A 144,179-nucleotide genomic window follows, 5' to 3' on the forward strand; every position below is an offset into this window, starting at 1 on the left:
TGGTTTGTACCATGCTTTATGCAGCCTTTTATGCTATGTTGGAATCAGTACTTTAATCTAAATGTTCTGCATTTTGGTTTATGTACTGTCACTCTTGTGCCCTTGTAGGATTGTTCCTAGATGCATATGCCTTGTGTGCTATGCATTGGTTGAGTGTTGAGCATACAAGTGTCTTGCCTTGTGCTTGTTAACTTGTATGTCCTTGTGTTCATTCCAAGTATGAATGAGCACTGTGATCACTACCTTGTGGTGTTCACTTGGTTGATCAAGCCATGGTTTGTTTATTAACTCCATCTTTGCTTGATCTCATATTGCCTGTTTCATATGCATTTATAATTTTCTGCTTACAATGATCATGGTGTATTGTTGTGTTTCAGGAGTATTATGTTCATATGATTCAAGTGCTTCACAGCTTCTAGAGTTAGGTGTGAGTGAGTTTTGTTCAACTGTTCCCAACTCACATGTTAAGTCTAGAGTCTGTTTTAGGGTTTTGTCACGGAATAGCCAAAGGGGGAGATTGTAAGGTTGAATTTATTCAACCATCTAATTGGCTTTATTCCGTGCCAAATTTGCTTGTAATTCAGTATTTAGTAACCCTGTATTTAGGTGGGATTGTTGTAAGGGTAGTGAGTGAGATAGAGTGAAGATTGCTCAAGAGTGTGCAAGAAAACAGAGTGTCGCGGCTAGGACTCGCGGGTGGACTCGCGGCTGCAAGCCGCCAGAAGCTGCACACGTGCCAAGCATGCTGGAAGATGAACAGTCATGCTAGCTGGAGCACTACAGGACAAAACAGGACAACTGGCCATACGGTTAACTCGCGACTGGATCTCGCGACTTGGTCAAGCCGCGAGGTCAAGCCGCGAGCCACCCCTGTTTTGGAAAAACCTGACGTTTCACATTCCTCTCCACTCCAGTATAAATACCCTTTTAACCCACGATTGAAAGAGAGCTTCCAGAGAGAATTTTGAGAGAGAAACCCTAAAGAAAAACCAGATTGTTTCATCCACAATCTCTACCTTAGAGTCTCATCAAATTCCCTCACTCTCTTCCTCTCCATTGTCAAATCCTTGAGAGGCATTATACCAAACCTGGTTCTCACCATTATCATCTCTGTGAGACAGTCGTTTGGAGTTCTGGGAAGCAGTTAGGAAGGAGCCAATCTTCATTGGTTGATGCTACGGTGTAGTAGCGGAATCCGGGAAGCTAGAAAAGAAAAAGGTTCGGCGCAACCTCGTTGGAGCAAGAAGCTTGGAGCGCTTAGGTGCATTGGGTAGATTAGGCTTGGAGGGTCTATTGCTGTCCTTGTATCCCAACTGTATTTTCTAGTGGATTGATTACCGCTTGGAGGGCGGCGGAGAGGTTTTTCGCCGAGGTCTTCAGTTTCCTCTTCGATAACACATCTGGTGTTATCTCTGTGTTTGCATCTTCCTTCCTCTCTATCTCTGCCTTTACATTATCTGCTGTGGTTTATTTTGTTGTGGCTTAGATAGTTGTTTAACCTATTCCATATTATAGCATATGTTAAGTTTCCGCACACTAGTTGTTTAACATATTGCTTGTGTTGATTAAGTTGGTTTTTGGGGGTCTAAACGTTCAAAAGTGTTTTTGTACACGTTTTTGAACTTTCACTTGTTCCGCACTTAGTTAAGTTAAAGTAAAAGCAACTGAATTGTAATTTAAAATTGGAGGTCTAAACAAGTATTAGTGTTTCTACACTAATTCAGCTTTCAATGTAAAAACTATCTATGGATTCAACATTACTTAAAAAAAGGAATATTGCATTTTTATCGAAAGAAATTTTTTTTTTTTGTTGGATGGTTTGGTAGCCAGCAATCTTTAAGCACACGAATTGAAGCCCCATTTCCTACTCTCCAATAACACCCTTTCTTCAATATTGGTTGAGCCGCTAACAAACTTTTCCAAACATAAGAGCTATTTTGGCAATCCGTAGCATCAAGAAAATCACACCGCGGAAAATATTTGGCTTTAAAACACCTGTACAACAAAGAGCCTTTATCCTGTAACAACCTCCAACCCTGTTTTGCTAGCATAGCTAAATTAAATGATTTTAAATCTTTGAATCCCATTCCGCCCTCTTTTTTTGGCTGTGTTAAAAAACTCCAACTTTTCCAGTGAATTTTCCTTTCCTCCCCAACCTGGCCCCACCAAAACCTAGCACACATAGAGTCCAACTCATCACATAATTTCCCCGGCAACTGAAACACCCCCATGGTATACGTGGGAATGGATTGAGCCACTGCTTTTATAAGAACTTCCTTGCCAGCCTTAGAAAGCATTTTCCCCTTCCAGCCCTGCAATTTCCTCCAAACCCTCTCCTTCAGGAAAGCAAAAGTCTCATATTTTCTTCGTCCTATCAAAGTAGGCAGCCCCAAATAATTATCAAACCTCGCCACTTCCTTAACCTTTAATTTGTCAACGATCCATGTTTTCTGCTCCACAGACACATTACTACTGAAATAAGCAGAGGACTTCTCAAGATTTATACATTGGCCCAAGGCTTCAACATACAACTGTAGGGTATTAGACACCACCTGCACTTCATCGTTATTAGCTTGACAAAAAATCAAAGAATCATCAGCGAAGAGCAAATTAGAGATAGACGGCGCATTTCGACATAAAGCCACCCCATGTAGTCGTCCTTCAAGCTCTTTCCTAGCAAGAAGTGAAGTAAAACCTTCAGCACATAACAGAAATAGATAAGGGGATAGCGGATCTCCTTGTCGAATACCCCTAGAAGGAGTGATATTCCCATAAGCCTTTCCATTTATTCGGACAGAAAAGGAGGGTGTAGTGACACAACTCATGACCCTATCAACCCAAAACTCCGGAAACCCCAATTTAAGCATCATGCCTTTAAGGAAACCCCACTCCACCCTATCATAGGCCTTACTTACATCCAGTTTAAGAGCTAATGCCCCCTTCTTCCCCTTCTTTCGACTATGCATGGCATGCAATGTCTCATAGGCAACCAGCACATTATCAGTGATAAGGTGTCCAGGAACAAAAGCACTCTGAGTAGGGGAAATTAACTGTGGCAAAATCAGTTTCAACCTGTTCGCCAAAACCTTAGAAATAATTTTATAAATCACGTTGCAAAGGCTAATAGGTCTGAAATCTGCCATGTTCTCCGGTTTCTTAACTTTAGGAATTAAAAGTATATGAGTATAGTTAATATCAGGTACCATATGACCAGTATGCAAAAAATCTAACACAGCCTCAGTCACCTCAGGACCAACAATATGCCAAATTTTTTGATAGAAAAGGGCATTCATACCATCGGGTCCAAGAGCCTTTGTTGGTCCCATCTGAAACAACGCTGTTCTAACTTCCTCACTGCTGTACGGCCTGGATAGCACCTCCAACATATCAGCAGACATCTTCCAGTCAACCGCATCAAGGCATTCCTCCAATTTGTCACAAGTACCTGCTTTAAAAATATTCATGAAATAGTTAGAAGCTACCTCTGCTACCTCATCCACCTCTTCCACCCAAACCCCATCAGCATTCTTTATTCCCTCAATAAAATTCTTACGCCTTCGTTGAGAAGCCTTGGAGTGAAAAAATTTAGTGTTCCTGTCTCCATACTTTAACCATGACACCCTGGATCTTTGACACCAAAAAACCTCTTGCTTTAATAATAAATCATCCAAATGTTTACTCAGTAAAATAAATTCATTCCTGCTTTCTTCAGTCATTTCGCTAGCATTCAACAGCTCCAGCTTCTTCTGTAATCTTTTAATCGCTTCTGTTTCAGGTTTAGTTTTAGAAGAACCCCATGCATGCAACTCAGCCCCACAACTTTGGATTTGGTCCCTCAAACCACTCAACCCCATGCTACCATGCTCTCCTTTTGTCCATGCCTCCAAAACGGCCTCCTCACAATCATCCCACATTAACCAGCATTCCTCAAACTTGAAACCACTAGCCCCCCTACCCCTTACCCGCCTATCATTCATGGTTGCTAATAGAATAGGAATGTGGTCAGAAGCATGGCTAAATAAATGGGAAACCAAACTTGCAGGGAACTTTTCAAACCAGCTTTCATTAGCCGTGGCTCTATCCAACCTTTGCTTTGTATGAGCTGAACCTGGCCGTCTGTTTGTCCATGTGAACTTATGCCCAGTGAAACCCAAATCTTTCAACTCACAATTGTCCAACGCAACTCGAAAATCCTCCATCTGATTAAAGTAAGGCGCATTAGCACTCTGTTTCTCCGAAGCATGAAGAATTGCATTGAAATCCCCAATGCAACACCAAGGACCCTCAACAAAAGTCTTTAAATGAGATAAAAGTGCCCATGACTTCCACTTTTCATTCGCTTCAGGCCACCCATAAAATCCAGTCAAATGCCACACAAAACCATCAGATTCCACCACTTTAGCCAAAATATGATTGCCAGTAAAATTAACCACATCCAAATTCACTTCCTCCTTCCACATCAAGGCCAAACCTCCACCCGAATTTGGCTTTTTCACTATCAACTTATTTTTAAAAGGCACGTCACCACAATGTTGCTCAAAACCACTTCAATCTAACCTTGTTTCCATTAAGAAACAAATATCAAGAGCTTGTTCCCTCACTAAATTGTGAAGGCTTTGAACTGTCCAAAGGTTCCCAAGCCCTTGGCAGTTCCAGCTTAAAATCCTCATTGCTCTCGGCAAGGGTGTTGCAACACCCCCGCCGCTCCAACAATTTCAGAATCATCCCCACCCTTTACTTTCTTCTCTGCACGCTCATCACTTTTGTCATGCAAATCCAGCTGCATTCCCTGACTGCCTCTCTTCCCCAAGGTAGTCTTTGCCCCTTCTTTGAATAAATCCACAGGGCCCAACTCCATACGTGTAAGCCTTGTCCACTTGCTTTGTTTCTCCATTCTTTGAGGCCCACTATCTTTAATCTGCTGCCTATTTCCTTGAGCATCAACGTGGTCCATAAGCCCCTTAATATCAAGCTTATTCGTAGGCCCAAAGGAATCCCCAAGCCCCTTCGTACTTGGGCTTTGATCATCACCCCCATACGTAGGCCCAACCATCCCTTCCAGCTCCATGATCTCCGTAAGCTTTTCTCCATGAATCACGGAATTTGGCAGCGAACTTTCTGGAAGAATCCCGTGTTTCCCGGCCAAACCAGCATCTAGTTGTGTCATGCGAACCCTACCACCAGCGCCCCCGCTGCCGCCATCATCCGCATCCCGTGCCTTACCACTCCCCTGCTATGAACTGACCGGTTCACTCTCCGTCGCACGCTCAGTTTCATCCCGATACCGTCCTCGGCTATTTGGTGAACGTGCTCTGCTCCCAGTAGCCTTCATCCAGTCCCCATATTGACAATCTGCCTCCACGCCGTTCTTAGTTGCACTAAAATGTTGGGCATAATGTCGAAGGTCATGCCCAAGCAATCCGCAGTAATGGCAAAACAGAGCAAGACGCTCATATTTGAAAGTAACCCAATACTTCTGCCCATTCGAATCTACTAAAAAGGACCCTCTCTGAAGAGGTTTCGATAACGGAAGAGCAACCTTGACGCGCATGAAAAAGTTTGGGACGTCCAGCTGCCATCGCTTTTCCACATCCTCCACAACACCTAGCCGTCCACCCACTGCCTCAGCCACTGACGGAGAAGCCATGTCAAACGGCGCTCCCCATATTTGCACCCAAAGGGAGGCCGTCTCAAACCTCACGTTGGCAGCAGTCATCCCTGGTTTCCATCGAACCAGTAATAACACTTGGTTATCAAAGGTCCATGGCCCTCCTTTTAGGACCCTATTCATGTCGAACTCTGAAATAAACTTGAACTGGAAGAGATTTGCCCCAACCTTTACCACCTGAACCCGATTCTCCAGACCCCATGCCCGTTTAATAGTTCCTTGAGCAGCCCTTTTATTAAAAGACCTACACGTGAGGAACTTTCCCAGCAAACTCTGAGAGCAACTTTCAATCTCCGCTATCCGTCCTTCATCCGATATAGGGATAACCTCCTCCTCGTCAGTAGTCAGCTTCATGTTTTCCAGAATACTACTCACATCGTCCTCCATGATTCAAAAGTAGATGGCACCGAAAAAAGAAAAAAGAAAAGAAAAAAGCAAACCCTTAGAGGAACTAAGGGAGGAAGAAACCTCGTACGGGAACGAGAGGAAGCGCTCCTACCCTAGAGGAGAGAACTCTAGGTCAAACTTTTTAAGACCTTATCGAAAGAAATTTGAAACATAATAAAGATTGAAAAACCAGTTGTATATTACTTTTGATATTTTTAATTTATATAGAAGGCCCACAACATTAAGGTTTCTTTCTTCTTATTTATTTATTTATTTTAACAAATGGGTTCCCTTGAAGGTAAGAAGAACTTTTGACAAGTCAATAAAATTCATTTCTTATTAGGAGGGAGGACAAATCTATAAATATAAAAAAAATGCTACGTCCATAGTATTTTCACAACAAATTCTACGTGGCAAGTTTGTTAATGGTGGATAAAATAGTGATGTTAGTGGTGTGTCTAGATTAAAATTAGTAATAGTTTGTCACCTAAGATTTATTGTAAAAATATTGTGTAGCTAAGATATATATATATATATATATATATGATAACATAAAAGCATTTGAATTTATTAATCTATCAAATTTAATAATGCTCTGTCTTATCATAATTTTTTTTTTTTGGTGAACCCCAAAAGAAAATAATGTGCTTTGATTCTTATATATATATATGATAACATAAAAGCATTTGAATTTGTTAATCTATCAAATTTAATAATACTCTGTCTTATCATAATTTTTTTTTTTTGGTGAACCCCAAAAGAAAATAATGTGCTTTGATTCTTCTCTAATCTCCAATTAAAATAGGCATTGATCCTTCTTTTATCTTGCATACGAATCCCTTCTTTATTCTTTCCTTCTAACAAATCACTCGTACGGTTTTGTATGTGAAGTTTCTTGATGTGTGAAGTGCTATGATACTATTGAGTCCCATCAACCCATCAACTTCAACGAGGCTTTGTCTTTGTTAGAGATATGTTAAGCCCAATAGTCTAGGCCAAGCCCAATCCTGTTTGATTTTTTTTTTTTTTTTTTTTTTTTTATGAAGCCCAATCCTGCTTGATATGCAAGCTAAAAATGCTAAATGTTATACAAGTCAATTAACCATAACTAATGTGTGTTTAATCTAGGATTTAACCTCCTTTAAATACCCTAGGACTGGGCGTGCAAGTGAAGAATACTACTTTACAATCAACTCTATGCAAGGTTTATAGAGATGAAGATGCTAAAGGTCTAAATTTAGCTCTAGACGAGCTTTACTCTAAATTTGGTCACTTGAGCCAATACACAATAACCACAATAATATTATTTTTAATAATCTTATCATAGTGAAGGAAAATACCTTCCTTCGATTCTTCTCTTCTCTCCAAACAAAATAGGCATCAATCATTCTTGTCTCTTGCATCCCCATTCCTTAATTATTCTTTCCTTTCAACAAATCGCACGTACGGGTTCCAAGATGCTTGAAGTCCTATTGTACGGTCGTGGAACAACATGACCATTGATTTCTCTCTATAAATAATGTAAATTATCATTTATTTCTATCCAAGAAGAAGGCATTTCAAGAAACTAATTCCTAAGACAGGTCTGACAATAGCAACATGGACGGTATGTTTTCTCATCCTGTTGTTTTCTTTCTTATTTTGTTTCATTTTCAATATATATATTTTTTGACTGTCAATATTTTTAAAACTACATCGTTATTGTCATTTTTTATTGCCCACTTTGGAAATCTTTGATGGCATATGCTTAAAATGTATGAAGAGGATTCTCCAAAAAAAAAAAAAAAAAAAAAGTGTATGAAGGGAACTTCAAATTTCCGAAATTGAGTTCTTGACCCACAAAGATAAGAAAAAAAAAAGGAGTGAGCGATATTAAAAAATGTTATTTTTATACATGAATATTTTAATATCCGGAGTTGTTTTAATTTCTCAACTACGCTTTCAAAAGATTAAAGTATTAAAATAACGGTGATTTCTTGAATATAAAGTATCATCATATTATTAAGATGGAAATTATAGGGTATTTTTTTTTCTTTCTGTATTTGTTTTTGTCTCAGTCTCTTCCCATCTATGTTACAGATTATTGTTTACTACCATTTGGGAAATTAATGGAAGGCTTGCCACAGCCGTACAAGAACATAAACATTTGACAAAATTACAAATTATATCTTTTGAGTTTGTTGAGTTGTCAAATTTGGCTCATAAGTTTTGTTTTTGTAACTTTAGTCCCTAGTTCACAATTGTTACTAACGTTGATCCTTCTGTCCAGCTCTATTTTGCATTAAAATAGGTAGTTTTGACTTCTTTTTTTCCCAATTTTTTATACAAGAAATTTTATTTACATTTTTTTAATTTAAAAAATACAAGAAATTTTATAAATATCTCTCTCTCTCTCTCTCTCTCTCTCTCTCTCTGTAAGTTTCTTTTTGTAATTTTATTTCAACAGAAAAATCCACCTCCCCAAGCTTCCAAAAACCTCCACCACATGTACCCAACCTGACTCATCGATAAGAGGTAGACTACTAATTTTACACCCATGTTTACAACTATCCTATATAGCATTCTATATGGCAGTCTGTAACTGGTTGTTTGTCAATTTTACATGAACCCACCAATTTTTATTTTTTTCAACTACTAACACTCATCCACATTAGATAGTTGTAAAAATAAGTGCGAAATGGTTGTGATCTTAAAGTTTTTCCTTTAATTAATACAACTATGAGTTTTGCCTATTTTCATTCGTTGGCCCGGGTGACCAAGAATTACAAAGACATAAAGTCATATACTTGCACTCATATGTGGATGAAAGCTTGATATCCTGGAGGCAGAATCCCAATTCCCATCTTATCTAAAGTACTTCGAATTCTTTTCTGATCATTTAGAAAATGGTTGGAACCGTCTTTCCTCCCTTTTATAGAGAATAAAGATATTACAATTGAATTTAGGACTCTCACTCCAACGGCAACAGCCTTAGATGATTCAGCTCATTGTATTTGGGGAAGTAGCCTTTAAACACGAGAGTTAATTTTATATACCAAGTCTCAAGAACTCCGGGGTGGAGATTTATGTTCTTGCCGTGGTTACCAGCGTAATAAATAAAAACTTTTTTTTTTTTTTTTTTTTGAGAAACCAGACCGGAGGGTCAAGGAAATATATTAAAGTGGAAAAGAAACAAATTACAACGCATCACGCGCAACAAGAGGAGCTATATCCTCAGGAATGGATTCAAACCAAACCTGTAGCTCATCACCAGACTTACACTGTCTAGCAAGAAAGTGGGCAACTGAGTTACCTGGTCGTTTTACATGAGTAAAAGTACAGACACAAAAGTCAGTAGCTAAGAATAAAACATCACTAAGTACTTGGCCATATTCTGGGTGCGTTGAATCTTCTCTCTGGATGGCCTTTACTATGACTTCGGCATCTCCCTCAAATACACAATCAAAGAGGCCAAGCTCCTTGGCAAAAATCATAGCTCTTCTACATGCTAAAGCCTCCACCGTAGCTACTGCATTTGGGAGTGGAATCTTTTCAGCTAGAGCACCAATCACACGGCCAGATGAATCATGTACCACAACACCCATACCAGCACAACTCAGCTCCTTAAAAACTGCCCCGTCGAAATTAATCTTGTATGTTGGAGGTTCAGGTGGAATCCACCTCACAGCTCGAGTTGCAGCAACAGACGGCTTCCTGAGATTAACTTGGGCTGTCCTGAAATCAGAGATCAAGCTTTCTACCTTAGACCTTATCAAGTGATTTTCTATAATGGTCCCATCACATCTTTTAGCATTTCTATTATTCCATATTAGCCAAAACATCATAGCCAACACCTCCACATCAACACAACTTTGCCTACTGAACACCACTTCCAACAAATCAAATAACACACCAAATTTGAGCCTTACCATCTTCTTCAGCTCTTCATGAGAATACCAAATTGCTGAGAGAGAGCTACAGCCCCACAGGGCATGGATTGTGTCTTCAGATTCTGCCTTACACATTGGACAGCAAACAACATTAACCACCCTCCTCTTCCACAAGTTGAGCACAGTGGGTAAAGCTTCATTCGCTGCCCTCCATAGTAAATGTTTCACCTTTTGAGGGGCCTGGAGGTTCCAAATACCCTTCCACAAGGCTTTTCCACGGCTGCTAGATGAGGATGATGGTTTGGCAGCCCGGCCTGAGGTGGCTAGGAGTCGATAGGCTGATCGGGTTGAGAAATCACCATTAGCTGAAGGCAACCAGACTTGCCTATCCGGGGTAGCTTGAAGGCTTAAAGGTAGGCCAACGATCAAACTTGCTTCATGTGATAGAAACTCCTGGGCAATCAGCCCCTTCTTCCATGTATGTGTCACATGGTCTATAAGGTCACAGACCCGTGAATCTGGGGGCAAGACAGAGGCCGGAGAAACCACCTTTGGGGCAAAGGTTCTTGGCAGCCACTTATCACCTTTGATTACTATAGACTCGCCGTTACCCACTCTCCAAATCATACCCAAGCCTAAAACATGTCTAGCCTGCATCAAGCTCTTCCAAGCAAAGGATCCCTTATTTGAATTAACACATTCCATGATGGAGCAATTAGGGAAAAACTTAGCTTTAAACACTTTATAAAAGAGAGATTCAGTATGGGTGTTTAACCTCCAGACCTGTTTTGCCAAAAGGGAGTCATTGAACTTGCTTAACTCCCTAAACCCCATTCCACCCTCACCCTTAGGGAGACAAAGTTTTTCCCAGCTCAACCAATGGATTTTCTTTTGCTCCCCCCTATAGCCCCACCAGAACTTCCGAATCAGCACCTCAATTTACTTTATCAAGCCTTTTGGGAGCTTGAAGCAAGACATAGTGTACATCGGAATAGCCTGCACTACAACTTTTATAAGAATTTCCCGCCCCGCTTGAGATAATAATTTTTCTTTCCACCCCTTTAGCTTCTTCCAAATTCTTTCTTTAATTACACTAAAAGACTTCTTCTTCGCCCGACCAATCAATGATGGGAGGCCTAAATATTGTTCAAAGCTTTGGGTAGACTGTATCCCTAAGAAACTCGTGATAGCTACCCGAGTTTGGTGCGAGGTATTAGAGCTGAAAAAAATATTTGTTTTACCCCTATTAATACTTTGACCCGATGCCTCTTCATAGTTGTAAAGGATAGATTGGAGCTTAACACACTCAGGGACAGTGGCTTTGCAAAAGACTAAGCTGTCATCAGCGAACAATAAATGAGAAATCCTAGGACCCGTTGGGCAGAGGGAGATGCCACTAATATCGCCCTTCGCTTCAGCCCTTCTGAAAAGGGCATGGAGACCTTTAGTAACTAGCAAGAATAAGTAAGGGGACAAGGGGTCTCCCTGGCAAAGGCCTCTGGTAGGATAGATAAGACCATGAGGTTGCCCATTCAGCATAATAGAGAAAGATACTGAATGGATACAGGCAGAAATTAGGTTGATCCATTTCGAGTCGAAGCCCATTTTTTCCATGATCTGATCAAGGAACTTCCATTCAACTCGGTCGTATGCTTTTCGCATATCTAATTTCAGTGCCATGTAGCCCATTTTACCAGACCTTTTTGACTTCAAATAGTGGAGAGTTTCATGAGCGACCAAAATATTGTCCGTAATAAGTCTCTCTGACATGAAAGCGCTTTGGGTTTCAGAGATAAGATGAGGCAGCAGGGGTTTCAGGCGATTTGCCAGCACCTTCGCAATAAGCTTGTACAGCACATTGCTCAGACTAATGGGCCGAAAATCGGTAACCTTCCTAGGACTTTGAATTTTTGGAATACGAGTTAGATAGGTATGATTTATGGACTTAGGAAATGTACCAGAATTTAAGGCGGATAGGACTGCCTCTGTGACTTCCCCTCCCACTTTATCCCAGAATTGCTTATAAAAAAGATGAGGGAGACCGTCGGGACCTGGGGCCGTATCTGCATCCATCTGATTCAAAGCCACCCTGACTTCCTCTGCTACAAAAGGTTTGAGCAACTCCTCATTCATAGTGCTCGAAACCCTTGGTTCCACCCCCTCTAATACTGGTTCAAAGACATTGGGATTTGCCGTTGTAAACAGGGAAGAAAAATAAGAATTCAGAATGTCCCCAATACAATTCCCGTCTTCAACCCATTCTCCAAACTCATTTTCTAGACCTGCTATAGGGTTTCTTTTGTTTCTTTCTGTTGCACGGTAGTGAAAATACTTCGTATTCAAATCCCCATATTTCAACCAATCAACCTTGGATCGTTGATTCCACATACACTCCTCCAGGTCCATGAGCTTCTTAATTTCATCAGAAGCACTTGTAATCTAGTATTTCCTCTACCAGCCATGGAGTCAGCTTCTGCCTCTACTAACTCAATTTTTTTCCGAGCTAAAGTTCGACGAACATTGCCAAACACATTTTTTTCCCACAACTGTAACTGAGCTTGACAATTTTTGACCTTCTTGATGACTTTCCCCATAGAATCCCCCCAAACAACCTCCTCCCAAGCCGAATGAACAACTCCTTTGCATCTCACATCCTTGAGCCACATGGCCTCGAACCGAAAAGGCTTCCCGGGTCTAAAAAAAAGATTTCGAATATCATCTAAACAAAGCCAGATTGGTTTATGGTTAAAGGATGACGCTAATAAATGATGGAGGCGGGCCGTTGGGAATTTTAACAACCAATCCGGGGTCGCAAAGGCTCTATCCAGTCTGACCCAAACCACTTGACCCCCAAACCTTCTGTTACACCATGTAAATGGCAAACCCGAGTAACCCAGGTCCTTCAAACCACACACATCCAAACAATCCCTAAAATTTTGCATTTGAAACTCAGACCGTATAGCCCCACCCAATTTTTCACTAAGTTTTGTGATTTCATTAAAATCCCCAATGCAAACCCAAGGTAAATTAAATTGAGAGCTAAGGTGACGAAGAACTGACCAAGAATCTTCCCGGTTGGCCACTTCTGGAGCTCCGTAAAACCCCGTGAAGCGCCAAGCGTCATCAATTCCTGGATTCACTACTGCGTCGATATGCCGAGGAGAAAAAGTACGAATATGCAGATTAACATCGTTCATCCAGAGTAGAGCTAGACCGCCGCTCAAGTTTCTTCGCGGCACAATAAACAGATTATCAAACTTCAGGCGGCAACGAAGCCTTTCAAGGTACGACTTCTTCGTCTTCGTTTCCATGAGAAAAACCACTTTAGGACCTTTAGCTTTCACCAATTCTGAAAGCTCGCGAACTCGCCAATGGTTCCCAAGGTCCCGACAGTTCCAACTTAAACAATTCATGGCTCACGGCGGGGCTGAGAGGCAGCTGCCGCCGATGAAACATCAGAGAAGGAAGACGCATTGGAGCTTACACCTCTCTTTTTCAATGCTGGAGCATCTGAAGTATCTTCTGGGGAGTGTTCTCTTTTTTTAACGTTAGCTAGAGAAGCCAAATGGGAAAGAACGATGGGCTTTTGTACTTTGGGAATTCTTTTGGGCTTTGCTTTGTTAGGCAGCCCATTAGAATTTGATAAATCCTGAAGAGGAAGTCTCATGTTGGGCCAGTTAACCTCTTGCTTAGGGAGGTAAGGCCCCGGCAGTTCCAGCTTAAACAATTCATGGCTCACGGCGGGGCTGAGAGGCAGCTGCCGCCGATGAAACATCAGAGAAGGAAGACGCATTGGAGCTTACACCTCTCTTTTTCAATGCTGGAGCATCTGAAGTATCTTCTGGGGAGTGTTCTCTTTTTTTAACGTTAGCTGGAGAAGCCAAATGGGAAAGAACGATGGGATTTTGTACTTTGGGAATTCTTTTGGGCTTTGCTTTGTTAGGCAGCCCATTAGAATTTGATAAATCTTGAAGAGGAAGTCTCATGTTGGGCCGGTTAACCTCTTGCTTAGGGACGCAAGGCCCATTTTCTTGTGGCCCAGCTGTCAAAGGTTTCACTGCTGCTTTCTCACTTCTAGCCTGTACCACCACCAACCCATCTAAGCCAGAGCCTGGCTCACCCAAATCACTAGGATTAAGTCTCAGGTCATGGTCATACTTCTTTATGTCATTATCAATTTCTTGGAGCTTGGCAAGAAATGGGTCTCCATCAGCAAAGGTGCTAGTGTTTTTTGGCAACATTTCTGATTTGGGCGGCTTTGAAATGGCTTCCAAATCTACCAGCAAGGGACCATCGCCTTTTGGGATAGCACGCTCTTCAGTGGCCTGACAAATGACAGTAGAGGGTGAGGAAAATTCGGGATCGGCCTGGGGCTCATACGTCAAGTCTCTATCGGCCCGTGAACCTGACACATCCGGTGTCGCATCAGCATTACTGAATTCTTCATGCATGTCCATTTCCATTACTGGGTTCATCTCAATCGACGGAGAAGGACCAGAAAATTCTGGCATCGCCTGATCGTCCGTAGGCACACCGGAACTCGTCCTAGTATTCTCAGCTCTCTCATAGAAACCCAGAACAAAAATCACGGACTTTTGGGGCCTATATGGAGAAGCTCTCAACGTTTGGTTGTATTGCCTGTTCTCCTCTGTAAGAGAGCCTTTGCTCTGAATCCATAGAGTACAATCCTTATCGTTATGGTCCAACCTACCACACCAATAACATATATTGGGGAGACGTTCATATTTGAAGCTAACCCAATGCTTTTTTCCATTTTCTAATGTAATCAACCGTCCACGGCAAAGGGGAAGGGAGATATCCAGGCTCACTTTAACCCGGATGAATCTGCCACCATCCGCCTCCACCCCTGCATTTGAGCGACAAACAACACCAACCGACTCACAAATTGATTCAGCAACTTCTCTAGACATATATCAGATTGGAATGTCGTGAAATTGGACCCAGAACATAGCCCGATCGAACTTTAGATCCTTAACTGGAACATCTTGGTCATAACGTTGCAAGACCACCAGATTTTTATCAAAACACCAAGGTTCACTCTGAAGAACCCGGTCCAGGTCTCCTTTTTTCTTGAACACAAACAAGACCAAATGATCATCAAGTTTCCTCAACTTAAAACCCTCAATGGATCTCCAGAGTTGCCTAAAGGTTTTTGCCACGGCTTCCATATTCAGCACACATTTAGTCAGAAATTTTGCTGCAATAATAAACTCCACAGATCTATGTCGGGTCTGGAGAGTAAATTTTGAGCCTTCTCTCTCGTTTAGGGAGAGATTATTCCAGGTACTTGTTAGCTCCTCCATTAGGAGATAAAAAGGAGAAAAGAGAGAGGACAGGGAGGACTACGAAAACAGGACCCCACGAGAGGAACAGAGAAGAAAAAAAGAAAAAAGAGGTGTATCCTAGGACCCCACGAAAGGACCAAACCACAAGCTCTGAGGTAAACTTGTTACCTCCAGAGAACACAGACTCCTCCAGTACAGGAGGGACCAACAATTCTACAGGCAAAGGGCAAAGAGGGTAGAGAGACCCTTTCTTTCTTTTGCGAGAGAAACCCGAGCGTGTCAGTAGAGAGAAACTTAGTGAATAAATAAAAACTTAAGTTGTTTGGTGATAAATTTTAACATTTAACTATATTTATGATAGTTTGACTTAGTTCTTATTGGATTACTTCATACCAGTATTCGTTTGGGAATTGTTGAAAAAAAATTAGTTTTTTACTTTTTGACTCTCTTTTTTCTCCCAAATATTCTAGCTTTTAGTTTTTTTTTTTTTTAATAAACTGCTTCAACTTTAAGTTTTTTGTAACACATTTAACATAAATGTTACCAAAATAATAAACTATGCACAAATAAACTACCGTAAATAAGCAATTCCCAAACTAAAGCTCTTTTTTGTAATTCGATTCTTGGTGGAAGAGTTATTTACTTATATGGCATTTACTAATGAAGTTACAGCCATGTCCGAGGTAGTTTAGGCTTTATGCCTTCTTCTCTGAGGTAGTTAGGGGATGTTTGGTGAATTATCTTTCATTGATCTTTCTGTTGTCCCCTGTATATTGAATTTCATGCTTTGATCTTCTTACACTTTTGCAGACAATGTTAAGGATTTTTATAAGCTCTTAGAGAACATCTCTAAATCTCTTGAAGAAATGGAAGAAGTATTCAAGTCTGCCTCTTCCTCTTCTAATGCCATAAGAAAGTCCCTTGCAGAGATTAAACGTTTCTTCAATATGTCGGTTGATGTTGCTCTTTTGAATGAGGATTTCTTACCCAAGTTCAGAAATGCTGCTGCACTCTTGGTTGACAAAACCGGTATCCTTGGACAGGACAAGTGTGACCGTTTAAAGAAATTCAATAGTGAGATCGATACGGAAGTTAATCGTTTAAGCACTGCAGTTGAAAGAGAGAAAAAGAGAGCTGAACTTGAAGAAAAACGAAGTTTACATGTTGGAACTCTAGACACTTACAGGCGTGCGTTTCAACCCCATCGAGATGAGATGCGAAAGATGGTTTACAAACATGAAGAACTGAAGAAAGAACTTCTAGATTATGAGATGCAGATGATAAAGGAGATGCCCTCTTTCCAAAATGTGTATTCTCAAAACAAAAGTAGCATTGACACAGAGATCAGTGGTTTTCAAGAGAATGAACAGCTTTTACAAAAAGAAAGCCAAGAAATTGACAAACTTCGTCAAGAACCTTCACTTGATTGGAGTGGTCTGATTAAAGCATTTTATAATTAACTTTTCACGCTTTGTTTTCAGCTTATCACTCTTACAACTAATTTCTTAATTACTATTGAAAGACCTCTACTACTATTATTCTTAAAATATTAGTTGGCTTGTATAATAAGTTTTACTACCAAGGATCTCTTATGTTGTGGATCCATTTTAGTCATACTTGGCTTGTAATGTTTCAAATATACTCCATATTTATCAATTTAAGATGTTAATTCCTATTGATATACATCAACTTGTATGCATTACCATTAGATACTTTACAAATCAAGTTTGGTCCTTCCAAATTAGGAGATCATTTTTCAAAATAAGGGTTTTTAGTACCACATGGAAGGATTACTTTCCATACCAAGTCCCCAGTTTTTTTAAAGAAGAAATATATCAATTTCATTAAATCAAAGAGGCCAAATCGGTCTAAACAATATAAAGAATATCCAGTGGCACATCTTCCACCCAAACAAGTAAATTGGGCGATGTGATTGTTCTTCTTACAAGAGAATGTGCTCTTGTGTTCTCTTGACAGTGAACATGGGAAAAATTAATATAAGAAAAATGAGAAGCTTGAAGTTTTACATCGTGAATTAAATGCCCATGCAAAGTAAATGATGGTTTAGAGCTTCTCTTTAAAAATAATATTTGAGTCACCCTTAACAATTGCTTCTCTGACACCCATTTCTAAAGTGAACTTAACAGCTCTTCTTGCTGCCATTGCTTCAACTTGTGTTACTATAGCAGGAGGAGGGATTTGATAAGTTAGGGAAGCAATTACCAAGCCCTTAGAGTTTCAAATCACTACCCCTATCCCTATAGAATTTAAGATTTAGGGTTATGACTTCGGCCTCATCTAAATTAATTATCCAATTCAACCATCATAGCACTTTTAAAATCCATATGACCTAAGTGTTAGGAAATTATCTCAAAATCCAATGGTGACTTAAGTCGAATTTGGTTGGAGTGATTATTGGAGGGATGGAAAATGGGGGAGAGAAAATGGTATATTTGGTCGTTTGGTTGAGAGGGAAAAGAGGTGAGATTTTGGTGGGGTCAAGAGCAAGGTTATCGATTCCGTACCGTACCGGCCGATACAGCCAGAATATACCGTACCGGCCAGCAATCCGATACGCTCGACCCCCCTGTTTCGTACTGGAAAAAATACCGGCCGTACCGGCGAAATCCGGCTGTACCGGCCAGTAATTGGATACCGAACCGAAACATGAAATATACCTTTTTTTTTCTTTCTTTTAGTTGATGCTAAAGTTTAAAATTATGAATTATTTGTTCTTAATTGAAGTAATGTTTTATGGTGAACATAAATTTTTGAGGTATTGTTTTATGGTAAATAAAGATTTTGTGTGTGTATGTGTGTGTGTGTGTGTATATATACATATATTAAATATATAAAATAGCGGTAAACTCGAAACGGTACACTGATATTGACCGGTATCTGAAATATATCGTACCGGTGGCCAAACCGGTACAGCCTCCGGTACGATATTGACATCCTTGGTCAAGAGCACCAAAAATAAATTTTCCCATTTGAAGAGAAAACTTGAGAAATTTTGGTCTCTTTTGCTTCAGTCTTTACAATTATATTTTTATCCTCACTTACAATGTTCAACACTTCAACTGCTACATCTGTCCTTTGATTTGTTTCGTTTTCTTCTGTCCTTCTTATCGTCTTTTGCTGGATTTTTTTTTTTTTTTAATTTTTTAACGTTACATTTCTATCATCGATCATACAATAACATTCACTGCTTGTATATTCATGTTTTATGCTATTCCTTTTCAATTAGCAAAGGTCCATAATTTTTTCCCCCAACATGGAAGCACTTATTGGACGATTCCATTTAATTTTTATTAAACAAAATATAATAAATTTAATTACAAAGAAAAAAAGTAAAATAATGTGTAATGTGTTAATTTTTTTAAGATGTCATTTTATTAATTTTAATTGATAATAAGTAATATTTAATAAGTATAAATAAATTATTTCATATATATTATGTAGTAAGGATAAAAAAGTAAATTTATGTAAACTACATCTTCCATTCTCTCACTTTTCTCCTCAAGCAAATAAACTAGTTTTCATCACTCCACTTTTCCACCTCCTAACCAAACTCAAATAAGAGAAACTAAAATTTTTTATATCCTCCCACTTTTCCATCCATCAACCAGCTGGACTCTTATGACCTGTTTGGATAGAGAGGGGAAGGAGGGGGAATGAAGGAGAGTAGAGTAGAGTTGACTAAAAATAAACTAATTTTGTACTAAATCTACTCTACTCTACTCTACTTCCCCTCCCTCCCCCTAAATCCAAATGGACCATTAGTGTGGAAATCAAGGAAAATTTGTAGGGTTTTGATTAATGTTGCGAAGTGAAAAAAAAAATAAAAAAATAAAAAAATAAAAGAAGAAGAAGAAGAAGAAGAAAGGTGTTGCTATAGTGTGAGCACAGTGAGAATAACAATTGTGTGTTGAACGCAAAAAAAGCAAGAGGTTTTACTAAAAGTTTTAGTTGATTTTCTTAATTCACACAATACTAGGTTGGGACCAACAAATGGTTATTGAACTTTTATTCCTCTAACTATTTGAGCAAACCTCTCATTCGTGGCTATTTTATAGTAACCATCCTTCCATTCTCTCCCGGTAACTCCCTTGTTTAACGAGTGAACTCTAAAATGATGAGAGATGTGCTTATAAGACTTGAGGTGTTATTGTCTTAGAGAATGATAGCTTGAATGAATATGTGCCCCATTTATTTTTAATTTTTAGATCCGAGATCTTAGTTAACTCTTCTCGTTTACGTTTTGACTCATGGGCTATTTCTCACCTTGTGTACCACCAATGCCTCAAGCTCAATTTCTTTCAAAAGAGGGTTTTGAATAAAATGTGTACTTGAAACATAGGTGAATCACTACATGATTTACATATTTAAAATTCATGCCCCATTTGTAAAATAGGCCCACCATATCTTAGCATTTTTTTTCTTTAAAAAAAAAATTATTTGTGCTGATGTTAAAATTGAACCATGGCATTTAGAGCCCTATAGACACATCATGAATATATGTTAGGGTCATACTTTCTATGTATTGACTTATCCTTTAACAAAGTGCACTTTACTTATAATTGGGTAGATCTAAGTTGGGTTTAATGTATCAATAGGTATGTGAAGTTTACCTTACAAGTGGTATCATTGAAGACATGAAGATTGAACCAAAAAACAAGTGAAGAAAAGATGATTTAGTGAAGCTCGACACTAGTCTCGACGCTAGCTCGACACTAGTATCTATCGAGACTTAATGAAGGATTCTCGACACAAGATCGAAACCTTTCAATCTATCCAGCTCGGCAATTTCATAATTCTTAGATCTAAATTTCGGCCCACGATAACTTGAATTGCTAGTGTTTCTTTCACTAAACCTCTAGACCATATAAAAGTTTTATTTTAAAGTCATCAAAGACACAGAGACTCAATCAGAGAACTTATACACTCTGTAAGAAGCTATTGCGTTTTTGTGTGCTTTAGGGTTTTGTAACCAAATTCTTTTAGATCTTCAATGTGCTTTGGAGTGAAGAACTTTGCATCCAACAACAATTAATCAGTTGTATAGAGTTAGTAACGTATTGGGAACCGTGCAATGGAAGTAAAAGTCCCTACAAGATCAAGTCCAATTAGAGATTGGAGTAAAAGTTCAACTGTAAGTTGTTATTTTGGGATAGTCCAGGATAGTGGTAAGATTTCTTATACTTGTAACTGCATGTTCTTGATTAGTGGATTTTTGGGTAAGGAGTGGTGACATGAAATTTACCTGGTGGGGTTTTTGCATTGCATGATATTTTCCCCATTCGTCAACAAATTACAGTGTCAATTTAATTTCTGTTGCACTTAGTTTATTTGGTGATTTGTTAGTGCCTCCATGATTTACATGTAATTTAACTTAATTAATCAACTTGAGCAATTGAATTAATTAATCGAGGTCAATCAATAACCCAACAATATGAGTCACTAAAGAGGCTTGATTGGATATGAGAACAGCTTAGTAAAAACAAAATTTTTTATCTAAGCTAACAACTTGCTTGACTAAGTTTCCATCTGTTAAAAGATCAAATTGTGATGCTTTGAAGAAAATGAAAGGAAATAAAGAAGAAACAGCAATGTCGTTTAATGATGTTGGGCAAATGACAGAGTTAAGCTTAATACCAAAAATAGTTACAGAGTTTGACCACGTGTCCTAATGTAATTAGTTCTAGTTTGTTAGTGATGGTAGTTAGTTAGAATTTTTGGCACCATTTCTTTTTCCTCTTTTGCCTTGCTCTGCGTTGGTGTATAATACCAAACTTGAAAATTTGTCTAATACCAAACTTGCTGGTAATAATAGATCTATTTATGTTCCTCTTAAGCCTAAAGATGAGAAAGTTTATATTCCTCCTTTTTAGAGGAATCAGAAACGAAAGGCTTATTTTGCTAGGTTAGACAAAGGTAAAAGTTTTGATATAGATGCTGAAGTTTTTAAACCTGTGTCTAAACCTACTACTAAATTGTAGAAGAAATATGTTTTTGTGCCTACTTGCCACCTTTGTGGTGTTGTTGGTCACATTAGACCAAATTATTGTTTGTTGAGGCAAGAACCAAAGCCTATGACCAGAAACCTCTCTAAGAATACTGATGTTCCTAAATTTGTTCTTGTTTGTCACTTTTGTGGTGTCTGTGGTCACATTCATCCTAACTATCATAAATTGAAATTTAAACAATCTGTGTTTTTAGGGGTCTAAACAAACAAACAATTTGTGATGATATATCTTCTACTACAAGTCCAGATAAATCGTTTTATATACTTTTGAAAAATTTAAGCTTGTTGGCTTGTGAAAGGAAATTGTAAGATTTAGGTCTCTCTTAGAAGAAGTGTGCAATCCCTTAAATACACTTTGTTTCTCAAGGTTTTTCATCTACAAAGCCAAAGACGCGTGTTGTATGGTGGAGAAAAGATTTTCTAAGATGAGTGTTGTTTACTTGTCCCTGATTTAGTCCTTTCAATTATTTGTGGACATGTTTTCTTTCAGTTTTTGGTTGTTTTATTTCTTAGGTTATTTTTTTATTCAAAAACAAAATCCAAAAACATTGAAAATTTTCAAAAAGACAAAAATATTTTATTCTGTGTTTTGTTTTATTTTTCTTGAGGATTACATGAATTATAATGTCTCCCTCTTGACTTAGAACGTGCTTGACATTGTGGGAAAATGTAGAAAGTGTGTGTTCCTTAACTAAGTGCATGAGATATCTCTAATTTTGTATGATTATGTACTAGTTTGTACATGTAATCATGGGTTAAGTAAGAAATTAATATTTCTTATTTGTGTATCCTTTATGGCTTAGTTGAGCACTGTTTTTGAATTACATGTTGTCAAGAATTGCTTTTGCATTTTGTTTATTTAGTATCAGGTGTACTTTTTGGTTGTGATCAAAATAAAAATTTGAAAATCCAAAAATTATTTTTTTGTATGCACATCACTTAGTGTGTGATTAAGTTTGGCCAATGAAATTTGCATTCATGACTGTGTACCTTGCTTAGATTTGATGAGCTACTTTTTGCACTTTGCTAGTTTGTGCTATTTAGTACTTAATTGTGTGAGTTATTTAGAGTCTTTAAACAAATGATCTTGATTTTGATGTCACACTCTTTTGATTGTAAGGACTAGAAAATCCTAGAAGAAAGGCATAAGTAATCATCTCACCACTATTACTCGCCAATCATGAACATCTGTGCACAAATCATAAAAGCTATGCTCGGTAAGGTGTAACACTTGTATAACAAGATAAAACGAGGTGTTATTTTTTATAAATAAATAAAATTGAATTCAGGGTATTTTCTTTTCTACCTCCTATATGCCCATGCATGATATTTTTTATTGTGCTAAAAAAAAAAAAAAAAATCAGAGTGCTTTTACATGATTGCAAGCTTGTTTTCTAGGAGATATGAGAGTTATATGATGTAATTCTTTAGGTTATAATCACTTTCAAACCAATGTGATTGATGATGTAGAAAATTTGTTTGATTACTATCTACAATTCACCTTTTCTGTACTTTGTACACTTACTAGTTGCACACACTACATGCAAATTGATGCTAAATACTATATATAAGATTGTGTATGTTGTCTAATCTAGCTATCTTTGATTGCATATGAATTGATATGTAAATGCAAATTTTTGTTTTGGTTGGGAATTTTGAATAAAAATGAGATTTTCACGTTTTAGAAGTTTAAATTTTGTGATTTTAACGTCTTGATTGGTTTTGATATTTTCATCTAAGTGGTATCATGTTTTTAAAACTTTGCTGGATCATGTTCATATACATTGTGTCTTAAAAACTACTTTTTAAGTTGTTTTTCTGCATAAAATTTCCAAATTTTTAAGTTTTAAAATTTTTCACTGCTTTGACCGATCGAAGTTTTCCCTTAACTGATCGAAATTATGAGCTTTTGAGTTCAAAACTCTTTGCCTGACTCAATCGATGCTTGATCGATGTTCGACCGATCAAAATTGGAAAATTTTCAGTTTTTAGTTTCTTGACCGATTAGTGTTTTCATGCATCGTTTGTGATAGGTTCACATGCATTACACATATAGATTAGGACATGCATTACATTGTTTCCTTTATCTATCCTGCATTTTTGCAGTCATATCTCTCATAGATTGGTTTCATAAGCAACACGCATACACTTTGCTAAATTGGATACTCAGCTTGATTTAAAAATTAATTGATTAAGTTTTGAGCTCTGTAGATTTTAGTATATGCTATTTTTCTTAATGTGTGAACTGCTAAAAATTGGAAATATGTTTTTGAAATTTATGGTGGATAATAAATGTGCAAATATTTTCTCTACTTTTGAGTATGATTTGAATTCAAATTACCTTGATACATGAAAACACATTGCATGTGGAATTTTTATATCATTGAGATCTATATTGTATTTTGTATAATCTTAATTGATTGTGCCTGAAGTGTTTGCATGCATTTGTTTATGGATCACATAGTGTCAAGATTGCATATATTGAAAGAGAGAATATTTGTATTCATGTGCATCCTTACTTTTTTTTTGTTTTTTAAAGTTTGGTATGTGCTTATTTATTTTTCCTACCTCCTACATTTTTCCCAAAGCTATTTTTCCCAAAACTTGTTTTGTTTTTCCTATTTTTATAGGGGGAGAAAGCGAGTTTTAAAACCTGTGCTATTCATAAGGAGAGTTATTGCTCTTCATAGGGGGAGTTGCCTTTATTTTCTATAGAACTTAATTCTTTTGTGTTGCCTTTATTTTCATAGGAGGAGTTGCCTTTATTTTCTATAGAGTTTAATTCTCTATTTTCTCTTGACTTCTGTTGCATATTTGTTATTTATCTATCTTTATTTCCACACATGCATTGATGTGCTCTTTTGAGTGTTTCAAGAAAGACAAATACATTTCAATCAAGATCTTTTGCCTCGTCTAGCAACTTTTAGGTTTGAAGTCTTAGATTGAAATTTGTGATGTATTTGAGCATTTTATTGTAATTGAGTTGTTCTTGTATTTGAGCATTTCATTATGTATGTAAGTTTTGTCATGAATTGCCAAAGGGGGAGATTGTTAGATTCTAAAAGTTTAGAATAATTAGAAAATCATGAACACAAACTTGTCTAGATATAGATCTTAGAGTCTATAGAATATATTAGACAATGCTCAAGTTGATACAAGTTAAGTTTCAAGAACATACAAGTTGCAGGTTCAAGAAAACAAAACTTGCCAGGCTTGACCGATCGAGAAGACAGTTTGATCTATCGAACTGTGTTTCCGCAAATTTTAATTTCAGCCCATCAACCTATTAAGCCTATTAAGTGATTAGGGTTTCAAATCTATTTCACTAAGTATTTAGAGGAAACTCTAAGGCACGTTTTGAAGAGACTTTAAAGCTTCTCTTTTGAGATCTAAAAGGTGTTGTGCCTTTTCCACTAAAAGGCACTACCGAAAATCATTCTCATACCATTAGAACCGGTAGATCTAAAGTTGCTGCTACAAGATCAACTATTGATGATGATCAAAAGTTTTGAGTGAGATCTCAAAGTCACAAACGTGGGTGTTTGTGCTCAACAAATTTAGATAGAAGAGTCCGTAAATTCGGAGCTGCGTGTGGTCATATAAGTAAGTATTACAAGAGGTAGCTTTAAATTTAGGGAAAAATCTACAGTAAAACTTCCTTTCTATATAGTGAATTTGTTGCCTTGAGGATTATTTAGATTAAATTCTCCTCATGTTTTTTATCTTAAAACTGAACAGTTTTATTGGTTTTCTTAGGTTATCATATCACATGTCTTCTTTATTATTCCTCTATATGTGATATAATTGTTTGTGTTTAACCTAAATCTGCATAATAAATCTAAGTAACAACTTGATTAATTAATTAGATTAAACAATCTAAGTTTTCAGGGGGTCTAAATACACTAACAAGAAGATCATTGACAAATTATAGTGTGTTTTTGGGTGATTCTTTGGTGTCATGTAGATCAAATAAGCAAGGAGTAGTGTCTAGATCATCAACTAAGGCAGAATACATGGCCATGGCTACTGTGGCATGTGAAATAACTCGCGTACTGCAATTGATCAAAGATTTGAAGATTGATCATCCTAAAACTACTATGCTCTTTTGTGATAACCAGGCTACTCTACACATTGCAGCAAACCCTGTCTTTCACAAAGAACTAAGCACGTTGAAGTGGATTGCCATCTAGTGAAAGATAAAATTTTAGAGGGTGCTATCAAGACCTTTCATGTTGCCAGCAATTCACAAGTTGCAGATATTTTCACCAAAGCTTTGGGAGTTCCAACTTTTACAAGATTAGTAGGGAAATTGGGTTTAATAGATATTTTCGTTCCAAAGCCTTTGAAGCCCTCAAGTTCTTGTTTATCATTGCAAGTCTCAGAACCTGAGGTTCAGGACTTGAGGGGGAGTGTTAAGAGATCAAATCTTGATGCTTTGAAGAAAAGGAAAGGAAATAAAGAAGAAACGGCAATGTTGTTTAATGATAATGGGCAAACGACAGAGTTAAACTTAACGAAGTCACAAGATCAACACGTGCAGAAGCTAATACTAGAAATAGTTAAAGAGTTTGACCACGTATCCTGATGTAATTGGTTCGGGTTTATTTGTGATAGTAGTTAGTTAGAATTTTTGGCGCCATTTCTGTTTCCTCTTTTGCCTTGCTCTACGTAGGTGTATGTATAGCAGAGTGGGAGATATTTATTTTTGTACTCTTTCTCATTTTTCTTTCAATTTAATAAGAAGAATCCCATTCTATTTAGAGAGCTTGCTTTTTAACACCATCAAAAGGTTCTGTGATAACAAAATTTAAAAGTCTATTAAGCTCGCCTGATAGCAAAATTCCCGCTGTTTGCAGGTTGTACTCTTCATCTAACTTGGTCGTCTTTGACTCAATGTAATTACAATCGAAAGGAATTTCGAATACATGGAAATTTACTATTAAAAATTTGACTCGAGAATTAACGAACAGTAAATCATCCTAACAAGGACTATACTAAGTTTTATCATAGTTTCTTTTATGTATCCTTAAAGAAAATCCAATCCTCAGATTCTCTCCTCTTCTCTCCCATCAAAATAAGCATAAATCCTTTCGTTCTTTTTGGTTTTTTTTTACTGCATCTTGATCCCTTCTCTATTCTTTCCTTCCAAACAATCACACGTACGGTTACGTGTGTAAAGTGCTTTGGCATATTGATGCCCCTCTATAAATAACGCAAACTACCAATGGTTTTGCATAAAGAGGATTTCGACAAACCAAAATCTGAAGTCATGGGATCCAAGTCTAGCGAGGGATTCGGTATGTTCTTTTTCCCTCTTGGCTCTTGGCTCTTGAAGGTTCTTTGACACTGTTATTTTGTATCTTATTTATTTTATTTCAATGTTCATAAAAATAGATATATGCATTCTAATATCCTTTACTTGCTAGCGGACATTCAACTAGTTTGAAAAAGAAAACCCTTCAAACACCTCTCATATATTTTTTTTTATTGAATGTGAATTTTAAAAATCTAACCTTTAGATTGCATTTTCTTTATGTTTTTAGTATGCATATCAAATTTTGTTCAAATCGGATTTTATTTCAAAAACTTGAAATTTAAGCATTTGATTGTTGACAAAATTATTGATCTTTGATTTTCTTGAAATTTTATAAGTATGAAGGACATAATAAAAACATGTAATTCAACATTTACATTTTCAAAATTCACATTCAATAAAAATATATAAGAAAAGTTTGAAGGTTTCCTTCCAACTAAAACTTTTTTCCTTTTCTAGCCTACTTCAGCTTGGAACTTTTGACAGCATAGGTCCAAAGGTAAGAAAAAAAGTCCAAATTTCCAAAACTCACCCCAAACCCATGAAACAAATGCAAAGTTCGTAGGGTTTATTTATTTTTTTTTTTTGGTGGAATTTCCTAACTCCTCTTCTAAGAGAATAATCAAATAGAATATATAACTCTTATTTCTTGAATCTTTTGCAGCGGACATCACAATGAAAGAATATATTCATATAGTACCAAACCTCAGTTATACACCTATACATTAACATAAACATTTTGCTTTTTTTAAGGGAAGCCTCATCACAGCTATAATTTAACATAATATTTTTTTAATCGAAACTTCCTTTTGAAAACAATAATTTGAAATAGAATTCTAGACAAATTACATTTTAATTATATCCTATTTTTTAGGGGTGATTTCAAATTAAACCTTACAATTTCAAAACTTTTGGACTTGAAGTTTAAGATTGTTAGAAATTAAACACTAATTTCATTAGATACAATGCAAATCCTATACTTTTAAAATCGTATCAATTTAAACCCCAAATCAACCCAAAAATCAAATTGATATAAATTTAAATCCCAGAATTTAATTTGAAACAAAAGAAACTATAACCTTTAATTTGTAACAATCTTAATTACTAGGAAGCATGAACACAAACATGGACACGGGTATGGATACAAGTATGACACAATAATCCAAACAATTTCTGAAAAATTATAACATGACACATCAGGTATATATGACTCGAGTACAACACCAATACGACATGAGTACGATACATCAAATGAAGTGTCTATGCTTTCTAAATCTTAAACCCTCAATGTTATTAATTTTTTAAAATTATTTTCTCTAAACTTGTATATGTTAAGATGGGTTTATTAGTGGAAACTTGTTAAACGGATTAAAAAAGGTCTCTGGAAAAGTTTAATGCACTAGTGTGATAGGGAAAAGTTTTAGTTTTATCACCGTATTTGGATGGATTCATTGTGCTTTCAAGGCTCTTTTTTGTTTAGTGCCTTGATTTCCCCCCCTATTGTATGCATAGTTACACCAATTATCTATTAGCAAAAAAAATAGCTACATTTTTTATTATAGAATATATAACTAAAATTAAAAGTTTAGATTTCCAAAAGTTACACTTAGCCCCCTCTCAAAAATTAAGTTAATTCAAAAAGAGAGAAAAAAAAAATTAATGGCAAATAACCCACACGTATGGCATCCCTCCATGCAATAGAAAAAAAAAAAGGTTAATAAATACCTAAAATAAAATGTTTCTATCATAATATAGATGTCAACCTCTTTAAAAAGTGTTGTCAACTTCAACCTATGGCTAATACGACAAAAGATTTTATCAGTTAAACTAACTAAAACTCACTACTTTTGTTATATTTTGTTAATAATTCTAAAGTACTAAACATTCAATCTTCTTTTTCACATGTATATATAAAAAATTTTCTTTTGATACTTTGTCCCCCAATATTTTCTAGATTGTATCTAAATATTCCTAATGTTTTGCAGCAATCACAAGAACAGCAAGACATTTTCGTCCAACTCATTTCTTACTTAAAATACAATCATACTCTTTATTGTGCGAGACTGGGGTGGAAAAATACGAGTCTGGTGTTTTTGAAGCTGGGGGGCACAAATGGTGGACTCTAATGCTTTACTCTCAATATTTTTTGTTCAATTAAAAATTTAAAATACAAATGTTTGCCTCATCATCATCTACTCAATCTTCTTTTGCAGGAGGTTGTCTCTCTATCCAAAAGGAAACAAGAAAATGAATGGGACTGATCACATCTCCCTTTATTTGTCAATAGTTGATACAGAAAAGTATTCTCTTGGTTGGGAGGTTTATGCCACCTTCAAATTGTTCGTGTTTGATCAGATACGGGACAAGTTCTTGACCATTCAAGGTTTGATCGTTCATGATTTATATATATACATAACTTGCTCATGTACAATATTACTATTTTTATAATTTTATTTTCAAGATAAACAAGGGTCATGTTAATGAGTTCTTCAGCCCTCAAGGGATTATAAGTTTTTTTTATTATAATTGATCAATTGTTTTTGGGGAGTCACACGCATTAGTTAGTTAGAGAAGTATTTGTATATTTGATTTTGTTGCTTTCCAATGCAATGGGGCTCATTAATTCTCTCCTTAACCTATGCGCAAATACACCGGTTAAAAAAAGCCTAAAAACAATTTTACTATTATAATAAATTTTATAACCATTTTCATAATTGGTTCATGTTAACGGGTATTCTTAGGATAATTGTTAATAAACCATATTAAGAAAGTTTTTTAACACCGCTTTAATGGAAAATATAAAAAACTGTTAGAAAAATTAATTACTTCATCATTTTGCCACAAAATGATTCTAAAAATAATTCCTAAACCAATGCCCTTAGGATATTTGTTAACATTTTCCTTCATAATTTTTTGAAGTGATAAATTGTGATTAGTGTAACATTACTTACACGTGTACCACCATTGACATCACATTTATTGTACATGAATCACAAAATGACACCACAACAATTGGAAAAATTGTTGGGAAATTTGTTATACTTATTAATAGACTTATGGTTTGTTATATATCTTGTAGATGCTGAAGGGACGATTAGAAGATTCCATGACATTAAGATGGAATGGGGCTTTGACAAATTTCTCCCTCTTGATTCTTTCAATGATCTTCCTAATGGATACCTTGTCAATGATTGTTGTGTATTTGGTGCTGAGGTTTTTGTTCATGAACGTAGTGCCAAACGAGACTATTTGTCCATGATAAAAGAACCTTCTAACCGAATTATGACTTGGAAGATTGAAAACTATTCAACACAACAAGATAAAGTACCCATTTATTCCCGCATATACGTTGTTGGAGATTTAAAATGGTATTGTTTATTTATTTTTATTTTTTTATACCATAGTATTCATTCCCGATGATTACTCTTTTTTTTTTTTTTTTTTTTTTTTGGAGAAAAAACCCTATGATTACTCTTAATCATTAGACCAAGTCACCAATTTGGTGTATGCGGGTTTGAACTCCTAATCTCCTATTAGACGATAAGAAACTTTTTTAATTAAACTGCCAAAAAACTTACTGCACTTTTATTGTCATAAAAACGAAAGCTACCATTGCAAAATTTATCAAATATTATTTCTAACTCTTTTGATTGAATCTAGGAAACTACTGGTTTATCCCAAGGGAATTCATGACGGAGCTAACAAAGCCATTTCCGTCTTCCTCTACTCAGTTGATTGTGTTACACCAGACCTCAAAATTTTTGCAGAATTCAAGCTGCGGATAAAGGACCAAATCAACCATAAACATGCAGAAGAAAAAGGTAAATGAATTATTTTTACATTTTTATCTTCTTCTTCTTTCTCTTGGGGAGAGAGAAGGGGGGGGGGGGGGGGGGGGGGGGTTTGTCACTGCGTGTGTACTATATATGCTTTTTGTTCTCTTTTATTTGCTTTCCTCTAGTTTAAGCTTTTTTTAACAAATTTCTTACAGCTAAATACTGGTTCTCTGCCGCATTTAGCGACTGGGGTTTTTCGCAACTTTTGCTTCGAAAAGATCTTGAAGATACATCCAAGGGGTTTCTTGTTGATGATACCTTGATTGTAGAAGCAGAAATTATGGTTATGTCTATTGCAAAGTAGTTCTCGATATTTATCTCGGAGTTGCACTTGGGAAGACTAGAGAAGTATGATTGTCGCAGTTGTAAAGATGTCAATGTTAAGATACTTCAAATTTACAATGGTTATTTTAGAAGCGCATACTGTATATATATATTATGAATGATCAATTTAATACACTCTATCTACAGTATTAAGGAAAAAAAAGCAGCATTATCATTCTAGTCCCTATTGAGTGTGAATGTATAGGTTAGAGTTCAATTGGTCTCTACTATAATTCTTTTACGATATTACATATTACACTGTTTAACAAATTTTTAAACCCAATATTCCATTGTACTCACTTTTGGAATATATCGTTGGGTTTACTTTATGCCTAGATTTATTTTTTCTATATATATATATATATATATACATTGTTTTGGCCCTTTTGGGTGGGGCTTAAATCTATTCATAAATAGAGGTTTGAAAAAATAAAAATTTCAAGGATATATATGTCCAATTGTCCGTGCCCTATATTTTTCTTTTACGGATTACTTCAAAAAAAAAAAAAAAAACAAAAACCCAAAGCAAACCATATTTATTTATTTTTATAATAAGTCGATGTATTCTATAATTATTAACATAGAATGTTCGGGTTGGGTTTGGGTTCGGATTCAAAGCTCTTGCCTTTTGGGTTGGTTTCGGATCTCATCCAACCCGCTCAACCTAGAATTTAATTTAATTTTTTCTTCTATTTTTTTTTATAAAAATTTTATTTTGCTTTTTTACGAATATGTTAAAAAAATAAAATAAAATAAGGGAGGGGGCTAAAGTCATACCAAGTACTGAACGGCAATGTAAACGAATTTTATGTTGTGAACTCCTCAATGAGGTTGCTGCAATCTACTGAAGCAATCAAAAAAGATTATCCCGATGAAGTCTGATTGCACTTGTGACTTGACTGCTCTTATTCATGGTATATATCTCATTAAAATTATTTTGTTCTATTCTAGCCAAGGGCGGAGCTACACTTAGCAATGGGGCCATGGCCCCCCAAAATTTTTTAAAAACTTCATAATAATGTATGCATAGTTTGCAATTATTTAAAATATTAGATCTTAAAATCGATATTTGACCCCTCCAAAAAATAAGAGCTGGCCTGTAAAAAAGAATTGAACAACTAATTGTTGGGTTCCAAAAAATAATTGATAAGAACAACAAACTATCCATGTTGTAACAGAAATAATTGTTAATTTCAAATTTTTAGTTTTTTCCTCTCTTAATTGGGAGTTTTGGTTGTTGAGTTCAAAAAGTAATTTTTTAATAAAATAAAATTTCTCTTAGAGTTATCTTATTTTATTTGGGACTAAGTCTTTTTCTTGTTTTTGTTAAGTTTCAAATTGTTTGTCAATACTTAATTAGTTAGTCACAAAACATTAAATTAAAATAAAAAATAAAAAATAAAAAATAAAAAACTACACTGGGGATATGTGACATTAGGGAGCGACAATACTTAAAAAGCAATTTTCTATTGTTAAGTTTCCAATTATTTTTTAGTGCTTTATTTAGACTAAAGATGTTGAATGAAAAAAAAAATAGAGGATAATTTTATGTTAATGGGTAAAAATGTAGCTGTGTAAATGTATTTATGTATGAATATGTAATTCCCCCCCCCCCCCCCTCCCAAAACTAAAATTCCTAGCTACGTCCCTGATTCTAGCTAGAAATTATAAACAAGGAACATGATATTATCCTTTTATTAAAAAATAAAAAAATAAATTCATATTATAGATTTCCCTCTTATTTCGTTTTTCAATTCTACACCTTGACCAAATCTCATAATTAATTTAAGACCCAAACATCTTTTATGCTTTCCATATATTTTTTCAATTTTTTTTTTTTTTTTTTCAAATCAAGTTTGAATTTACACCTTAAAAACAAATCTCTTGGCATTAATGATCCAAGTTTAATACACTAAAATCTGTATTAAACTTGAATTAGGAAACATGCAATTAACCCACCAATCAAAGCTAATTTGATTTCCTTACACATATGATCGAATTCAAGGAATTATCTTCCCTAATTTAACAAACTATTATGGAAATGGCAGAATATTAAGAATAAGAACCTAAATAACAGCACATAAAGTACTATACCTAAATTTTGTCCTTATGAAAAATACTTACCAAGACTAAAAGATTTCCATTTAGAAACACCATTAGTCAAGTGGTACTGTAGTACACATAGAAATGTAATAACACCCTTTAAAAATTATTTTTTCAACTAATTTACGAATTTATTTGAAAAGAAAATCGTCTAACTATATTATTAATTAATTTTCAAAAAATATTATTTTAATATTACTATTTATGATCGAACACATTTATTCCAGTATCCAAGATTAAAATTTATGATCCAACACAGTTATTAATTAAGTACCGAAACGTGCAGTAAATTTCGCCAAAAGCTTCACTTATATATAGACATGGCAAAACGGGTCATAATTTTTCTGACCCGACCCGGCCCGAAAAATACCCGACCCGAACCCGATTTTTTTGACCCGAAGCAAAAACGGGTTGACCCGTGACCCCACCCGTGTTTTGTGCGGGTCAACCCGACCCGACCCGCGACCCGACCCGAACCCGAACCATTTTTTTAAAACTTTTTTTTTTGGTAAAAAAAAATAGTGAAATTAAGACAATATTGGTTTAATTGTTTATTGTGAGCTTTAAGGAAACAATTGATACATTTACATAACTGCATGCAAATTAATTGAAAAATAAATGGTTGAGCATTCTGTAACGAGTAAAGATTTTTAGATATCAAATAGCAAAGTACATGCCAAGATAATCTGGTTACAGTAAAGCTAAAAACAGATTTAAAATTGTAGATATGTGTGAGACACATTCACGAGTGTGAAAATAGTAAAGCCAAAGTATCAAATTAGCATAACTTATGAATGCTTAGATCTATTTTTTAAAAATTTATGTTCAAAATAAACGGCTTTTCAAAATAAATTATGATATTTCCTAGAGTGTGTGCTGCTTAACAAAATAAACGACCATTCCCCGCACACCCTGATCTCGGACAATGGCCTCCAGTTTGACAGCAAAGCCTTTAGAGAATACTGCAATGAGCTGGGAATTATCAATCGATACTCCACACCGGCCTACCTACAGGGTAATGGACAGGCGGAAGCCATCAACAAAACCATAGTGAATGGACTGAAAAAGAGGTTGGACGACGCGAAGGGGAGGTGGGTTGAAGAGTTAGCCCACGTCTTGTGGACATACCGCACCACGCCTCGTAGGTCCACGGGAGAAACCCCCTTTTCATTGACCTACGGAGCCGAGGCTGTCATCCCACTGGAGATAAACTTCCCAACACAGAGGACTACTGCCTTCGATCCCATTGCTAATAACAGCCTTCCGGAAAAAAGCTTGGATCTCCTCGAAGAAAAAAGGGAAAGGGCAGTGGTCCACCTAGCATACTATCAGTAAAAGCTCAAACAGGGCTACGACGCCAAGGTAAAGTCAAGGCCATCGGCACCCGGGGATCTAGTGCTGAGGAAGGTCCTGGGCACCGCGAGGAACCCTGTATGGGGAAAGCTTGGACCAAACTGGGAAGGCCTATACCGTATCACTTCCGTAGCCGGCATAGGGGCATACTTTTTGGAAGATTTGGATGAACATGTAGTACCACGCCCGTGGAATGTAAATAACTTGAAAAGGTACTGTTATTAATGAAAGACACCATTCTTGATGCCATATTACTATGCAGCTACTTGGGATAAGTGTTAAACAAAACCCAAGTCCTGCATGGCTTCTCGGACCACAGACTTAAGGGAAATTAACCACGAAGCGATTTTCAATAAGTGTTAAACAGAACCCAAGTCCTGCATGGCTCCTCGGATCACAGACTTGGGGAAAATTAACCACGAAGCGATTTTCAATAAGCATTAAACAGAACCCAAGTCCTGCATGGCTCCTCGGACCACAGACTTGGGGGAAATTAACCACGAAGTGATTTTCAATAAGTGTTAAACAGAACCCAAGCCCTGCATGACTTCTTGGACCACAGACTTGGGGGAAATTAACCACGAAGCGATTTTCAATAAGTGTTAAACAGAACCCAAGTCCTGCATGACTCCTCGGACCACAGACTTGGGGGAAATTAACCACGAAGCGATTTTCAATAAGTGTTAAACAGAACCCAAGTCCTGCATGACTCTTCGGACCACAGACTTGGGAGAAATTAAACACGAAGCGATTTTCAATAAGCGTTAAACAGAACCCAAGTCCTGCATGGCTCATCGGACCACAGACTTGGGGGAAATTAACCACGAAGCAATTTTCAAAAACAGAACCCAAGCCCTGCATGGCTCCTCGGACCACAGACTTGGGGGAAATTAACCACGAAGCGATTTTCAATAAGTGTTAAACAGAACCCAAGTCCTGCCTGGCTCCTCGGACCACAGACTTGGGGGAAATTAACCACGAAGCGATTTTCAATAAGTTTTAAACAAAACCCAAGTCCTGCATGGCTCCTCGAACCACAGACTTGGGGGAAATTAACCACGAAGTGATTTTCAATAAGCGTTAAACAGAACCCAAGTCCTGCATGGCTCCTCGGACCACAGACTTGGGGGAAATTAACCACGAAGCGATTTTCAATAAATGTTAAACAGAACCCAAGTCTTGCATGGCTCCTCAGACCACAGACTTGGGGGAAATTAACCATGAAGCGATTTTCAATAAGCATTAAACAGAACCCAAGTCCTGCATGGCTCCTCGGACCACAGATTTGAGGGAAATTAACCACGAAGCGATTTTCACTAGGTGTTAAACAGAACCCAAGTCCTGTATGGCTCCTCGGACCACAGACTTGGGAGAAATTAACCACGAAGCAATTCTCACTAGGTGTTAAACAGAACCCAAGTCCTGCATGGCTCCTCGGACCACAGACTTGGAGGAAATTAATCCCCCAGCAACTCTCACTGAGCGCTAAACATAACCCAAGCCCTGTCTGGTTCCTCCAAACGCGGACTTGGGGGAAATTAGCCTTGCAGCAATTCTATCTAAATTATTGACTATCATTCTTTACACATACATTCATGCTTGGTTTTCAGCAGTTAATGACAGAATAGACATCCATTTATGATAAAAACAGAAGAGAAAGTAAAGCAACAAGAATAAAAGGAAACGACACATTTCATTAAAATCCCCAAAAGTGATCCTTTTACAACCATTAAATAGAACAAAATATAAAAAGTCTAACAAGAAAGATCCTACACTACTTTCCTAAATCCGATCCCTGAGCAGGCCCGGGTTGGTCGTCTGCTGGCTGTGGCCTCGGAACAGTCTCCTTAGCCTGTGCAACAACCTCCCTGATTGAAAGACTGTCCTCGGGCAACTTGTCCTTTACGGCTGGCTGCGCATCCTCAGCTTCAGGCATAGCGGAGTCCGAGGCTAAAGCCTTCATTGGGAGAGGGTCTTCAGTCGCGACCTCGTCAGGGATCTCACGAACGTCCTCAGGAAAAAAGATATTCTCAGTTTTCCTAAGATCGGAGTCCGCTGGGACTGCCGCCCGGTCCAAGGCTACACCCCAAGACTGGGTGATGTATTCTCTGCATACAGTAGCCACCTCCTCGGCCAGCCTGGCCTCAGTATCCTTGACCCCGCGATTATAAGAGGCTGCCACTGCCTTCTCGGCCGCCTCCCTGGCCAGACGGGCCTCCCCTTTAACCTTTGCAAGCTCGGCCTTGAGATCTGAAACCGTCTGCTTCTCTGTCCCAAGATTTCCCTCGGACTGGCGGAGTTGTAGGTGCAGATCCTCAGCCTGCTTAATGGCATTTTTAAGGCCGGCCTCCGCGCTCGCCCGGCCCTTCTTGGCCTCCTTTACTTCATGGCTCAGGCTATCGTTTTCCTTCTTGAGGTCGCCAGTAGTCCTTTCAGGAATGTGACGGGACTGAGCCTCATTATGAAGGTCCTTACGTGCCTTTTTGGCCCACTCCTCAGCAACGAAGATTTGCTGAGTGACCTGCACCAGAAAAATAAAAGCTTAATCAAAGAGAATGGTGAATAAATGGATGCGTAACAAGAGAACGAGATAGTAAAAGTTTTCACTTACCATTGCCATGTCCCTCTTTAGCGACATGAAGAGCTTTAGTTGCTGAGTGTCCCGGAGCCCCTTCATGTCGCGAGGCAAAAGAAGAGGCTACTGCAGGGCCTCAGCCAAGAATGACGCCTCCCGACGTTGGGACTCCCACATGGTTGCATCCCAAGAAATTGGAGCGCCATCCAGTTCAAGCCGCGGCGACCATATTCGTTGTTCCCTCCGAATAGCCGCCTCGTCTCGGTTGTCAATGGACTTGGTCCTCTTCTCTTTGGGCTCCTTGGTCTCTTTGACCTTCTTCTGGGGTTTGGCTTTTTCTTGGCCAACCTCACCCTCCTCCAAGTCCCCCACAGGCCTTTTCCGCCTTAAATTGGGCATAGGCTACAGTGCCGCATCCGACGTGGGAGGAGGAGGAGGAGGAACCTTGGAGGTCGGCTGCTCCTTCGGGGCATCCTTGAAGGACTTCCCTTTGTTCCTATTGGCAAGGAGGCCCCTAAGGCCAGACCTTTGTCTCAGGTCCATTCCTTCTTCTTCAAGCTCTTGGCTGGTACCGACTTGTGCGGTTACTAAACCAAGGTCAAGGGCTGTCGAGGCACGGTCTAGATCTGAATCAGAATCCAAGAGCTCTACTATCTTGGCCGACACCTCTCCCTCCTCGGCGAAGCGAAACTGGTCTATCTGATCCTCCAAAGATGAGTGCGAGGAACCGGCTTCTTCCGCTGGGATAACTACTGCGGGAAAGGCACGCTGAGCAGGCAGCTGGACGGGAGGTAAATCTCTCGAAGCAAGAAAGCCTGGAATGGAGACGTCGATCCGTGCCAATCGCGGACTACCTACTCTGATTGCTTGGCCGGGCTCCACTAGAGCACGAGTAAGGGGCACGTAATCCAAAATCAGAGGCGCAGATCGCAATTGCCCGTCTTCACTCACGTAAATCTCAGACCTCAGAAGGAAATTGAGTGCCTGGACATTGACCAAACTAAGCCGAGGAGTCGTATGCTTCTTGTCTGCAAGGTCCGAAGAGAGGGTTATGTTAGTCCGAGGAGGCAAACAAGTAAAGTCAGAATCGAAACAATATAAGAAAAAGGGGGAAAGATCAAAACTAAGATCCTTTCCAAGGGATCTAACTCTATAGTGTCCCACCTGGTTCTCCTGCCTTGACTGGGCAGTGAAGACTGTCGTGCCACCGTCCGGAGACGATCAAAAGGTCGTCCTTCAAGCCTTTGTTGGACTTGGGAAGGCAGGATATCAAACTCACCTCATCGGACCTGGACTTCAAGTAATATGAGTCGCCGAGGCTGTGCAGTTCATATAGATGAACCACGTCATGCCATGTAAGGCCGAGGTTCATCTGATTGTTCAAGACCTCTATGCACCCCAGGATCAGGAACATATTCGCGACGCATTGGTGAGGGGCCAACCTATGACCACGCAAATAATCCCTAGTTGACAGTTCAAAAAACGTGTACAAAACACCTTTGAACGTTTAGACCCCCAAAATACAATTTAACCAATACAAGCAATATGTCAAACAACTAGTGTGCGGAAACTTAACACATGCTATAATATGAAATTGGTTATAAACTATCTAAGCCATAACAAAATAAAATCCACAGCAAATAAATAAAAGGCAAAGATAGAGAGGAAGGAAGATGCAAACACAAAGACAACACGCGATGTGTTATCGAAGAGGAAACCGAAGTCCTCGGCGAAAAACCTCTCCGCCGCCCTCCAAGCAGTAATCAATCCACTAGAAAATACAGTTGGGATACAAGGACAGCAATAGACCCTCCAAGCCTAATCTACCCAGTGCACCTAAGCCCTTCAAGCTTCTTGCTCCAACGAGGTTGCGCCGAACCTTTTTCTTTTCTAGCTTCCCGGATTCCGCTACTAGACCGTAGCATCAACCAATGAAGATTGGCTCCTTCCTAACTGCTTCCCAGAAATCCAAACGACTGTCTCACAGTGATGATGATGATGAGAACCAGGTTTGGTATAATGCCTCTCAAGGATTTGACAATGGAGAGGAAGAGAGTTGAGGAATTTGAAGAGACTCTAAGGTAGAGATTGTGGGTGAAACAATCTGGTTTTTCTTTAGGGTTTCTCTCTCAAAATTCTCTCTGGAAGCTCTCTTTCAATCGTGGGTAAAAGAGGTATTTATACTGGAGTGGGAGAGGAATGTGAAACGTCAGGTTTTACAAAACAGGGGTGGCTCGCGGCTTGACCAAGTCGCGAGATCCAGTCGCGAGTTAACCGTATGGCCAGTTGTCCTGTTTTGTCCTGTAGTGCTCCAGCTAGCATGACTGTTCATCTTCCAGCATGCTTGGCACGTGTGCAGCTTCTGGCGGCTTGCAGCCGCGAGTCCACCCGCGAGTCCCAGCCGCGAGTCTCTGTTTTCTTGCACACTCTTGAGCAAACTTCACTCTATCTCACTCACTACCCTTACAACAAACCCACCTAAATACAGGGTTACTAAATGCTGAATTACAAGCAAATTTGGCACGGAATAAAGCCAATTAGATGGTTGAATAAATTCAACCTTACACTAGTTATCCTCCCCATAAGGATGGTCATTCCTGCTTCCACAAAGGCTATCACTAGAATGGCGACCTGCCCCGTTCTCCTCTTGATTATGACCTCCTCCAGAGAACAATACTCTAGACCTACGTCCGGCGGAATACGGTATTTGGCCCTGAAGCCCTCCATACCAGCCGGGGAATTTACCAATTTGTCAAGTTTACCCATCCCCCTAATCCTAGGTGACGCGAAGACGATTTATTTAAAGGAAAATGCCGGAAAGAGACAATGGAAAAGGAATGTACACTTACGGGTGAGGAATTTGCAGGAAATCTTCAAGGGGACGACGGCGAAGGCTTGAATGCTTTAAAAGGGAGAGTGCGAGAGTGCTCTGAGTGCTTGTCCAAAAATGAGAAGGAAATGCCTTTTGAAAATCTTATGTATCCAGGAGAAGTCGGACAGACATACTCCCGCCTAGGGAAACAGAAATGATCCCAACCGTTGATCTAGCGTCCAACCGTCGGATCAAAATATATAAAACCACTAAAAGCAATAATTAGCGCTGCATGGGTCATCAATCAACCCCGTCATTAATGAGGCACGTGAGAAGCATACGTCCGCGCAAGTGAAGCATGGACCCACAGTAGATAATCCTATGAATGTCAAAATCCCGCCCTTCCTCCCCGGACAAGAAAGAAGGAGCCGGAATTTTGAAGGGCTATTGTAGGGGTGAAATTCCCAAAATCAACAGTGGGCCTGGGGACCCACACGAAGCCTAATCATGACCCAACGGGGAATAAGGGCCCAAATGACTTCTGGCCCAACCCTATTGAGCCTGGTTCGTTCTAAAAGACGTCCAAGGAGGAATGCCTCCTCAGACACTCAAATATGGGCCCAATATGCGTCCCCCCCACAGTGAAGAACCCATCCAGGCGAACATGGGTAGGAGGGTGAGCCTCACGCAGCAAGAAAGAGGAAAATGTAAGACATCAGGGAGAAGCCACAACTGCCGCATTAAATGCAAGAAAACTACCTTTTCAGCCGCATTAATGTGGAGAAGACAGGTGAACAGTGCTACATTGGCCAGTGCAACTCACAGAAGGATAAGGGAGATGTCCGATGGGACAGGTACTCAAGTGAAGGTCCAAATAGCTAACAAGTGTAAGGTCCTTATCAATTCAAGGAGGCTATATAAGAGAAGGAGGTCCCCATGAAAAGGGGATCGGAGAATAAGGAAAAAAGAGAGAGAAAAAGGTGAAAGAACTCCGTAGTCTGTAAACAGAGCGAGAGGTGCACTTATACGTCTCCTCGGACCAATATCCCATTAAACATAAATGGAATATTCTCACGTTCAACATGCTGCATGGCGTACGTCTAACTAACGTTCACTTCGTCTAATCCTAGCTCTGTAACCCACTCTCTACAAATTCATTGTCTGGGGACTTTTGGGCCAAAACCACTTACTTGCTAGGCCTGGGCCCCAAAAACCGCCCCTACAATAGAGATTTAAGTATAAAGTAAGAAATATATACTTCTATTTAACACAAAAAATGAAGGTTATTTTTGTGTTTATATCTTTCCAAAAAATATTTATTATTCAAGTCTGTGTTATAATGTACATATATAAATTTTATGGGTGTATCTCTCTCTCTATATATATATATTATGGTATCTTTATTCATTTAAGAAAAATTTAATTAAAGTCATCAAGCTTGTTCAGAGGTTAGGGATCATAGTATATATAACAGGGGGATAAACTATGATATGTCTATATCTCCATATATTATAGTAGGATTATTTAACAATTGAGACCATACGTTTTTAATTAATCTATAAAACATAATATAGACAATTTTCAATCTTCAGTTATTTCAGTGATTTAAAAATCCATATGTGAAAAAAAGTGATAATATTTGAAATTAAAAAATAACATTATTTTTTTTGTAATAAAAAATTTTGAACTTAAAGAGTTTAGACATTTCACGTAGTTATCGTTCACATAAGAGATTCATGTTTCATTGCATTATTTTAAATTTTATTAAGGCATCTAGTTTTATTTAAAAATAGATAACCCTATCAATCTCAATAGCATGCCTCCATTTTATATTTTAACAAGTGCATAACCTCATGCATACGCTGAGTACATTTAAAAATAATTATGATTACATATATATATATATATATATATATGAGTTCAAATTAAACTTGATGTAAGAATTGCAACTCACACATTTTTTAAGCCATGTATTTCTAAAATATGTAATGATTTCTCAATATAATAATAATAATAATAATAATAATAATTTAGAATCTAATTAGATCTAGACTCTTTGGTTTTTGCACTCAATAATTTACTTGTCACAAAAATTTAAAATTAGATTGGACACATGGTGTAAAATTAAACTCTAATTAAAATTCAATTTAGAATTTAATTGAATTTAGACTTTTTGATTTTTACACCTAATAATTAACTTAACATAAATTTAAAAATTAGATGAGACACGTGGTGTAAAATTAAACTCCAATTTGAATTTTGACTATTTGATTTTTGCATCTAATAATTAACTTCACACACAAATTTAAAATTAGATAAGACGTGTGATGCAAAATTAGACTCCAATTTAGAATTTAATTGAATTTTCTCTCAGATTTAGCTATTAATATATACTAGTGTGTAACCTCGTGCATATGCACGAATACATTTAAAAACAATTACAATTACATATATATAATTTAGAATCTAATTAGATCTAGACTCTTCTGTTTTTGCATTCAATAATTTACTTGTCACAAAAATTTAAAAATTAGATGGAATACATGCGCAAAATTGAACTCCAATTAAAATTTAATTTATAATCTAATTGAATTTAGACGTTTTAATTTTTGCACTTAATAATTCACTTGAAATACAAATTTAAAAATTAGATGAAACACGTGGCGCAAAATTAGACTTCAGTTTAGAATTTAATTGGATTTTCTCTTAGTTTTGACTATATATATATATATATATATGCGTAAGTGTTTGTAAGTTACATTGTATAATTTTGATTATTAATCAAGTTGGCCGGTACAACCGCCATAGTTATCCATTATTTTGTGGTTATACATTACTTTGAAGTATGTTATCTCTAACAAACATTATTTTGTTTTACATCTATTTTCTGATAGCACTTCCACTCCCATATGTTGCATTTTTCATCTACTACTTCATATCAGTTTTTTCATACTGTTCTTTCTTTTGGTGGTAGGCTGAGCCTCCCGTTCATTCAAACTGTTCATTATTTTGTGATTATTTGTTTAAGCTAATCCTTTGCTTCCCAGTTATCTTCTTCTTCTTGTCTTTGTTTCTTTCCCCACAATTTGTTACAGATGTGTATTAAACCAGGTCCCGTGAGAGAAATGTTATCCGATAAGTCTAGGTAGAAGTCCAGTTCTGTGTGAGTTTTGCTACCCGATGAGTCTGCAGTTAGAGTGAACAGAGCCTGAGAAACAAGCCCCGTTAGCCGTTAGCCAGGAGAGCGTTAGGCGTTTGAGGGAACGTGTAAGGGAAAGTTCACATAAGCAGCAGCGATAAGTAGTAGCAAAAGCACAGAAGGCATCCGGAAACAGCCATAAGTGGTAACAGCTCATAGGAAGGTAGACATACATTCCCTGTTTCAGATCTAAGGTTAGATCCAGAAATTGGAAGATAAAGGTAGTCTAGGTTGTAATTGATTTCTTAGGCTTATAATCCAGAATGATAAATAGGATGTTTAGAAGGAGTGACTCTTCCACTTCCATTAGATCTAGCAGTACAAATCCTCCTGATATTCCACAAGAAGATGGAACAATCAACTCAGAGTCGTACCAGCTTTCAGATCTAGATCAGAAGTTAGGAGATTGGAACATACCCAAGGTTCCCACAACCCAGGTCTATAAGTCATCATCATGGTCCTTGAAAAAGTCTTTCAGAACGGACTACCATGTTAGGACTATAGAACAAGTTTACAGCATTAACAAGGAATATGAAACCTGTTATTTGTTGTCCCCTGCAGCCGTGAAAGCTCACAGGGAAAAGGATCATAAATTCCTCCATATAGGACTTGTCCAAGTTGGAGTAAAACCATTGATCAGAGAAGGTTTGAACAACTCGATCCTTATGGCGCTTAGAGACACCCGTCTTATCAGATTTAGAGACAGTCTCCTAGGAACCATAGAATCCAGTTTGAGTAATGGTCCAGTTCACTTTGACTGTTACCCAAACCTCACAGTTGCACTTGACGACCCTCACATCTTGAAGGTCCTCACTCTCAACATTAAAACCCATGGAAACCTTGTGTTACATGGCACCAGACAGATTGCTCTTATATACAGGGTGTATTATAAGTGCATGAGAACCAACATGTCCATCCAAGCATTCGATAAGAGAAAGCCAGGAGAAACTACTCTTATCCAAACCTCGGATGTTAGATCCACTGTTCAGGTACCGAAAACCCTGAAATGGTCTGAAATAACATTCCCAGCACAATGGACTTTAGAAAATGAGAATTATCCTTTACAGGTTCAGAACCCTGTTAGGAGTCCAGATCTAGATGTCATCCAGCAGCTAGCCGATGGAATGGTTAGACTAAGCTTTGATCAGTCTAGGTTTAGGTCACCTTTAGAATATGATGAACCCAGATCTCCCATAGATCTTCATCATAGGTCTAGATCCATAGATCTACGCCAACCCTTTAGGCAGCCAACTATCCTTCTGAAAGATAGACCTGCATCCCAGTATAGTAGTTCGTCTAGAACACGAGCTCCTACCTCTAGAAGAGACTTAGGTCCACAGTTTCAAGGTGTCAAAGACCACTCTCAGGTTAGTACCCCTTGTTACACAGCCAAGCAAGACTCAGTTGCTGATCAGGAAGAAGACAGCAGCAGTCAAGACAGTCTTAGACCACCCTCACCATCAGGATCTGACTTTAAAAATCCTATTCAGCAGGAAACTGAATACGATCATCAGCTCCTAGTGTTGACAAAGGAGTTCATCCCTGATATGGACATGCTTGAAAAGGAATTTAATTCTGAACAGAACAGAGTTAAAAGAGAAGCCTATCGAGCCAACCATACCAGAGAACAAAAGGTTGAAGTTTTGGAAAAATGGAAGTTATTCATGAAAGAGGTAAAAGCAGATTATCCTTTCTTTGAATACTTTGAGAAACATTTCAATTGGCATAAAAAGAACTGTGTCAAAACCAAACTTCAAAGAAAAACCATTCCACCAGCTAAGGTTAGACATTCAACACAGAAAGTAGAGAAATGGAAGTGGAAGAGTCACTCCTTCTAAACATCCTATTTATCATTCTGGATTAGAAGCCTAAGAAATCAATTACAACCTAGACTACCTTTATCTTCCAATTTCTGGATCTATCCTTAGATTTGGAACAGGGAGTGTATATCTACCTTCCTATGATATGCTACCACTTATGGCTGTTTCCGGATGCCTTCTGTGTCTTTTGCTGCCACTGACCTCCGCTGTACCTAGCTATTGGTGTATACGAACCTTCCCTTACACGTTCCCTCAAACGCCTAACGCTCTCCTGGCTCACGGCTAACGGGGCTTGTTTCGGTTCAACTCCACAGAATTTCCCAGAGCCCCTACAGGACGCACTAAGATATTTCAGTTCCAGATTCCAGGTTGATAAGCATTCTTCCCAGTTCCCAGCCATCTTGCACATGACAATACAGTACAAGATCCACTGGATATGCATGTGGAATTATGCAATCAACCAGAACTTACTCGATAGGGAGTTCTTTACAAAATGGTGGGATAAATTCAGGCCTACTGATGCTATCTCCAATTTGTATAAGGATTTTCCCCCTCCAGTACAGAAACCTATAACTCATTGCACAAGATCACAGTCAAGCCTGGATTCCGTACAGATCTCCGGAAAATCCAGTAGAGAACTAAAGGATCTTGCCCAACAACTACTCCTTCAATCTGCACAGTTAGAGTCAGTAGAAAAGAACTCTCCTGCCTCTTCAGAAGCCTCGTGCAGCCGTGTCCCAATTGACCCATTTTAGGATTCACAAGATCCTTACGATGGTTATAATTTGGACAGTGATTGATTTCCAGACGCTCCAGAACAGCTTCAGGAATCCAGACAATTCAAGAATTACCTTTGCAAAGAACCGGTTACTATTCAGAACAGTACCCGCAGGCAAACAAAACACTATTCACTACATAGTCCAGAACACTATGCAGAGTTACTATTTGGAAAAGCAAGGGGACAAGATACTGTTCATAAACAGTGACCAATTACTGTTCACTCCAACAGTACCCCAGACAGAATCATTGAGTTACTATTTGCTTTCGGTGGAAAAGAATCTACCCTCAGTAAAAGCAAATTACTCTCCGTGATTTCAGCAGTCTCCTGATCTTATCCAAGGCTCTCCTCAGCTATAAAAGAGACCTTTGGCCTCAGTCTTCAGCAGGCTTAATTCTTAGGAATACCTCAGAAGCTTAGTTTCACATTGTACTCAAAATACTTTGTAAAACCAGCATGGCTCTCTTCTCTTCTCCCCCAGTTTACACTTGTACTAGAACTACACTTGTAACCTATTTTCACTTCCGCACTGAGTCTGCCCATATATATATATATATATATATATAAAACATATAAACTTGAATTGTTTTTAGTTATACAAAAAAAGGGCTCATTAATATAAAATCATTCAAAAATTATATATTTTATAGTTTATTTATATTGGACTGCTCGTATTTTACTAAATTAACTCATTTGACACAAAAATTTAAAAACTAAAATTAGATGAAACACATGGCACAAAATTAAACTCTAATTGAAATCTAATTTTTACATTGAATTAACTCACTTGGCATAAATATTTAAAAACTTAGATTAGATGGGATACTTGGTATAAAATTAAACTCTAATTTAATTCTAATTTGAAATCTAATTGGATTTTCTATCAGTTTTATCTATTATTATATATATAGATTAATATATGACCCATGCATAAAAAATGGTCAGTTGTAGTGGTTCTATTGATGTTAACTTAGATTATTAAACATAGTTATTGTTATTGTTATTTATTTATTTATTATTATCTGGCTGTCAATATGTTGGCAGCCTAAACAACCCTCTAAAAAAAGACAAAAAATGGTTATTAGTTGCTTAAACCATTTGAGACTCATCTGGATTTCAATTTTTTTTTTTACCATGAAAAATATTATACACATTTGCCATGAAGTTAAACCAAATTCACTTACAATCAGTAAGTAAAAAAATATAAACAAAAATTTTGAAATATGAAATTAGTTGACTACATGTAGACCATCTGGTGAGTAAAAATGAGCTTTAATAATCACCTACAAAACAAATTCAATTATCATCAAATATTTTCAAGCATATTATAGTGAACCTCTGTTGTGCTAACCGTGGTATTTTTGTTTCAACCAAAGTTCAGTATACCAAAACCATAATAGATGATGCACATGCACTCTATCAAATATTATACAATCTCATTAGAGAACTTATTCAAATCTTGCACATAGGCCATGTGACAAATCCATTAACAAAAGTCATAAATTTTAATAACCTAGTCTGAATCTACCAATTTTTAAGATTACCTTTTCAATATTTAGATATCATAAAACACATAAAATAGTTCTTGACAATGTAATAAACCACATAAAATAGTTATAGACAACGTCATAAGCCAAATAAGCTAAACTAAAAATTCCAAATAATGTCTTCTTTTTTTCCTGAACGTCATGAGCTTTCTCTTTGTGTCCTATCCCAAGTGACTTTTGGGCATTTGGGATATCTTCTGGATCTACAATGCTACAATTCATGTAAATTACATTAATGATTAAAATTTGGCTAGCCCAATTGCAATTATCAATTAGGTAATGGAAGGTTAAAATGTCAAAATTAAAGTGGAATACAATTGAAAAGTTTATTATTGGGCTCCTTTGGTGCAATTAGAATTTCCCAACGTGCTGCCTAAATTGCCTATTGTGATGTTGTTCCTTAAATTCACTTCTTAAGATTTAGCCATGTGGCTACTTAATTAAAAAATACACTTCCTTCCCATGAGAAAACTTAATTAAAAAATACACTTCCTTCCCATGAGAAAAAATCAACATGATAGAAAACTTAGGTACAGTAACTTAGATGTTGTTCCTTAAATTCACTTCTTAAATTCACTTCTTGCTCTATATATATATATATATATATATATATGCTATTGGTCCTTATCTCCAAAAATGCCATAGGCCAGCAGAATTCCTTGGTAACATATCAAACAATAACTTTAGTGCAAACTGCAAACCCATGCCCAAACATATTAAAAAAAATTATTGACAGAACCTCTATATGCCCGTATACATACTGCAACTACCATTACCTATATGTAATGCAGCAAATAAAATATATACAAATGAAAAGCAAAAAATCAGACGTTGCAAAAAGAACTTCAAAAACCCAAAAAATAAATAAATAAAAAATCCCCTTTTCTCTTCTCTATTTTCTCAACAACCACCAACCGGACTTCAACCAATGGAAGAAAGCTGAAATTCAAACAAAAAAATATAAATGCTCAAATTTTCTCATTCTATTTTATAAGCAAAAGAAAACTCCTCGGCAACCAAACAAAACTTAACCAAATGAAAAAAGAGAAGAATAATACAAAGAAAAAGAGTACCTTCCATGGTCGTAAACCCAACCGTTAAATAAAGAAAATGAAGGCAAGAGAAATAGAGAGAGGGAATACCTTTAATGGCTGTCAAATCTGAGCTAAAATGGGTTTCAGATAAATTCAATCGTGCCCTTCTTTTCTTCATCACTCAACCACCTTTAAAACCAATCAACCCAAAATAACAAAAGCTAAATCATATTTAATATCATTTTTTGTTGTTTAATAATACCTCTACCGGTAGTGTTTCAGGCAGTATATAATGGTGGCGGGAGGCTGGGCTGAAGGTAGGTGATGGTCTGACATGGTGGTGGCCCTCAAATCTCTCTCTGCCTTATGGACCTTTTCTCTCCCTCATAGTGCCCTTTACGACTCTCTCCCCTTTCTCATCCAATTTTTTATTTGATAATTTGTCATGCAGGGCTGAGTCGGCACCAAGATCAGAGCTTGCTGGATGGAGAAGATCTGTGCTTGAGGAGACCAAAAAGGAGTGAGAGATCTCTATTCTCTCAGGGGAAGCCAAGAAAATACTGCTGTGCAAGGTGGATATGAGATTACTATCCTTATCCTTAAACTCCCCCTTCTCTTGCGAGGAACCCAATTGGACCACTCTTGCCAAAAATGATAAAATCCCAAGCACAACACTCACATCGATTGTTCCTTCTGTTTTGATGCCCTCTGATAGTCTGATAACTCAGGTTTGGTCTGTTTGGAGAGAGAGATGATCAGAGAAAGGAGATGAAGTGATGGAGAGAGTGGAGAAAGTAAAGAGAGAATTTGGTGGCTTCTTTCTTGGCGTAAATGTGACCCTATTTCCATTTTGGGACTAATAGAAATATCGTATACGATAAACAGAATGCCTATTGGCACACTGAGCGTCTACAAAAACATTAAAATAATAATAAAAATTTTTAATCAACATTTAAATAATGTCACGTTAGTATTTTAAATATTAAAAAAAAAAAAAACAATGTTAGAAAAACAATTAAAAAAATTCTAAACCTATGATTTTTAAAATAAAATAAAATAATTTTTTTTTTCTTTTCTTTTCTTTTCTTTTTCAGAATAACATATTCATGTATATTTTTTGTATTCTTTCCTAGAGCATGACTGTTCATATTTATGTTCTTCATGTTCTTAGAAAATTAATCATTTTTTCTTTTCTTTGGTCTGTCTTTCTTGTACTTTCTTTAAAGCCAAACACATCAAAACTCAGATCAATAACAATTAAATAAAATAACATTTAATTAAGCACTTTCTTGGCAACCAAACAAATGTCAATCTCAAGATCTAAACATTTTATTCTCCTAATTGGTAATCAGGAAAATCCCCTTTTCACAAACCCAAAAAATTCCCATTCACAAACCCAAAATATCCGTTCTTAACACATATGGCAAAGGAGTTTTTCAAAATTTTCAAAAATCCAAAAGAAATAAAATAAACCCAAGATCGACTTCAGATCGTCTAGAATTCAATCCCAAGATAGAGAGAGTGAGATGAGAAAGTGATAAGGAGAGGAAAATGTGGGCCTTTAGATCTACTTGGAAACCCACACCACACACAATACACAACCAAAAAACCGACCCACCACCTGTGAACCTTGCCGATCCCACTACCTATAACACATTCTTCCTCCTCATGAAGTGAAGCTATAGGGTTGAGTTGTGGAACCCATTGCCTTGGAGGATCTTACCAACTTGATAGTTGTGGTGGCGGCAACGAATGAAGGAAATGAACTTTGGGATCGGCCATGGGAGCTACTGAACTAGGGTGAAGAGATGTTGAAGAGTGAGAGGGAGGAAGTTTGATATTAGAGAGGAGGAGGAAGTTTGAGATTAGAGAGGGTTAGGTCATTTGAAATTAGAGAGAGAGTGAAAGAAAATCTGTTCATAATTTTTTAAAATATTTTTTCAATTTTTAAAATTGAGAAATTTAAAAAGGAGAAGGTTTTCATTTTAGAATCATTTTAAATGCTGACATTGACTTTTCACCGACATTTTAAATGCTAGTATTTGGCTATTTTTACCGACATTTTCTTACCATGATTTTTTTTTTTTTTTTTTTTTTTTGTGAATCACGAATGAAGATACCTTCTGTTGATTCTTGCCTCTCTCCAATCAAAATAAACATTAATTCTTCTTCTAACTTGCATATGGATACCTTCTTTATTATTTTCTTTCAACAAATCATGCATACTGTTTATGTACACTGTTTGCCAACAAACAACTCATTTAGAACTTAAACATTTATATTTACATATTTAGAACCTAACAGCCTTAATATAAAAGCAAAAGTCCTATGTATGCAGGACATGTAAAGTACATTAGGCCTAACCCCGTTGGGCCTATGGGGTTGTTTGGGTACAATTAAGGGGAAGGTGAGATGGTTTGTGTTAGCGGTTTGACACATTACTTTTTGAGTGATTCATCATGTGTTTTAGCCATTATTATATTTTCCGTATTTTATTATTGGACCATTACACAATTGCACATTAAATACATAGCATCTTAGCATTTTGTTAGGATACCCAATATAAAATTTAATGAAAGTTGACTGAAGGATATAAACTAAAACATTTTCAAAATTTTAGAGATGAAAAATGCTTTATAAAGTTTGGAGACAAAAAACAAACTTTTTGCAAAAAGTGTATTCTCAAAACAAAAGTAGCATTGACACAGAGATCAGTGGTTTTCAAGAGAATGAACAGCTTTTACAAAAAGAAAGCCAAGAAATTGACAAACTTCGTCAAGAACCTTCACTTGATTGGAGTGGTCTGATTAAAGCATTTTATAATTAACTTTTCACGCTTTGTTTTCAGCTTATCACTCTTATAACTATTTTCTTAATTACTATTGAAAGGCCTCTACTACTATTATTCTTAAAATATTAGTTGGCTTGTATAATAAGTTTTACTACCAAGGATCTCTTATGTTGTGGATCCATTTTATTCATACTTGGCTTGTAATATCTCAAATATACTCCATATTTATCAATTTAAGATGTTAATTCCTGTTGATATACATAAACTTGTATGCATTTCCATTAGATACTTTACAAATCAAGTTTGGTCCTTCCAAATTAGGAGATCATTTTTCAAAATAAGGGTTTTTAGTACCACATGGAAGGATTACTTTCCATACCAAGTCCCCAGGTTTTTTAAAGAAGAAATATATCAATTTCATTAAATCAAAGAGGCCAAATTGGTCTAAACAATATAAAGAATATCTAGTGGCACATCTTCCACCCAAACAAGTAAATTGGGCGATGTGATTGTTCTTCTTACAAGAGAATGTGCTCTTGTGTTCTCTTGACAGTGAACATGGGAAAAATTAATATAAGAAAAATGAGAAACTTGAAGTTTTACATCGTGAATTAAATGCCCATGCAAAGTAAATGATGGTTTAGAGCTTCTCTTTAAAAATAATATTTGAGTCACCCTTAACAATTGCTTCTCTGACACCCATTTCTAAAGTGAACTTAACAGCTCTTCTTGCTGCCATTGCTTCAACTTGTGTTACTATAGCAGGAGGAGGGACTTGCTAAGTTAGGGATGCAATTACCAAGCCCTTAGAGTTTCAAATCACTACCCCTATCTCTATAGAATTTAAGATTTAGGGTTATGACTTCGGCCTCATCTAAATTAATTATCCAATTCAACCATCATAGCACTTTTAAAATCCATATGACCTAAGTGTTAGGAAATTATCTCAAAATCCAATGGTGACTTAAGTTGAATTTGGTTGGAGTGATTATTGGAGGGATGGAAAATGGGGGAGAGAAAATGGTATATTTGGTCGTTTGGTTGAGAGGGAAAAGAGGTGAGATTTTGGTGGGGTCAAGACTCAAGAGCACCAAAAATCAATTTTCCCATTTGAAGAGAAAACTTGAGAAATTTTGGTCTCTTTTGCTTCAGTCTTTACAATTATATTTTTATCCTCACTTACAATGTTCAACACTTCAACTGCTACATTTGTCCTTTGATTTGTTTTGTTTTCTTCTGTCCTTCTTATCGTCTTTTGCTGGATTTTTTTTTTTTTTAATTTTTTAACGTTACATTTCTATCATCATACAATAACATTCACTGCTTGTATATTCATGTTTTATGCTATTCCTTTTCAATTAGCAAAGGTCCATGATTTTTTCCCCCAACATGGAAGCACTTATTGGACGATTCCATTTAATTTTTATTAAACAAAATATAATAAATTTAATTACAAAGAAAAAAAAGTAAAATAATGTGTAATGTGTTAATTTTTTTAAGATGTCATTTTATTAATTTTAATTGATAATAAGTAATATTTAATAAGTATAAATAAATTATTTCATATATATTATGTAGTAAGGATAAAAATGTAAATTTATGTAAACTACATCTTCCATTCTCTCACTTTTCTCCTCAAGCAAATAAACTAGTTTTCATCACTCCACTTTTCCACCTCCTAACCAAACTCAAATAAGAGAAACTAAAATCTTTTATATCCTCCCACTCTTCCATCCCTCAACCAACTGGACTCTTATGACCTGTTTGGATAGAGAGGGGAAGGAGGGGGAGTGAAGGGGAGTAGAGTAGAGTTGACTAAAAATAAGCTAATTTTGTACTAAATCTACTCTACTCTACTCTACTTCCCCTCCCTCCCCCTAAATCCAAATGGACCATTAGTGTGGAAATCAAGGAAAATTTGTAGGGTTTTGATTAATGTTGCGAAGTGAAAAATAAAAAAAAATAAAAAAAAAGAAGAAGAAGAAAGAAGGTGTTGCTATAGTGTGAGCACAGTGAGAATAACAATTGTGTGTTGAACACAAAGAAAAGCAAGAGGTTTTACTAACAGTTTTAGTTGATTTTCTTAATTCACACAATACTAGGTTGGGACCCAACAAATGGTTATTGAACTTATATTCCTCTAACTATTTGAGCAACCCTCTCATTCGTGGCTATTTTACAGTAACCATCCTTCCATTCGCTCCCGGTAACTCCCTTGTTTAACGAGTGAACTCTAAAATGACGAGAGATGTGCTTATAAGACTTGAGGTGTTATTGTCTTAGAGAATGATAGCTTGAATGAATATGTGCCCCATTTATTTTTAATTTTTAGATCCGAGATCTTAGTTAACTCTTCTTGTTTACGTTTTGACTCATGGACTATTCTCACCTTGTGTACCACCAATGCCTCAAGCTCAATTTCTTTCAAAAGAGGGTTTTGAATAAAATGTGTACTTGAAACGTAGGTGAATCACTACATGATTTACATATTTAAAATTCATGCCCCATTTGTAAAATAGGCCCACCATATCTTAGCATTTTTTTCTTTTAAAAAAAATTATTTGTGCTGATGTTAAAATTGAACCATGGCATTTAGAGCCCTATAGACACATCATGAATATATGTTAGGGTCATACTTTCTATGTATTGACTTATCCTTTAACAAAGTGTACTTTACTTATAATTGGGTAGATCTAAGTTGGGTTTAATGTATCAATAGGTATGTGAAGTTTACCTTACAAGTGGCATCATTGAAGACATGAAGATTGAACCAAAAAACAAGCGAAGAAAAGATGATTTAGTGAAGCTCGACACTAGCTCGACACTAGTATCTATCGAGACTTAATGAAGGATTCTCGACACAAGATCGAAACCTTTCAATCTATCGAGCTCGGCAATTTCATAACTCTTAGATCTGAATTTCGGCCCACAATAACTTGAATTGCTAGTGTTTCTTTCACTAAACCTCTAGACCATATTAAAGTTTTATTTTAAAGTCATCAAAGACACAGAGACTCAATTAGAGAACTCATACACTCTGTGAGAAGCTATTGCGTTTTTGTGTGCTTTAGGGTTTTGTAACCAAATTCTTTTAGATCTTCAATGTGCTTTGGAGTGAAGAACTTTGCATCCAACAACAATTAATCAGTTGTACAGAGTTAGTAACGTATTGGGAACCATGCAATGGAAGTAAAAGTCCCACAAGATCAAGTCCAATTAGAGATTGGAGTAAAAGTTCAACTGTAGGTTGTTATTTTGGGATAGTCCAGGATAGTGGTAAGATTCCTTATACTTGTAATTGCATGTTCTTGATTAGTGGATTTTTGGGTCGGGAGTGGTGACATGAAATTTACCTGGTGGGGTTTTTGCATTGCATGATATTTTCCCCATTCATCAACAAATCACAGTGTCAATTTAATTTCTGTTGCACTTAGTTTATTTGGTGATTTGTTGGTGCCTCCATGATTTATATGTAATTTAACTTAATTAATCAATTTGAGCAATTGAATTAATTAATCGAGGTCAATCTATAACCCAACAATATGAGTCACTAAAGAGGCTTGATTGGATATGAGAACAGCTTAGTAAAAACAAAATTTTTTATCTAAGCTAATAACTTGCTTGACTGAGTTTCCATCTGTTAAAAGATCAAATTTTGACACTTTGAAGAAAATGAAAGGAAATAAAGAAGAAACAGCAATGTCGTTTAATGATGCTGGGCAAATGACAGAGTTAAGCTTAATACCAAAAATAGTTACAAAGTTTGACCACGTGTCCTAATGTAATTAGTTCTAGTTTGTTAGTGATGGTAGTTAGTTAGAATTTTTGGCACCATTTCTTTTTCCTCTTTTGCCTTGCTCAGCATTGGTGTATAATACCAAACTTGAAAATTTGTCTAATACCAAACTTGCTGGTAATAATAGATCTATTTCTGTTCCTCTTAAGCCTAAAGATGAGAAAGTTTATATTCCTCCTTTTAAGAAGAATCAGAAACGAAAGGCTTATTTTGCTAGGTTAGACAAAGGTAAAAGTTTTGATATAGATGCGGAAGTTTTTAAACCTGTGTCTAAACCTACTACTAAATTGTAGAAGAAATATGTTTTTGTGCCTACCTACCACCTTTGTGGTGTTGTTGGTCACATTAGACCAAATTATTGTTTGTTGAGGCAAGAACCAAAGCCTATGACCAGAAACCTCTCTAGGAATACTGATGTTCCTAAATTTGTTCTTGTTTGTCACTTTTGTGGTGTCTGTGGTCACATTCATCCTAACTATCATAAATTGAAATTTAAACAATCTGTGTTTTCAAGGGTCTAAACAAACAAACAATTTGTGATGATATATCTTCTACTACAAGTCTAGATAAATTGTTTCATATACTTTTGAAAAATTTAAGCTTGTTGGCTTGTGAAAGGAAATTGTAGGATTTAGGTCTCTCTCAGAAGAAGTGTGCAATCCCTTAAATACACTTTGTTTCTCAAGGTTTTTCACCTACAAAGCCAAAGACGCGTGTTGTATGGTGGAGAAAAGATTTTCTAAGATGAGTGTTGTTTACTTGTCCCTGATTTAATCCTTTCAATTATTTGTGGACATGTTTTCTTTTAGTTTTTGGCTGTTTTATTTCTTGGGTTATTTTTTTATTCAAAAACAAAATCCAAAAACATTGAAAATTTTCAAAAAGACAAAAATATTTTATTCTGTGTTTTGTTTTATTTTTCTTGAGGATTACATGAATTATAATATCTCTCTCTTGACTTAGAACATGCTTGACATTGTGGGAAAATGTAGAAAGTGTGTGTTCCTTAACTAAGTGCATGAGATATCTCTAATTTTGTATGATTATGTACTAGTTTGTACATGTAATCATGGGTTAATTAAGAAATTAATATTTCTTATTTGTGTATCCTTTATGGCTTAGTTGAGCACTGTTTTTGAATTACATGTTGTCAAGAATTGCTTTTGCATTTTTTATTTAGCATCAGGTGTACTTTTTGGTTGTGATCAAAATAAAAATTTGAAAATCCAAAAATTATTTTTTTGCATGCACATCACTTAGTGTGTGATTAAGTTTGGCCAATGAAATTTGCATTCATGACTATGTACCTTGCTTAGATTTGATGAGCTACTTTTTGCACTTTGCTAGTTTGTGCTATTTAGTACTTAATTGTGTGAGTTGTTTATATTCTTTAAACAAACGATCTTGATTTTGATGTCACACTCTTTTGATTGTAAGGACTAGAAAATCCTAGAAGAAAGGCATAAGTAATCATCTCACCACTATTACTCGCCAATCATGAACACCTGCGCACAAATCATAAAAGCTATGCTCGGTAAGGTGTAACACTTGTACAACAAGATAAAACGAGGTGTTATTTTTTATAAATAAATAAAATTGAATTCAGGGTATTTTCTTTTCTACCTCCTATATGCCCATGCATGATATTTTTGATTGTGCTAAAAAAAAAAAAAAATCAAAGTGCTTTTACATGATTGCAAGCTTGTTTTCTAGGAGATGTGAGAGTTATATAATGTAACTCTTTAGGTTATAGTCACTTTCAAACCAATGTGATTGATGATGTAGAAAATTTGTTTGATTACTATCTACAATTCACCTTTTTTCTGTACTTTGTACACTTACTAGTTGCACACACTACGTGCAAATTGATGCTAAATACTGTATATAAGATTGTGTATGTTGTCTAATCTGGCTATCTTTAATTGCATATGAATTGATATGTAAATGCAAATTTTTGTTTTGGTTGGGAATTTTGAATAAAAATGAGATTTTGACGTTTTAGAAGTTTAAATTTTGTGATTTTAACTTCTTGATTGGTTTTGATATTTTCATCTAAGTGGTATCATGTTTTTAAAACTTTTCTGGATCATGTTCATATACATTGTGTCTTAAAAACTACTTTTTAAGTTGTTTTTCTGCATAAAATTTCCAAATTTTTAAGTTTTAAAATTTTTCACTGCTTTGACCGATCGAAGTTTTCCCTTAACTGATCGAAATTATGAGCTTTTGTGTTCAAAACTCTTTGCCTGACTCAATCGATGCTTGATCGATGTTCGACCAATCAAAATTGGAAAATTTTCAGTTTTTAGTTTCTTGACCGATCAGTGTTTTCATGCATCGTTTGTGATAGGTTCACATGCATTACACATATAGATTAGGACATGCATTACATTGTTTCCTTTATCTATCCTGCATTTTTGCAGTCATATCTCTCATAAATTGGTTTCATAAGCAACACGCATACACTTTGCTAAATTGGATACTCAGCTTGATTTAAAAATTAATTGATTAAGTTTTGAGCTCTGTAGATTTTAGTATATGCTATTTTTCTTGATGTGTGAACTGCTAAAAATTGGAAATATGTTTTTGAAAGTTATGGTGGATAATAAATGTGCAAATATTTTCTCTACTTTTGAGTATGATTTGAATTCAAATTACCTTGATACATGAAAACACATTGCATGTGGAATTTTTATATCATTGAGATCTATATTGTATTTTGTATAATCTTAATTGATTGTGCCTGAAGTGTTTGCATGCATCTGTTTATGGATCACATAATGTCAAGATTGCATATATTGAAAGAGAGAATATTTGTATTCATGTGCATCCTTACTTTTTTTTTGTTTTTTAAAGTTTGGTATGTGCTTATTTATTTTTCCTACATTTTTCCCAAAGCTATTTTTCCCAAAACTTGTTTTGTTTTTCCTATTTTTATAGGGGGAGAAAGCTAGTTTTAAAACTTGTGCTATTCATAAGGAGAGTTATTGCTCTTCATAAGGGGAGTTGCCTTTATTTTCTATAGAACTTAATTCTTTTGTGTTGCCTTTATTTTCATAGGAGGAGTTGCCTTTATTTTCTATAGAGCTTAATTCTCTATTTTCTCTTGACTTCTGTTGCATATTTGTTATTTATCTATCCTTATTTCCACACATGTGTTGATGTGCTCTTTTGAGTGTTTCAAGAAAGACAAATACATTTCGATCAAGATCTTTTGCCTCATCTAGCAACTTTTAGGTTTGAAGTCTTAGATTGAAATTTGTGATGTATTTGGGCATTTTATTGTAATTGAGTTGTTCTTGTATTTGAGCATTTCATTATGTATGTAAGTTTTGTCATGAATTGCCAAAGGGGGAGATTGTTAGATTCTAAAAGTTTAGAATAATTGGAAAATCATGAACACAAACTTGTCTAGATATAGATCTTAGAGTCTATAGAATATATTAGACAATGCTCAAGTTGATACAAGTTAAGTTTCAAGAACATACAAGTTGCAGGTTCAAGAAAACAAAACTTGCCAGGCTTGACCGATCGAGAAGACAGTTTGACCGATCGAACTGTGTTTCTGCAAATTTTAATTTCGGCCCATCAACCTATTAAGCCTATTAAGTGATTAGGGTTTCAAATCTATTTCACTAAGTATTTAGAGGAAACTCTAAGGCACGTTTTGAAGAGACTTTAAAGCTTCTCTTTTGAGATCTAAAAGGTGTTGTGCCTTTTCCAGTAAAAGGCACTACCGAAAATTATTCTCATACCATTAGAACCGGTAGATCTAAAGTTGCTGCTACAAGATCACCTATTGATAATGATCTAAAGTTTTGAGTGAGATCTCAAAGTCACAAACGTGGGTGTTTGTGCTCAACAAATTTAGATAGAAGAGTCCGTAAATTCGGAGCTGCGTGTGGTCATATAAGTAAGTATTACAAGAGGTAGCTTTAAATTTAGAGAAAAATCTACAGTAAAACTTCCTTTCTATATAGTGAATTTGTTGCCTTGAGGATTATTTAGATTAAATCCTCCTCATGTTTTTTTATCTTAAAACTGATCGATTTTATTGGTTTTCTTAGGTTATCATATCACATGTCTTCTTTATTATTCCTCTATATGACTATATGTGATATAATTGTTTGTGTTTAACCTAAATCTGCATAATAAATCTAAGTAACAACTTGGTTAATTAATTAGGTTAAACAATCTAAGTTTTCAGGGGGTCTAAATACACTAACAAGAAGATCATTGACAAATTATAGTGTGTTTTTGGGTGATTCTTTGGTGTCATGTAAATCAAATAAGCAAGGAGTAGTGTCTAGATCATCAACTGAGGCAGAATACATGGCCATGGCTACTGTGGCATGTGAAATAACTCGCGTACTGCAATTGATCAAAGATTTGAAGATTGATCATCCTAAAACTACTATGCTCTTTTGTGATAACCAGGCTACTCTACACATTGCAGCAAACCCTGTCTTTCACAAAGAACTAAGCACGTTGAAGTGGATTGCCATCTAGTGAAAGATAAAATTTTAGAGGGTGCTATCAAGACCTTTCATGTTGCCAGCAATTCACAAGTTGCAGATATTTTCACCAAAGCTTTGGGAGTTCCAACTTTTACAAGATTAGTAGGGAAATTGGGTTTAATAGATATTTTCGTTCCAAAGCCTTTGAAGCCCTCAAGTTCTTGTTTATCATTGCAAGTCTCAGAACCTGAGGTTCAGGACTTGAGGGCGAGTGTTAAGAGATCAAATCTTGATGCTTTGAAGAAAAGGAAAGGAAATAAAGAAGAAACGGCAATGTTGTTTAATGATAATGGGCAAACGACAGAGTTAAACTTAACGAAGTCACAAGATCAACACGTGCAGAAGCTAATACTAGAAATAGTTAAAAGAGTTTGACCACGTATCCTGATGTAATTGGTTCGGGTTTATTTGTGATAGTAGTTAGTTAGAATTTTTGGCGCCATTTCTGTTTCCTCTTTTGCCTTGCTCTACGTAGGTGTATGTATAGCAGAGTGGGAGATATTTATTTTTGTACTCTTTCTCATTTTTCTTTCAATTTAATAAGAAGAATCCCATTCTATTTAGAGAGCTTGCTTTTTAACACCATCAAAAGGTTCTGTGATAACAAAATTTAAAAGTCTATTAAGCTCGCCTGATAGCAAAATTCCCGCTGTTTGCAGGTTGTGCTCTTCATCTAACTTGGTCGTCTTTGACTCAATGTAATTACAATCGAAAGGAATTTCGAATACATGGAAATTTACTATTAAAAATTTGACTCGAGAATTAACGAACAGCAAATTATCCTAACAAGGACTATACTAAGTTTTATCATAGTTTCTTTTATGTATCCTTAAAGAAAATCCAATCCTCAGATTCTCTCCTGTTCTCTCCCATCAAAATAAGCATAAATCCTTTCGTTCTTTTTGGTTTTTTTTTACTGCATCTTGATCCCTTCTCTATTCTTTCCTTCCAAACAATCACACGTACGGTTACGTGTGTAAAGTGCTTTGGCATATTGATGCCCCTCTATAAATAACGCAAACTACCAATGGTTTTGCATAAAGAGGATTTCGACAAACCAAAATCTGAAGTCATGGAACCCAAGTCCAGCAACGAATTGGGTATGTTCTTTTTCCCTCTTGGCTCTTGTCTCTTGAAGGTTCTTTGACACTGATATTTTGTATCTTATTTATTTTATTTCAATGTTCATAAAAATAGATATATGTATTCTAATATCCTTTACTTTCTAGTGGACATTCAACTTGTTTGAAGAAAAAACCCTTCAAACTCCTCTTATATTTTTTTTTATTAAATGTGAATTTTAAAAATTTAACCTTTAGGTTGTATTTTCTTTATATTTTTAGTATGCATGTCAAATTTTGTTCAAATCAGATGTTATTTTTTATGTATAAATTTATACTACAAAAACTTGAAATTTAAGCATTTGATTGTTGACAAAATTATTGATCTTCGATTTTCTTGAAATTTTATAAGTATAAAGGATATAATAAAAATATGTAATTCAACCGTTAAATTTTCAAAATTCACATTCAATAAAAATATATAAGAAAAGTTTGAAGAGTTTCTCTCCAAACTAAAACTTTTTCCTTTTCTAGCCTACTTCAGCTTGGAACTTTTGACAGCATAGGTCCAAAGCTAAGAAAAAAAAATCCAAAAATTCCAAAACTCATCCCAAACCCATGAAACAAATGCATAGTTCGTAGGCTTTTTTTTTATTTTTTTATTTTTTTTATTTTTTTTATGGAATTTCCTAACTCCTCTTCTAAGAGAATAATCAAATAGAATATATAACTCTTATTTCTTGAATCTTTTGCAGCGGACATCACAATGAAAGAATATATTCATATAGTACCAAACCTCAGTTATACACCTATACATTAACATAAACATTTTGCTTTTTTTAAGGGAAGCCTCATCACAGCTATAATTTAACATAATATTTTTTTAATCGAAACTTCCTTTTGAAAACAATAATTTGAAATAGAATTCTAGACAAATTACATTTTAATTATATCCTATTTTTTAGGGGTGATTTCAAATTAAACCTTACAATTTCAAAACTTTTGGACTTGAAGTTTAAGATTGTTAGAAATTAAACACTAATTTCATTAGATACAATGCAAATCCTATACTTTTAAAATCGTATCAATTTAAACCCCAAATCAACCCAAAAATCAAATTGATATAAATTTAAATCCCAGAATTTAATTTGAAACAAAAGAAACTATAACCTTTAATTTGTAACAATCTTAATTACTAGGAAGCATGAACACAAACATAGACACGGGTACGGATACAAGTATGACACAATAATCCAAACAATTTCTGAAAAATTATAACATGACACATCAGGTATGACTCGAGTACAACACCAATACGACATGAGTACGATAAATCAAATAAAGTGTCTGTGCTTTCTAAATCTTAAATCCTCAATGTTATTAATTTTTTTAAATTATTTTCTCTAAACTTGTATATGTTAAGATGGGTTTATTAGTGGAAACTTGTTAAACGGATTAAAAAAGGTCTCTGGAAAAGTTTAATGCACTAGTGTGAAAGGGAAAAGTTTTAGTTTTATCACCGTATTTGGATGGATTCATTGTGCTTTCAAGGCTTTTTTTGTTTAGTGCCTTGATTTCCCCCCCTATTGTATGCATAGTTACACCAATTATCTATTAGCAAAAAAAATAACTACATTTTTTATTATAGAATATATAACTAAAATTAAAAGTTTAGATTTCCAAAAGTTACACTTAGCCCCCTCTCAAAAATTAAGTTAATTCAAAAAGAGAGAAAAAAAAATTAATGGCAAATAACCCACACGTATGGCATCCCTCCATGCAATAGAAAAAGAAAAGGTTAATAAATACCTAAAATAAAATGTTTCTATCATAATATAGATGTCAACCTCTTTAAAAAGTGTTGTCAACTTCAACCTATGGCTAATACGACAAAAGATTTTATCAGTTAAACTAACTAGAACTCACTACGCTTGTTATATTTTGTTAATAATTCTAAAGTACTAAACATTCAATCTTCTTTTTCACATGTATATATAAAAAAATTTCTTTTGATACTTTGTCCCCCAATATTTTCTAGATTGTATCTAAATATTCCTAATGTTTGCAGCAATCACAAGAACAGCAAGACATTTTCGTCCAACTCATTTCTTACTTAAAATACAATCATACTCTTTATTGTGCGAGACTGGGGTGGAAAAATACGAGTCTGGTGTTTTTGAAGCTGGGGGGCACAAATGGTGGACTCTAATGCTTTACTCTCAATATTTTTTGTTCAATTAAAAATTTAAAATACAAATGTTTGCCTCATCATCGTCTACTCAATCTTCTTTTGCAGGAGGTTGTCTCTCTATCCAAAAGGAAACAAGAAAATGAATGGGACTGATCACATCTCCCTTTATTTGTCAATAGTTGATACAGAAAAGTATTCTCTTGGTTGGGAGGTTTATGCCACCTTCAAATTGTTCGTGTTTGATCAGATACGGGACAAGTTCTTGACCATTCAAGGTTTGATCGTTCATATTATATATATATACATAACTTGCTCATGTACAATATTACTATTTTTATAATTTTATTTTCAAGATAAACAAGGGTCATGTTAATGAGTTCTTCAGCCCTCAAGGTATTATAAGTTTTTTTTATTATAATTGATCGATTGTTTTTGGGGAGTTACACGCATTAGTTAGTTAGAGAAGTATTTGTGTATTTGATTTTGTTGCTTTCCAATGCAATGGGGCCCATTAATTCTCTCCTTAACCTATGCGCAAATACAAATGTTAAAAAAAGCCTAAAAACAATTTTGCTATTATAATAAATTTTATAACCATCTTCATAATTGGTTCATGTTAACGGGTATTTTTAGGATAATTGTTAATAAACCATATTATGAAAGTTTTTAACACCGCTTTAATGGGAAATATAAAAAAAAACTGTCAGAAAAATTAATTACTTCATCATTTTGCCACAAAATGATTTTAAAAATAATTCCTAAACCAATGCCCTTAAGATATTCGTTAACATTTTCCTTCATAATTTGTTGAAGTGATAAATTGTGATTAGTATAACTTTACTTACACGTGTACTACCATTGACATCACATTTATTGTACATGAATCACAAAATGACACCACAACAATTGGAAAAATTGTTGGGAAATTTGTTATACTTATTAATAGACTTATGGTTTGTTATATATCTTGTAGATGCTGAAGGGACGATTAGAAGATTCCATGACATTAAGATGGAATGGGGCTTTGACAAATTTCTCCCTCTTGATTCTTTCAATGATCTTCCTAATGGATACCTTGTCAACGATTGTTGTGTATTTGGTGCTGAGGTTTTTGTTCATGAACGTAGTGCCAAACGAGACTATTTGTCCATGGTAAAAGAACCTTCTAACCGAATTATGACTTGGAAGATTGAAAACTTTTCAACACAACAAGATAAAGTACCCATTTATTCCCGCATATACGTTGTTGGAGATTTAAAATGGTATTGTCTATTTATTTTTATTTTTTTATACCATAGTATTCATTCCCGATGATTATTCTTTTTTTTTTTTTTTTTTGAGAAAAAACCCGATGATTACTCTTAATCATTAGACCAAGTCACCAATTTGGTGTACGCGGGTTTAAACTCCTAATCTCTTATTCGACGATAAGAAACTTTATCAGTTGAACTGCCTAAAGACTTACTGCACTTTTATTGTCATAAAACGAAAGCTACCATTGCTAAATTTATCAAATATTATTTCTAACTCTTTTGATTGAATCTAGGAAACTACTGGTTTATCCCAAGGGAATTCATGACGGAGCAAACAAAGCCATTTCCGTCTTCCTCTACTCAGTTGATTGTGTTACACCAGACCTCAAAATTTTTGCAGAATTCAAGCTGCGGATAAAGGACCAAATCAACCATAAACATGCAGAAGAAAAAAGTAAATGAATTATTTTTTACATTTTTATCTTCTTCTTTCTCTTGGGGAGAGAGAAGGGTGGGGGGGGGGGGGGGGGGGGGGGGGGGGGGGGGGGGGGGGGTGTTGTCACTGCGTGTGTACTATATATGCTTTTTTGTTCTCTTTTTATTTGCTTTCCTCTAGTTTAAGCTTTTTTTAACAAATTTCTTACAGCTAAATACTGGTTCTCTGCCGCATTTAGCGACTGGGGTTTTTCGCAACTTTTGCTTCGAAAAGATCTTGACGATCCATCCAAGGGGTTTCTTGTTGAAGATACCTTGATTGTAGAAGCAGAAATTATGGTTATGTCTATTGCAAACTTGCAAAGTAGTTCTCGACATTTATCTCCGAGTTGCACTTGCGAAGACTAGAGAAGTATGATTGTCGCAGTTGTAAAGATGTCAATGTTAAGATACTTTAAATTTACCATGGTTATTTTAGAAGCGCATACTGTATTTATATATTATGAATGATCAATTTAATACACTCTATCTACAGTATTAAGGAAAAAAAAAAAAAGCATTATCATTCTAGTCCCTATTGAGTGTGATGCATAGGTTAGAGTTCAATTGGTGATCTCTACTATAATTCTTTTACTATATTACATATTACACTGTTTAATAAATTTTTAAACCCAATATTCCATTGTACTCACTTTTGGAATATATCGTTGGGTTTACTTTATGCCTAGTTTTATTTTTTCTATATATATATATATATATATATATATATATTGTTTTGGCCCTTTTGGGTGGGGCTTAAATCTATTCATAAATAGAGGTTTGAAAAAATAAAAATTTCAAGGATATGTCCAATTGTCCGTGCCCTATATTTTTCTTTTACGGATTACTTCAAAAAAAAAAAAAAAAAAAAAAAAAGAAAACCCCAAAGCAAACCATATTTATTTATTTTTATAATAAGTCGATGTATTCTATAATTATTAACATAGAATGTTCGGGTTGGGTTTGGGTTCGGATTCAAACCTCTTGCCTTTTGGGTTGGTTTCGGATCTCATCCAACCCGTCCAACCTGGAATTTAATTTAATTTTTTCTTCTATTTTTTTTATAAAAATTTTATTTTGATTTTTTACGAATATGTTAAAAAAATAAAATAAAATAAGGGAGGGGGCTAAAGTCATACCAAGTATTGAACGGCAATGTAAACGAATTTTATTAGAGGTGTGCATAGGTTAGGTTGGGTCGGGTTGAGGAGATTTTTTTACCCAACCCACCATGGTGGGTCAAAAAAAAATTCAACCCAACCCAACCCAACCCATCACATAAGTCCAACCCAACCCACATGGGTCGGGTTGGGTCAGGTTGAACCCATGGATTTGACAAATTTTTTTAATTATTATTATTAAATTGAGTAAAAAAAAATATAAATATTAATATATTAAAAAAAACCTAAAGATTAGTATCAATGTAACTCCTTAAAGGCAAACAACACTAATGACTAAACAACAATAGTAATTTATTAGGATTTGTGTGAACTAGTTAGCTTTTATATAGGATAGGAAGAATTGGTTATTTAAAAAATTTATTAATTAGATAATATTATATATACATATATATTAAATTAGTATTTTTCGGAGGAACTGAGGAAATGCTGCTCTAGAGCTGATTTTTTTTTTAAAAAAATTATTAAATATATAATATATATTTATATATATATATATATTTATATTTATATATATATATATATATATAAATATAAAAGTGCCCTACAATTGATTTAAAAAAAATTATTGTAGGGGGACAATTTTTGGAGCCCAAACCCCAATCGTGTGAAGTCTCGATCCAAAAAGCCCAACACAATGAATTTAGTAGAGTATGGGTTTAAGAACTAAGGTTAGATAAGTTAGACAGAGGTTTGTATGGGATAAAGGTACACATGGACAAGAACAAAAACCATTACGTTGAAAAATCTCACAGTCCGAGGAGATTCAAAGTCTAATTTATGTATACATACCAGCAAATTAGGGTTTCTTTGCATGCCACAGTATTCTTCCCTCTTTTTTCTATCTCCCCCCTTTCTTATGGGGGTTTCTATACATTATATAGACCCTTCCGTACCATCTGGGCTTTACACTTGTTGATCATCCAAGCCTCCACTTGAGCACCCATCCCATCAGACACCTCTTTCAATCCTTTGTGAGTTGCGATGGCCAAGGCAACACTATTCAGGGGTCTTCTCCACATTAATGCGGCCAGGAAGGTAGTTGTAGTGCATTCAATGTGGTAGTGACAGCTTTTGCTGAGATATTTGTGTTTCCATCCTTTTCACGTATTTAGGGGATGGGCTTCAGTGGTTTGGAAGTATCTTTGCTCCGGATTTTCAGTGTCCAAGGAGGAATTCCTCCTCGGACCTTTTTCTTTGCCTCTTGTGATAAGGCTTAAAACCTGGATCGCTGAGCCACGTTGCCTCCTCGGACGAGCCCAAGGCCCAACTCATTATTTTGGGCCGTAGCCCCCACAATTATTAAATATAAAATATATTTTAAATATATATTAAATATAGGTGGGTCGGGTCAGGTTTGGCAGGTTTGTAATTTTATGACCCAAACCCAACCCGACCCGCTATAAAAAAATTTTTGTAACCCAACCCAACCCACCAAGCCTTAAAAACCGACCCAACCCGATGGATCGGGTTGGGTTGGGTCGGGTTTGGCAGGTCGGTGGGTTTTCTGCACACCCCTAAATTTTATGTTGTGAACTCCTCGATGAGGTTACTGCAATCTACTGAAGCAATCAAAAAAGATTATCCCGATGAAGTCTGATTGCACTTGTGACTTGATTGCTCTTATTCATGGTGTATATCTCATTACAATTATTTTGTTCTATTCTAGCCAGGGCGGAGCTGCACTTAGCAATGGGGGGCCCATGGACCCCCCAAATTTTTTTAAAAACTTCATAATAATGTATGCATAGTTTGCAATTGTTTAAAATATTAGATCTTAAAATCAATATTTGGCCCCTCCAAAAAATAAGAGTTGGCCCTGCAAAAAAGAATTGAACAACTAATTGTTGGGTTCCAAAAAATAATTGATAAGAACAACAAACTATCCACGTTGTAACAGAAATAATTGTTAATTTCAAATTTTTAATTTTTTCCTCTCTTAATTGGGAGTTTTGGTTGTTGAGTTCAAAAAGTAAGTTTTTAATAAAATAAATTTTCTCTTAGAGTTATCTTATTTTATTTGGGACTAAGTCTTTTTGTTGTTTTTGTTAAGTTTCAAATTGTTTGTCAATACTTAATTAGTTAGTCACAAAACATTAAATGAAAAAAAAAAAAAAAAAAAAAAAAAAAAAAAAAACTACACTGAGGATATGTTACATTAGGGAGCGACAATACTTAAAAAGCAATTTTCTATTGTTAAGTTTCCAATTGTTTTTTAGTGCTTTATTTAGATTAAAAATGTTGAATGAAAAAAAAATAGAGGATAATTTTATGTTAATGGGTAAAAATGTAGCTGTGCAAATGTATTTATGTATGAATATGTAATTCCCCCCCCCCCCCCCCCAAAACTAAAATTCCTAGCTATACCCCTAATTCTAGCTAGAAATTATAAACAAGGAACATGATATTATCCTTTTATTAAAAAAATAAAAAAATTTCATATTATAGATTTCCCTCTTATTTCGTTTTTCAATTCTACACCTTGACCAAATCTAATGATTAATTTAAGACCCAAACATCTTTTATGCTTTCCATATATATATATATATATATTTTTTTTTTTTTCAAATCAAGTTTTAATTTACACCTTAAAAAGAAATCTCTTGGCATTAATGATCCAAGTTTAATACACTAAAATCTGTATTAAACTTGAATTAGGAAACATGCAATTAACCCACCAATCAAAGCTAATTTGATTTCCTTACACATATGACCGAATTCAAGGAATTATCTTGCCTAATTTAACAAGCTATTAAGGAAATGGCAGAATATTAAAAGCGAGAACCTAAAGAATAGCACCTAAAGTACTATACCTAAATTTTGTCCTTATGAAAAATACTTACCGAGACTAAAAGGTTTCCATTTAGAAACACTATTAGTCAAGTGGTACTGTAGTACACATAGAAATGTAATAACACCCTTTAAAAATTAATTTTTCAACTAATTTACGAATTTATTTGAAAAGAAAATCGTCTAACTATATTATTAATTAATTTTCAAAAAATATTATTTTAATATTACTATTTATGATCGAACACATTTATTCCAGTGTCCAAAATTAAAATTTATGATCCAACACAGTTATTAATTAAGTACCGAAACGTGCAGTAAATTTCGCCAAAAGCTTCACTTATATATACGTGGAAGAGCTCAAGCAGTAAAGGTGAAAAAGAAAGCAACATAAAACAATCGCACCAACAATATACACAAAGACAAAAGACATGAAACAATCGCACCAACAATATACACAAAGACAAAAGACATGGAGAAATATTCCTTCAAGTTGGCTTTCTCAATTGCACTCTTGGTTCTTGACTTCTTGGCTCTTGTAAAAGGGACAAAATGGCCTTATGCCATTTTCACCCAAATTATATAGCCTTATGCCTCCATTTCCAAACTAATTAGGGAAATGTCCCTTTTTTGTAACTCAATTTTCTCAAAATCGAGTTAAAAAAAAAAAAAAAAAAAAAAAAAACTGAAGCCCTGTAGTGACGTTTTTAAGGACTTATAGTGACGTTTTAAGGACCTATAGTGACGTTTTGTAACTCGATTCGATTTTGAAAAAGTCAAGTTTCAAAAGAGAGACATTTCCCTAATTAGTTTGGGAAGGGGGGCATAAAGCTATATAATTTGAATGAAAAGGACATAACGCAATTTTGTCCCTTGTAAAAGTCTCTTCCTATTCGTTTTACTTATTCTTGTTTTCTTATAGCATTTCTATGTGTTTTTATATATATTTATATCCAAACTATGACTGGACATTGTCTCTTTAAGATTGATATGGCCTTATCGTTCTTACTAATATATGCAAACTGTTGGCATAATTTAATCCGTTAAGTATGTTTGCCATCTCTAATAGGAATTATATGATAGAGATTTAAGTATAAAGTAAGAAATATATACTTCTATTTAACACAAAAAATGAAGGTCATTTTTGTGTTTATATCTTTCCAAAAAATATTTATTATTCAAGTCTGTGTTATAATGTACATAAATTTTATGGGGGTTTTTTGACCCAACAATCAATTCTAACTACATCTACACACAAAGTTTCTCGTGCCGCTTAGGGTTTTTCTCTAAACTGCGTGTAGAATATCGTCCCTAACCTAGTTTAGGGTTGCTGTTCCCTTCACGTCTCCGGACTGATAGGACGGACTGTTTGACTGTGTGGTTCGCTGTGTTAGCTTCGTTGCTGGCTTATACCTTCATGGCTAGGCTGGACGACTTGTGGGCACGTTTTTCTCTTACAGAGGATGAGGAAGGGGGCGCTGATGTTCCACATCAAGAAGAAGTCGTGGTCCATCGTTTGGCAGGCAAGTTCTTCACAAAAAGAGTTATTAATGTTGATGCAGTGGCGCGCACCTTCAAGCCACTGTGGAAACTGGCTGGTGAACTGAAGATACGGGATTCTGGTGATAACGTGTTGATGTTTGAATTTGACGATATCATAGACCTTGAACAAGTGCTTGAATATGAACCATGGTCGTATGATAAAAGCTTGATAGCTTTCCAACGGGTTATAGATGTTGAACTGCTACCACAGATGGATTATAACCACGTAACGTTCTGGGTGCAGCTTCACAACTTGCCATTGAAGAACCTAACCCATGAAACCGGTGAAGCTATAGGCAATGCTATTGGGAGGGTTGTTCAGGTGGCTGATCCGGAGGACGACGGCGCGGGTGGGGAGTTCTTAAGAGTTCGGGTGACCATGGATATATCCAAGCCCCTTCCACGATGTTCGAAACTGAGATCAGATGGGAAACAAATAGGGATGGTGGCTCTCAAATACGAACGCCTTCCCAATTTCTGTTACTGGTGCGGTCGGGTTAACCATGGGGAGCGTGACTGTGAGGTTTGGTTGAGGGGGAGAGGGACGTTGCGAAGGGAAGAGCAACAATATGGTGAGTGGTTGAGGGCAGAACCGGTTCGTCAAGGCAGGAAAACAGTGGCTGTTATCTCTGGCAGAGTACGTAATCAACCGCCATGGTGGAAGAAAAATCAACCAGCTCGCAGTAAGGAAAAGCCAGTTCAAGATCGGGGTGGTGACAATGATGAAGCCCATTCTGCAATGGAGGCAGAAAACTACATGGACAATTGTGAGGTTAATAAGCGAGGTGGGTCTCGGGTTGTTTGTGATCAAGGTGAAGGGCAAAGCAGTGGTTTTTCTGGCGAACTTGGTTTGAATCTCTCCAAAGCGGACCATGAAGATGGATTGGATGAAGAGGCAGTGGGTTTACCAACCCAAGAAAAATGCTCCCCCCCATGCAGACGTAGGTCCGAAAGTCCCCCACATGAAAGCACTGTCCCTGGCAGTCCAAGAACTAGCCTAAACTCTAATAATCAAGTGTCCATCCGTACTTGGAAGAGGCTGGCTCGTGAATCAGGTAATCCAATTCCAAACTATTCTCCTATGATTGTTGACAGGAGACCTAGCATTGAAACAATAGATTTGAGGGAAGGGAAGAAAGTGTGTTTGACAGATTGTGGCTCTTTAGTCAAAGAACATTTGAAGGTGGTGGCTGGTTCCCAGCACCACCGTACTCAATGAGTTGCCTTAGCTGGAACTGTCGTGGGCTTGGGAACCCACAGACAGAAGATGAACTAGTTGCGTTGATACGTAACAAAGATCCCAAGCTGATATTCTTAATGGAAACTAAGGTTCAGAAATCAGTTTTAGATAGAATTGGTAGAAAGATTCAATACTCTAATTTGTTTGTGGTTCCTCGGCATAATTCAGGGGGTGGTTTAGCGTTGTATTGGGCTGCTGACTTTAATGTAGATGTTCAGTCTTTTTCTGAGAACCATATTGATGCTATTATTGACCATGGAGTTGATGACGCCTGGCGGTTCACAGGTTTCTATGGAGACCCTGAGACCGCCAACCGGGAAAACTCCTGGTCCATGCTCAGAACGTTGAGTAATCGTTTCACCCTTCCTTGGGTTTGTATTGGTGACTTTAATGAAATTTTATTTGCTGATGAGAAACAGGGATGGCTTATTAGACCGGAGAGACAAATGCAGGGTTTTCGAGATGCTCTTGATTTTTGCAGGTTGAAGGATCTAGGGTATAATGGCTTCCCATTCACCTGGTGCAACAGGCGACCAGGAAATCAGAATGTGTGGATTCGCCTGGATAGAGGGGTAGCCACAATTGACTGGATATTGAAATTTCCTTCCTCCAGAATTCACCATCTGGATGCTTTCCACTCTGACCACAAACCCATTCTCCTTAGTCCAGACTCAGAATTGAACCGTTTCTACAAAAAAAGGGCGCCCTTTCCGGTTTGAAGCCATGTGGTTAAGAGACAGATCCTGTGAAGAGGTGGTTCGTGATTCTTGGGGAAAGGAGATGGCCCAAGCCACTGCATGGGGGTTCAATAGCAAAATATTGGCTTGCCAGTCCAACCTCAGAGTATGGAATAAGAAGATATTTGGCCATGTTAGAAATTCTTTGAAGCAAAAAGTAGAAGATTTGAAGTTTGAAGAGGAAAATGGGGGTTACAGAAACAATCCTGGTAGAATCCAGACCTTAAGAGATGAAATTCAGAAGTTACAGGCAAAAGAGGAATGTATGTGGAAGCAAAGATCCAGAAATAGGTGGCTTAAGGAAGGGGATAGGAACACAAAGTATTTCCATTGCAGAGCCAATCAAAGAAATTGGAGAAACCTAATTACAGGATTAGAAGATGAATCTGGAGCTTGGGTTGAAGATGAGGATGGTATGGGCAAAGTGGTGGAGGGTTATTTTGAACAAATTTTCACCAGTTCAAATCCGAATGATTTCAGTAATATCCTCAGTAGTATCTAAAGGGTGGCAGGTGAGGATGATAGAAATCACGTAGAGGGGGACTTCCAAGCATGTGAGGTAAAAGAAGCTCTCAATTCAATGGCCCCCCTAACGGTTCCTGGTCCTGATGGTATGTCTCCTGTTTTCTATAAGTCCTTCTGGCATATTGTAGGTGAAGATGTGACTGCAGTGGTTCTTCGAGCCTTAAACACAGGTATTGTTCCAGAATCCTTAAATGCTACTTTCATCACTCTCATCCCTAAAATTAAAAACCCTAAGAAGGTTTCTGATTTCAGGCCCATTAGTCTATGTAATGTTATTTACAAACTTATTGCGAAAGTAGTGGCTAATCGTTTGAAAAAGTTTCTAGCTAATGCTGTGCCAGATTCTCAGAGTGCTTTCCTATCGGGTCGATTGATTTCTGATAACATTCTTGTGGCTTTTGAGACTCTCCATTATTTGAAGAGGAAGACAAAAGGAAAGATGGGATTCATGGCTCTTAAGCTGGATATGAGTAAAGCTTATGACCGAGTGGAGTGGGGTTTTTTGGAGGCCATTATGCAATATTTGGGGCTTGAAGAGAGGATGAGAAGAATTATTTTGTCATGCCTGAAGTCTGTGTCTTACTCTATTTTGCTTAATGGGCAACCGGTTGGTAGCATCAAACCTTCAAGGGGACTTCGCCAAGGTGATCCTCTATCACCATATTTGTTTCTCTTGTGTGCCATGGGGTTACAAGGTTTATTGCAAAAAGCTGAGGTCGAGGGGAGTATTAAGGGAGTGGCTATTAGTAGATATGGTCCTCGGGTTTCTCACTTATTTTTTGCAGATGATAGTGTTCTCTTTTGCCGTGCCACTGAGGCTGAATGTCAGAGAGTCCTGGTTATTCTGTCTACTTATGAGAGGGGAACGGGTCAAAAAATCAATAGAGAAAAGACTAACATTTTCTTCAGTTCTAATACCCATCATCAAACCCAATCTCGTATCCAACAACTCTTGGGAGTTCCGGCAATTATACAATATGAAAAATATTTAGGGTTGCCTGCATTAGTGGGGCGGGGGAAAAAAAGGAGTTTTATTTACCTTAAGGAGAGGGTGTGGAAAAAATTCAAGGGTGGAAGGAAAAGTTACTATCTATAGCTGGAAGGGAAGTCCTCATTAAAGCTGTCATTCAAGCCATTCCTACGTACACAATGAGTTGTTTCAAGCTCCCTAAGTGTTTGATTAAAGAGTTAGAAGTCCTCATTCGGAAATTTTGGTGGGGCTACAATGATGCCACAAAGAAGGTGCACTGGGTTAGCTGGGAGAGGTTATGTGAAACTAAAGAAGTTGGCGGTATGGGCTTCAAAGAAATTGAGAAGTTTAATGAAGCCCTCCTTGCTAAACAAGTTTGGCGCATGTTGCAAAATCCGGAGTCTCTTTGCTTCAGAGTTTTTAAGGCTCGATTTTTTCCTAATTGCTCTATTCTTGATGCCAAGGAATCCAACTCCGGCTCCTACGCATGGAAAAGCATCCTTAGTGCTAGGGATGTCATTCGAAAGGGTATGGTCTGGCGTATTAGGGATGGCCAGTCTGTCCGGATCAAAGAAGATAAGTGGTTGCCGGTGATTCCTAGTAGATTTATTCTCTCCCCCCTCCCTCCTGCCATGGCTGAAGCGAAGGTTAGCTCCCTCATCAATCCAGATTTGAGTATGTGGAAATCTGAGGAGGTAAACCAATTGTTTTTGCCCCATGAAGCTTCGTTAGTTCTGGGCATTCCACTTAGCCACAGGAAGCCTTCTAACCGTGTCTCTTGGTCTTGTACCCCATCCGGGGAGTTCAGCACAAGCAGTGCTTACAAGTTGTTGGCTGCCCCATCTTCAACGGATCGTGCCAGCTCCTCCAACCAAGATTCTCAGCGAAGTTTTTGGAAAGGGATTTGGAAGTTGCAGGTTCCCAATAAGATTAAACATTTTATTTGGAGAGTTTGTAATAATGCTTTGCCGACCAAGAGCAATCTAAAGCGAAGACATATTATAGATTCAGACTTATGTGATCTATGCAAGGATGCTACGGAAGACTCTCTTCATGCACTCTGCTTTTGCTGCCACATTGCCCCTGTTTGGCAGCCCTTCCAATGGTTCCAGACCATGATAACCCCCCCTCCCCTGAATTTTTGTGATTTAGTTAACAAATTTTTGCAGGTGCGCGATGAGCTGAGACCGGAGATGTTTGCTGCTATGACATGGTGCTTATGGAATAGACGGAATGCTCTCCATTTTGGTCGTCCAGCTCAGCCCCTCTCAAATATCAGTACCGTTGCAGGTGCTCTGCTCCAGGATTTCATGGCGAGTCAAATATCAGAGAATCCCCGCCCTCGACCGTCTGCCCAGCACCAATGGCGCCCTCCAGAACAGGGCTTTGTGAAAGTAAATTTTGATGCTGCCATGTTTAATCAAACGAACTCGGCTGGACTTGGTGTTATTGTACGTGACTGGCGTGGCGTCTCCCTTGGTGCTCTGTCAGTACACACTACAGTAGCTTCATCTGTAGCTGATATGGAGGCTCTGGCATGTCTTAGGGCAGTCCAATTTGCTGCTGATCGTGAGCTTCAACAGGTGATAATTGAAGGTGATTCGGTCATTATCATTGCTGCGATCACCCAGGGACGTTCTTTACTGTCCTCCTTTGGTAACACTGTGGATGATGTTCTGTGCTTGCTGCCTAAATTTTCTTCAATTCAGTTTAATCATGTCAACCGCTCTGGTAACTTAGTGGCGGATGCTCTTGCGAAGAAGGCTGCATCCATTGTAGGCTCTCATGTTTGGCCGGATGCTTTGCCTTTGGACATTGCTGCTTTAGTCGACTTTGATGTTCATTAAGTTCTTATTTTTTGTTTCTTCAATAAATTCCCAGACTTGAAGTCTGGTTTCTCAAAAAAAAAAAAAAATTTTATGGGTGTATCTCTCTCTCTCTCTCTCTCTATATATATATATATATTATGTTATCTTTATTCATTTAAGAAAATTTAATTAAAGTCATCAAGCTTGTTCAGGGGTTAGGGATCATAGTATATATAACAGGGGTATAAACTATGATATGTCTATATCTCCATATATTATAGTAGGATTATTTAACAATTGAAACCATACGTTTTTATTTAATCTATAAAACATAATATAGACAATTTTCAATCTTCAGTTATTTCAGTGATTTAAAAATCCATATTTAAAAAAAAGTGATAATATTTGGAATTAAAAAATAACATTATTTTTTTTGTAATAAAAAATTTTGAACTTAAAGAGTTTAGACTTTCACGTAGTTATTGTTCACATAAGAGATTCATGTTTCATTGCATTATTTTAAATTTTACTAAGGCATCTAGTTTTATATAAAAATAGATAACCCTATCAATCTTAATAGCATGCCTCCATTTTATATTTTAACAGGTGCATAACCTCATGCATACGCATGAGTACATTTAAAAATAATTATGATTATATATATATATATATATATATATGAGTTCAAATTAAACTTGATATAAGAATTGCAACTCACACATTTTTTAAGCCAAGTATTTCTAAAATATGTAATGGTTTCTTAATATAATAATAATAATTTAGAATCTAATTAGATCTAGACTCTTTGGTTTTTACACTCAATAATTTACTTGTCACAAAAATTTAAAAATTAGATTGGACACATGGTGTAAAATTAAACTTTAATTAAAATTCAATTTAGAATTTAATTGAATTTAGACTTTTGATTTTTGCACCTAATAATTAACTTAACACACAAATTTAAAAATTAGATAAGACACGTGATGCAAAATTAAACTCCAATTTGAATTTTGACTCTTTGATTTTTGCATCTAATAATTAACTTGACACACAAATTTAAAATTAGATGAGACGTGTGATGCAAAATTAAACTCCAATTTAGAATTTAATTGAATTTTCTCTCAGCTTTAGCTATTAATATATACTAGTGTGTAACCCCGTGCATATGCACGGATACATTTAAAAACAATTACAATTACATATATATAATTTAGAATCTAATTAGATCTAGACTACAATCAAACGAATAGAAGAAAATTACTTGTCACAAAAATTTCTTCTGTTTTTGCATTCAACAATTTACTTGTCACAAAAATTAAAAAATTAGATGGAATACATGCGCAAAATTGAACTCCAATTAAAATTCAATTTAAAATCTAATTGAATTTAGACTTTTAAATTTTTGCACCTAATAATTCACTTGAAACACAAATTTAAAAATTAGATGAGACATGTGGCGCAAAATTAGACTTCAATTTAGAATTTAATTGGATTTTCTCTTAGCTTTGACTATTAATATATATATTTATATATATATAACATATAAACTTGAATTGTTTTTAGTTATACATAAAAAGGGCTCATTAATATAAAATCATTCAAAAATTATATATTTTATAGTTTACTTATATTGGACTACTCGTATTTTACACTAAATTAACTCATTTGACACAAAAATTTAAAAGCTTAAATGAGATGAGACATATGGCACAAAATTAAACTCTAATTGAAATCTAATTTTTACATTGAATTAACTCACTTGGCACAAATATTTTAAAACTTAGATTAGATGAGACACATGACATAAAATTAGACTCTAATTTAATTCTAATTTAAAATCGAATAGGATTTTCTATCAGCTTTACCTATTATTATGTATATATAGATTAATATATAACCCATGCATAAAAAATGGTCAACTGTAGTGGTTCTATTGATGTTAACTTAGATTATTAAACATAGTTATTGTTATTGTTATTTATTTATTTATTAATTATTATCTGGCTGTCAATATGTTGGCAGCCTAAACAGCCCTCTAAAAAAAGACAAAAAATGGTTATTAGTTGCTTAAACCATTTGAGACTCATCTGGATTTCATTTTTTACCATGAAAAATATTATACACATTTGCCATGAAGTTAAACCAAATTCACTTACAATCAGTAAGTAAAAAAATATAAACAAAAATTTTGAAATATGAAATTAGTTGACTACATGTAGACCATCTGGTGAGTAAAAATGAGCTTTAATAATCACCTACAAAACAAATTCAATTATCATCAAATATTTTCAAGCATATTATAGTGAACCTCTGTTGTGCTAACCGTGGTATTTTTGTTTCAACCAAAGTTCAGTATACCAAAACCATAATAGATGATGCACACTCTATCAAATATTATACAATCTCATTAGAGAACTTATTGAAATCTTGCACATAGGCCATGTGACAAATCCAATAACAAAAGTCATAAATTTTAATAACCTAGTCTGAATCTACCAATTTTTAAGATTACCTTTTCAGTATTTAGATATCATAAAACACATAAAATAGTTCTTGACAATGTAATAAACCACATAAAATAGTTATAGACAATGTCATAAGAGCCAAATAAGCTAAACTAAAAATTCCAAATAATGTCTTCTTTTTTTCCTGAACATCATGAGCTTTCTCTTTGTGTCCTATCCCAAGTGACTTTTGGGCATTTGGGAAATCTTCTGGATCTACAGTGCTACAATTCATGTAAATTACATTAATGATTAAAATTTGGCTAGCCCAATTGCAATTATCAATTAGGTAATGGAAGGTTAAAATGTCAAAATTAAAGTGGAATACAATTGAAAAGTTTATTATTGGGCTCCTTTGGTGCAATTAGAATTTCCCAACGTGCTGCCTAAACTGCCTATTGTGATTTTTTTTCTTATTCTCATAATTTAATTTCCTAGGCTTATCATTAGAATTTTTTTGTTCTTAAGTTGATAGTTAAAGAACATAGAGATGTGTTATGGCTAGTGTTATCTAGTCTTTTGAATAATGCTGCGCAAAAGAATATGTTTAAAAAGAAGAATAAGCACAAATAAACATGGGTATATATTATTACTTAAAAAACAGATGCATATTAAAATTTCTACCTAATTAGTTAAATTACTAATGGTCACTTTTATATTCTTGTCAATGCTTCAAAAATTAATATTATCATTCAAATAGATGGACTCAAGCTGCATGGTAACACTAATCGCCTTCAATTATTCCTAGACTATTGGTTTTTGTAGGAATAAGATTTAGTAAGACAAAAAAGATATGCAAACCACCATAGTACCTATGATTTGGTGGGGGGGGGGGGGGGGGGGGAAGGGGATCCTTAAGAAAATATGGCCTAATCCCAATGAAACCAATTCTCTTTCTTTCAGTTCTCATGCTTAGCAAAGTTTCAATTCATTGTCCAATCTCTCTGGGTGGGCGTATGTTTTTGGGCATTAAAACATTTTTGGTTGCCAATGATGTGGCAATTTTGCAACTCTAGATGGTATTTTGATTGTTAGTTAATTTCATAACAAAAAACTCAAGCCCTTCAATTGCCTTTTTGACAATATCTAAATCACCCAAGATCCACAATCCATCGAAGCATTTCCTATCTCATGTATGGTTCAAGTAATAGTTATAAAAATTTAAACCAAAAAGGAAGAATTTAAAAATAAAGTCTTGACATACCTAATTGGCATAACTGTGTAGAAATTTAGACCAAAAAGAGTTCTTGGAGCACCTAGATTAGGGGAGAAAAAAAGTAGCAATAATTTCTGAATATAGAACACACTCGAAGAGGCAATAAGTACTTCACTGCAAAGACAATGTAGATTTTAAGAATTAAGTATAACATCCAAATGATGAGGTGAAGAACTTAATAGAAAGCTAGACTTAAAAAGTGTAGATGTAATATTCTAATAAATACAGAACCATTATCCTTTGCCAACTGAGAAGGTATGGAAGCCAAAGAAGGCAAAGGCAGAACTCATGTAATTTTTCAATTCACAATTATTGAAAACACTTATTTATTTATTAAGACTATTATAGAAAACACTATTAGAAAGGGCAAATGATGAAAATGATAATATTATATATTGCATGGCCTAATGCATCACCGGTAGCCATGTCATCAAATTGTGCCTAGGATGTTTCACACTTTAGTGCAACAACAACAATCTATGAAGGATTATTCAAAAAAAAAAAATGTCAGGAATTAAATGCATAAACAACAAAAATTAGACAATGGAATAAGAGGAAATTGTGATTTTCATAACTGTTATAAGCAAATTGAGCATTGTAAGCTTAAGATACACATGACTTTTTTGTGTGAATAAGGAATGCTATTGGAATTAATTTTGCATCTTTTATTTGGTTGAGGAAGTTGCCAATAGTGAAGAGACAATTTACATTTAAGGTTCAAGGGTTACCGAAGTTGGTTGTTATGTGTTTCATATAGTTTGGGTTTTTGCCTATGGAACAAAAATAGATACTAAAACTGTCTATTTGGTAATACTCTTCTTATACTGGCCAGGATTGCATGGTACTTTTTCATGAATTTTTGCATGTCCAAGATGTTGCTTGATTTCAATAATAATGAAGAAATGTTTATCAAGATTTGAAATAGACTGATAAGGACCGTGAGAGTCTTAATTTGTTGATCTAAATCCATGAAGCTAGGTTATCATAACTCTATCTAATTAGTTAAGTGGATGCAAAAGTCTATTGTGGCAGGGAAACAATAACCACTGATCAGCTAGAAGGGTTAAACAATTTTTTTTTTCCTTCTTTATGCTATTTATTGGGGTTAGGGGTGTTCTCAAAGTTTATTCAAAATCTTTAAAAAGTTTACTTGTCACTTGAAACCTTACAAACACATTTTGATGCACCAAAAGAAGAAAAGCCTTTATGAGTTTACTTATCAAAAAAGAAAAGCTCTTGACTTTGGAGTTTGGACATAAGTAGCATGGGAAAGGGTCAAGTGTGGATCAATAGCTAGAGAGTTGTAAGATACTTGAATATATATATATATATATATATATATATATATATAAACAAAACTTAGGTACAGTAACTTAGGTGTTATTCCTTAGATTCTCTTCTTAAGATTCAGCCATGTGACTACTTAATTAAAAAATACACTTTCTTCCCATGGGAAAAAATCAACATCTTCCTTCCCATGAGAAAAAATCAACATGTTAGAATCTTAAAAGAGAACCTAAGGAACACCTAAGTCTTGCTCTATATATATATATATATATATATATATATGCTATTAATCCTTATCTCCAAAAAAGCCATAGGTCAGCAGAATTCCTTGGTAACATATCAAACAATAACTTTAGTGCAAACTGCAAACCCATGCCCAAACATATTAAAAAAAATTATTCACAGAACCTCTATATGCCCGTATACATACTACAACTACCATTACCTATATGTAATGCAGCAAATAAAATATATACAAATGAAAAGCAAAAATCAGACGTTGCAAAAAGAACTTCAAAAACCCAAAAAATAAATAAATAAAAAATCCCCTTTTCTCTTCTCTATTTTCTCAGCAACCACCAACCGGACTTCAACCAATGGAAGAAAGCTGAAATTCAAACAAAAAAATATAAATGCTCAAATTTTCTCATTCTATTTTATAAGCAAAAGAAAACTCCTCGGCAACCAAACAAAACTTAACCAAATGAAAAAAGAGAAGAATAATACAAAGAAAAAGAGTACCTTCCATGGTCGTAAATCCAACCGTTAAATAAAGAAAATGACGGCAAGAGAAATAGAGAGAGGGAATACCTTTAATGGCTGTCAAATCTGAGCTAAAATGGGTTTCAGATAAATTCAATCGTGCCCTTCTTTTCTTCATCACTCAACCACCTTTAAAACCAATCAACCCAAAATAACAAAAGCTAAATCATATTTAATATCATTTTTTGTTGTTTAATAATACCTCTACCGGTAGTGTTTCAGGCAGTATATAATGGTGGCGGGAGGCTGGGCTGAAGGTAGGTGATGGTCTGACATGGTGGTGGCCTTCAAATCTCTCTCTGCCTTATGGACCTTTTCTCTCCCTCATAGTGCCCTTTACGACTCTCTCCCCTTTCTCATCCAATTTTTTATTTGATAATTTGTCATGCAGGGCTGAGTCGGCACCAAGATCAGAGCTTGCTGGATGGAGAAGATCTGTGCTTGAGGAGACCAAAAAGGAGTGAGAGATCTCTATTCTCTCAGGGGAAGCCAAGAAAATACTGCTGTGCAAGGTGGATATGAGATTACTATCCTTATCCTTAAACTCCCCCTTCTCTTGCGAGGAACCCAATTGGACCACTCTTGCCAAAAATGATAAAATCCCAAGCACAACACTCACATCCATTGTTCCTTCTGTTTTGATGCCCTCTGATAGTCTGATAACTCAGGTTTGGTTTGTTTGGAGAGAGAGATGATCAGAGAAAGGAGATGAAGTGATGTAGAGAGTGGAGAAAGTAAAGAGAGAATTTGGTGGCTTCTTTCTTGACGTAAATGTGACCCTATTTCCATTTTGGGACAAATAGAAATATCGTATACGATAAACAGAATGCCTATTGGCACACTGAGCGTCTACAAAAACATTAAAATAATAATAAAAATTTTTAATCAACATTTAAATAATGTCACGTTAGTATTTTAAATATTAAAAAAAAAAAACAATGTTAGAAAAACAATTAAAAAAATTCTAAACCTATGATTTTTAAAATAAAATAAAATAAAATATTCTTTTCTTTTCTTTTCTTTTCTTTTTCAGAATAACATATTCATGTATATTTTTTGTATTCTTTCCTAGAACATGACTGTTCATATTTATGTTCTTCATGTTCTTAGAAAATTAATCATTTTTTCTTTTCTTTGGTCTGTCTTTCTTGTACTTTCTTTAAAGCCAAACACATCAAAACTCAGATCAATAACAATTAAATAAAATAACATTTAATTAAGCACTTTCTTGGCAACCAAACAAATGTCAATCTCAAGATCTAAACATTTTATTCTCCTAATTGGTAATCAGGAAAATCCCCTTTTCACAAACCCAAAAAATTCCCATTCACAAACCCAGAATATCCCTTCTTAACACATATGGCAAAGGAGTTTTTCAAAATTTTCAAAAATCCAAAAGAAATAAAATAAACCCAAGATCGACTTCAGATCGTCTAGAATTCAATCCCAAGATAGAGAGAGTGAGATGAGAAAGTGATAAGGAGAGGAAAATGTGGGCCTTTAGATCTACTTGGAAACCCACACCACACACAATACACAACCAAAAAACCGACCCACCACCTGTGAACCTTGCCGATCCCACTACCTATAACACATTCTTCCTCCTCATGAAGTGAAGCTATAGGGTTGAGTTGTGGAACCCATTGCCTTGGAGGATCTTACCAACTTGATAGTTGTGGTGGCGGCAACAAATGAAGGAAATGAACATTGGGATTGGCCATGGGAGCTACTGAACTAGGGTGAAGAGATGTTGAAGAGTGAGAGGGAGGAAGTTTGATATTAGAGAGGAGGAGGAAGTTTGAGATTAGAGAGGGTTAGGTCATTTGAAATTAGAAAGAGAGTGATAGAAAATCTGTTCATAATTTTTTAAAATATTTTTTCAATTTTTAAAATTGAGAAATTTAAAAAGGCAAAGGTTTTCATTTTAGAATCATTTTAAATGCTGACATTGACTTTTCACTGACATTTTAAATGCTAGTATTTGGCTATTTTCACCGACATTTTCTTACCATGATTTTTTTTTTTTTTTTTTTTTTTTTTTGTGAATCACGAATGAAGATACCTTCTGTTGATTCTTGCCTCTCTCCAATCAAAATAGACATTAATTCTTCTTCTAACTTGCATATGGATACCTTCTTTATTATTTTCTTTCAACAAATCATGCATACTGTTTATGTACACTGTTTGTCAACAAACAACTCATTTAGAACTTAAACATTTATATCTACATATTTAGAACCTAACAGCCTTAATATAAAAGCATAAGTCCTATGTATGCAGGACATGTAAAGTACATTAGGCCTAACCCCGTTGGGCCTATGGGGTTGTTTGGGTACAATTAAGGGGAAGGTGAGATGGTTTATGTTAGCGGTTTGACACATTACTTTTTGAGTGATTCATCATGTGTTTTAGCCATTATTATATTTTCCGTATTTTATTATTGGACCATTACACAATTGCACATTAAATACATAGCATCTTAGCATTTTGTTAGGATACCCTATAAAATTTAATGAAAGCTGACTGAAGGATATAAACTAAAACATTTTCAAAATTTTAGGGATGAAAAATGCTTTATAAAGTTTGGAGACAAAAAACAAACTTTTTGCAAAGTTTTAAAGTAAATTTTACCGATAAAAATAATATTTTAGCAATTATTATATTTTCCACATTTGCAAATTATTGGGTGGCTGAAATTGCTAGTCAACTTGAAAATAATTTGAGATTGATGGTAAAATAAAGATTATTTAGGGGTAAATATTTTGTGTTTCTACTTTTAGTTTTAACGTTTTATACCCGTAAAGGTGTGTTCACATTTGATCAACATAACCACTGCACCCAATCACCCGCCATACCCACCACCTGACCCAATTGATCACCATGACCCACACATGGATTGCTTAGACCACCTAAACACCCACACCCTAAACTACACACCTCATCCTCGTCTTTGCTACCTTGTCCTTGTCACCATCTTTCTTGCTTTGTCCTATATCAATCTAAGTTTCGCAACCTCCAACACTTACAATCTTCGTTGCAATTTTGCAACCACTGATCACCTAAAACCACCAATCTCAGTCTCTCTTCATCCATTACGTGACCATCGATCACCAAAAACCACGTCTATGTTGTCCAATATCTATCGCCCACAACCACCGATCTCAATGTCTGTCTCCATTTTTTTTTTTTTTTCAGATTTTATGGGTTGAAAAGTAAGATTTTTGTTCATTAATAACCATTTGGGAGATGAGAAAATATGGGAAAGTAGTAAAAAATATATTCTTTGGAGTATTTTTCCAACCCATTGGGACCTTTCAGGATACATAGTTTCTCCCCTAACAATTACTTCTCCATTAGGCAAATGTATTAGCTATTTACCTAAACCTGTAGGTCATCGAGCGGATACCATGTTAGCCCTAAGGCGTTGGACTCTAACCATAAAAGTAAATGCTTGAGCTTAAGAAGATTTCGGTCCAGCAGGCCCGTAAAAATCATTACAATAAGTGGTATTATTGAGCCAAATATAGCAATAAGAAATAAAATAAAATAAAAAATAAAGCACCTAAACCATAAAAAAAATGCTTTATTATGGAAAGAGTTTTGGAATAGAATAAAATTTTAAAAACTATTGGTATATTACTTTTCACTTTTTTGTATTTTTATTTTATATAGAAGACCCATAACATTTAGGTTTTCTTAAAAAAAAAAAAAAAAAAAAAGATTCCCCTTTTTTTTTTTTTTTTTTTTTAAGTCAATAAAAATCATTTCTTACAGGAAGAGAGGACAAACCAAGGGAGTCAATTTTGTACCAGAAGCCATTTTGGTTTAGTCATTGAAACGATATGTTTTGGTACCAACTAATAACGGTGTAACGTTTCGAGATTATTGCTATATATATATATTCCATAACAATTTAAATCCTATGTTTTAAGTATATTTAGGTCCAATTCATCATTAGTTTTATCCTGCTACAATGGCCCAATCCATTACATATAAATCTAAATTATTTAATCATTATATCAAAAAATAAAAAAAAATAAAATAAAAATTTGGAACAATTGTAAAAGGGTCAAACCGTCAGAGACCCCACCAAACTCACATGAATTTTGAATAGAATTCAATGCCTTAGTTTAACTTTTACCACAACCACACGTTACTTTCAAAAAGAATAAAAACAGCCACATGTTTGTGTGTGTGTTTATTATTATTTTTTTTTAACATGATAGAAATTTTACTCTAGTCTAATCTAAGTGTATATATGTGTTAAACTCCCTCTTAGAGACTTGAACTCCAATTCTTCCCCCTCACACCACACAAACACTTATACTTGTAGAGTGACCATCGCACCAAAAGTGTGTGATGATGCCATATGTTTTGAAAATGCATTGAGAAGCCAAATGCATTGAGTAGCCAAACACTCAAGGATGAGAAGATTGGTGTTGATCGAAGAAGAGGAGAAGACAAAAAAAAAAAAAAAAAAAAAAAAAAAAAAAAAAAAAAGAAGAAGAAGAAGAAGTAAGAGAGAGAGAGATGCAAATTATCAGAACGAGGTCATGATGTAGTGGTAGCTTCACCGGAACTTTGCCATTGTCTCAATGTCACGGATCTACTAGTTTTCACAAGCAAAAATGATTTCAGACAGAAATTAATATTTCGGCCGGAATGACCAAAATGCCTCGAAATAATCGAAATCACCTGAAATAGTCCAGCATAAAAAGCGGTACGAAATGGGGGGTCACCTGTACTGGTTTAGTCATCGAAACGATATATTTCAGCTATACCGGCCAATACGGTACAAAATTGACTTCTTTGGGACAAACCTATACATAAAACATGACAACATGAAAAGCCATGGCGGCTCTAGGAATTTTGTTTAGGGGCATCATTAAAAAATTTTAATAAAACGAGAACTTGAATATATTGAGTTATCAACAAAATAATAATAATAATAATAATAATAATATGTGAAGTTTTACAATTTTATTCTATTAGTTTTTAAATTTTGAATGTTACATGATAGTTCATTACAAGTATCTATTGCTAATGTGGGTAGCTATGAGCTTATGACAATTTTATTTCGTTAAATTTGTCTAACATTTTTATCTTTATATAGTTGTTATTATCTATTTGACTTTGTTTTTATAAAAATATTTTAGACTAAATGAGTAATCTCAACTCATTGGCCCCGTATTAATTATTGACCCACACAAACACACTCATTCATACATAAAAGTATACACTATGTGTCTACTTAACCAATCAAATGCTTGAACAATCACTAATTTTACAATTGTTTTCTTTAATTTTGCTAACTGTATAACAAAAACTTATTATAATACAATAACAATATACACACATGTAAAATAACCCTCTTTATATCCTAATTATTAAATTATATTTATATTGTACACACAAATATCCACACACATCATAATTTACACAAATAACAATATAACAAAAAGTAATGTACATAATCAATATTAGACACTGTCGGACCGTGTGCCTTACCAATTCATCCAACGACCAATTGGTGAAGGATGAGAGGGCACAAATCTTTATAGCATTCGATCGCAAACTAAGCCCATTGGTATTGGAGTGAACTGTGAAAATCCCTCACAGTCCCTCCCTCACAATGCGGCTCCAAAGACTCGAACCTATGACCGGGCTCTGATATCACTTGTCGGACTATGTGCCTTACCAATCCATCTAACGACCAATTGGTGAAGGATGAGAAGGCACAAATCTTTTATAGCATTCGATCGCAGACCAAGCTCATTGGTATTGGAGCGAATTGTGAAAATCCCTCACAGACACACTCACGCATATAATATAAATTTATAAAATAGAATTACACTTACAAATCACAAACACTTACTCTTTACTCTTAGAATTGAAAATACTTGTAATAAGGGTGTGCAAGATTTAAGTTAGGGTATGCAAAAAAATATTTTTAAGAATAAATTAAAGTATTAAACTAACAGAAAAAAATATTTTTTGTATATAATAATAATAATTATTATTATTATTTTTGAAGTCAGGGGTTCATTTGAACCCTTGAATAGGCTGTAGCACCGCCCCTGCATGAAAGCATATGAATTTGTTGATCTATGAACTGTAATGAATTTTTTTCTTATCATAATTTATTTTTGGAGAACCCCAGAAGAAAATATATTCCTTTTATTCTACTCCTATCCCTAGTCAAAATAAGCATTGGTCCTTCTTCTATTTTGCATATGGATCCCTTCTTTATTCTTTCCTTTCAACAAATCATGCATATGGTTCCGTGTGCAAAGTTTCATGATGCATAAAGTGCTAAGGTATTGTTGAAGTTTCATAAACTTCAATGAGGCATCGTCTTATCTTAATTGTTTTGTGAATCGGGAATGAAAATACCTTCCTTTGATTCTTCTTTTCACTCCAATCCAAATAGGCAACGATCCTTCTTCTATCTTGCACATAGATCAATTCTTTATTCTTTCCTTTTTAACAAATCATACATATGGTTCCGTGTGGGAAGTTTTATGATGTGTGAAGTGCTGTAGACTATAGTATTCTTGAAATTCCATCTATCTACTTGAATGAGATTTCGTCTTATCATAATTTTTTATGTGATTCACGAAAGAAAATACCTTCATTTAATTCACCTCTCTCCAATTGGAATAGGCACCAATCCTCGTGTATTTAACACTGCACATCATAGGTGTGAAAGCGACTTCCAAAGTATAAGTATTTGTGAGATATAAGGAAACAAAGAACCGAAGTTCTAGTTTTCAAGAAAAAGTTTTACACACATTTACACCTAAATTGAGGTAGAGTAGAATTTTTATCTTGTAAAAAAAAAATCCTTCGTGTATCATGCATCCTGATCCCTTAATTATTCTTTCCTTCCAACAAATCACATGTACGGATTATATGATGCGTAACGTGCTATATATAGTAATGTTGTGGGGCACCCATGACCATTGATTTCTCTCTATAAATAATGCCAATAATCCTTCTTTTTTTTTTTTGTCAAGAAGGACGATTTTCATGAAACTAACTCCAAAGACATGTCTGACAGTAGCAACAAGTCCAGCGATGCTCCTGTTAGCAACCTAAACAAGGCACTCGGTATGTTTTCCTCCTATTGTTTTCTTTCTTATTTATTTCATTTCAATATTTATAAAAGTACAACATTATTGTGATTTCTTTTTGCCTAAACTTTAAGTTGGAACTCTTTGATGGTGTGTATATATATATATATATATATAAAAACACACAGCACACGCGCTTTGCACGTGTAATAATATAAAAAATTTTACAAACTGCTGATGTGATGAGTGGTTATTGATAAATGAAAAAGTGATGTTAATGATGAGTCTAGATGAAAACTAATAAAAAGTTGGCCACATTACCAGTTTGTAAAAATGTTGTAAAATAGTTTGTGACGGTAGCATTACTCTTAAAAATGATATAGAAATAGTGTATAAGTTTTAGGTTGAATAGAGAAGATAAGAGTAATGCTACAGATGCAAACTATTTTACAATATTTTTACAAATTGCTAATGTGGCTTTAATATTTTTCAAATAGTTATTGCAAGTAAAAATGTGATGTTAGTGATGGACCCATGTTAGAACTAGTATGAATTTGCTACATTAACAGTTTATAAAAATGTTGTAAAATAATTTATGTCTGTAGCATTACTCGAGAAGATAAAGGAAAAACCCTAAAACTTAGGAATAGTAAATTACTCTTTTAATCAGTTTTTGTTTTTTAATTTAAAATTATTTAACTAAAAGATAAGAGTATTTTAGAAAAATTTAAGAATTTGTGTGAGGGTATTTTAGTAAACTAAATGTTGAAAACAAAACAAAAAATCTTGTTATTAATAGTATGTGTATATATATATATATATATATATATATTTTAACTCTCTGTTGAGATGTCATTTTTGTCACATAATTTTTTTTTTTTTTTTTTTTTTTTTTTTTTTTTTTGAGAAAGAGAATTCGCCTCATAAGTTTTGTGTTTTAAATTTTCATCTCTAAAGTTCACATTTGTTGCTAAGGTTAATTGTTCTATCCTCAATTAAAAGTTGTGCCAGCTAATTGAGTTACAATAGTTACTATAGTTTATTTGAATTGGAATATATGTGTTTTGGCAAATCTGTGTACTGCCTTGTGCAATTAGGAAAGAAATTTCATAATAATTTTTTCCTTGATTGAGATAATTTGGTAATAATTTTCTGTCTTTCTTCTTTTTCTGGTTGGATTTATTTAGTAGTTATTGGTATTATTCAATTTGGTTGATGAGAAAACAAAAGAAAAAGGGATTGATTTTATCATATTTTACCATATTTATTTTGTGCATTTTTGTCCTGGTAGATTTGCCAAAGCTTGATTTAATTTTTTTTAATTTAGTGCGTTTGTGTTTTTTTTTTTTTTTTTTTTGATAGGAGTGCGTTTGTGTTTTAATTTTATTTATAATTAAAATAAATTTTAATAGCTTTTGGAAATAAAAATCATTTTTAATGGGCAACGGTGGTTTGTGACAAAAGGACCAAGGGTGGCAAAAAATTTGAACAGCATATACTAAAATGAAAAATAGAAATTTAAGTGGAAATAATGAAAATTCACAAACCTTAAAGAGTGTAATTTTTTTAAAATAACATTTTTCTTACACTAGTTTTTGGTAGATTTTATAGAATATTTTTGTGTTAGAACCTCATTTCACATTTCTTGTTTGTGTATTTATTTCAAGAAAATACGTTGTATATAGTATAATTTATCTCGTCCTCCTTTAAACTTTATATCCCCTTAGCTTTTACAACAAATTCCTTCTGAAACAGATGCAACCCCAAGCAAGGGGAAACAACCATCAATAACACCACGCCTCATTCCGGTTGGAGAAGGGAAACCATCAAACTTGGAGGCTTTTAATAAGCTCAGAGCTGATATCGTCAAGTCCATTATAGATCTAGAAGCAGAATCCAAGTCTACCATTTCCTCTTCTACTAGTCTCACACCAGAGACCACTCCTGATAAACTACTTTGGGCGCGTGAAGAGCTTAAATTTTGTTTAGATTCCACCATTGATAGTGCCTTTAGAACTAGTGCTGACTTAAACCTGTTCAGAGAAGATGCTGCACTCCTGATTGACAAGAGCCAAGATCTTAACGATACCGAGCGTGGCCTTTTAGCTGTCTTCAGTAATGACCTTGATAGGATAGATAAGAATGTAAAGATTGCGGGTATAGAGAAGGAATATCTAGATGAGGATGCAGTAGAACTAAAGGAACTGGTCAAAACACGAGACGATTACAAGAGTGAACTTCAAAGCTGTCTAGATGATATGAATAGGTTGAGTGATGAGCATGAACAACTGCTGAAGAAGCTTCGTGAGCATGAAGCAAAAATGAATGAAAAGAAGAGAAATTGTGACAAAGTGTATCGTAAAAAACCCAGCATCGTTGGAAAAATAGCGCAACTTAAAGAAATTGAGGTGCGTTACGAACAAGAAGCTGCTGAGATTGAAAAATTGCGTAAAGTCCCTGAAATTGGTTGGAAGGGTTTGAAAGCTATTAAAAACTTACAAACTAGTTAAGCAATTAGTTTGACGAATGTAAAATTTATGTTTGGAAATCAAACAATAAATAAATTTCACAAATTTAAATTTGTATTGATGAATAAATATGTATGATTCTTTATATTTATTGTTGAAAATAAAAGAGAAGTGTGGGAGAGAGATATTGAAATTGCATATATATATATATATATATATTATTGGGGCAAAACTTAGGTATAATTCCTTAAGTACAGTTACTTAGAGGCTATTTGGATGAGTGATTTCCATAACTCTCAATTCTTTGTTTCCATAACTTATAACTCAAAAATGGTGAGACCCATAACTCATTATCCGTTTGGCTACACGATAACTCTGTTTCTATAACTCTGTTTCCATCACTCAATTTTCTGATTTTTTAGTTATGAGTTATGGAAACTGAAAATACATTTTGACTGTTTTCAGTTTCCATAACTCATAACTCAATGACATTTCCATAAATGAACAAACATGAGGGACCCACAGCCGCAACTTTTGACCATTTTTCCCCCTTTCTTCTCCACTTTTCTTTCTTCTTTTAGTACTGGTCGCTATTGGCTATCCTCTTTTTTTTTTCTTTTTTTTTTTTTTTTTCTTCTTCTTTCACGTTGGCTGGGTTCTTTTTTTCTTTTTCTTTTTTCCTTCTTCTTACACTAGTCTCCGTTGGTTGTTTTTTTTTTTTTTTTTTTTTTTTCACTGGGTTCGGTTTCTGGGTTTTTTTTTTTTTCACTGGTTTCAGTTTCTGGGTTCAATTCTTTCTTTTCTTTTCTTTTTTTCTTTTTTTTTTACTGGATTCAGTGAGTTTGGGTACTAAAAAAAAAAAAAAAAAAACCTGCACCAAGTGACAAGTATGGGGTCCACAAATAGTGTGAAAAATATTGAGTGATGGGAAGTGAGTGATGGTACCAAACAGTCTTGGTATTTTAGAGTGATGAGTGATGAGTTATGAGTGATGAGTGATGGAAATTGAGTGACAAAAAAATGCATCCAAACAGCCTCTTAGGTTTCCTTCTTAATTTTTTGACACCTGTAACTTAGCAAATGGTTGTTAAAAGACCCATCTCTTTTCTTTTCTTTTTTCTTTTTTTTTTTTTCCATTATTTTATTTTATTTTTTTGTTGCCTGACCTATGATTGCAAGAAAGCACAAAGCAAGAGCTTTCTTTAGTTTAGATCTAAGAACTTTGAATATTGATCATACCAAGCTTCTCCATCTTCTTCAATGGAATGGAAATCCCAACCGTTAGACAAGTCAAAAAGCAAGTCTCGAAATCTATTCCATCGCCGCCGCCAAAGACCTCGGAGTAGTCGAAGCTGGAGCTCCGAACATCAAAGAAAACCTCGAAGCCTTCCTCGTCGACCGCCAGGAAATCCGGGACCAAAATGGAAGTGGCACGTGAGGCGTGGAAGCTTGCGAATATCTCGTTGTAGTCCTCGGCGCGTGGCAAAAGTGTAGCAGCCACTCCGAACCTCAACGGCCTACCATAAACGTCGTCGTACAAGCCTTCGCATCTGCCATTGGTATGATCAATGTTCAAAGTTCTTAGATCTAAACTGAAGAAAGCATATACTTTCTTGCAGTCACAAGTCATGAAACCAAAAAAAAAAAAACAAAACAAAACAAAATGAGATGGGTATTTTAACGTCCATTTGCTAAGTTACAGGTGTCAAAAAATTAAGAAAAGAACCTAAGTAACTGTAGGTAAAAAATTATACCTAAGTTTTGTCTATATTATTGTGTGTGTGATACGATACAACAGACGGCCTTAATATGGAGGCACATGTAGTATGTGTGCACAACATGTAAAGTTCATTGGGCCTAAGCCTGTTGGGATTATGGGTTTGCTTGGGTACAATTAAGGATTATGTGAGATGGTTTGTGTTAGCCATTTGCACATTATTTTTTGAGCGGCTGCTCATGTGTTTAGCCATTATTATATTTTCTACACTTTATTATTGGCATTTAGTATTGGACCATTGCACATTAAAAATATAAACATCTCAGCATTCTTTTAGGATACACAGGATAAAAGTTAAGGAAAGTTAATGGAAGGACATAAAGTTTAAAATAAAACATTTTCAAAATTTTAAGGATTAAAAATTGAACTTTTTAAAGTTTGAAGACCAAAAACAAACTTTTTGCAAAGTTTAAGGATGAAAATGATATTTTAGTCATTATTATATTTTCCGCATTTGCAGATATTTTGGGTGACTAAAATTGCTTTTCAACCTAAAAATAATTTTAGGTTGATGGTAAAATAAAGACTCTTTGGGGGTATCCTGAATCAATCTAATTTTCGCAAACTCTAACACCACAGTCTCTGCCTTTGTACCACCAATTATCCACAACCAATCTCAATCTCTCTACCTTTTATTTTTGCAACCATCAATCATCCACAACCACCGCTATTTTGTCCTATATCAATCACAAACAACCACCGATCTCAATCTCTCTCTCTCTCTCTCTCTCTCTCTCTCTCTCTCTCTCTCTCTTTGTTTTCTGTTATTTTTAATTTTATTGGTTGAAATGTAATATTTTTGTTTATTAATATTTGTTTTGGTAGATGAGAAAATGCTAGAAAGTAATAAAAAAAATATGTTTTTCATAACATTTTTCTAACCCAATGAGACCCCTTAGGACGAATAGTTTCTCCCCCAAAAATTACTTCTCTAGTAGGTGAATGCATTAGAAATTTACCTAAACCGGCAAGTCCTTTGATCCCATGTGAGCCTAAAGGCTAACATAAAAGTAAATGCTTGAGCTTAAGAAGATTTTGGTCCAATGAACCTCTAAAACTTACTAGGATAAGAAGTAATATTGAACCAAATAAAAAATTAAAAATTAAAAAATAAAAACATAAAAAAGATAAAGTGTCTAAACTATAAGACAAGTAAGCATTCCTAGATCATACATACACATGGTGTGCCCATACAAAAGGTTCTGTTAAGATTTTTGGAAATAAAAGTTAAAGGCTTATTAGAGTATAAATAAGAAAGATTTAGTACTTGTTTGATATTGTCGTGGAATGTAAAGTTTTAATCATAGAGTAGCTTTTACAATATAGAGGTTTAGCTAGGGTATGGCTTCAATCCAGTGTCCTGTGACAGTGGACCCACTGCAATCATGACATGCGTTCGTTTTCAAACATGTGTCATGATCGTAGAGGGTCCAGTGCACTAAAGACACTAGATAGAAGCCATGCCCGTTTAACTAAATGTATCTTTAGTAGTTGGGCTTCTAAAAAAAAAAAAAAAAACTTTAGCAGTTCGAAATTTACTTTGAATAATGCTTTTAAGGTTTTGAATTTATAAAACTTGAATAGTGAGTTGTAGTGCTTTTTCCTAAAATTTTAAACTTAAAGTTGCTTTCAGCTTTAAGGTCCTCTCAAAACCCTTTAGCAAAAATTCCAAAACATTGGTTATTTCAACTAAAAGAGTTTTAACCCCTTAAAACGCTTCTTGACCCCTCCAAAAGAGATTAATGTATATAGAGATTGTCTTGAAAAACTTTAGTATAGTATCAAATTTTAATGCTTTTACATTCATTTATTTTCTCAATTTATTCTTGTTAGTTCTTTTAGACCATGTACACTTAGATTGTTTAACATAATTAATTAACCAAGCTAATACTTAGGTTTATTATTCAAATCTAGGTTAAACACAAACAATCATATCACTAAGTGCAGAAAAGTAAAGAAGACAAGTGATATGATGACCTACGAAACTGTCCAGTTTCAAGGAAAAAAATTTGGGGAGAATTTAACCTAAACTATCCTTAAGGCAACAAATTCACTATATAGAATGAAAGTTTTACAATAGATTTTTCCCTAAATCTAATGCTATCCCTTGTAGTACTTACTCACGTGACCACACGCAACTCCAAATCCATGGACTATTCTATCTAAATTTGTTGCACACAAACACCCCCATTTGTGCCTCTGAGATCCCACTCAAAGCTTTAGACCATTAGCAATAGTTGATCTTGTAACAACAACTTCAGATCTATCGGTTCTAATGATGTGTAGATGGAATTCCAGTAGTGACTTTGAAAGGAGAAGGCACAGTATCTTTTAGATCTCTAAAGAGCACCACTAAAGTCTCTTCCAAACATGTCTTAGGGTTTCCTTTAAATACTTAGTGAAATAGCTTTGAAATCCTAATCACTTAATGGGCTAATGGGCTTAATTAAAAATTCTACAGATTCATGTCTTGATCGATCAAACCATAGTCTCGATCGGTCGAACCATAGTCTCGATCAGTCAAACCTAGCATGTTTTGAATTCCTGAACCTATAACTTCCTTATTCTTGTATTCTGACTTGCAACATCTTGATCATTGTCTAATAAACCCTATAAACTCTAAGTTCTATATCTAAACAAGTTTGTATTCACAGATTGCTAATTGTTCTAAACATTTAAAACCTAACCATTCTTAAGTAATCATGTTGTCTAATTAAATTTATTATATTTAAATTATTCTTTTAAATTAGCCTAAAGTTGCATTTGTTTTGATTAAAAATATTTTCCTAATTTTTGAGTGTTTAATTCGAAGAAAAATAATGGTAAACCATAAAATATTTTTAGGTTGACCAAAAAAATAAGTCTCTCAAACGCATAAAACAATTTATGCCTCACAAAAGGCCCCCCACCCCACCCCACCCACTACTGCAGCATAACTAACCCATCGAGACCCACCGTGAGCCATGCATAGTGACAACTTTGACCCACCTAAAGCATAATTGGGGCTCGAGAGATGCCGCAAGACATAGTGGCATATCGCTCTCTCTCTCTCTCTCTCTCTCTCTCTCATCAAGACAAGCAATCACAGACCCATGGCTATCGCTACACCGGTGACAAATCCATGACCCTTCAACCATATCTACTTTGGCAATCCATCGTGACACTGTGATACCTCTCTCTCTCTCATTGAGACCAATGACAAACCTATGGCCACCACAATACCACTAACTAACCAATGACCCTTCGGCCATCGTCTCAACGACCCACCACAACACCATTATCTATTCTTCTCTCTTTAAGTGTGTGTTTCCCCACTCCACCCACCCCCTCAGATTTTCGGTGAATTTTTATCATATTTTGTTAATTCATAGTGGATTTTGATATTGTGAATTTTGTATTCATGAACTTTTTGTGCTTTCATAGTATTTTCACCACATCCAAACATATCAAAATATTTTCAAAATGCATTACCAAATACTGTAAAATAAAATTGTTTCCTAAAAATAATTTTTGGCTAAAAATTTCTCACACTGAAAAATATATTTTACATCAAAACGAACGTAAATATTATTTATTTATAGTAAGCATATAAAACAAAACACCGTATATATTTTAAGTTATACTTTTTTGGAAAAAAAAAAAATTGTAACTTATACTCCTTTCTTAACATTTTTCCGAATCAAATTTATTTTATGTTTTACATTTTAATACTTTCCTCTTTAAACTAAATCTCGGTATGCCAATCTTACAGTACATAATTATCCTTCTTAAGTGGCTATAGAAAATTCTCTCTTAAAAAAAAAAAAAAGTGGCTCTAGAAAATAGTGAACATTATATATGTCGATCACTAATTTGGCCTGAAAAATGTACCATTATTTTTCTATGTATCTACAAACTTAACTGGATAGCCTTGCACCCCTTCATTTCCAAGTTCCAACCAAAGACTATTGCGTGGTTTTAAGGTGCGTTGCATTGTTGCGGAGTATAAATGTACTTTGATTTCCCATGATATGTTTTGAAGTGCTTTGCATATTGTTCCAAGGTACACATGACCTTTGATTTCCCTCTATAAATATAGCCATGGTAATTGATATATTTAAACCCATCAAAAAAAAAAAAAAAATTGATATATTTAAAGTTCTTTGCATTGTTGCCATGTACACCTGCAGTTTGATTTCCCTTTGATTTCTATCTATAAATACATGTCTTGCATTGTAATTTTTCGCTCATAGTAGCTCAATATATTGCTCTCTTGTTATAAAAGATATTTTCAGAAACCAAATTCTTCAGTAATGGGGCGGTTCTCCTATCAACCAGGATGAACTCGGTATGTTCACTACTTTCCCTATCCAAAGTTATTTCACTCTAATATTTCGTTTCATATTTATTCATTTTTATGTTTATATAAAGTATATATTATTTTCTATGATTGAAAAAAAGTGCATCATATTTTCTGGAATGAAAATAGCCAAATACATTTTGGTAAAGTTTGTGACAAACTAGCACTGTTTCAAAAATATTTAACAATCTAGCATTTTTTTAGTACTTGAGTTTTATAAAATCGAGTTCTAAATAGTACTCAAGCTTAGTCAGTGCCACATTGGTGACTCACTAAAAACTTGAGTTCACTGAACTCGAGTACTATTTAGAACTCGATTTTGTGAAACTCGAGTACTAAAAAAGTAATAGATTGCTAAATATTTTCAAAATAGTGCTATTTTGCCACAAATCTTACCAAAATGTGATATTTGACTATTTTCACCTATTTTCTAGCGCTCAAGTACTTATGTGTTGAACTCTGTGATGACATCAGACTCTGAAGGTAAGAATAGAGCTCATAAATGCCAATATCCCATTCCAAAGGACCCAAACCCATCGAACATAGAGATATTATGTCAAATCTAATTCTTTTATAATTATTATTATTTTATAAAGTAGATAATAGATGGTTGAATTTCACTTTTCTAAAAAAATTGAGCTAGTAGAATATGCAATGCCATTCAATATGACCTTTGCTAAATTGTATATACTGAACAGTGAACACATTGGAATCGTGATTGGATTTGGCTTCTCAAATGAAATGCAGAAGATTTGTGTTTATCTAACGATTGCCTCTTTATTGTACATATTGTAATGCAGAAGATCAATAAGACATTTTCCGCCAACTCATTTCTTAGTTAAGATAGAGTTGTATGGCTTATTGTCTGACGATTTTCCTGGGAAGGTACTCAAAGATGCAATGTGGAGTGATACTAGGGCAGGAACAAAGAATTTTTTTGACTTTCACATGGATGCGTTGAAGAAGCTAGATGTAAAGGCATATGAGTGGCTTGTGAAGTTAGATGTAAGAACATGGTGCAGATATGCTTTTAATCCAAGAAGCAAGAGTGACACTCTAATAAACAATATAGCAAAGTTTTTCAATGCTTGGATTTTGGAGGCTAGGGATAAACCAGTGTTAACAATGATGGAGATCATAAGAGTGATGCTGATGCAAAGGTTGCAAACCAAAAGAGATCATATGAGAAGATATGAAGGGAGGGTTTGTCCAAGAATCCATAAAAAGCTTGAGAGGATAAAAAACGAGGTTGTACATTGCATTTCTCATTGGAATGGAGAGTCCAAATATGAGATGGAGTATATTTATGGTGGAAGATATGGGGTGGACTTGAATGAGAGGACTTGTGGTTGTGGGAGATGGGGATTGAGCGGAATCCCATGTTTTCATTATGTTGCTACAATAATTGAGCATGGATAGCAACTTGAGACTTATGTAGACATTGCTTGCAATAAGGAGACATTCCTTAGTTGTTACCAATAGATGGTAAGCCCACTTCCAAGCTATGAACAGCGGCCAAAAACACCCTATAACCCAATCAAGTCCCCAAAATTTACAAAGAAAGTAGGCAAGTGTAAAAAGGAAAGAAAAAGGAAGGCTAGAGAACCTATTAATGCATAGGGTGAGTATGAAAGGAACTACCATGATTTGTGGGAATTGTTTCCAATGGGGCCATAATCAAAGAACCCGTAAAGCTCCTGATAACCCCAACAAGAAGGCTTATAAAAAGTAAAAGAGAGAGCAATTAGGACAATCATTTGAGTCTAGAGCTAAAGGGAGTCAAAAATTACTATTAAATTTCAAGTACTACTTTGTTGAACTTTTCATCCAAATGGTTTCATTGATTGAATATTTATTGTATGGTTGTATATTATATAGGGTACTCAGCAATCAAATATGGGTACTCATCAATCAAGTCAAAGTCGTACAAAGAAGGACAACACCAGTGGAAGCAAGAAGGACAAGGGAATGGCTAAGGCCTAGTGATAGCAAGAAGAAAACTAATTTTTTAATTAGTTCGATATTTTGTTTAGTGATACACATCCATTGATGGGGCCAGTATACTTTTGTTTTACAATTTCGCTGGAAAAGTGTAATTATTAATTAATTGGGTGTTATTTTTTAGCAAACAATATACTATTTGTAAACAGTCATTTGATATTTCAATTCATGACAAATTGAGATCATTTTAAGAATACTGATGGAGCCAGTATAGTTTTGTGTTACAAATTTTCTGGAAAAGTGTAATTATTGATTCATTGGGTGTAATCTTTTTGGCAAACAATATATAATTTGTAAACACTCATTTGATATTAAAATTCATGGCAGATTGAGATCCTTTTAAGAATACTAATGGAGCCAATATACTTTTGTTTTTCAATATTGTTGAAAGAGTGTAATTATTGATTCAATGAATGCTATTTTTTGGCAAGCAATATTATACTATTTGTAAGCACTCATTGATATTTCAATTCATGGCTGGTTGAGACATGTTCATTTTTTGGTGTTTATGTAATGATATTAGTACATTACAAATTTGAATTACTTTGATGACAAGATTTATTTTCTATTTTTCTATAGGGATGTAAAAAATTGATTTTTTTTTTTTTAAATTTTAATAGAGAAATTGAAGAGCCGAGTTCAATTTGGACAAGGACTTCCTCGTACCTTTATTCCAATGCAAAAACAAAAAGTGCACCTTAAAATAATCCCATTTAATTTAAAAATTAAGCCAAATTGAGAACTACAAAAACAAAAAGTTATTTCCCTCTATCATATATTGCAAATTTTTTTAAGTATATAAATTTGAATGAAGTGAGTTTTTAGTTTACTATATTGAATTGTAAAATAGTAACCGAAATTGTTTACACCCAACGCAAGTGCTCTTACTCATGGGTTGAAATGTTGCATTGGAGAATGTTTTTTTCTTTTTTCATAGGGTCATAAGTGATAAGACAGTCGGTCCTGATTCTGGAGACGCCAATGCAAAGTTGTCAAGCACTATTTTTCTTTTTTGACTTTCTTTTTCTATCATTTGAAAAATACATTTACCTCCGACCTCCCAAACGCGCCTTTATTTCCCTCTATCTTCTATGTATAAAAAGGATGCAAATTATCAATATTTTTCTCCAAAAAAGGATTTCCAGAAACCAGAAAATTTTGAAGTGATGAAGTCTGGCGACTCTGCTACTACCAACTTCGGCGATGAACTCTGTATGTTCTCTTTTCCCTCCTCTTCACAATTATCAAATTTGAGTTTATTATGCTCTTTTTCTTTGTTGTTTATTTCATTTCAGTGTTCATAAAAGTACTTCATGAATGTTATTTCTTTTTCCATATGAGTTATATGAATTAAGCAATTAGAATAAGTTCGATTTTTTATTTTATTGAATCAGTCTGTCGAGCCCGCAAATATTTTGCTGTAGTTGTATGTGATAAACATTATAATCGTCATAATTGAAGTCGGCATCTCAAATGAGAAGTATATGATAGTCTTTTGCTGGAAAACAGGTTGGTGCCTACTAAGACCTCTCCAAAACCCCGCAAAAGTAGAAGCTTTGTGCACTGAGTACGACGTTTTTAGGCCTTTTCTTATACTTCTTAATCTCTTCTAAAAGCTACGATCCACGATTATACAAAGAAAAAAAAAAGGAAAGAAAATGGAGAGTGAACACAAGACTGAGACAGACTTGAACTATTTTTTGAACCTATAGAGATATCTATGTGTTTCTACTTTGGAGTTGGGGTCTTTATTTCTGTTATAGCCTATGTGACTATTTTGATAGGGATGACATTGTAGGTTTTGGAAATAGATGGATTAGAGTGTTGAGTTCCAATTTACGATAATGAGATTTTTTTTTTTTTTAGTTAAAATTTGTTTATTTGTAGAAAATGGCTCAATTTAGGATTAATAAGCACTTTCTAAATGTGTTTTGCACTTCACGAAGTATGTCATGTCCAAACATGACATTTAGATTTTATCACTTCAATTAGATTTTCAAGGGGACTCTGAAATTGTGTTCAAGGCAGTATTGTTGGCTACACCCCATCCCTCTCTCCATGATCATTTTGTTAAAGACATTCAGTCTATCTCAAACTCTTTTAGAGCTCACTCCTTCTCTCATGTTAGAAAGCAGGGTAATCCTGTAGCCCATGCTTTAACTAGGAGAGCTAGGTTTTCTTTCCCTTTAATTGTTTGGATGGAGGCTGTTCCTCCAGAATTTTCTTCCTTTGTAATTGCTGATTATCCAGTGTGATTCTTAATAACATCGGGGTGGATTCTCAAAAAAAAAAAAAAAGAGTCAAAATGGTCTTTAAAGTATCCATATAGAGGGGAAAAAAGGTTTTCATGTAACAGGTCTGCAGTTGTCAATTTATGATCCCAAAATATTTTATGTTTATTTGTATGACATGCCCAAACTTAAAATTAGATTCTATCACTGCACTTCAATTAAATCATTGTATTTTCAAGTTGGATGATTGAAAATCATTAAAGAAAAAGAGTCAAAATGGTCTTATTATTATCATTATTATTATCTTTTGCTATGTAAAAATGGAAGGGGGGGGGGGGGGGGGGGGGTGAGATGGGGGAGGTTGGGTTTAAACCTCAAATACTGGGCATTATAGAGGGTGCTGGTACCACTGGACTAACGGCTTGAATCCCCCCAAAAGAAGTACGTATGACTCCAAAAAAAAATTTATAGGAGTCTTGATCAAGTAGAGAATATGACTAGGCAATGAATAGACAATGCATTTAGCTATCAATAACATTCCATGTGATAGATTACAAAATGACATCTGCTGCATTTGCATGAACCAGTACTGCATTATTCATTTTAAAATTTCTTTAGAGTTCAATGATTCTGCTTTAGGACTGCTTTTTTGAAAACATTTCCGAACCCCAATCCATATGTCATTACCCAATATTTAGTAGATTGCCTTTTAAATATTCCTAATGTATTTGCAGCAATCAAAAGATCAAAAAGACATTTACCTCCAACTCATTACATGCTTAAAATAGAGTCATTCTCTATACTGTCCGAGACTGTGGAAAAGTATGAGTCCGGTGTTTTTGAAGCTGGCGGGCACAAATGGTGGACCCTACTGCTCTACCCACTTAATTATTTGTTCAATTAAAATATAAATGTTTTCTTTGTCAAGAGGTCTGTCTTCTTTTACAGGAGGTTGTCTCTCTATCCCAAAGGAAACAAAAAAATGAATGGAAGTGGTCATATCTCCCTTTACTTAGCAATTGTAGAGACAGAAAATCTTCCTCGTGGTTGGGAGATTTATGTCAACTTCAAATTGTTCGTGTTTGATCAGATTCGGGACAAGTACTTGACCATTCATGGTTTGCTCTCTCATAATTGATGCAAATAAATATGCATGTATGTATAATGATTTCGTAAATTTATTTTTTATATCATCTTTTGTCCAGAAGCTGATGATAGTTCAATTAAAAGATTTCATGACATGAAGACTGAATGGGGCTTTACCAAATTTCTTCCCTTGGATACTTTCAATGATGTTTCTCATGGATACCTTGTCAATGATTGTTGCCTATTTGGTGTAGAGGTTTTTGTTCATAAACAAAGTGGCAAACTGGAGTGTGTTTCCATTACAGAAAAACCTGCTAATTGTACTTTGACTTGGAAGATTGAAAACTTCTCAGCACTAGATGAAAAATCATATTCTCAAGAATTCACTGTTGCAGATTCGCAATGGTATTTTTACTACTGGAAGTTGCACTTTTATTATCATTAAAAGGAAAGTTAATTTTTATGTTTATCAGCATTATTTTTAATTCCTTTTGCTGAATCCAGGAAGATACTGGTTTATCCCAAAGGAAATTCTAATGGAAAAGCCAAAGCGATTTCTGTCTACCTCTGCTCATGTAATTGTCTTCTATCGGATCTCAAATATTTTGCAGAATTCAAACTGCGAATAAGGGACCAAATCAACAAAAATCATGTAGAAAACACAGGTAAATCAAATATTTTCATCATATTTTCATTTCAAATGTTGGGGAAATATAGGCTCCGGTGGGGGTTTTGTTTCTCAATTTGCTTAATATTCTACCAGAGCTATGGTTAAACCTGAATTTCCTCATTATGTATGTGTTTCCTGTTCTCCTGTAAATTTTGTTTCGTTCCACTGTAAATTTTGTTTCGTTCTCTTTTTTCAGCTAAACATTGGTTTTCTAAATCATTGCAAGACTGGGGCTTTTCGCAATTTTTGCTTCTAGAGGATCTCAATGATGCATCGAACGGTTTTCTGGTGAATGACACTTTAATTGTGGAAGCAGAAATTATGGCTGTGTCCAACATTAAGCTGTTCGCATAGTGATGGTGCCTACTATTTTTCTTGGAACCGCATTTGGTAAGATAGGCAGATTTTTTTCTTTTTTCTTTTTGGAGACTGGGAGATTATCCTTATTGCAGTTGTAGAGATAATATCAAATTTGGAATAACTAATATATTTGTCATGGTTATCGTAAATTGTGCATGTTATGTTACATGAATGTTCTGACTAATCTCTTTAGCTCCTAGTGTTTTGCATGCATATATATATATATATACATATATATGTATATATAGAAGGGTACCTATCCAAAATCATTTTTTCTGCATCTTAACCAAAGCTTTGACAGAATGCCAGCCTAATGGTGGTGCAATTCAAATCTCTCTCTCTCTCTCTGCCTTATAGACCTTCTCTCTCCCTCTATCTCTTGTTCTCTCTCTATTTTTTTTTTTTTAATGAATGGTAAACTTAGTGCATTTCAACCCTATAAAAACAGTCGCATGTTGCGAATGCCATCCTAATGGCTAGATGTATTGTATCCAAGCCATGTTCTTATTGTAGTCACTTTGGTTTTCACGTTTAGCGGCAAAATTAAAAAAACATAATTGATACAATAACTTAGTATAAAAATTCAAAAACTTATATGAGACACGTGACACAAAATTGAGAATTAAATTAAGAATTTAATTAGATTTTCTCTGAGCTTTACCCCTCTCTCTCTCTCTTTCTATATATATATATATATATGGATGAAAGTTCCTTCAATTCAAATCACATGATATATTTTATAATTACGTGAACGAGTGCTTAAGGAGAAGAGATAAGTGTTTGTCCAAATAATAACACCACTTACTTCAAGTCAAGCCCCACACCTATGATCCATTTTGAAGGGAATTCAAACCCTGAATGTGAAAGAGTCTTGGGCTATATAATACGGTCCAAATACAGTGTAATGAATCATATTGGGCCAAATTCCTTATAATTATTGATTCATTGGGTGTTATTTTTTGGCAAACAATATATTATTTGTAAACACTCATTTGATATTTCAATTCGTGACAGATTGAGATCATTTTGAGAATACTAATGGAGCCAGTATAGTTTTGTTTTACAATTTTTCTAAAAAAGTGTAATTATTGATTCATTGTGTGTAATCTTTTTGGCAAACAATATACTGTTTGTAAGCACTCATTGATATTTCAATTCATGGCAGATTGAGACATATTCATTTTTTCGTGTTTATGTAATGATATTAGTACATTACAAATTTGAATTACTTTGATGACAAGATTTATTTTCTATTTTTCTATGGGGATGTAAAAAATTGATAGTTTATTTTTTATTTTTAATAAATAAATTGAAGAGCATTAGAGTTATTGCTTAAAGTTCAATTCGGACAAGAATTTCCTCATCTCTTTATTCCAATGCAAAAACAAAAAGTGCACCCTTAAAATAATCCCATTTAAGTTAAAAATTAAGCCAAATTAAGAACTACAAAAACAAAAAGTTATATTTCCCTTTGTCATAGTTACAACAATATCTTGTTAATCATTGAACACTATCAAAAAAATTAATCAAATTGGGTACAAAGGTGTGGAAGCAGAATACTAGTTCCATTCTTATTATGTCACAAACCATTTTTTTAGTACTCATACATAAATAGTCACTTCAAGTGACATCCAACATTAACACTTGGACTTAAACAAAATCCTCTTATGCTTTGCAACTTTGTTCTTTTTGCTACCACTAGGCCTTGGCCTTGGCCTTTCCCTTGTCCTTCTTGCTTCCACTAGCGCTATTCTTCTTTGTATGAATTTGACTTGATTGTTGAGTACCCATACATGATTGCCAAGTACCCTATATAACAATACAACCACAATATCAATGCATTATTTTGAGGGAGTGACAATGGACATTCATCCATGACTGTGACATAAAATTAACAAGAAGATCAATAAAAAGAGCTTAATGAAAAAAAGAAAAAAAAAAAAAAAAGAACACCTTGGTAATTGTTCCCTCAAGGCTAAACTCCCCATCCATTAGCTAAATTGTTCTCTCAAAGCTAGATATTTTTACTAGTCTACTTTTTTAAATAAAACAATATAGATAAAAAAATAAAAAATAAAAAAAAATAAAAAAAACTAGTAGGAAAAACTTCAAACAAAGTTGGACACACAACCAATAGCCCAACAACAACACTTAAAACAACCCTCTTCTATGTCACTGAAGTACAAACAGCTACATTTGCAACCACACTACACAAATACAAGTCCAATAGGCAATCAAACCCCAAGCCTGAAAATTAAACCAAACCAAAAAATTGCAAAGAATAATGATGTTAAGAAACAACAGAAAAAAACTTCAGCCTGGCTAAATCCTACTCCTGGGCAATGCCTACACAAGTGAATCCAATGAGAATAGTAATGCCACGTTCAAAGAGTTTGTGAAGGACATGAACAAGACGAACTCAAATGGCGAATCATTTGAAGGTTTCTGCATTGAATGCTTCCATAAGGTGCTGGAACCATTTAGAAGAAGAAAATTTGAAAAAGAAAATGTTACAGTTTAAACAACTAAATGTAATATAACCACAACTTTTTAAAATTTTCTTATGCAATTTCTAATTTCAATTAGTTTATATGAAAGCACACATAAACCCAGCCATGAAAATTATTTTTAAGTAATTGCAAACCCATCTAAAATCCTACCAAACAACGAAAACCCATTAGAACATTGGTCATATCTCTCTTAGGCAATTCATCAAACAATTGTATAGCATACTCAAAACCAGTTTTGATCAAATGGAAATTTCACCACAGCCAACACTACCCAATCCACCACAGGTCTTGAAACACTTGGATAAGTGTAAAGTGTAACGAGTAAGCTCAAAAATTAAATCTAACAAAAAAATTGCAAAAATTCACATATGGAGATTGAGATTAGAAAAACAGAGAGTAGGGGAAAAAAAAAAAAAAAAAAAAAAGCTTACCGATGGCAAGACAAGGTATTGATTTGATAGGTGTGAATAGTTTAAGGAGTAAATTGGCCAATATAAAAAGTTCAAGGGGTCTTTTGGCTAATGGTTGAAAGTTTAGGGGAGTGTATGAACATTTTTCCCTATACTTAATACTAAAAAGGGGTAATTACAGTAAACCCACTTGTGGTTTAGCCTAAATTCACGTTGTCTGCCTGTGATTTGAAAAGTGTCACTTTGCCCACCTGAGATTTGCACCGTTAACCTTCTGTAACCCACCTCTTGATTTGCCGTTAAAAAAAAAAAAAAAAAAAAAAAAAAAAAAAAAAAAAAAAAACTTATTTTTAGACAAAAATAAACATAACTTTGAATCAAAAGGATAGGGTTTGAAAATTTTTCAAAAATGGATGAACATTGAAAATGAAATTTCAAACCATTACAAATAAGCACTTTGCCTTCTTCCTCTAAAACAAAATTATACATAAGCAGAAAAGTTTCAACTTTCAATCCTCAATCATCAATCCCTTGTCATCATCAATCTGGTGCAAGGGGAGGATTTTTGCACTTCTCACTTCAATAATATCATTAAATTAAGATTGCAAAGCTTTAGCCATTTTTTGTTTCAACCATATCGAAAGGAACTGAAACTATGTTGCTCGTGCCTAAGCCAAGAATGTTGACATTTGGTTTGGCTGGATGATGTCCTAGCTGAATTGGAATATGATGTAACTTGTGGTATTTCATTGTAGTTCTAATGAAACACAATACCCAACAATAAAAAAAAAAAAAAAGGCCCCACCTAATGGTTAGATCTACCAATTTGAGCTAAAAATTTCCACTAGAGGTTACCAATTTCATTAGAATACAAACCAATCTCAACCATAGTCGTAACTTCAATGAACTCTTCTGAAAGTTCAAAAAACGTGTACAAAAACACTTTTGAACGTTTAGACCCCCAAAAACCAATTTAATCAACACAAGCAATATGTTAAACAACTAGTGTGCGGAAACTTAACATATGCTATAACATGGAATTGATTAAACAACTATCTAAGCCACAACAAAATAAACCACAGTAGATAATGTAAAGGCAGAGATAGAGAGGAAGGAAGATGCAAACACAGCGATAACACCAGATATGTTATCGAAGAGGAAACCGAAGACCTCGGCGAAAAACCTCTCCGCCGCCCTCCAAGCGGTAATCAATCCACTAGAAAATACAGTTGGGATACAAGGACAGCAATAGACCCTCCAAGCCTAATCTACCCAATGCACCTAAGCCCTCCAAGCTTCTTGCTCCAACGAGGTTGCGCCGAACCTTTTTCTTTTCTAGCTTTCCGGATTCCGCTACTACACCGTAGCATCAACCAATAAAGATTGGCTCCTTCCTAACTGCTTCCCAGAACTCCAAACGACTGTCTCACAGAGATGATAATGGTGAGAACCAGGTTTGGTATAATGGCCTCTCAAGGATTTGACAATGGAGAGGAAGAGAGTGAGGGATTTTGATGAGACTCTAAGGTAGAGATTGTGGGTAAAACAATCTGGTTTTTCTTTAGGGTTTCTCTCTCAAAATTCTCTCTGGAAGCTCTCTTTCAATCGTGGGTTAAAAGGGTATTTATACTGGAGTGAAGAGGAATGCGAAACGTCAGGTTTTTCCAAAACAGGGGTGGCTCGCGGCTTGACCTCGCGGCTTGACTAAGTCGCGAGTTCCAATCGCGAGTTAACCGTATGGCCAGTTGTCCTGTTTTGTCCTGTAGTGCTCCAGCTAGCATGACTGTTCATCTTCCAGCATGCTTGGCACGTGTGCGTCTTCTGGCGGGTTGAAGCCGCGAGTCCACCCGCGAGTCCCAGCCGCGACACTCTGTTTTTTTGCACACTCTTGAGCAATCTTCACACTATCTCACTCACTACCCTTACAACAATCCCACCTAAATACAGGGTTACTAAATGCTGAATTACAAGCAAATTTGGCACGGAATAAAGCCAATTAGATGGTTGAATAAATTCAACCTTACAATCTCCCCCTTTGGCTATTCCGTGACAAAACCCTAAAACAGACTCTAGACTTAACATGTGAGTTGGGAACAGTTGATCAAAACTCACTCACACCTAACTCTAGAAGCTGTGAAGCACTTGAATCATATGAACATAAACTCCTGAAACACAACAATACACCATGATCATTGTAAGCAGAAAATTATAAATGCATATGAAACAGGCAAAATGAGATCAAGCATAAGATGGAGTTAATGAACAAACCATGGCTTGATCAACCAAGTGAACACCACAAAGTAGTGATCACAGTGCTCATTCACACTTGGAATGAACACAAGAACATACAAGTTAACATGCACAAGGCAAGACACTTGTATGCTCAACACTCAACCAATGCATAGCACACAAGGCATATGCATCTAGGAACAATCCTACAAGGGCACAAGAGTGACAGTACAACAATCACAATGCAGAACATTTAGATTAAGGTACTGATTTCAACATAGCATAAAGGCTGCACTTAAGTATGGTACATACCACAAGGCCTACAAAATATGCATAAAACAATAACCCTAAAAGCTTACATAAGCATATGGGTACAAACCAACAAAAACCTGAATAACATCATCAAACATATATTAAAGTTTAAACCAAGAGTATATGAAAAGAGTTAGAAACAGTTATACACCAAAACACAGTGTATCTAAAACCATAAAAACACTAAAATACCCAAAACATAAACATATATAACCACATTACTCCCCCTCAACTAATTACTCCCCCTTAAGAGCTGCTTTTCTGCTTCTCAATCATTAATGAACTTTCTCCCCCTTTTTGACATGGAATGGCCAAAGGGTCACTGGTCATGCTGAGTTGTGAAGCTGTCAAGTGTAGCAGCCAAGACATCAATCTGGTCTTGCATGGCTCTCATCCTGTCAGAATGCTCAGTCTGGACTGCCCTGATCCCATCAAGCCTTTCCAGAATGATCTGGAAAGCATCTGGAGGTGTGTCTGCAGAGGTTGAAGCTCTGTGTCTTTTGCCACTTCTCCTAGGTGTTGAAGTTGATGCAAGTCCAGCTGCTTCTGCTTCAGTCTCCATTGGAGCAGCCTCTCCTTCATCACCTTCATCTTCTTCTCCTGGAAGCCTGACACTTATCCTTTTGCAGGTGAGCTTGTTGATTGTAGAGGGTGTAGACATTGGACTGATGTCTTGAGGGATTGGAACTCCTTTACTCCTAAAAATCCTCATTAGCAAACTTGGAAAGATCAATTTAGGCCTAGAGGTTGTTCTAGTCTCATCCACAATGGTGTCATAAATGTGGGAACTGATGTCTATGAAGTTCTTTTCTTTGAGATCCATCAGAAAGACTGCTCTAGCACAGTTGATTGTAGTCAATTTCCTAATGGGATAGAGGTTAAACATCATGATTATGGTAAGGCACCTCATGTCCACTGGAAAGGCAGTGGTATTCAAACATTTTCCCTCTCTCTGCCCACCTATCCTTTGTTGAATAGTTTCAATGGACACACTCCTATCCTTGTAATTGATAAATTCTTCATCATCTAATCCTTCAAGTCCTAATGCATCATCTATGACATGAGCATCTAAGACAAATTCTTTACCCCTCACCTAGCAACTCAATTCATTATCCTTTATCACAGCATTGGAGTAAAATTCCCTTATTAAGGGTTCACACACAACAGGGAAACCACCCAAAAGCTTTTCCCATCCTCTTCCTTCAAAACAACTGGGAATAAAAGTTTGCCTTAAATCTTCCAAATCCACAAATCTCTCTTGAATGATTCCTGCATTCAAGAAGTTATCCTTGTATCTCTCAAAGTGGTGAACTGACCTAAACAATCTAGGATCCATCTTAAGTCTTTTGTCAGCCTTCTTCGCAGTAGATTTCTTCTTCTGAGGTGAAGGAGCCATCTGTAACTTGACGATTTTGGGCTGTAAGAGTGTAACACAAGAGATTGGAAAAGGGAGCACGGAGTGTTTGGGAGGAAGAGTGTTTAGAGAGAAGATGAACAGTCACAAAAATTCGAGGGAAAAACTGAAAAAGTTTAAAAACTGCTCCTGTTTCTGCAAAACACGCGATTTTCGCGACTTGATTAAGTCGCCACACAGTCGCCAGCTCAAGCCGCCAAAGCACTCAAGAGGAAAATTTTGAAAAATTTTTCTAAGTGTTTTTCGCGACTGGAAGGTCTACCCGCGAGTGAGTCGCAAGCTGAGCCGCGAAAATCTCTGAGTGAATCTCGCGACTGGACCTTCCACTCGCGAACAAGTCGCCAAAACTGACCAGCGAAGATGCGACTGAGGCTCGCGACTTGACACACCCGCGACTGAGCCGCCAAAACAGGGCAAACTGTATTTTTGAAATTTTCAGATTTTTCAGCAAAACACTTTCCAAAAACACCTAAAACACTCAAAAATCTTTTTGTGCTTGAATTAACGAAGATTGAGCATGTGAAAACACATTTTATCAAGTACAATCACACAAATGAATATGGCATTTATCGAACATAAACTTGTGTGTTGTGTGTGGATATCAACAATGAGATAGTCCTTTGTCTAATGTGAAGCTTCAATGATCAATTCAACCAAGGCATACACAATTAGCACTAGATCATGTGACCAATCTCAATTATAGAAATATGAATATATGACTTCCCACACAACTTGATAACATAACTTGGAGCCTTTCATTTGACTCCACTTTCAGCCATAACATTTGATCTTTTGAGGCAATCATCTCTCATTGTGAGAGGGATAGACAACACTTTTCTTTGAAGAACAGGCCTTTGGCCTTTTTGAAAGAAATTTCACTTTTGATATAAGGTCGCTTACCCTTTTTCCTAGTCAAATACTAAAATGTGCGACAGGCTTTTGCAGCTCAATATCTCTTTTCATTTGGAGATTTACATTTAGTGAGCTCTTTTTAGCAAAAAAAATAAAAAATGGGAAGAGATATAGACACAAGTCTATGCATGTTTCAAGATCAACATAACCATTCACTAATCATTCATGACAAGTTCGAAGATCTATTTACAACAATCACATAGATTTCAAGATTTTTCCCATAGTGATATGAGTGCATGAAGACAAGCAATGCTCGAAAATGCACAAAGTCATTAGCACAAAGGTACAAGGCAAAACGAGTCTTAAGACAAAACTCAACAAAGTCGATCAAGCTTTTTGATTTTCAAATTTTTTATGTAATTTTTGGATTTTTGACTCAAGAAACAAAAAGATTGATAAAACACAATTAAGAAATATTCACAAGAAGAATAATCAAACAACCAAGAACAAACACAACAAGCATACCAAACAAACATAGTCACAAAGCATAGGAAGTATTAATGCATGGACATGTTGTAATGCTTATGCATGAGTACCCCTTTTCACCCACACGTCACTTGCGTTTGGGGTGATTTCCTTAAAGGATTGGGTACGGGAGTTAGGGCTTTCAAACCTTCGTGAGAAGCTTTCCAAACAGTTGGTGAATGCACCAATCATCTTCATCACGTCCATCATTCCGGGATCTCCATTTTGCTCTCTAGGTTGATCCCCTGCCCAAGTTCTTCTATCAATTCTTGGTCCTCCTGACCTTTGAGGAGTAGCACTGTTCTTTGCTCTCAGCTTTTGGCAATTTGGTCGAGTGTGCCCTTGAAGCCCGCAATAATGGCACACATACATTCCTCTAGGACCTTTTTGTGGTCGAGGACGTGACTTGGCACGAGACTCAGACCTGCCCACATACTGATTACGATGATTCAGCATCCGTTGGTTCACCACATTCTTCTTCTCCTCCACCTCGAGCTTCACACCAGTAGGGTCAGCTATAACTGGATCTTTGGCTTTGACAAACTTCACTTCTTTGGTGACATTTCCAGTTGAGCTACTTCCTCCGGTAAATCCCAGTCCGGATTTGTCTGAGAAGCTCTTTTGAGATGATATAACATCATCTAGCTTCTTGGTGGTGACCCTCTCTATTTTTGCATTTGCTTGAACAACCTCATTCTCAAGGAATCTTACTTTAGTGTAGGCTTCGGACAGCTCACCATTAAGAGTTTCAATCTCGCATTTGGCCTCCTTATAACGGATTAGGAGACTTTTGTAGTCCTCCTCAGCCTTCTTCATCTTTCTCACAGCAGCCTTGGCCACCCTTGTGTATTCACCAGACTTCTCCAAGAGTGAGTTGTAATTTTCTTGAAGAGTTGCTGTGCTTTCTTCTTCTTCAGCTTCCGATTCTTCAACAATTCCCAGTGAGTCATCCTCACTATGTTCTCCAAGGTCTTGAACAAGCAAACTCAACTCATCCGACGACTCAACATGAGCAATAGTCATGAAAGCTGAATAGTTCCCCTCTCCATCACAGCTTTCTTCAGATTCTGAGTCGGACGAGTCTGAATCACTCAAGGTCGTGGCATACACCTTGCCTTTTGATTTCAAATAATTAGGACATTCCCTCTTGAAGTGTCCATGCCCATTGCATTCAAAACAAGTGACACCTTGTGTGGATTGGGATTCTTTTCCATCTTTCCTTTGGAAATCCCTCTTCTCCCTTCCAGAATTTTGGAATTTTCTCTTATCATCAAATTTTCCATTGTTTTTGAATTTCAAAAACTTTCTGAAATTTTTAACAAGATAGGCTACATCTTTGTCCACCATATCTTCTCCCGATGTGCCTTGATCTTCCACCTTCTCATTAGTGGTCTTTAGAGCAAGGGATTTGCCCTTCCGTTGATTTGGCAGCGACATCTCATAGGTCTGTAGAGAACCAACCAGCTCCTGTACCTTGATGTCGTCAAGATCCTTGCTCTCCTCAATGGCTGTCACTTTGGCACGGAAGCTTTCCGGCAATGATCGGAGGATCTTCCTTACAATCTTAGAGTCCTCCATCTTCTCCCCCAAGTTAAACTTGCTGACAACCACTTCATTTAGCTTCCCATAGAACGAGTCGAAAGACTCATCCTCACTCATCTTGAGCTCCTCAAACCGAGTGGTCAGCATTTGTAACTTGGTATCTTTCACCTTCTTCGTGCCTTCATAAGTTGTTTCCAGAATCTCCCATGCATCTTTGGCAATAGTAATGTGAGAAATCCTGTGAAATTCATCTGGAGACATACCACAGAAAATAGAATTTAGTGCTTTACTGTTAGCATTAGATGCAGTAAGTGCTGCCTTATCCCATGTGGATTTGGCTGCTTCAGGTTTGGTCCAACCCATCTCAACAGCATCCCACACGGATTCATCAATAGAGCATAAAAAGGCTCTCATACGAACCTTCCAAAATGCATAATTACTTCCATCAAAATATGGAGGTGCATTAAGGGATTGAGACCTATCCATCTCAAAAGAAAGGGAGTCAAGGATCACACAATGGTAATGAAACCAAACAGCTGTGTACCCGCTCTGATACCAATTGAAAGTTCAAAAAACGTGTACAAAAACACTTTTGAACGTTTAGACCCCCAAAAAACCAATTTAATCAACACAAGCAATATGTTAAACAACTAGTGTGCGGAAACTTAACATATGCTATAACATGGAATTGATTAAACAACTATCTAAGCCACAACAAAATAAACCACAGCAGATAATGTAAAGGCAGAGATAGAGAGGAAGGAAGATGCAAACACAACGATAACACCAGATATGTTATCGAAGAGGAAACCGAAGACCTCGGCGAAAAACCTCTCCGCCGCCCTCCAAGCGGTAATCAATCCACTAGAAAATACAGTTGGGATACAAGGACAGCAATAGACCCTCCAAGCCTAATCTACCCAATGCACCTAAGCCCTCCAAGCTTCTTGCTCCAACGAGGTTGCGCCGAACCTTTTTCTTTTCTAGCTTTCCGGATTCCGCTACTACACCGTAGCATCAACCAATAAAGATTGGCTCCTTCCTAACTGCTTCCCAGAACTCCAAACGACTGTCTCACAGAGATGATAATGGTGAGAACCAGGTTTGGTATAATGGCCTCTCAAGGATTTGACAATGGAGAGGAAGAGAGTGAGGGATTTTGATGAGACTCTAAGGTAGAGATTGTGGGTAAAACAATCTGGTTTTTCTTTAGGGTTTCTCTCTCAAAATTCTCTCTGGAAGCTCTCTTTCAATCGTGGGTTAAAAGGGTATTTATACTGGAGTGAAGAGGAATGCGAAACGTCAGGTTTTTCCAAAACAGGGGTGGCTCGCGGCTTGACCTCGCGGCTTGACTAAGTCGCGAGTTCCAGTCGCGAGTTAACCGTATGGCCAGTTGTCCTGTTTTGTCCTGTAGTGCTCCAGCTAGCATGACTGTTCATCTTCCAGCATGCTTGGCACGTGTGCGTCTTCTGGCGGGTTGAAGCCGCGAGTCCACCCGCGAGTCCCAGCCGCGACACTCTGTTTTCTTGCACACTCTTGAGCAATCTTCACACTATCTCACTCACTACCCTTACAACAATCCCACCTAAATACAGGGTTACTAAATGCTGAATTACAAGCAAATTTGGCACGGAATAAAGCCAATTAGATGGTTGAATAAATTCAACCTTACATCTTCAAAGTGGCAGAGAGGTCTGTCTTTTCTCGAGACCCAGGGGCACCAAATCCAACACCACCACTCCCACAACACCCTCAAGCCAACAAACCAAACCCCCACGCATGCGTTCAACCAGACGCAAACAAACATTTTCTAAAAATAGAAAAGAAAAAACGACACAAACAAACACTGCCACGCCATCACTGTCAGCTTGTCACCATTAATTCCGAATGAACAAAAACCCAATAAAATAATTGAGGAATTGCCTCTATGAACAAACTCCCAGATCACGAGCGGCTGGTCAAGTACAGGCTCTAATAATAATCAGTAGCATAACACAAAGTATAAAAGTTTTTATATTTTAAATTATTTTTTTGTTTGGTTATTCTGTTTTTGCTTTTGTTGTTTTTTTAATTACACTACATTTAATTTGTTTTCCTCTTTTAAAATGGAGTTACGGTGGTGGGTGAGTAGTGTTACATTTAAATTTAACAAAAGCCTCACTTTTGATCTTAGTTTCTCATCTTTTTTTTTTTTTTGGGAGAGGAGTGAGACATAAAAAGTGAGCAAAAATATATTTTTATCCTCATTTGTAATAGAGGTGGGTTATGGAAACCTAACGGTGCAAACCTCAAGTGAGCAAAGTTACACTTTTCAAACCATGAGTAGGTAATGTGAATTTGGGCAAAATCACAGGTGAGTTTACTATAATTACCCCTAATAAAAATAATACATATTAGAAACTAATAGATCAAGGTGCTAAGGCCACAAAATGGCCATGTTACCTATACTTGACCTGATGGCTTATCAAGATAAATATTTTAAGGGCAAATTCCATAAACATACCTTGAGGTTTGGCTTAATGCCAACCAGGTCCAACACATTCCAAACCAAACCAATTTGGTCCCTAGAGCCAATTTAATCCTAGACATTGTTAGCCACATTAGTTTTTCTCCCTTCTCTTCTCCGTTGGTCTCTTCTCTCTTCTCCTTCCCTCACTCTCTTTCTCCCTAACCTCAGATTTGCCATAGCCACATGCAAACAATAACCCAATTCTACTCATACCAAAACTCAGCCAACTCCACAAAAACAAACCCAAATCCAAAAAATCAAACCCACCACCGTAGCAAAACTACAACCATAGCCAAACCCACCGTAGCAAAACTACCACCATAGCAGAAACCACAACCACCCCCACCCTCACCCGAACAAAAACTCCAACCCCATATCAAAGCCCACCACCATCAAAAACCACCACTGACCACAATATCCAAACAACCCATAACAAATCCAAACCCATATTGAAACCCACAACCCCTGGCCACAAAACCCAAACAATCGACAACAAACCCACCACATATCAATACGCATAGCCACTCCCAAAACAAATCCACCACCATCGGAACCCACCACCATTGAAAGCCCAAATCCAAAAAAACCCACAGCAAATCGAAACCCACCATTGGCAACCCATAGCGAAGCCAAACCACCAGCCCGCACACACCACTTCCTTTGCTTAAGAGAGAAGAGATAGCTAACCCAAACCACCAACCCATCAAGGGTTAATTTGGCCAAGGAAAAAAGAAAGAAAAGAAAATAGAACAAGCAAAGGAAAAAGAAAATAGAAAGAGAAAGTTAGAGAGAGAACCATCTTGGTTGTAGCTTGCAGCGACTATAGCTTGCCGATGGTAGCCATGAGATTTTGGGGATTAGAGTTTAGGGTTAGGGAGAGGATGCGAAAAGGTTGAGATGAGAGATCAAAGAAGAGAGAGATGAGAGAGGAGAGAGATAAGAGACTAAAATGACTAACGAACTTAAACGGCGTGTAGGGACCAAATTGGGCTTAAGAATGAAATTGGTTAGTTTTGAAAAGTTATGGACCTGGTTGGTATTAGCCCAAACCTCAGGGTAACCCATATTTCAAAATTCTTCAACTTTTAAGTTTTCTTATTTACTTATTATGTTACTGCACACAATTGGCATGTGAACAAAATAATAAAAGAAGAAGATGAGAAGAATAGGAAGCAAACACAAATGATGAAGACGAAGACGCAGCAGCAGTTGGGGAGAGGGTGATCACCGACTTGAAAATAACCAGATACATGGTGATGAGTGGCAGAGATGACAAAGACCCATGTTTGAATTTTTTTTTGCTTCTTCTTGTCCGGTATTGATTATCAGCCAAAACGTCTGATTTTCACTGGTACATTTGGTATAATTCGGTACTAGTCGGTATTTTGAGCGGCATGATATGGAGGTGTTTCTATTCCAATTAACTAACTAGTAGGATAAATACTAGTTGTATCGGCTGATACGGTATGGTATTCACTCCTCTGGTAATTACACCTAAATATATTAATAAAATTTCTTTTAGTGATTTGCACTAAAAGGAGGTGACACAATGTAGAAATTTCTCTAGCACGTTTTCTTGGAAAATTAAGTCCTCTTAATCTAGAGAGTATATCGTTGAGCTTTTTATTATGTAGGGTAGTTAATCCATCATGCTTCAATATGGTGAAAGCAGTTTGCACCTATTGTGGCTGGATTGGTACAATTTATTATGCGAAAATGCCAAAACAGCCATTTTACTTGAAAAATAATACTTTTAATCAGAGTTTTAACTTCGAATTCATTCGTTTTAACTTTGAATTTGATCGACGAACTATCATTTTGAAGGGACTTTCTTGGTATTTAAGATAGATAAAAATTATCTCAATCGGATGGTTGGTTCAAAAAGTCAACTTTTTGACTAATCTCGGTTATTGTTTAGTCAATGTTGTCCAAACTTAGCCAGAAACGGCAAGTTTGAGATTTTGGACTCTTGGGTTATTAAAATGATTTGTTCAAACATTTAATTAGGATAAATAGGATTTTTTTTTTTTTTTTTTTTCATGTAGTTCCCTACTTTTTTTTTTTTTTTTGAAAACATGATTTTCAACCTTTTAGGGCTTAAACCAGCATTTTGACACACAAATTAAGACTAGAAAAAATACGGCAATAGAAGACACGAAGCAATTCAAAGGAACATATATGCCTAAAGTTGAAATTAAATCAAAAGATCAATGTAAAGAGACAAATTATAACCACATTATCCAAATGTATCTCAATACTCAAAATACCATACATAAGAGTAAAAGGTACCCAACAAACTACAATTAGATCCAACAAAATATAAAGAAAACAAAAGCTAACTCCCCCTGAATCTGTGCAACTCTCCCTGTCACTATGCATATCCCTTAACTATAATCCTGAAATTGCTCTAAATCTCCCCTTCAGAACACAGCTTTCTATGCATCACTATTTGCCCCTTTTGTCATGAAATGACAAAGGGACTCAAGTTGATGATCGATCATAATAAATGTAAGGTTGAATTTAATCAACTATTTGTTGGCTTTATTCCGTGCCAAATTTGCTTGTAATTCAGCATTTAGAAACCTTGTATTTAGGTGGGAATCACGTAAGGGTAATGTATGAGAGAGTGTGAAGAAAAGCTCAGAAGTGTGCAACTCAACTCAGCAGGGCCTTGCGACTAGATCTCGTGATTGGCTCGCGGCTAGCAAGTCGCCAAAAGAGGCACACATGTGAAGCATGCAAAGGAACTGAAGAGTCACACAAAGGAGCTGAAGAGTCACACTAGCTATTGCACTACAGGACAAAAGTCCTAGGCTAGCCAGGCAGTTAGCTCGCAACTTAGTCCAGTCGCGAGGCCAAGTCGCCAGACCACTACGTATGGGAAAAACTGACCTTTCACATTCCAAACACACACCAGTATAAATACCCCTTATACCCATGAAATGTAGAGAGTTTCTAGAGAGAATTTTGAGAGAGAAATTCTAGAGAAAAACAAGATTAACTCATCCACAATTTTCATCCTTTGATTCTCCAAATTCCTCTACTCTCATCCTCTCCATTGTTACATCCTTGAGAGGTACATTGGCCAAAACCTTTTCTCACCATACCCATATCAGTGAGGAGGCTATTTGGTGCTTGGGAAGCAGTTAAAAATGGACCAATTGATATTGGTTGATGTTATGGGCTATAGTGAAATCCGATAAGCTAGAGAAGACAAAGGTTCTGTGTAATCTCATTGGAGCAAGAAGCTTGGAGGGCTTAGGTATAGTGGGTAGATTAGGCTTGGAGGGTTTTCTACTTTTCATGTATCCCAACTTGATTCTCTAGTGGATTATTGACCACTTGGAGGACGGCGGAGAGGTTTTACGCCGAGGACTTCGGTTTCCTCTTCGATAACACATCACTGTGTTGTTTTTGTGTTTGTATTTCTCTTCCCTTAATCTTTGCCATTTAATTTCTGTTGTGGTTGCGATTTTATTTGGTTTAGATTGTTTTATCAATTCTATGTTAAGCTTATGTTTTTATTCCACACATACATTATTTGATAATAAGCTTGAATTGATAATTTGTAATTTGGGAGTCTAAACGTTCAAGATGTTTTACACACTAATTGAACATTCAATAAATAACATCCTCATGAAGTAGTTCTCCAATATCATGAACTGTAAGGAAAAGAGGGTTTTGATCTTTTAGGGTGTGTATTGTTTGGAGATGAAATAGGGAGGATGGAAAACTTTGGAGAGAAAATAGGAGAGAAAATGAATTTATGTGTTGTTTGGTCGGGAGGAGGGGAAAGAAAACTTTTGTGTGGGGCCCAGGCATTTTCCACTTGGGCCCACAAAAACTTTTCTCTCCAAAATGTAGAGAAAATAGGGGAGAAAACATTGAGGCCCATATTGGGTGACAAAAATACCCTTACTTTTTATTGCTTTCACCTACCCCTCTCACTTTCCCACTACCTATGACATGATTAACATTTTGCCTCTTCATCCTTATCTCTTTAGCATCTTCACAGCACAATAACATGAACTCTCTCTCTCTCTCTCTCTCTCTCTCTCTCTCTCTCTCTCTCTCTCTCTCTCTCTCTCTCTCTCTCTCTCTCTCTCTCTCTCGGTGCCTTGTCCTCATTATATTCCTCATTCTATTGTATTAATCTATGGTTTGTTGTTGTTGTTGTTTATTTTTATTTTTTTGTCGTCATCATTGGTTTATCTACCTTGTCATATAGATATAGATATCTATATATATATATATATATTTTGAAAATATCCTCCCAGTTTATGTAACAATGGTCACGTGGATAATTTCTTTTTTGTTGTTGTTGAAAATGTCTTCCTAGTTAACGCATAATCAATTTTTGTTGCCCATAAATTTTAAATTATATATAATAATAAAGAAAATAATATAAATGTATATGTATTTGTGTTAATTTTTGTATTATTTAATGAGTGTAAATATATCTATTTCTTATATATTATAACAAGGACATAATAGTCAATTTATATAAACTACATTTTCTATCCTCTCCTTTTTCCCTCCAACCAAACAAAAAAGTTTTCCACCCTCCCACTTTTCCACCCCTCCAACCAAACACACACGAGGGAAAACCAAATATTTTTTATCCTCTCATTTTTCTATCCTTCCACTAATTTTCCATCCTCCCACTTTTCCATTCTTCCAACCAAACACACTTGCCTTTGGATTGTGCTGAAAAAGATTGACCAAGCCATCAACAAATAAGTATATGTCCAAAAAAGGAGCATAGACAAGACAAGAATAAGGACCAATCCCAAAATGTAAGGTGTATATGATATGCATGTACTAGCCTATGTGAATGAAAAACAAGGAGCAAACACACAAAATCAAAATAGGCACAAACAAGCATGTAAGGCATGAAGGCAATGGCATGGAATAATAAGAGGAAATTGGCTACCAATTCAACAAGTGAGGGTTCACCAAAAATTTTGGCCTAAATATACTTTAAAATACCACAAGGAGCCAACATCAATATCACAAATCCACATATAACCCAATTCAATCAAGAAATTAGAAGGACAATGACAAATCCAACTAAAACTAACCAAAACCCAACCATGGCTGATGCAATGCATGATTCAAAAATGGGAAAGATGGATTAGGATTAGCTTAAGATGATGTTTGGAATGGATTTGAGTTGATTTTGAATGAATAAAAGCAAATTTGAATATTGGGAGTAAAAGGGGAGATAACAGATGAGTTGGACAATTGAAGGACAATTTAATTGTTTAAAATAATAGTTGGACATAATATTTTATTGAAGAAAATATTTTAATTGCCAACAAAAGGAAAAAAACCAACAAAAAGACAATTTTTCTTTCTTTCTTTCTTTTTAGGGCCATTTGGGTCACTTGATTTTTTAGGGTCATTACTCATTGGTTGAAATGCTGCATTGGCGAATGTTTTTTCTTTTTTCATAGGGTTATAGACAGTCAGTCCAGATTGTGGGGACACTAAATTTTTTTTTTTTTTTTTTTTTTTTTTTTTTTTTTTTACTTTCTTTTTCCATCGAGAGTATTGATATTAGTGGACCATAAATTTAGCAATATGACTGTATAAAAAACTACTTTATTTACATTAGCTTGTCACTTTACAAAATTTAGCTTGTATTTAAAAGTAATGTGAAACAGTCAAAAGAAATTTTTTATTAAAAAGCTGTGTGAACACAACAATTTCCCTCTATCTTCTATGTATAAAAAGGATGCAAATTATCAATATTTTTCTCAAAAAGAGGATTTCCAGAAACCAGAAAGTTTTGAAGTGATGAAGTCTGGCGACTCTGCTACTACCAACTTCTGCGACGAACTCTGTGCGTTCTCTTTTCCCTCCCCTTCACAATTATCAAATTTGAGTCTATTATGCTCTGTTTCTTTGTTGTTTATTTCATTTCAGTGTTCATAAAAGTACATCATGAATATTATTTATTTTTCCATATGAGTTAGATGAATTTCCCAAATTCTTTTCTAAAAAGAATTAAGCAATTAGAATAAGTTCGATTTTTTTTTTTTGAATCAGTCTGTAGAGCCCACAAATATTTTGCTGTAGTTGTATGTGATAAACATTAGAATCGTCATAATTGAAGTCGGCATCTCAAATGAGAAGTATATGATAGTATTTTGCTGGAAAATAGGTTGGTGCCTACTAAGACCTCTCTAAAACCCCGCAAAAGTAGAAGCTTTGTGCACTGAGTACAACGTTTTTAGGTCTTTTCTTACTGCTTAATATTTGTAGAAAATGGCTCAATTTAGGATTAATAAGCACTTTCTAAATGTGTTTTGCACTTCACAAAGTTTGTCATGTCCAAACGTGACATTTAGATTTTATCACTTCAATTAAATCATTGTATTTTCAAGTTGGATGATTGGGATCCATTTAAGAAAAAGAGTCAAAGTGGTCTTTTAAGTATCCATATAGAGGGGAAAAAGGTTTTCGTGTAACAGGTCTGCAGTTGTCAATTTATGATCCCAAAATATTTTATGTTTATTTGTATGACATTTCCAAACTTAAAATTAGATTCTATCACTGTACTTCAATTAAATCATTGTATTTTCAAGTTGGATGATTGAAAATCATTAAAGAAAAAGTTTGTCCAAACTTAAAACTCAAATACTGGGCATTGTAGAGGGTGCTGGTACCACTGGACTAACAACTTGAATCCCCCAAAAAGAAGTATGTATGACTCCAAATATTTTTTGTAGGAGTCTTGATCAAGTAGAGAATATGTGTGATAGATTACAAAATGACATCTGCTGCATTTGCATGAACCAGTACTGCATTATTCATTTTAAAATTTCTTTGAGTTCAATGATTCTGCTTTAGGACTGCTTGTTTGAAAACATTTCCGAACCCCAATCCATATGTCATTACCCAATATTTAGAAGATTGCCTTTTAAATATTCCTAATATATTTGCAGCAATCTCAAGATCAAAAAGACATTTACCTCCAACTCATTACATGCTTAAAATAGAGTCATACTCTATACTGTCCGAGACTGTGGAAAAGTATGAGTCCGGTGTTTTTGAAGCTGGCGGGCACAAATGGTGGACTCTAATGCTCTACCCTCTTAATTATTTTTTCAATTAAAATATAAATGTTTTCTTTGTCAAGAGGTCTGTCTTCTTTTACAGGAGGTTGTCTCTCTATCCAAAAGGAAACAAAAAAATGAATGGGACTGGTCATATCTCTCTTTACTTAGCAGTTGTAGAGACAGAAAATCTTCCTCTTGGTTGGGAGATTTATGTCAACTTCAAATTGTTCGTGTTTGATCAGATTCAGGACAAGTACTTGACCATTCATGGTTTGCTCTCTCATAATTGATGCAAATAAATATGCATGTATGTATAATGGTTTCGTAAATTTATTTTCTGTATCATCTTTTGTCCAGATGCTGATGATAGTTCAATTAAAAGATTTCATGACATGAAGACTGAATGGGGCTTTACCAAATTTCTTCCCTTGGATACTTTCAATGATGTTTCTCATGGATACCTTGTCAATGATTGTTGCCTATTTGGTGTAGAGGTTTTTGTTCATAAACATAGTGCCAAACTGGAGTGTGTTTCCATGACAAAAAAACCTGATAATTGTACTTTGACTTGGAAGATTGAAAACTTCTTGGCACTAGATGAAGAATCTTATTCTCAAGAATTCACTGTTGAAGATTCACAATGGTATTTTTATTACTGGAATTTGCACTTCTATTGTTATTAAAAGGAAAGTTAATTTATATATTTATCAGCATTATTTTTAATTCTTTTTGCTGAATCCAGGAAGATACTGGTTTATCCCAAAGGAAATTCTAATGGAAAAGCCAAAGCGATTTCTGTCTACCTCTGCTCATGTAATTGTCTTCTATCGGATCTCAAATATTTTGCAAAATTCAAGCTGCGAATAAGGGACCAAATTAACAAAAATCATGTAGAAAAAACAGGTAAATCAAATATTTTAATCATATTTTAGTTTCAAATGTTGGGGAAATATAGGCTCCAGTGGGGGTTTTGTTTCTCAATTTGCTTAATATTCTACCAGAGCTATGGTTAAACCTGAGTTTCCTCATTATATATGTGTTTCCTGTTCTCCTTCACTTGTTTTGTTCCACTGTAAACTTTGTTTCGTTCTCTTTTTTCAGCTAAACATTGGTTTTCTAAATCATTGAAAGCTGGGGGCTTTTCACAATTTTTGCTTCTAGAGAATCTCAATGATGCATCGAAGGGTTTTCTGGTGAATGACACTTTAATTGTGGAAGCAGAAATTATGGCTGTGTCCAACATTAAGCTGTTCGCACAGTGATGGTGCCTACTATTTTTCATGGAACCGCATTTTGTAAGATAGGCAGATTTTTTTTTTCTTTTTGGAGACTGGGAGATTATCCTTATTGCAGTTGTAGATATAATATCAAATTTGGAATAACTCATATATTTGTCATGGTTATCGTAGATTGTGCATGTTATGTTACATGAATGTTCTGACTAATCTCTTTAGCTCCTAGTGTTTTGCATGCATATATATATATATATATATATAGAAGGGTACCGATCAAAAATATATATAGAGAAGGTTTTTATTTTGTTTTTTTATTTTGTTTTTTTTTTTATGGTTAGTTGTAGAAGGCAAAATCCAAGTAACTCGGGGCAAGTTTAGGCCGTGGTTGAGCTTGCAAAAATTCAGAAAGTGAGTCCCGAGCTTGCCTGTAGACTGAGTTAATGGGGAAGACCTAAGATGAATTCCAAAGCTTGTTCCTTCTAAACCAGATCGTCCATGAAATCATAGCAAAAAGATCAACGTTGTCCTGGATTCCATAACATAATGTACTAACTTTGAAAAGCTATCAAAAATAACATTCAAACGAAAGTCCCACTGGGAATCTCTTCTCCAAGCCTCTTAAATACCTGGCAGGACCACAATGCGTGGAGGGCATCTTCTGGATCGCGATGGCACGTCATGGGTTGGATCATCAAACACAGTTCGGTGAGCAAGGCTAGCCTTTGTGGGAATAGCATTTTTGCAGGCTCTCCGAATAAAATTTCTAACCTTAGCTGGAGTTGAAAAGCCCCAAATATTCTTCCAGAAAATTCCTGTTTGTCCTGTGATTGCAGAATTGGGTTGTAGCTGATGAGATTCACTTTTAACTTTAAGGAACTGATAACCCGATTTAACAGAATAGAAGGTCTTTAGCAGTTGGAAAATTACTTTCAGCAATACTTGGTGAATTGTAGTGTTTTTCCCTAAAAGTTCTGAATTTCAATTTTAAACTTCAAAATTGCTTTCAGCTTTAAGTTCCCTGTTAAAATTCTTTAGCCAAATTGCGAAAACGTTGGCAATTAGAGTTTTAACACCTTAAAACACTTCTTGACCCCTCCAAAAGCAAACCAGACACAGCCAAAATATTGTATATATTCTAAAAGGAAATCAAAGTATATAGATAATGTCTTGAAAAACTTTGGTATGGTGTCAAATTTTAGTACTTGTGCATTTATTTATTTTCTCAATTTATTCTTAAGTAATCAAGCTGTCTATTTAAAAGACCCCCCACCCTACTCATCACCGCGGACCAGCAAACCCATCAAGACCCAACGAGAGCCATAGTTACAACTTTGACCCACCTAAGGCCTAATTGAACAGCAGATATCTCGCCCTCCCTCATCAAAACTGGCAACAACGGACCCATGGCCATCTCGCAACACTATCGACAAATCCATGACCCTCCAGCCATATTGACTACTTTTTGCAAATATCTTTTAATCTACAGTAAGCATAAAAAACAAAATACCCTCTATATTTTAAGTTATATGTTTTGGAAATCAATTATTTATTTATTTTGAAACTTATACTCCTTTCTAAACATTTTTCGGAATTATTTTTATTTTTATGTTTTATATTTTAATCTTTTCCTCTTTAAACTAAATCTCGGTTGGTCACTTTTAGAGCATTTACATTAATCTCCTCAAATATTTAGCTAAGCTAATCCAAAAAAAATTATTTTTGCTTGTTTAGCTATCTATTATTTTCATACACATATATCATTCTCAATATTTTATCAACATTAAAATTTAATGTACTGAAGATAGAGGCTTATTACATGTAGAGATGAGACTATCATTTTTAAAAACTTTAGTTAATTTATTGAGGTTGATACATGCTTGTATTCGGTTGATGAGTTTAGATAAATTTTTGTTGAAATATTAAATTGGTGAAACTGATGTGAATGCCCTTACAATACACAATTGTCCTTCTTAAGTGGCTATAGAAAATTTTCTTTAAAAGAAAAAAAGTGGCTCTAGAAAATAGTGAACATTATTATATATGCCAATCACTAATTTGGCCTGAAAAATGTACCATTATTTTTCTATGTATCTACAAATTTAACTAGATAGCCTTGCTTCCCTTCACTTCCAAGTTCAAACCAAAGACTATTTAGTGTGTTTAATTTTAGAGTATGTTTGTTTGGAGGTGAAATAGGGTGGATGAAAAACTTTAGGGAGAAAATGAGGAGAGAAAACTTTTTAGAGGGTGTTTGATTGGGAGGGGGAGAGAAAAAAAATGTGATGGGGCCCGAGTGTTTTCTCTCTGAGCTCACCAAAATGTTTTCTCCCCAAAATGGAGAGAAAATTGGGAAAGAGAGTGATTTGTTATATGGAAAAAAATGCTCCCAGTTGCTTTTCTGGGCAACGTTGGCTTTTAATTTTTTATCTTTTGCTTTCCTGGGACACTTTGCCCCTTCTTTCACTTTTTTTTTTTTTTTTTTTTTTTTTTGATTTCTTAGGGCGTGGGGTGACAGTGATTTGTTTTCTTTTTGTTATTTTTTTTTCTTGTTTAACTAGATGTGATTTTTTTTTGACATGATTTTTATTTTTAATAAATTTGGGTGATTGCTTTTTTTTTTTTTTTTGTCACTTTCTTTTTTTAATTGGCCATTATTTTTTAACAAGGGTATGTGAATAAATTTATACAAACTAATTTTTTCCATCCATCCACTTTTCCACTCTCAACTAAACAAAAAGGAGAGAAATTAAAATCTTTTCTATCCTCCCACTTTTCCATCCTCCTATTATTTTCTATCCTCTCACTTTTCCACCCCTCCAACCAAATGGACGCTTAAGATGCATTGTAGTATAAATGCACTTTGATTTCCTATGATATGTTTAGTGCTTTGGATTGTTCCAAGGTACACATGACCTTTGATTTCCCTCTATAAATATAGCCATGGTAATTGATATAAAGTTCTTTGCATTGTTGCCAAGTACACATGCCATTTGATTCCTTTGATTTCTATCTATAAATACATGTCTTGCATTGTTATTTTTCGCTCATATTAGTTCAATATATTGCTATCTTTTTATAATAGATATTTCATGTACGTTTTTAGACCCCTTAAAACACAAGTTGTTTAACCTAGTTATTTAGCTAAGTAATTACTTAGATAAATTATTTAGTTCTAAGTTAACACATTCGAATCATATCATGTAAATAATGTGGAAATATAAAGAACACACGATATGATAAACCAAGAAAACCAAATCGGTAAAAAACCTAGTGAGGATTTAACCTAGCAATCCTCAAGGTAAAATAGATCCACTATGAAAGAATTGAAGATTTTACAATAAGACTTAGACCACTAACATCCTATTGCTACCTCAAATAGAAAACTTACTACCATGACCACATGACAGCTCCGAGTCCACGGACTACTTCTTTCTTTGATCCATTGCAACCATGAGTTCTCCTACTTATGACTTTGAGACTCCACTCAAAGGTTTCAGATCTTCTTTTAGTTCTTTATGCAGCAACTGAAGCAATCACCAAGTTCTTGACATGAATCTTGATCTTGATAACCCTAAGTGTGTATGAAGGTAAACACTTCTAGATCTCACAAAAGATTCAATACACAACACATGAAAGACCTTTAAAACGTAGCTAGGGTTTTTCCTTTTATACTTGGAGTAAAACATAAAACCCTACACATCATATGGGCTTGGGTTGAATTTGAAATTCTGCAGAAAAATAAATCTGCACGAGATTAAGTCTAACTTTCGATCGATTAAGTTTTGCAGATTTAGTCCAATAAATTCTACAATCACTCGATTCTAATTTTACAAATAAACACACTTTGAGCAAGCCTAAACCTAGACTCTATATCTTGATCATGGTTTGCCAACACATTACAAATTGAAGTTCTAATACATTTAGGGTGTGTTTGGATTGAACTTATTGTTGCTGAGACTGAAAACTGAAAACTGAAAACTGAAAACTGAAAACACTGTAGCAAAATAATTTTTAAATGTGTAAATAGTACCGTGGGACCTATTTTTAATATTTTTTAATGAATAAAGTGGCTGTGGGTCCCATAAACAGTACTGCTACAGTACCGCTACAGTGCAGCTACAGAGTCGTTTGTCCCCCTTTTCTGCAAAATGCGTGAAATGTAAAAAAAAAAAAAAAAAAGAGTGAAAACACAGACGCAGCAACGCAACGCGGAACCCAAACACACACTTAGTTCCTATAGTCTTAGAACCTAACATTTCCAAAAACCAAACTCTTCAGTAATGGGCGGTTCTTCTATCTACCAGAATGAACTCTGTAAATTCCTAAAACACTCAACAAACACATAAATGCATGTGTGAGAAATACGAGTAAAACAAAATAAATTCTTGATTTCACAAAACATAAAATAAGACATATACCATGAATAACCTCATAATATAAATCAATAACTAATGTATCATATGTGAGACAAGAAATAATAAAAGAAACATATAACATAGTGTCTCCCCTTAACATATACAACCCATAAAAGATAAATACATCATAAAGCTTAAAAGAATACATCATGAGCAAAAAAAAAATGAAATACATCAAAGAAGCTCCTAGGTACAATCTATGTACTTCAAAACAAAACTCCCCCTATCTCCATGCTATATGTACTTCCCCTTTTTGTGATGAATTGCCAAAGGGCAATCATGACTCATCATCAAACGGTGGAGGCTGCGGAGTAGAACCTCTAGCACTTGCTAAATCTGCTCGTAAAGCCTGAAGCTCAGTGAGCACATCCAAGAGAAGCTGACCATGTGCTGCCTGAATGGTCATGACAGTATCCAACATACTCCGTAAGGATGAGTCGCTCGATGAAGAAGCAAGAGGATCAACAACAGCTGTAGGGTCTACAAATTCCTTAGCAGTAGGGTCACTAGATGGAAGCCTAGGTGTAGCACCTGTAGAAGACTCAACTCTAGGGCATTTATAGCTAGCTTTTAATTGAGCTGCTCTTTGCCTAAGAAAGGTGGCACCTATAGGAGCTATAATATAGTGTGTAAATGAGAGATAGGCCAAATGGAATGACAAGAAATCCAGAAAAACAAATAATTGGGCTTAGTAAGCTCATGGGAAATGACACGAGGATTAGTACCCCAACTAATGGTAGTACTGGTGATGAAAGACATGATGTCATCAAGAGGAAGGGTCTCGGTGAAAGCGTACACAGGCTATTGTACCAAAGGTACACCAAGAGCAGAGGCCACTGCAATAGGAGTAATGACATTCTCTTCACCCCTTATCCAACTCATATACTGAGTATTGGAATCATTGGAGTGGATAGAGAGGTTTGAATAGAACTCTCTAATCAAAGCAGCCAGAGGAGGACGCTCAACCTCCAAAAGTGGCAACTAGCCCCTACACTCAAAGTTCCTACATATCTCTAGATCTAACTCATCTAGTATGGCCTTACACTCAGCCCAAACCGACCTATAGATGTTTAGCTTCTCATAGGTTTCCTAGTTTTTTTCGGTTCTAAACCTATCACTCTAGAAAATAGGGGTAGAGGGAGTGGTGGTTTTCTTGGCTCTAGTCTTTCTAACCATGATGCTAAGGGTTGGAAAAGAAAAATAGAAACAAAGAAAGAAAACCAAGGCCAGACTGCATTAAAAAAAAAATAAAAAAATAACAATTTAAATGATGCATGTAATGAATGTAGACATGATGCATGCTCCAATGCATTGAAATATGTTCAATTTTATTTTATAGACCATCAATTGACTTGAACACAGAGTTTTAGTTCAAAAACCCCAAAATCTTGAAAAACCCAAATTCAAAAATTAAATTTGTTCAATTAATCATTACACTAGTTATAAAAACATCATATAATGATATAATCAATCAATAACACAAGTCAATTTCATCAATTTTAGCCCAATCGAACAAAATCCCAATTTCACAAAGTTCCAAGCCCTAGAAAATTCAATTTTCCTCAAATCACAAAATTAATCAAATTAATGCATGGGAATCATGTTAATATTATCTAAGAACAAAAACCCATAGATTTATTTTGATTGAAAACAGCTGAAATGATCTCAAATCCAAAAAATGCTTTATTCAAAATTTTCAATGAAAATACATGAAAAATGTGATTTTAATGAAAAAGAAAGGGTAAAAGAGACATACATAAGCTTGAAGACAAAAACCCTTGAGAGATTTGTGGAAGAAAATGGCAAAAATTGCTTTAGATTGGATCGGTCGAAGAAAAATAGTGAGGGGAGTGTTTGAAAAGTTTCAATAAAATAAAGAACACGTGAGAAAAGTCTTTTTAAAATACTCATTGACCGAATTTTGATTGGTCGAAATTGATATTCGATCAATCGAGCATTAATTGAGCATCGATCGAGCCAGGCAAATTCAAACCAAAATTTTTATCGTAATTTCGATCGATTGAGCAACATATTCGATTGATCGAAAATTTGGAAAACTTAAAATTTTGAAAATCAGAGAAATTTTATGTAGAAACTTCCCAAAACACAATATTTCATGAATGAAATGCATGAGTGTGAGATTAAAAGTTTTTCAAAAACACTTGAATTCAACCCAAATTTTCCAAAAACAAGTTTTTCAACCAATTTGTCCCCAAAACTCAAACATTAAACATATTTTGTATCAAAATCAAGGAACATATAATCTTGGATGGCCAAAACTAATTCACACCTCATATCATGTACTAAGTTTAGCAAAGAATAACTTATGTAGTGTGTGCAACTAGCAATAGCAAGAGATACATGTGAGGTGATATGTAGATAGTATTCAATCACAATTTCTATAAAATTCATTACATAAGTTTGAAAGAGACTATCACCTTAAGAGTTACATCATATAACTCTCACATATCCTAGAAAACAAACTTGCAATCATGTAAGGTTTTTTTTTTTTTTTTTTTTTTGCCTCATAATATATACACAAATTTTATTTCATTATGAAATTATTAGATTAGCCAGATAATGTACACACCAATTTTATTTCATTGTGTCGTCTTTATTATAGCCCGATAATGTACACACCAATTTTAGTTTTAATCTGAGGGTATATCTTATGTTCTTTTTTGCATGTGCTATACTTTCTCGAACATAAAATCTTATGAAATGTACTAAGGTGTTTATGATTGGCTAGTAAACAGTGGTGAGATGGTTATTTATACATTTCTCATTAAGTTCAAGTCCTAACAATCAAAAACATGTGACTTCAAAATCAAGATCAAGTGATCAAAAACTATAAATAACTCCCACACAACATGCACTACATAGCTAAAACTAGCAAAGTGTAGTAAAATAAGCTCATCCAAGCTAAACAAGGTACATAAGTATGTTATGTAAAGATAATATGGCCAACCTTGATTACAAATCCAAGATATATAATAGAAAACACATTTTTCCTTCCTTTTTTTTTTTTTTTTTTTTAAACATAAACAACATATCATGAAATGCATGAATGTTATGCAATACAAATCCTAAAAGCAAAAAGAAAACAAATCATCAAAAGAAGAATGGTCACAAAGAATATAGAGATGAAGCACAAGGATCATGAGAGCTAAGGATGACTAGGGACACGGAATCACACCAATTACTTGACGAAGTGTCTCAAACTTACTTCTATTAAGAGGTTTGGTGAAGATGTCAGCATTCTGACATTTAGTAGGGATATATTCAAGAACCACAATCTTTCTTTCAACCAGATTTCTAATAAAGTGATATCTGATCTCTATGTGGTTAGTCTTAGAGTGTTGAATAGGGTTCTTAGAGATATTGATAGCACTAGAATTATTACAATAGACAACCATGGTGTCTTGTGATATCCCATAATCATTTAAAAGTTTTTTCATCCAGAGAAGCTGTGAACAACAACATCCATTAGCAATATATTCTGCTTCTATAGTAGACAGAGAGACTGAATTTTGGTTTTTACTCATCCAAGCAACAAGATTGGCCTCTACATAAAAACACCCACCAGTGGTGCTTTTTCTATCATTGGCATTGCCGGCCTAATCTGAATCTGAGTATCTAGCAAGAGACAAATTTGACTCCTTACTATAAAACAATCCATAATTGCAAGTTCCACTAACATATTTTATGATTCTTTTAACAGCATTCAAATGTGAAACCTTAGGATTAGATTGAAACCTAGAACATACACCAACACTGAAAGCAATATCAGGACGACTTGCAGTTAAATACAAAAGACAACCAATCATGCTTCTATATAATGTAACATCAACGGACTCACCCGAAGGATCATTGGTTAGTTTTGCATTAGCAACTATTGGTGTTCTAGCATGTGCAGCTTCTTCAAGTTCAAATCTCTTGACAAGATTTCTAGCATACTTTGCTTGGTTGATATAAATTCCAGAATCCGTTTGCTTCACTTGCAATCCCAAGAAATAAGTTAGTTCACTAACCATACTCATTTCAAACATCTTCTTCATTTCATCTACAAAAGATTGAGCAAGAGAATCATTAGTAGCACTGAAAACAATATCATCAACATAAATTTGAGCTATTACAAAATAATTTTTATCCTTTTGTATGAAGAGAGTAGTATCTGCAAATCCTCTTTTGAATCCATGTTCGGTGAGATAGGCAGTTAACCTATCATACCATACCCTTGGAGCTTGTTTCAAACCGTAGAGGGCTCTCTTCAACTTGTAGACATCATCTAATCTGTGAGAATCAATAAAATCCTTTGGTTGTTTAACATACACCTCTTCTTGCAACATCCCATTCAAAAATGCATTCTTGATATCCATTTGATACAACTTGAAATTCAAATGACTAGCTATGACCAAGAGTATTCTAATGGATTCCAATCTTGCTACCGGTGCAAAAGTCTCATCAAAATCAATCCCTTCCACTTGTGTGTATCCTTGAGCAATAAGTCTTGATTTATTTCTAATGATTGTACCATGTTCATCTGACTTGTTCTTAAAAATTCACTTAGTTCCAATCACATTTACTCCCTTTGGTATAGGAACTTTTTTCCACACATCATTCAGAACAAATTGATGAAGTTCTTCATGCATGGAATTAACCCAATCAACATTTTGAAGTGCTTCATCCACTTTCTTCGATTCAAATTGGGATATAGCATGAGTGAGTAATCACATTCAAGGCTTTGAACCTCAATCTCATGTTATCATTCAGACTACCCAATGTGTTTATGATAGGGTGATTTAACTTTACTCTAGAAGATGGACCTTTGACCAGAGATGTGGAGGTACCTTTTTGTTCAGATGAAGAACTAGGCTCAGTTTGTTCTTGTTGAATTTCACGAACAGGTGTGGATGGTTTTGAACTTGATGGTACTAAAACAGCATCATTCAATAACTGTAGTTCTTCATCACTATGCTTCTCAACATAATCTTCAAGAATAGAACCATTAACCTCCATAGTCTTTTCTTGAACCGGAGGAGTGTTTTCTGAATGAGTTTCTGAACATATTTCGTCACTGATCACCACATTTGAAGACTCCATGACTGTTTTAGTTCTTAGATTATACACTCTATATGCTCTATTAGTAGAAGAGTATCCTAAAAAGTATCCCTTGTCGCTCTTTGCATTAAACTTTTCTAGGTTTTCCCTATCATGTAGAATATAATAGTCATTGCCAAATATCTTGAAGTATTTGATTCCTCTCCAGAGTTCATAAAGAGTTTTCTTGGAATCAGGTCTGAAATACATTCGGTTGAGTGTATGGCAAGCAGTGTTAACTGCTTCTCCCTAGAAGAACTTCGGCATCTTCTTGTTATGTAGCATGACATGAGCCATTCATTGCATGTCCCACTCCAATCGTTCTCCAAGAGGTAAGGTTCTGTTAAAACAATAGGCCGAGAGAAACACAAGGCAATATGGCTGTGATTGAGTAATAGTACTAACAAACAAGAGATTAAAGGTGAAAGAGGGAACACAAAGAACATTTGTGAGGGTAAGAAAAGAGGACAACATAACAATTCCCACATATGTTACTTTTGTGGTTTCCTCATTAGGCAATTCAACCATAGACTGTGTAGTAGTAGTTATAGTGGTTAACAAATACATGGAACATACAATATGGTTAGTGGCACTTGTATCCATGACCCAAGTATAACTATTATAGGCTTTTCTATTTACCACTTGTGCAGAAAAAACACTATGACTAAGATCAATACCTACTACTACAATGGTAGAGGAAGTTACTACATTAGCCATAGGAACTTCTTTTCCTTTAAATATTGAACCCAATGATGAATTTGGGGTACCAATCAAAGCCAACAACTACTAATACTGCTCAGAAGTGAAATTGGGATGAGTGAGAATTGAGAGAGGAAAAGGCATTGGTTCTTGAACTTGAGTTGAAGACACATGATGGGCCATTGCAGTTTTGCCTTGAACTTGAATCCAGGTGAGAAACCATGTAGCTTGTAGCATTTGTTAGTTGTATGCCCTAACTTACCACAATGAGTACACATGGTTCTTTCTTTGCCTTTAGTGCTATTGTTCCCACTGTAGTTATTCGCAGAATTAGCATTGAAGTTTTGTGTCTTTGCTGCCAAAGTAGTGGATTCAACACAAGTATAAGGCATACACTTTATTGATTGATGGAAGAGAGTCCGTCAATAAGACTTCAGTCTTTACTTGAGAGAATGAATCATTCAAGCCCATCAAGAACTTCATTACTGACTCCTTAACTTGCAAATCAGTAAGCCTTTTGTTCACATTGCAAACACACTTTCCACAAGAACATGAAGGAAAAGGGATATAATTTTGCAATTGATCCCAAAGAACTTTCAACTGAGTAAAGAAATCAGTAATGGAAACTTCACCTTGATGAAACTTTGCAATCTCCTTCTGCAGATTAAAGATACTCAGGCCATTTCTTTGAGCAAACCTCTCTCTCAAGTCATTCCATATTTCCAGAGCTATATCTTTATAGATGATACTAACTTGGAATATTTTAAAAGAAATTGAATTGGTCAACCATGTTCCCACCATGTTGTCACAGCTAATCCAAGCTTGGATTGTTGATGGAGATGATACCAATGAAGATGATAGAGTCAATGTGCCATCAATGAACCCAGAAACCAACTTGTTCTTGGCAAGTAAAATTTTTCTTACTGAATGAACCTAAGCTGGGTAATTTTCACCTATTAGTGGTTGAGATACAAGAAATGTACCAAGACTCTCTCCATGATGTAAAAATAGAGGATCATCCATCAATGAATTTTATGAAGGTGAAACATTTTCAGCAATGGGAATAGATGTAGTAGCAGTAGTGGAAGCCATTGCTAACAAGAAGGTTTCTTTTAAGAAGATGATCAAAGAAATAGAGCAAAAGAAAAAATTGAGATCAAAGAACCCTAGAAAAATTGTGGAAAATCTTAGAGCTTTAGCTCTAATACCATATTAGAAATTTGGTAAAACTGAATAACTGGATTAATTAACAAAACAAAACAATAGCTTATATATAAGCTGTACAAGAAGGAAAATTGAAAAACTAACCTCCTAAACTAACTAACTAACACACGTGTTTAACCATGAACATTAACTAGCTATCACACGTTCTCATTACTAACAGAAAACTAATACAACAATTAAGCTAAAAGTCATTTATTCTACATTAATTATAACTACAGTCGTTTTGCTCTCCTTCCATTCTACAGCTGTCTTTGTACACTTCTTTCGATTCTATTTGTTCTTGCTTCTTCTTCTTATCTTCATTTTGATATTATCCTCCCTCCTTGTAAGAAATGATTTTTATTGACTTATAAAAAATTATTCTTACCTTTGAAGGGAGTCCATTTGAAAAAAAATAAAAAATAAAAAATCCTAAATGTTATGGGTTTTCTATATAAAATAAAGAGTTGTTCTACGGTATCCCATATTTTTTTTAGTGAGTATGGTACCCACGCAAATCTTGACAGTCAATTTTAATGGTTTTAATCTTGACCATATATTTTAGTTTAGTGGAATACCAATTACTGGTAGTCCAAGTTACCTATTAAAAAAAAAAAAAAAACAAACAACGTACTAGAACTTCTTTCTCTCTCGTGTTCTCAACTCTGGGGGGCAAAGTAGCGAACCCTTACAAGACTAGCTTAAAGGGGATTGTTTTGGTTCCTACTCCTTCTGAGGAATTGTTTTTTTCTTTCTTTTTTATCCTTTTTGCATCCCGATTTATACACAAGTTAATATGAAACACTAATTTCAAATTATCAATGTTGTCTGCATATCAAGCCTTGAAATTTTGGAGTGCTTTGTTGCAGTTTCTAGTCCTTCTCATCAAAAAGAGTGATACGAGTGTTAAGTACAAGAGATTACTTAATCTTACTCATTACAAACACGAGTCATAAATTTCACTTGCTTAGTTGTGCATAGAGATGCTCATCTAAGCTACAAAAGATACAAAATTTAAAAAACTTTGTTTCAATGGCCATATAAGGTACACAAGTACCAATGTACACAAAACACACACTGTTTTTGTATTTTTCTAGTTTTTCAATTTGTTTTTAATGAAAAACAAAATAAGGCAAAATTGAAAACAAACAAACAAAAACATGTTAAACAAAGCAAAGTATAAAACTAGACTAACTCAACAACAAGAAAGTAAAACAGACAAGTAATGCAAAATCAAAAACAAGAAGGGGAGAGAGAGAAAAAGTGACTAAATCACTTGGAGCCTTTTTCCTTCTATACCTTGAAAGAACAGTTTAGCAAAACCCTTGATCCGACGGTGATGGGGAAGAATTGAAACCATTTAAGTTCGAAAGGAACATGAGGGCTTTGAGTAGATCTCTAAGAGGAGTTAAAGAGGATGGAAACTGATTCTGTTTTCCCGATGAGATCATACTGTTGCTCTGTTGAGTGGCTAACCACTTGTAGTAATTAGGTCGACTATGTCCAGTTGCTTCACAGTGATGATAGAGATGTTGCTTCTTCTGTTTAAGCTTTTGAGTGTTTCCTTTCTTAGCCCTAGGGTTTTTAGTCTCTTTCTTATCTTACTTAGGGGATGCTCCTAAGATAGATTTACCCTTGTTTATGTTCTCACTAGCTAACACATTTTTCACATCATTGTTTTCAAATTCAACATTATTAGTAGAAGAAACAAAAATAGTAGTACTAGTAGAAGCAATACTAGGAGAAGAGAAATCATACCTTAAACCGATTCGATCAAAAGTAGATTTCTAAAGACTGAGCATGTCATCAAGCTTTGCACTTGAAGTCCTTTCCAACTAAGCTCTGACTTGGAACAACTCTGCCTCAAGTTTCTTGGTCTTCTCAGCCAAGAAGTTGTTCTCAAATCGTAGTGCTTCAATAGTCTGATTGGCTTCATAAAACTTTATGGAAAGCTCTTCTCGATCAAGTTCCAAATCACTCAACTTCTTGGTGGCCAGCCTATATAGTTTCATAGGCTGTATGGATATCATCTTGATCATCCGTTTTCTCAAACTTAAAATCCACCAAGTCCTCTTCATCATCCACATCTTCAACAATCCCCTCAGTAGGATTTACAGTGGCAGTGAAGGCATTTAGGATTCCATCATCCTCATTATCAGAATCATCTTCAGGCTCTGTGTCGCTAAAAGTAGCAACAAGTGCCTTGCTCTTCCCAATGGTCTTGAGATACGTAGGGCACTCTTGTTTCATGTGATCGAATCCTTGACACCCAAAGCATTTTGGTCCTGAGGGAACAGTGTACTGACCGTCATCCTTAACATCCTTCTTTCCTTTGTCTAGGTTCTTGAACCAAGACGAATTGGACTGCTTGCGGTCTTTATCAAATCCTTTAGCATTGGCATTTTTCATAAACTTTTTGAATTGCCTGGTGATATAGGATTTCATCTTAGAATCTTCATTGTCTGAAGACTCATCAGTGTCAATGCTCTTGGCCTTTAATGCCATGCTCTTTCCCTTATTAGATTTCCCTATCCTTGTCAAACCCAACTTATAGGTTTGCAGATTGCCAACCAACTCTGTCAAAGGAATTTTATCAATATCCTTTGATTCCTTAATTACGGTGATCTTGGCATGAAATCTCTCAGGTAGAGATCTAAGCACCTTTCTAACAATCTTGGGTTCGGGAATGGTTTCCCCAGATTAAAGGCTGAGTTCACTATGTCCTTGAGCTTGGCATAAAACTCATCAAATGACTCATCCTCCTCCATCTTAATCTCTTCTAAGCTCGTGGTAAGCCTCTGAAGCATTGAATCCTTAACAGTCTTGGTTCCTGCATAGGTTGTTTGGAGGATGGTCCATGCTTCCTTCGCAGTTTCAGTAGAGGATATCTTCTTGAACTCCTCATTTGTGACCGCATTAAATAAAACATTCAATGCCTTGCTGTTGAAGTTTGCCGCCTTGATCTTAGTATCATTCCAATCGACTGACGCTTCCTTTAGCTTGGTTCAACCTATTTTCACAACTTACCACACTTTCTCATCTAAAGACTACAAGAAACCTCTTTTGCGTACTTTCTAATAAGCATAGTTAGTGCCATCAAATAAAGGAGGTATAATAAGAAACTGTCATCTATCCATGATAAACAAGGGTCAATGGATCACACAACAAAGATCAACCCTAATTAGAGTGTGCCTGCTCTAATACCACTTAATAGGCCAAGAATATATTGACCCCTTGTGATGAATTAACCAATTATTTAGCCAAGTTAATTAATTAATTCAATTAGCATGCAATAAGCGTGGTAGCACAAACAAATCACCAAGTAAGCTAAAATGCACCGAAAAAAAATTGATACAGTGATTTGTTTATAAATGGGGAAAATCTATATAACAAAAACCCCATAGGGTGATTTTCAGGTCACCACTCCCAAGAATTCACTATTATCACAACAAGCGGTTACAAGTAAAGGAATCTTAGTACCTTATACTAACCTACAGTTGAAACCTTATCCTAATACCCAATTGGACTTGTTTTGTAGTGACAATCTCTCCTTTCAATGCATAGCTCCCAGTACGTGACTAACCAATTCGATGTGTGGATCTCAGTACGCGGCTTACACACCAACGTGAGAAAGATGTTAGCTGCAAAGTTCTTCAGTTCATCCACACGATGAAGATCACGAAGCTCCTTGGTTATAAAACCCTATAGTGTACAAACACAACAACTTCTTGAATAGAAAGATAAACTAGGGTATATGTCTCCGGTTCACAATATGCTTTTGAAAAACTTTTGCACTGAGGAGTATCAGCTGTGACAGCCCTTAAAATAATCCTTATATATGTTTAGGGTTATGAAAAAAGAAAGCCCAAACATCTATATATGGATTGGATGAAAATCATAACTGAAAATCTGATTTTCTTAAACCTCGATAGATACCCTATCTATTGAGCAACTGTCGAGCATTGGGCCTAAATAGCCTTGTAAACCTCGATAAATACTAACTGTCGAGTTTTAAAATCTAGCACTTGATTTTTGGACTCACTTGATTCTTGGACTCACTTGATTCTTGGACAGATTTGTATAACTTTAACACTTGAACTTGAAACCTTGTTCCTTGAAGTATTAAACATATCCTAGATCTACCTAATTATAAGTAAAGTGCGTTTTGTCAAAGGATTAACCAATTCTATATTGACATATATTCCTAACATAATTCACATATGTCCTAACATTAAGTATGCTTTTAATAAGGTTAAGACATAAGACATAATGAAGTGAAGCCAACCTTAGGGTTGGGCAGTTTTGGGTGCCTAATACTTTCCCAAGATCATACCTTAACTCCGAACCCATATCTCTAGTAGTAAGATCAAAAGGTCCTTCATCAAGAGGACACTATATATATGGTTCCTAAATCATTGCAAAAACTAAGTGGCAACTCCCATTGTGTCCACAAACTTCTCATCATAATTTTTCTTCTCTTTGGCATGCAAGATTAGGCCATCCTTCTGATCCTAAACTTCATGCTTTGAGTCATGTTCATCATTTTTTACACTTTTCTTGTAATAAAAATTGTAATGTCTATCCTATGGCAGAACAAAAAAGATTGCCCTTTCCTTTCAATAATAAAATTAGTGATTGTGCTTTTGATTTAGTTCATATGGATGTATGGGGACCTTACTCTACTCTTACTTTAGATGGCTTCAAATATTTTTTTTACTGTGGTTGATGATGCATGCAACCAAAGCTACATGGATATTTTTAATGAAGTTCAAGTCTGAAGTTAAGCAATTAATTCTCTCTTTTTATACCATGGTACATACTCAATTTGAGCTAAGAATCAAAGCTATAAGAACTAATAATGGTATGAAATTTCATATGCCAAAGTTCTTTAATGTTGATGGCATAATCCATCAACATACTTATGTTTATACTCCATAACAAAACTCTATTGTGGAGAGAAAACACCAACACTTACTTTCCATAGCTAGAGCCTTACAAATACAATCTCACCTTCCAATCCAGTTTTGGGGTGATTGTGTTCTAAATGCATCTTATCTGATCAGTAAACTACCTTCACCCTTGTTGAATGATAAAACCCCTTTTGAACTTCTTTTTCACAAACCTCCAGATTATGGTCATCTTAAGGTCTTTAGTTGTCTTTGTTTTGCCTCCACTACTGCTCAAACTAGAAAAAAGCAGTTTGATCTTCAATCCCACACTGTTTCATTTCCAGGGATGTTGTGTTTCATGAAACTGTTTTTCCTTTTGGGTCCATTGCTACTGCTTCTACTCTATTTGATTCTACTGTTTCTCTTCCTTTGCATTTCAATTAAGAGCAGAAAAAGACTAAATCATTGCTCAAGAAAAACATAAATAAATCATAATAAATTTGAACTAAATTGATAACGAACTATTTGTAGATAAATTTTATATTAATTTTTTGATTCAAACAGTAAACACTAAAAATTATCAAAAGCTTTAGAAACATATTTGAAAACATGTTAAGAGAAAAATAACTTGTAAAAATCACACCTAGATGTCATAAGTTATGAAGTGTCAACAGTTTCTATTCAGTTTAGTCCGAAGGAATTTTTACTAATTGAGAGAGAGAGAGAGAGAGAGAGAGAGAGAGGGATGAACCTGGTGCCACTGGAAGAGAGAGGCGCCACTAGAAGGAAGGAGAAGGTGTCGTCCTCACGTTAGGGATTTTGGATTTTAGGGAGATAGTGTTTTAGATGGGTCTACCCCTATCTAACAAAATAAGTAAATTTTTTTATCAAATTAAGAAGATTTGATTTCGGTTTTCTAAAAAAAATTGACGTGTTGTCTCAAAAAAAAAAAAATGATGTGTTAGTCTAGGTGGCACTGTGGCAGTTGATGTGACAATTTAAAAAAAAAAAATTTATTTAGGCTATTTGACATGTCAGACTTTTCCATCCAAGAGATAACGGCAGTGACTAAATTGACACAACACTGAAAGGTTAGGTACCAAATTGACACAATTAAAATGTTTGGAACCAAATTGAAATATGATGTAAAGATTAAGGACTAAATTGAAATATGGTGTAAAGAATAGGGACCAAATATATAATTTACCATTTTGTTAATTAATCCAATTATTCATTTTTACCAAATTTCTGATAGACAAACCTATACATAAAACATGACAACATGAAAGCATATGAATTTGTTCTCTGAACTGTAACGAAGTTTCTTCTCATCATAATTTTGTTTTTGTGAACCCCAAAAGAAACTGTATTCCTTTGATTCGACTCCTATCCCTCTAGTCAAAATAATCATTGGTCCTTCTATCTTGCATATGGATCCCTTCTTTATTCTTTCCTTTCAACAAATCATGCGTACGGTTCCGTGTGCAAAGTTTCATGATGCATAAAGTGCTATGGTTTTTCTAAAAAAAAAAAAAAAAAAGTGCTATGGTATTGTTGAAGTTTCATAAACTTCAATGAGGCTTCGTCTTATTCTTTCCTTTCAACAAATGATACACATGTTTTTAACAAATGATACATATGGTTCCGTGTGCGAAGTTTTATGATGCGTAAATGGCTATAGACTATAGTATTGTTGAAGATCCATCTATTCAATGAGATTTTGTCTTATCATAATTTTTAAGCGAATCGCGAAAGAAAATACCTTCATTTAATTCTCCTCTTTCTCTCCAATCAAAATAGGCATCAATCCTTTGTGTATCTTGTGCATCCTGATCCCTTGATCCCTTAATTATTCTTTCCTTCCAACAAATCACATGTACAGATTTCCATGATGCGTAAAGTGCTATAGTAATGTTGTGGAGAACCCATGACCATTGATTTCTCTCTATAAATAATGCCAATTACCATTATTTTTTCAAGAAACTAATTCCAAAGACATGGCTGACAGTAGCAACGAGTCCAGCGGTGCTCCTGTCAACAACCCAAACAAGGCACCCGGTATGTTTTCCTCCTAGATATTTTTATAAAAGTACATCATTATTGTGATTTATTTTTTGCCTACTTTAAGTTGGAACTCTTTGATGGTGGCATATACTTTAAATGTATGAAGAGAACTCCAAACTTCCGAAACTCCAATCCGTGGGAGTTTTTTTTTTTTTTTTTTTTTTAAAAAATTTACCATCTACTCTTTCTAAAGATTTAGGTTCTAAAAAAACGATCTTTAATAGTTAGATAGACACCAAGCTGGTCTCCAAAAAAAAGAAAAAAAAAAGATGACACCAAGCTTACTAATGTAAATTTATGTTAGTATGTAACTATACCGATTCTTTTATTGCTTATTGCACAAATTTTATGAAGGAGAATAAATTATTGTATAAAATATTTAAGGTTCTATTAATTTTTTTTTTATTTTAGTTTTGAAAGATAATAGTAATAATAATGTTCTTTTTTCCCATTTTGTTTAAACCTTATCTTCATCCTAGAAAAATTAATATATCAATAAAAAAAAAAAAAATACATCAAAGAAATTCACCAAGTAAAAAGAAGAAAAGAAAATAGATTATAATTGGAGAGAAGGAAATAAAATAGATTATATACATGAGTTGTTCAATTTCCCAACTACTCTTTCAAAAGATTTAAGTATTAAAATAACGATGATTTCTTGAATCCGTTCGAGCTGGCGAGATATTGAAGTGAGCATAACAAATGAAAAGAATATGATCATATTATGAGGATTATAGGTTTTTTTGGTGTGTGTCGGTCTTCCAATCCCTATTATAGATTATTACTTATTTTCAGGGAAATTAATGGAGGGCTTATCTCGATCATCTAAAACAATAAACACTTGGCAAATATACAAATTACATCTTTTGACTTTGATGAGTTGTCATTTTTGTCTCATAATATATATGAGATGGGTTCAAGTTACACCTGGTGTAACTCTAAAAGAGTTACACATTTTCTAAACCATTAGATTTAAGTAGATCCAATGGTCAAAAAATAAACTCATTAATGCTAATATTCTGATTAGGATTTCATTAATTATCCCTTATTTATTGCATTCTATACCTATCTCTAAACCTTAAAAAAAAAAAAAAAAAAAAAAAAAAACTTGGTACTGTTGTAGAATCTAGAATGCAGACCAGGAAACACAACATTTTGGAGTACGTGAAGCTTCAAATTGTGAGTAACTACTGGTTACATTCCAAGTCTCTACCATAAACCAGAAAAGTATATGTCATAAAGAAAGCAAAGCATATATCATCAAACCATATAATCTAATCTCTAAGTTCTTGGCAACTTCATAATATTAGTTCCCAAAGAAAACAATATTCATATTAATTCTTCAACCAACATACTTGAAATCTATGTATTTCTAGTGAGAAAATAAAATAAAAAAATATTGTATAATTATAAAAAATGATATATGCATAATGAGTGACATATATAGGACATGTTTTTTGCGTTTGTGGCAAGTTTAGGGTTAGGATAATTTGTGAATTTTATTTTTTGGTTTAACTCTTTATAAACAAGTATAAAAATATAAAAATAAAAGAAGAAGAAGAAGACGGTTTTAATTGATTAAGCTACTTGATATAGTTTGTTTTACCGAATTTGTTAAAAACTTCCCAAATTGAAGACTACTCCTTATAATTTTTTTTTTTTTTTTTTGAGAAAAGTCAGTGCTCAGCAGTAATTTCAATCACCAAGTAATCTTAGATTCATGGTAGAACTGTTGTAGTCGAACCATGCGTGTGGTTCCCAACTTTTAAAGGATTGTATAATGAATTATTGCAGCACCAAGGTGGCCTTTTTTCTGCATCTTGCATGTGCCAATGGACTATTAGCATACTTATTATTTTGGTATTTCATATATATATATATATATATATATATATATTATTTTGGACTTTTTTTTTTTTTTTTGGAGAAACGGTGGAAAAAAAAAATTATAGAAAGACATATATTTTTTTGTGTTTTTTTTAAGTTTACAGATATGTATGGAATGCAATAAATAAGGGATAATTAATGAGATCCTAATCAGAATATTAGCATTAATGAGTGTCTTTTTTGACCGTTAGATCTACATAAATCCAATGGTTTAAAAAATGTGTAACTCTAAAGAGTTACACCAGGTGTAACTTGAACCTATCTCAATATATATACATATATATATATATATATATATATATTTATTTATTGGAGAGAGAGTTCATCTCATGAGTTTTTTTTTTGGTAATTTTCATATCTAAAGTTCACATCTGTTACTAATATTAATCCTTCTACCTTTAATTAAAATTTGTGCCAACTAATTGAGTTATAATAATTATTTTGGTTTATTTGAATTGTAATACATGTGTTTTGGTACATATGTGCACTACTTTGTGAATTAGGAAAGAAATTTCATTAAAAAAAAAAAAAATTGTTTGTTTGCTTAGGCCCCTTAAAACAGAGATTTTTTTATCTAATTAATTAACCAAGTTGATAGTTAGGTTTATTATTTAGATCTAGGTTAAACAAAATTAAAGCATATCATGCAATGTGGAAAAATAAATAATGCAACGATACGATTACCCAGAAAAACTAATAAAACCAACAATTTCAAGGTAAAAA

At 35.2% G+C, this 144,179-nt stretch overlaps 7 protein-coding genes and 1 long non-coding RNA gene across 12 annotated transcripts in view; 6 read left to right on the forward strand and 2 right to left on the reverse strand.

Annotated features, from left to right (window-relative positions):
• Positions 1–5,233: 5,233 nt before the first annotated feature.
• On the reverse strand, positions 5,234–6,055 carry LOC126722258 (uncharacterized). The gene has a single exon (XM_050425415.1). It carries the CDS (start codon positions 6,053–6,055, stop codon positions 5,234–5,236), a length of 822 nt encoding a protein of 273 aa, XP_050281372.1.
• Positions 6,056–7,587: 1,532 nt separating this feature from the next.
• On the forward strand, positions 7,588–16,861 carry LOC126723140 (uncharacterized). The gene is made up of 2 exons (XM_050426430.1): positions 7,588–7,661; positions 16,041–16,861. The coding sequence occupies exons 1-2, from the start codon at positions 7,655–7,657 to the stop codon at positions 16,688–16,690; spliced, it is 657 nt and encodes a 218-aa protein (XP_050282387.1). The 5' UTR covers positions 7,588–7,654; the 3' UTR covers positions 16,691–16,861.
• A 9,642-nt stretch (positions 16,862–26,503) lies between these two features.
• Positions 26,504–64,555, forward strand: LOC126723144 (ubiquitin C-terminal hydrolase 12-like). Of its 3 annotated transcripts, none has more exons than XM_050426436.1 (6): positions 26,504–26,552; positions 28,555–28,684; positions 28,783–28,952; positions 29,649–29,937; positions 30,230–30,390; positions 64,206–64,555. In XM_050426436.1, exons 1-6 carry the CDS (start codon positions 26,525–26,527, stop codon positions 64,400–64,402), a joined length of 975 nt encoding a protein of 324 aa, XP_050282393.1. In that variant the 5' UTR covers positions 26,504–26,524; the 3' UTR covers positions 64,403–64,555. The 3 variants fall into 3 exon arrangements, with proteins under 3 accessions (XP_050282393.1, XP_050282394.1, XP_050282392.1); XM_050426437.1 differs by lacking the exon at positions 64,206–64,555 and adding an exon at positions 30,561–30,909; XM_050426435.1 differs by lacking the exons at positions 26,504–26,552; positions 28,555–28,684; positions 28,783–28,952; positions 29,649–29,937; positions 30,230–30,390 and adding exons at positions 60,108–60,154; positions 62,184–62,313; positions 62,412–62,581; positions 63,280–63,568; positions 63,853–64,013 and having other exon boundaries at positions 64,206–64,544.
• Positions 64,556–87,575: 23,020 nt separating this feature from the next.
• Positions 87,576–90,276, forward strand: LOC126723145 (uncharacterized). The gene is made up of 2 exons (XM_050426438.1): positions 87,576–87,702; positions 89,421–90,276. The coding sequence occupies exons 1-2, from the start codon at positions 87,642–87,644 to the stop codon at positions 90,173–90,175; spliced, it is 816 nt and encodes a 271-aa protein (XP_050282395.1). The 5' UTR covers positions 87,576–87,641; the 3' UTR covers positions 90,176–90,276.
• Positions 90,277–99,322: 9,046 nt separating this feature from the next.
• On the forward strand, positions 99,323–102,763 carry LOC126723143 (MATH domain and coiled-coil domain-containing protein At3g58370-like). 2 transcript variants are annotated; one of them, XM_050426434.1, is made up of 6 exons: positions 99,323–99,462; positions 101,216–101,342; positions 101,430–101,599; positions 101,687–101,972; positions 102,072–102,232; positions 102,464–102,763. In XM_050426434.1, the coding sequence occupies exons 1-6, from the start codon at positions 99,342–99,344 to the stop codon at positions 102,589–102,591; spliced, it is 993 nt and encodes a 330-aa protein (XP_050282391.1). In that variant the 5' UTR covers positions 99,323–99,341; the 3' UTR covers positions 102,592–102,763. The 2 variants fall into 2 exon arrangements, with proteins under 2 accessions (XP_050282391.1, XP_050282390.1); XM_050426433.1 differs by having other exon boundaries at positions 99,327–99,462; positions 102,434–102,763.
• Positions 102,764–104,145: 1,382 nt separating this feature from the next.
• Positions 104,146–115,848, reverse strand: LOC126723146 (uncharacterized). The gene is made up of 2 exons (XR_007654175.1): positions 114,895–115,848; positions 104,146–104,406 (listed from the first exon to the last, which is right to left on the reverse strand). It is a non-coding gene; the product is annotated as an uncharacterized LOC126723146 (long non-coding RNA).
• Positions 115,849–120,578: 4,730 nt separating this feature from the next.
• Positions 120,579–123,372, forward strand: LOC126723142 (MATH domain and coiled-coil domain-containing protein At3g58260-like). The gene is made up of 6 exons (XM_050426431.1): positions 120,579–120,745; positions 121,851–121,977; positions 122,065–122,234; positions 122,322–122,607; positions 122,707–122,867; positions 123,066–123,372. Exons 1-6 carry the CDS (start codon positions 120,625–120,627, stop codon positions 123,224–123,226), a joined length of 1,026 nt encoding a protein of 341 aa, XP_050282388.1. The 5' UTR covers positions 120,579–120,624; the 3' UTR covers positions 123,227–123,372.
• An 18,127-nt stretch (positions 123,373–141,499) lies between these two features.
• LOC126724496 (uncharacterized) overlaps positions 141,500–144,179 on the forward strand; it is a 6,349-nt gene continuing 3,669 nt past the window's right edge. For both annotated transcript variants that reach the window (XM_050429010.1, XM_050429011.1), the window contains exon 1: positions 141,500–141,563. In XM_050429010.1, the coding sequence (XP_050284967.1) occupies positions 141,503–141,563 (61 nt within the window). In that variant the 5' untranslated portion in view covers positions 141,500–141,502. The remainder of the gene's footprint in view (positions 141,564–144,179) is intronic.

Source organism: Quercus robur, chromosome 4 (genome assembly GCF_932294415.1).
Source record: "Quercus robur chromosome 4, dhQueRobu3.1, whole genome shotgun sequence".
Taxonomy (NCBI): Eukaryota; Viridiplantae; Streptophyta; class Magnoliopsida; order Fagales; family Fagaceae; genus Quercus; species Quercus robur.

What these genes read in the sequence shown, in the direction of transcription:
- LOC126722258 (XM_050425415.1), bottom strand. Translation starts at nt 6,055, where the DNA reads ATGGAGGACGATGTGAGTAGTATTCTGGAAAACATGAAGCTGACTACT.
- LOC126723145 (XM_050426438.1), top strand. Translation starts at nt 87,642, where the DNA reads ATGTCTGACAGTAGCAACAAGTCCAGCGATGCTCCTGTTAGCAACCTA. An exon ending in CAACCTAAACAAGGCACTCG is followed by an intron (nt 87,703 to 89,420) that starts GTATGTTTTCCT and finishes CTTCTGAAACAG; the next exon opens with ATGCAACCCCAAGCAAGGGG.
- LOC126723144 (XM_050426436.1), top strand. Translation starts at nt 26,525, where the DNA reads ATGGGATCCAAGTCTAGCGAGGGATTCG. An exon ending in CAAGTCTAGCGAGGGATTCG is followed by an intron (nt 26,553 to 28,554) that starts GTATGTTCTTTT and finishes AATGTTTTGCAG; the next exon opens with CAATCACAAGAACAGCAAGA. An exon ending in TAAACATGCAGAAGAAAAAG is followed by an intron (nt 30,391 to 64,205) that starts GTAAATGAATTA and finishes AATTTCTTACAG; the next exon opens with CTAAATACTGGTTCTCTGCC.
- LOC126723142 (XM_050426431.1), top strand. Translation starts at nt 120,625, where the DNA reads ATGTATAAAAAGGATGCAAATTATCAATATTTTTCTCAAAAAGAGGAT. An exon ending in GAAGCTGGCGGGCACAAATG is followed by an intron (nt 121,978 to 122,064) that starts GTGGACTCTAAT and finishes CTTCTTTTACAG; the next exon opens with GAGGTTGTCTCTCTATCCAA. An exon ending in ACTGTTGAAGATTCACAATG is followed by an intron (nt 122,608 to 122,706) that starts GTATTTTTATTA and finishes TGCTGAATCCAG; the next exon opens with GAAGATACTGGTTTATCCCA.
- LOC126723143 (XM_050426433.1), top strand. Translation starts at nt 99,342, where the DNA reads ATGTATAAAAAGGATGCAAATTATCAATATTTTTCTCCAAAAAAGGAT. An exon ending in GAAGCTGGCGGGCACAAATG is followed by an intron (nt 101,343 to 101,429) that starts GTGGACCCTACT and finishes CTTCTTTTACAG; the next exon opens with GAGGTTGTCTCTCTATCCCA. An exon ending in AAATCATGTAGAAAACACAG is followed by an intron (nt 102,233 to 102,433) that starts GTAAATCAAATA and finishes CTCTTTTTTCAG; the next exon opens with CTAAACATTGGTTTTCTAAA.